The sequence below is a fragment of the Coregonus clupeaformis genome, chromosome 5 (genome assembly GCF_020615455.1).
Source record: "Coregonus clupeaformis isolate EN_2021a chromosome 5, ASM2061545v1, whole genome shotgun sequence".
Taxonomy (NCBI): Eukaryota; Metazoa; Chordata; class Actinopteri; order Salmoniformes; family Salmonidae; genus Coregonus; species Coregonus clupeaformis.
Window position 1 is genome coordinate 456,191 of NC_059196.1, and position 124,338 is coordinate 580,528.

Consider the following 124,338-nt stretch of genomic DNA (forward strand, 5'->3'; position numbering starts at 1 on the left):
GGTCAAAATTATCACAAGAACGGTGAGAAAAAATCCCAGAACCACACCTAGTGAATGACCTGCAGAGAGCTGGGACCAAAGTAACAAAGCCTACCATCAGTAACACACTACGCCGCCAGGGACTCAAATCCTGCAGTGCCAGACGTGTCCCCCTGCTTAAGCCAGTACATGTCCAGGCCCGTCTGAAGTTTGCTAGAGTGCATTTGGATGATCCAGAAGAGGACTGGGAGAATGTCATATGGTCAGATGAAACCAAAATATAACTTTTTGGTAAAACTCAACTCATCATGTTTGGAGGACAAAGAATGCTGAGTTGCATCCAAAGAACACCATACCTACTGTGAAGCATGGGGGTGGAAACATCATGCTTTGGGGCTGTTTTTCTGCAAAGGGACCAGGACGACTGATCCGTGTAAAGGAAAGAATGAATGGGGCCATGTATCGTGAAATTTTTAGTGAAAACCTCCTATCAGCAAGGGCATTGAAGATGAAACGTGGCTGGGTCTTTCAGCATGACAATGATCCCAAACACACCGCCCGGGCAACGAAGGAGTGGCTTCGTAAGAAGCATTTCAAGGTCCTGGAGTGGCCTATCCAGTCTCCAGATCTCAACCCCATAGAAAATCTTTGGAGGGAGTTGAAAGTCCATGTTGCCCAGCGACAGCCCCAAAACATCACTGCTCTAGAGGAGATCTGCATGGAGGAATGGGCCAAAATACCAGTAACAGTGTGTGAAAACCTTGTGAAGACTTACAGAAAACGTTTGACCTGTGTCATTGCCAACAAAGGGTATATAACAAAATATTGAGAAACTTTTGTTATTGACCAAATACTTATTTTCCACCATAATTTGCAAATAAATTCATAAAAAATCCTACAATGTGATTTTCTGGAGAAAAAAAATCTCATTTTGTCTGTCATAGTTGACGTGTACCTATGATGAAAATTACAGGCCTCTCTCATCTTTGTAAGTGGGAGAACTTGCACAATTGGTGGCTGACTTAATACTTTTTCCCCCACTGTAAATGAAGACAAAGGCTATCAATTCAATGCAAATATTACTGTATTAAAGGAAATCGCTGTATTAAGCCTGCGTTGAAGACCGTTTGAATGGCTTGGATAGGCCTATGGAGATGGCAGAAAACATCCTGATTAGAAGGGGAGCTTTGTGAGGCTTCTCCTGTTGAGAGGTGGAGGGAAGATCCTCTGGGAGTCCAGATGTGGCAGCATGTGCCACTATGCTGGGCACTACAGAAGAGAGAGAGTTGACATGCACTTTAATTTAGAAATTATGTTATATTGTATTCTTAGTTTCAACTCATTACTTTCACAAATAAATGAGAACCAGCATCTTGAGGTTTAGAAATTAGAAATCATTTTACATAAGATCACTATCGATAATATATAATGTACTGTATATAGGGTTTAATATTTTTGCAATAGCATCTTTGTACACCAATATCTCAAACAGTAAATGTCCTGCTGTATGGACTTACACATGCTATCTTCAGCAGTAGTCTGGTCTTTAGATTCAGAGTGGCAGGAATTCTTCTTGGAATCCTTCTTGTTCCCGATCTTGAATGGCTAAGAAAGAGTTGAAAGACAAAAACATGTCAAAACAACAGTCACAGCTGAACAACCTCATGGTAATAACAAATCACATCTTACACACCAGCACACCAAGATTTATAAATGGTTTTGGAATTAATGGATGGTTTTACATTTTCTCGAAATAACATTGTTTACTCACATTGACACAATTGTTAACTTAAATAAGTTTGATGTACCTTTAAGTTGATTTTCAGCCTGGCAAGCCTTTGTAGGAAAGACAGCTTCCCTCTGGTAGCCTTCACATCCTCAGCCATGGGAAGAGCCTCAGGCCGGGTGGCTTCGAAATATGTTCTTGAGGCTGCCCTTGATGCCTCGTTACAACTGTGGAGAATCTCCTTGCTCAGAGACTTCACAAGAATCCTACTGAATGTAGAGTCCTGAGTCGACACGGCCAGTTGGAGGATCTTCTCTGAGCCAAACTCCTTCAACAGATGTTTGTAGACGGTGCTGTATATTTTATGACTCTTCAAGTTCTTGGGATAAGCTTGGGTCTCAGAGCAGCCTGACCATGCACAGAAGGCAGCTATAACTTTTGGAATCAGGTCTTGTGATGTGCGTGTGACGTCAACTGGGTACAGATCAGTTTGGGTTTGGATTTTTGACAGAAGTCTCACCACTAACATGCTGATGAGGCCGGGTAAAGTCATCATCACCGCTTAAGTTATCAGTGGATGGGGTTGAAAGCGAGACATCTTTGACAACATCCGGGCTGGTTGACTTCTGATCACAAACAATGCTCTGAGCTACACCGAACAACTGGTGGTATCTCTTTCCTCAGCATCTATGTTGGCCTCAAAGCCTCGTGCAGCATTGGAGGTCTCACTTGTTGCCATGCTGATGGCGGGAAAAGATGGCAGAGGGGAGGACTTAACACTCAGTAGACTGCCTATATCAGTTACAGTTCTGGTTGGAGATGACTCTCTGCTTTGTGCATCAGAAACCACAGAGTCCATGACCTGGCTTACCATTACTTTGTTAAACAGACTGACTGTGTCACTAAATGCTGATGTAGACAAAGAGCATGAAATCCTATCTTCAGATACGCTAGCCGTCACACTGACTCTCTGAGCCCAACTCATTGAAGCTAAAGATGGCACAAGGCTAGGAAGCAGGAGACGCTTCACAGACTCCTCTGCAAACAGCTGAACCAGCTCGTAAGCTGTGGGTTTCCCCAACTTCTTGTCATTCCTCTTCAGTTTAGTAAGGATTGTATGGGATGCACTCTTTCCAGCCGCCACTGTCAGAACCAGAGGGGTCAAGTTACTCTCAGAAATGATGCGGTTGACTTGGTGAGTAAGATCACAGGAGAGAGCACCAATCCTATCCTGAGATATGAGCTCCTCAAGTCTTGCTATTGCAGCTGTTAGATCAGGGTGGGATGCAACCTCCCCTTCTTCCTCTGGATATACATCCTTTTAAATGGTATCCACTATTGCAGACATGCTTTCCCTGGCATTACACACTGATGTTTTTGTCTTAGTAGATTTGCCCATGTCGATGACTGAGCATCTTACAATGGGCTGAGTAGTACTCGCTGGTAATTCAGAAGGGATGGGAATTCCAGGGAGTGCAAATTCCCACTCTGACTTCTGTGATCTGGCAGATGAGGATGACAACGAGGAAGAAGGCCACTGTGGTGCTGGATAGACCAGTTCCTCATCACATTCACTGCTTACCTTCTCAATATCGTCCAGGATCATTCCAACCACATTCTCTATTTGTGAAAGCTCTCCTGCAGTCACCATTTGGTCAGATTTTGACAGCTCTTTCTGAATTGAAACCAGAATATGGCTGAGGGTATTTTTGGCTTGAGCCTTTGTTACTTTGGCTTGCTTTCGCCATGTGAAATAATTCCTAATCTTTGTCTTCACATTGTGGTAAATAGTCTTTGCAGTTGTCCAGATCTTCTTCTCAGATACTTCCACACCAGACTGGGAGCCTTCGGGTGCGGCCTCAGTGTATTCTGAGGTTTTTTCATAACTCTGTTGAAGCATAGAGTCTGCCTGCCATAGAGTAGTAGAAGACTCTGTGCGTGGGAAAAGGCTCTTTATGTCATTTGTAATTGATCCAACGATTTCAAAAGCAGTTAAATCGGTATGCCTCGAGGAAATTGTTGATGTTGCTGGCAACATCTGAGAATCTAGCTGGCTGGAACTGACTTTGCTGGGAAAGCTACTGATTGATTTGATCAGTATTTTTCGCACTTTGTTGGTAGCGTTCATCTGGAACTCTTCACTGGAGAGCTTCTCAATGACTGAGGCTGGAGTATCTCTTAATCCCTCCAACGCAGAGGAACCGGACACAGGCATGTCTTCTAGGTAAGACATGACACCGTCCAAAAGTCATAGACTTCAAGGGAGTTGTAAAAGAAACTCTCTGCAACAGATGATGTGCATTCCTGATCTGATCTATAGATGTCCACAATCTGGGACAAGACCTCTTTGGTGCAGGGCACCAGGTTTGAATCACAGAGAGACAGTAATGGTTGAGAGTTCTCACTTTGGCATTTACGGAGAGCACCAAGTCCTATTGAGTTGACCTCTTGCAGTATTGCCTCGCTCTTACAGGTTTCAGGTTGCTCTGGTGTTTTCTCTTCTACAGAGCCAGTTGAATCACGTCCATCAGATAAAGAAGATGAATTGCATTCTGATATAGGAGATTCACTCCTACATGGTGAAGGCAAGCTCAGGATTGAAACAGGCAGATCACTGGAGTCAGTGTGCTCCAGAAGCACATCACTGGAGTCAACTTTTTCCATAAGTTCTTTCCCTTGGACTGGAGTTCCACCCATTGTGAGGAACAATGTATTCAGCTTTGCCTGAAGCCTGTCGTAGAGTCTACGAGCTACATGGAAGGGTTTCTCTTTGTTATACAGTGTCCTACTTGGGGATCTCTCTGGGTGCTTGTTGGCTGATCTAATTCAGCATGCTGCACAATGTCCTTGACATCTTCAACAAAGTTATCAATTATTTGTGATGCCTCAGAATCTACTTTGGTCTGTATGAGCCCAGTGGCCGCAGAATCAAGGATCCTGTCAGATGGGCCAGATGCATTCGCCAAGCTTGGAGTGGTACTAAACGAATGAGAAGGTTGAACCATACCAGAGATACCGCTCCTAAACCTTCTCACAAGAATTTCACTCACAGCCTTTGAGGCTTTGGTCTTGAACTTTGCACCAAACAGAGTGCCAAGATTTTGCGTCATTTCATTGCAAGATGTACATATTATGTTCAGCTCCTCTGGAACAGGAGAGTCTTGAGCATCCAGGTGCTCCACTGCAAGGTCACTGCCAGATGCCAACATTTTAACTTTCACAGCCACTTCTCGAAGCACCTTAGCCAATTCCGGATCTTCTTTTTCCAATTCATCCACCATGTCTGCGATAACAGTCATCACCTCTTCTGTTGCAGGTGGAATGCACGACTCTAATTCAGAGGTGGAGCTCTGGTCCTCTGGAGTGGCATGATCATCAAAACACTTCTGGACCATGTTGACCATCTGTTCAGCGGCCTGGGTACCAGAAGCAATAGGGGAGGACCGCCCTGAAATGGCTCTGCTGATAGTCATAGAGAGGGCCAAGTTAAGCTGTTTGACCACCACCTTGATAAGACCAACGGTCAGCTCAGGTGGGCAAGAGGACAGGATATTATGGTCAGAGAGTTGCTCCTGGACACTTTTGATGATTCTGTCCTCTGGCATTCCCAGGTGGACTTTCACTGAGGTCTGGGAACTTTAAAACGAACAAACAAAGCATGATAATTCCTGTCTGAACTTGGCAAATCGATCAAGCATTGTAATTTTAGTATTCTAAATATTTACATGTCCTTTTGATCTCTTTTCATGCTCATTAATTCTAATCTGCTCAAAGGTTGATACATTACATTCTGTACTACATTAGATAGCATAAAATGCATTGGCTAACAAACTGGGATAGATGAGCTAGGTGAAATCCATACATGTAAACCTTGAGGGGAACATACCTCTTCGAAGAGGGTGTTAGGGACCTGAGACGTTGAGCCCCTGTGCCGCCCTTATACAACTTCTTCGGCAGATATTTAACTTCCTGGATGAGCTCCAGTCTTTCCTGATCAAAGGCTGTAAAGGATCTTGCACTGCCGCCCCTCTTGGTTGAGTCAGTTTCGTCCTCAGCAAAGCCCGTCACCCCCAGTACGCCGGCCAGGGCCGGCAGCAGGATCTGCAGGGTGGTCTGTGTGATGAAGGTTACAATTGTCTTGCACAATTTGGCAAGCTGTTCCTTCGTCATCTGTTTTGAACAAACAGAACAAAAACAGGCTTTTCAATGGAACTGTGATGTAAAGTATTCTAGATCGAACAGAATGCATTTGATCAACATTGTTATTCTTGTCTGTGACTGAATTCAAAGTTTGATGAAGTCTGACAGAGCAATGAACATGAGTAACAGAATATAACTTGATGGCTAATCCCTCTCTCTGAATTCAACAGATTAATGACACATCAAAGGTCAAAGAAAGATGGAGAAACTTACAGGTTTTTTTTTGTCCTTTGTAGATCACTTGCCACTGCCTAGAAAATAAAAAAGAAGTGTTTTAGTTAGTGTTTAGTTCCCACTGCATAAGAGTTCATAAATGTTGAACATGTGAAGTTAACATACTCATCAGTAAGATTGCGCAGGAATGAGATGAGGATTGGGTAGGAGTACTCCATCTCATCCTTGTTGCCTGGGCCAAATGCAGCCTTAACTGCTTTCGTCTCCAGGAGCTCAATTACAGATCCTCTGTCCAGGTGTTTATTCCTGGAGACTAAAGATGTGATTGCCGTAGAGGGAGTAGAAACAAAATTAAAGAAAAAATCAGACATTTTATCTCTTAATACTCTGACTTAACTGTTTTAGGCTTTTACAATAGGCCTATTTGAATAAAGCTATCTATGTAACCTTTCTTACTGATTACAGTAGACTACAGTTTCATTGAAAATGGATAACACAACCTGCACATCACAGACAGAATAGAGAACCAATATAGTAGGCTAATCTCTGACCTGCATCGTTGTTGGTGCCCTGCTTCCCTGACTTCTTGCCACTACTCTTCCTTTTTGCCTAGGATAGAACAGAACAGATTGCAGATCTCAAATGATGGCAGACATGTTACACCAGGGCCTGTATACATAAAGTGCATCAGATAAGGTGTGGGCTCAACCTTGCCCAAATAATCGTATTCATTATGATCTCAAATGCAAAACTGATCCTAGATCAGCACTCCTACTCTGAGACACTTTATGAATCAGGTCAAAGCAGCTCTTAAAACACGTTTTGAAAACGGGTGTATTATTATCATAGAGATATATAGATCTCTATGGTAGTCCTGCTATCAGGTGCAGAGGGCAGCCCAGTAGGCCTATGTGCCCGGTCACTCCTGCTTCTTACCTTCCTTCCCTTCTTGGCCTCCTTCTTGGGCGGGGCCACCGGTTCTTCCTCAACAACTTCCTGTCCTTCCCTCTGAGGATCACCCTCCTCCCTCTGTACTACCTGAAGGACAGACATTCCAATAGGTAATAATAGGTCAACGTCAGAGTAGATCTTTGCATAGGACATCATAAATAGAGCTACAGCCATATCAGAGCTAAGCTGGTGATTGACTTTATAGAGAATGGTACATCTGTTTTGCAATATATTATAGCTTTTTACAAGAAATATCAGTTTAGATTACTTTTTTCTTTCTTTTTTACTTTCCCCCAATATTATATGAAGTCATTTAACCTACATTTTCTTCATCCATTCAAGCTATTTTATATCTCGAAAATCATTCAAGTTGAGTTCAAGTCGAGTGTGCAGACAATATTGCAGGCAGGGACTGTAATTTTGGGCTACATGCTACGTCATGGAACGTTAGACCTTTATGACATCACAAATAGTATTTTTGGGAGGAGCGCGGGAAAGGTTACTTGCCCATTCAGTAGGACTAGCCAATATTGAGAGAGATTTCCCCGTCAAACGTTTTCGATAGCCTACCCCTACGCCTTCAATCGAACAATTACACTGCCCATAATTTCATCACTCTCCGCAGGTCAAAACCAATCATTGGTCAAAAGACAGAAACATGTGGTTCTGCCTTTGCAATATTGTCTCTCTTGTGGGTTTATTTAGGTACGACATGTAGGCATACTGTGTAGGATCCAGTTGATTGGTCTGTCCTAGTCATTAGTAGCCTTAGGTCGAACCAAAAATCTTAGACGCTAGTCAACATCTTCTAGGAAGTATTTGTTAATAATATTCATTTCAATATCGTTCTATTCTTTGATTTAGTCCCAATCAAAACCAGCTTTTCAATCAAATCCTGTTATTGGCTGCCAAACCCCACCAAATATGTTATTGTAAGCCATACCGTAGCGAGAGAAAGTGAGAGCTGCAACGTGGACTCGTCCCGTGGCTTCTACGCTTGTATTGACCTATGCAGGGGCACTAAAGCCTGGGCCTGCGGGTGGAGGCAGTAGCCTACAACGCTGAAGGCTACACCGTTTCATTTTATTAACTCACTATATTTACCTTGTCTTCTTCATCCATTTCGATCACCTGCACAATCTTACTTTAATTGTAAGTGTTTATGTTGCCTACGTCATCTTGTGATGCTGTGAGCTAACAAATATAATTTATGCAGTAGGCTAGATAGGCCTGGGCTGCATAACACTGTTAATCTGGGAAAACATAAAAAAAAAAAAAAAATGTGTTTACAATGCAAAAATAGCGTAGGTCTACTATTCAAGTCCAGACTAAAGCCACACCTCTTCACACATACTGACCCAGAATCTACATTGTCTTAGTTTTAACCTCTGTTAAATTCACTTCCCTGGTTAGTCTGTTATCATGTTTAGTGTTCTCCATGGTTAGTCTGTCCTTATGTTTAGTGTACTTTAATATAGCCTACTTACTTATTTTAATGTTTGATTTTATTGATTTTTATCCTGCAGATTTTCTTGTGTATTTAAAGGGACTTTGGGTGTCTTGAAATCTGACTGCCCCTAAATTAGATTGAAAGCTGAAAACTTGTTTGCCCACATTTTAAAGGCCCAGTGCAGTCAAAACTATTTGATATCATATTGTACAACAGCTGATAAAAGTGTTTTAAAAAATGTGATTAGGGTTACTTCCTGATAGTTCTGGTTGAAAATACAGAGCATGTTCCTCTGCCCAGGCCTTGCTGACACACTCCAGATCTGGATAGGTATTTTGTGTGTCAGCTAACCACATCATATGTTATAGCAATCTGTCAGTCGATGACACAGTGGATGACTTGGCACACAACCATTGGTTGATGCATGCAACAGCTGAGCAGGGGAATGTGACCTATATCTACATGGGACACACTCTTTTCACAGCACTTCAATGCAAAGCGATTTTCGTAGCAGGTTTGGAGAGCATTTTCGCTAACCCTTTTCCTAACCTTAACCTCAGGTTCCTAACCTGCAACGTTAATTATCCTAACCTGCTACGTAAATTCACTTCGATATTGAAGTGCCATGAAAAGAGTGTTTCCCATATCTATACAGCACCTTCTAATCAGCAGGTTTGCATGGGCGGGAGTTTCGGCTTTCCATGGTGACATCACCATGTGTAAATTGGTTTATAGACCAATGACAAAGAGAGTTCCAAACCTCTCTGCCAATAACAGCTAGTTTTCAGTTTTCCCCTCCACACTGACCACTCCCAGACAGTCATAGCAAAATTCTTGGTTGAGAAAAAATGTATATTACAGTAAGGTACTTAATTGTTACCCAGAAATGATTCGATATTGATTTTTAAAAAACGTCTGCTTTGGGCCTTCAACAGATATCTGCACTACATACTCAGAAATAACAGATTTTTACATTTTAGAATGTATTTTATCAAGAAAGTAAGTTATACATGTATTTTTTTTATCTTACTCTTAATTACAACTCATTTATTTGGCTGTGGTTCATTTGATTTTCAGCACAATCCTGTTTGATAAGTTATAGTATTATAGTGACCTCTTGTGGTCAAATTTCAAACTCACAGCTTAACTAATTAAAATTGAGGTTTTCCATACCCTGTCTTATCAAACAGTGCAACATTTGACTGATGAAATGGCATTCTCCTAAAATTCTTACACTTCTAGATGAGAAATACAAGTCACTATTCCAATACTGTTTGATTCTGCCGTTTTTGAAATACTATGAACAAATATGAGCGCAAATGTCTGAGATTGAGACACCAACTATTAACATTTCAGTTAAAAACCCTTGGATAATTTCAACATTAATTACTTAACATCTATACACATACACACCATGTAAATATCAATAAAAAGAGGCACACATGCTACAAATAGTTAGTGACTACCTACCAGTTAATCAGATTAGATTATTATGAAAAATAATATTGTTATGAGAGACAAATTGCCTTTAGACAACATAAATGACTGCGTCTGGACACAGGTCAAAACTACTCTGCCGAGCTCAAGTACTCTGTCAAGCTCAAGTTACCAGCTATGTATGGTTTCAACAATTACAAGGAGTTATTGAAAAGTATCTTACAAACATTGTTTGAATGTGAAAACTTGTCAGGTTTTATGAAACAGGTGTATTTGTATTGAAGAACCCTGAGATTGTGGACAGTAGGCCTTGTGTGAACAGGTGTGAACAGACTGAAGATAATGACTGTAAACTGAATGTATACAATTTTACAGAAAAACGTTTTCCTTTCTCTGTCTTTCGAAACTCAGGAACAGTTTGAATATTCTTTATGTAATTTAAACTATGGTATGGATGATAAAGTTGAATCTTTCTCTCTGAATCAGGAGTAAACTTTCATTCTCTCAATTTTTCCCAATGCCCAATCTGAGCAACCTACGCTATAAACCCTGTCTTTCCCATTATTATTTCAAAAGTGGAAAATGCTACAATCGATAATCACACATAATGGGCATTTCACAGCCAAGATTTCTTGATCCGTCCCATCTTGGCCAGTATAACCTTCACCCGGTCCCTCTCTTCCGGAGTCCTCTTGGAGGTGCACTCCACAGTAGAGTCGGTCTCAAAGGAGATGGCTGGGACGTGAGTGAGCAAGTGGCCCCCAGCCTTCTCCTGGGCCATGGGCGTGGGAGTCTGCAGGACCAGCCTTCTCCTGGGCCATGGGCGTGGGAGTCTGCAGGACCAGCCTTCTCCTGGGCCATGGGCGTGGGAGTCTGCAGGACCAGCCTTCTCCTGGGCCATGGGCGTGGGAGTCTGCAGGACCAGCCTTCTCCTGGGCCATGGGCGTGGGAGTCTGCAGGACCAGCCTTCTCCTGGGCCATGGGCGTGGGAGTCTGCAGGACCAGCCTTCTCCTGGGCCATGGGCGTGGGAGTCTGCAGGACCAGCCTGCCCCTCAGAGAGTGTTTGAGCTGCAGCAGCAGAGGGTTGTGGTGGTTGTACAGCCCCACAGGGTCGCTCTCGGGCCGGAAGCAGGTGGAGCAAGCGGAGCACAGTACGCAGAAGATGTAGACCCAGCCCAGGTAGTGCAGCACAGGGAAGATGTAGACCCAGCCCAGGTAGTGCAGCACAGGGAAGATGTAGACCCAGCCCAGGTAGTGCAGCACAGGGAAGATGTAGACCCAGCCCAGGTAGTGCAGCACAGGGAAGATGTAGACCCAGCCCAGGTAGTGCAGCACAGGGAAGATGTAGACCCAGCCCAGGTAGTGCAGCACAGGGAAGATGTAGACCCAGCACAGGTAGTGCAGCACAGGGAAGATGTAGACCCAGCACAGGTAGTGCAGCACAGGGAAGATGTAGACCCAGCACAGGTAGTGCAGCACAGGGAAGATGTAGACCCAGCCCAGGTAGTGCAGCACAGGGAAGATGTAGACCCAGCCCAGGTAGTGCAGCACAGGGAAGATGTAGACCCAGCCCAGGTAGTGCAGGACAGGGAAGATGTAGACCCAGCACAGGTAGTGCAGCACAGGGAAGATGTCGTCACCAGCAGGATGCGGAAGATCAGCAACATGGTCAGCCAGATCTTGCCGATCACTGTGGAGTGGTTCTGCACCTCGGATAGGAAGCGTCCGAGAATGGACCAGTCTCCCATGGTTTAACCAGTCTCCCATGGTTTAACCAGTCTCCCATGGTTTAACCAGTCTCCCATGGTTTAACCTGGGGGGGCTTGAGAAGGGACAAGGGTGTGAATCACAACCTCCCAGTCCACTACTACCTAAAACAGTACAATAGGAATGATTTAGACACCAATGTTAAATCTATGTAAAGGAACATTTTCTAGTGTTTTGCAAATGGCTTCATATCTGATCTACGATGGTTGTATTGAAACTCACAATACAGAAAACCTTTTAATTATGTTGAATAAATACATTTCCCAGAAATGTCACTCATTATCTCATAACTTCTCATACAGCTGTTGATACACGAGAATGATAGAGTATGCCCATATCAATGAGGGGAATACAGTGCAAATTGTAACAGCAGAAAATACCGTTTCCCCTTTCCGTTTATCATAACAATTGAAAATGCAAACAGAGAAGAACAATCCTAACAAAATAGTTAAAAATCCACTCAACCCTGGATAGTTTGTCTCTTTCCAATGCAAATCTGTAAAAAATGCTTTACCATGTAGTCCGCATTGGCTATAATTAATATAAGTGCTGTTTAATGGACGATTTGAACGGTGTTGAGCCTGGTATGGGAGAATGAGCATATTCAGACATATTCAGCCACTCTATCTGAAACTGTCATTGTGCTGTGGGGATACAAATGCAGCCAATGTACAGTTTAACAAAGATTAAAAAAATACAATGGGAGGCACCTTTTCTGAAGAGCCGGGAATAGTCAAACAATAACTGCAGGGAACTAACTGGAAAAGGAAAACAATACCAATTTATGCAAAGCTTCTGCTCTTCGCCCGTTTCAAAAAATTAAAAAATTGATAAATATTTCGCACTTTTCCAGACTATGCTCAATCAATCTTTGAATTAAATGTGATGACAAAGTAGAGGAATCATCCAGCAGTTTTAGGCTTATAGTCACCAGTATGACTACAGCATTTGTCTTTCTCTAGGCCACTAGCCTTAGTGCTTTGCCCCATCCACTTATAGGCCTGATCTAACACAGAGATACAAATCTCACAATACATACAGTTCACTAAAATGGTCTTCCAGGAACTGTCTGGACTAAACAGGACTGTGGTATCCCTTCAAATGGTATACTGAAGACCCTATAAGCAGCTTGCATCAATGATGTATGGATCCAATCCAAGTCCACAGATTAAACACACAGAACAGGTTATATCTCCATTAAAATAAGTATGTTTAGAGTCTATCCATCCACTTGAATGTCCATCATGGGATCCAATGTAAAGACCAAGCCTCAGTATCCTCCGCAGCATCCATGTCTCTGCTTCATCATGGTGTGGTCCATACACTGTGGCTTTGGAACAGAGGACATCAGGACCATTCCCCTGCAGTTTGTGAGGGCACGAATTCAATTGTTACTTTGTGTGGTTGGGCTGAAAGGCTGGATTAGGTCTGGTCCGTGTGTGTGTCATATGTAAACTACAGGGCAGCCAGTGCCAGTGGGCCAAATATGATAAATAACTGAATGATTGATCGAGTTCATCTAAATTAGAATATTGAGGAAGCATCTGGCTTTCTGAAAACACCAACCTGTTAAAGACAAAGACATTGCTAACTAAGCACTAAGGATTGTCATGCCTAGAACTGTAGACCCATTGATAATAAATAAACCCTTTATAGGACCTATAAACTGTAGATGCTTCAGAAATTATTTATACGCAAATCTCATGCAATATAAAGTGTTGCACTATTGAGTAGACAACTGATGTACCTACTGTAATGTCATGATGAAAAAAATAATAATGTATGCACTCACTAATTGTAAGTCGCTCTGGATAAGAGCGTCTGCTAAATGACTAAAATGTAAAGATCATGTACCACTTAGCAGATCAGTTTATGTATGTAAATTTTTTTTACATTTTAGTCATTTAGCAGACGCTCTTTTCCAGAGCGACTTACAGTTAGCGAGTGCATACATTTTAATTTTTTTTCATACTGGCCCCCTGTGGGAATCGAACCCACAACCCTGGCATTGCAAGCGCCATGCTCTACCAACTGAGCTACACGGGGCCCAGTATAGGTAATGGCTTTATTTAAAGGGCCAATGCAGTCGTTTTTATCTCAATATCAAATCCTTTCTGGGTAACAAAGTACATTACTGTGATTGTTTTCAATTAAAATTGTCAAAAATAAACTAAAATAGCTTCTTAGCAAAGACCAATTTCTCAAGCAGGAATTTTACTAGTACTGTGTGGTCTGAGTGGGGAGGGGAAAATGTAAAATTAGCTGTTATTGGCAGAGAGGTTTGGAACTCTCTTTCTTTATGGTCTATTAACTAATTAAGTGTTGACACCAGGCAGGCCAAAACTTCATCCCACCAAAACAGGCTCAGATTTCAGGCGGTCTTTTCGAACAGCTCTTACACTAAAAGGGCATTATCATCATTTGCACAGTATTATTCCAACCACATAGTGTGCCTTCGGAAAGTATTCAGACCCCTTGACTTTTTCCACATTTTGTTACGTTACAGCCTTATTCTAAAATTGATTAAATAAAACAATTTCCTCAGTAATCTACACACAATACCCCATAATGACAAAGTGAAAACAGGTTAAAAAAGAATAATATATATATTTAAAAAACAAAACAGAAATACCTTATTTACATAAGTATTCAGACCCTTTGCTATGAGACTCGAAATTTAGCTCAGGTGCATCCTGTTTCCGTTGATCATCCTTGAGATGTTTCTACAACTTGATTGGAGTCCACCTGTGGTAAATTCAATTGATTGGACATGATTTGGAAAGGCACACACCTGTCTATATAAGGTCCCACAGTTGGCAGTGCATGTCAGAGCAAAAACCAAGCCATGAGGTCGAAGGAATTGTCCCTAGACCTCCGAGACAGAATTGTGTCGAGGCACAGATCTGGGGAAGGGTACCAAAACATTTCTGCAGCATTGAAGGACCCCAAGAACACAGTGGCCTCCATCATTCTTAAATGGAAGAAGTTTAGAACCACCAAGACTCTTCCCTAAGAGCTGGCCGCCCGGCCAAACTGAGAAATCGGGGAGAAGGGCCTTGGTCAGGGAGGTGACCAAGAACCCGATGGTCACTCTGACAGAGCTCTAGAGTTCCTCTGTGGAGATGGGAGAACCTTCCAGAAGGACAACCATCTCTGCAGCACTCCACCAATTAGGCCTTTATGGGAGAGTGGCCAGACGGAAGCCACTCCTTGGTAAAAGGCACATGACAGCCCTCTTGGAGTTTGTCAAAAGGCACGTAAAGACTCTCAGACCATGAGAAACAAGATTCTCTGGTCTGATGAAACCAAGATTTAACTCTTTGGTCTGAATGCCAAGCATCACGTCTGGAGGAAACCTGGCACCATCCCTACGGTGAAGCATGGTGGTGGCAGCATCATGCTGTGGGGATACTTTTCAGTGGCAGGGACTGGGAGACTAGTCTGGATTGAGGCAAAGATGAACGGAGCAAAGTACAGAGAGATCCTTGATGAAAACCTGCTCCAGAGCACTCAGGACCTCAGACTGGGGCGAAGGTTCACCTTCCAACAGGACAATGACCCTAAGCACACAGCCAAGACAACGCAGGAGTGGCTTTGGGACAAGTCTCTGAATGTCCTTGAGTGGCCCAGCCAGAGCCCGGACTGGAACCCAATCTAACATAATAATAATAATAATAATAATATGCCATTTAGCAGACACTTTTATCCAAAGCGACTTACAGTCATGTGTGCATACATTTTTTTTGTGTATGGGTGGTCCCGGGGATCGAACCCACTACCTTGGCGTTACAAGCGCCGTGCTCTACCAGCTGAGCTACAGAGGACCACATCTCTGGAGAGACCTGAAAATAGCTGTGCACCAACACTCCCCATCCAACCTGACAGAGCTTGAGAGGATCTGCAGAGAAGAATGGGAGAAACTCCCCAAATACAGGTGTGCCAAGCTTGTAGCGTAAAAAACTCCCCCAAAAATACCCAAGAAGACTCGAGGCTATAATCGCTGCCAAATGTGCTTCAACAAAGTATTGAGTAAATGGTCTGAATAATTATGTAAATTTGATATTTCTGGCTTTTATTTATTCTAAAATACAGTTTTTGCTTTGTCATTATGGGGTATTGTGTGTAGATTGATGAGGGGAAAAAAACATTTAATTAATTTTAGAATAAGGTTGTAACCTAACAAAATCTGGAAAAAGTCAAGAGGTCTGAATACTTTCCGAAAACACAGCTAAATCACGTTTTTGACTGCACTGGGCATTTAATAATTTCAAGGTCTTAATTGTATGTCCACAAATTTGATTGTGTCTGACTTGCAATATTTGAGTTGGATGCCCAATCCCTGGGCTGCGTGACCAAATCATTGATTTGAATGGGTGTTATTAATCACTGTGTGTGGAAAGTTGTCTGGGTTTTCTGTGAACTATTGAGTGTGTGCATTGATTTCTAATCTTATATACAGTGGGAAGTGATCAATTTACTTATTGATGATGGAAGACGCAAAGGGATTCCAAATTCCTTTTTTTCCTGAGAGCAACATAACAACATGATATGACCGTAACCAAATGCAATCTGGAAAAAAAATCACAGTTTTATTGTTTCACTGATTTAATTAGACGTGACTGCTGTGGTAAGTGATTATTATATACATCTATGTAAGTGACTCATCATAACAGTATTACAGTTCATAGAGCAAGGCCGTAGTGGTTATCAGATAATGGACAAATGGTAGGTGCTGATCACATTTTTGGAAATATCTGTTCAATCATATAAATTCATGTTATGCATATGTTGTATCCTAATTGTGTTATGCATTTGTGTGTGGATGACAATATTTTGATATCCCAGCAAATCTTGAAAGGATTTCTTAAAATTAGATTTGAAGGGGTTGACTAATAGTAGCTAAACTGTATAGAAACAACATGTTGCTTTTTCCCTAGTGTTTATGTTGTAGCATAATGTAAATACACTGCTCAAATAAATAAAGGGAACACTAAAATAACACATCCTAGATCTGAATGAATGAAATAATCTTATTAAATACTTTTTTCTTTAAATAGTTGAATGTGCTGACAACAAAATCACACAAAAATTATCAATGGAAATCAAATATATCAACCCATGGAGGTCTGGATTTGGAGTCATCCTCAAAATTAAAGTGGAAAACCACACTACAGGCTGATCCAACTTTGATGTAATGTCCTTAAAACAAGTCAAAATGAGGCTCAGTAGTGTGTGTGGCCTCCACGTGCCTGTATGACCTCCCTACAACGCCTGGGCATGCTCCTGATGAGGTGGCGGATGGTCTCCTGAGGGATCTCCTCCCAGACCTGGACTAAAGCATCCGCCATCTCCTGGACAGTCTGTGGTGCAACGTGGCGTTGGTGGATGGAGCGAGACATGATGTCCCAGATGTGCTCAATTGGATTCAGGTCTGGGGAACGGGCGGGCCAGTCCATAGCATCAATGCCTTCCTCTTGCAGGAACTGCTGACACACTCCAGCCACATGAGGTCTAGCATTGTCTTGCATTAGGAGGAACCCAGGGCCAACCGCACCAGCATATGGTCTCACAAGGGGTCTGAGGATCTCATCTCGGTACCTAATGGCAGTCAGGCTACCTCTGGCGAGCACATGGAGGGCTGTGCGGCCCCCAAAGAAATGCCACCCCACACCATGACTGACCCACCGCCAAACCGGTCATGCTGGAGGATGTTGCAGGCAGCAGAACGTTCTCCACGGCGTCTCCAGACTCTGTCACATCTGTCACATGTGCTCAGTGTGAACCTGCTTTCATCTGTGAAGAGCACAGGGCGCCAGTGGCGAATTTGCCAATCTTGGTGTTCTCTGGCAAATGCCAAACGTCCTGCACAGTGTTGGGCTGTAAGCACAACCCCCACCTGTGGACGTCGGGCCCTCATACCACCCTCATGGAGTCTGTTTCTGACCGTTTGAGCAGACACATGCACATTTGTGGCCTGCTGGAGGTCATTTTGCAGGGCTCTGGCAGTGCTCCTCCTGCTCCTCCTTGCACAAAGGCGGAGGTAGCAGTCCTGCTGCTGGGTTGTTGCCCTCCTACGGCCTCCTCCACGTCTCCTGATGTACTGGCCTGTCTCCTGGTAGCGCCTCCATGCTCTGGACACTACGCTGACAGACACAGCAAACCTTCTTGCCACAGCTCGCATTGATGTGCCATCCTGGATGAGCTGCACTACCTGAGCCACTTGTGTGGGTTGTAGACTCCGTCTCATGCTACCACTAGAGTGAAAGCACCGCCAGCATTCAAAAGTGACCAAAACATCAGCCAGGAAGCATAGGAACTGAGAAGTGGTCTGCGTTCACCACCTGCAAAACCAGTCCTTTATTGGGGGTGTCTTGCTAATTGCCTATAATTTCCACCTGTTGTCTATTCCATTTGCACAACAGCATGTGAAATGTATTGTCAATCAGTGTTGCTTCCTAAGTGGACAGTTTGATTTCACAGAAGTGTGATTGACTTGGAGTTACATTGTGTTGTTTAAGTGTTCCCTTTATTTTTTTGAGCAGTGTATATATAGAGGCACAATCGGTAACCACTTTGACGATGGCATATTGAAAATGATTTACTTTTAAGCCATCTCTCGAAGGCGCTCTAATGGACTAGTTAAACTTGTCAAATGGGGGGCCACATTCCATGTAGTACATATTTTACTGTTTGACGTGCCACATCATATGCCATTCAGTAATTTTCCAATACATAGATATTAGAAACATGTTTTATAGCAATAATATTTTAATACAAGCCAATTTACAATATCTTGATTTCTGAAAAATCTCTAACGTCCCATAAAAGTCAACTGGAAATGGTTCAACCCGGAGCGTTACAGGAAGTTGTAGCAGCTGCCATGTTTAGCTGCTTTGTTGTAGATTCCTTCTAGGTTTCCTGCAGATTTTAAGTGTTGCAATGGAACCGAGCTGGAGTACATTTTTATTCCAGGTAAGTGTAACATCTGAGTGATAAATTTGGTTAACTACATCTATATGTTACTACATGTGTAATGCGTCGTTGCCTCTGGTGATTTTAAACGTAGATTTCTAGTAGACCTATTCAAGCAAAACAATGGTAGCGTTAGCTAGCTAGCTAATATTGGCTAGCCTATGAGCAATCCGCTAAACAAGCTAACGCTAGCTAGCTAGCTCGCTACATCAAGCCCAGACTTCCAGCTGTGAGGTATGGATGACGCTCGAGAGGGGGAATCTGGTCGGTCTCCCCCCAGTTTTTGTAGAATATTTGTGTTTCGACAGATTTTAGTACAAGTTCGCCAGTGTATGTTTATAAATTGGATTGGCCACCACTTAGCTAAATATAAAAAGCAAGCAAGTTGGCAAAGTGATCATGCCCGCGCGTTGGATAGTTAGAAAGCTAGCTAGCTGTAGCTAGCCTCATAAAGAACGAGAACAATCCCCACCTCCACTCCAGCGGCGAGCCATGCCAACCAGCGAATATATTTGGCTTGAAAAGTGCTTTCATTTTCGCAATCAGTGATTTTGTTTACTTGTTTTGATGCGATTTGAATACTTTTCTACTTTTAGCAAATCGCACTCGTTTACATTCTGGGCACGAGGATGGAGAGGAGGGACCCCACACTGATTCTTAACTTTACCCCCTTTTCCTCGTCCCAAAATATTTAACCGCGGGTTGGAGAAAGAATTCAGACTATGCAGTAAGCTGCTAGCTAATTCTTGCACTACTGATCAGTTTGTAACCCCTCTGCCCTATGTCTGAGATTTGTATTTGGCAGCTTGCAGAGGATATTCACGTTCTTAGTTATCTGCCTTTGGTGCGATGTGAGCTGCAAATCAAGGAATAGGGATAGTCATCAATGGCCATTCAATTTGGCTAATTGAAATCCAAACAAACTTTTATTTTATTTTTTTAAAACAATTTTAATAAGTAAGTACCTGATTAGGGTTGTTCAGGATATATCCAATCTATACATATTCGGAAATCCTAGACAGGGTTACAGCATTCTGAGCAATACACAACTTGCACCTTAAAATGTGTTGCAAAAATGCATTTTCTACCCTTTCTGTCTGTAGAAGGTGAAAATTTGTCTGTGTAAAAACCTAGCCTCTTGTTGCACTATGTCCATTCAGTGGAGTTTTAGTATTTACTGATGTATGCTTGTAACAAGACCTAAAAAGTCCAATAAAACTTTATTGGTCGCATACACATATTTAGCAGATGTTATTGCAGGTTCAGTGAAATGCTTGTTTCTATCTCCAACAGTGAAGTAATACCTAACCATACACAAAAATAAAGGAATTAAGAAATATCAGGGAGAGTAATGTCGGAGTCTGGAATATAATATATGGTGGTGTGTATAGACAGTATATGAATCGAAAAGGTGTACAGCAGTAGCTGTATAGGATGAACCATGACTAGAATACAGTATATACATATGAAGTGGGTAAAACACTATGTAAACATTTATTAAGGTGACCAGTGTTCAACGACTGTCAAGCGTTTCCCAAACTCAGTCCTCAGGACCCCAAGGGCTGCGTTTGTTTTTGCCCTAACTCTACACACTGATTCAAATTATCAAAGCTTGATTTGAATCCGCTGTGTAGTGTTAGGGCAAAAACTGAAACGTGCACCCCTTTGGGTCCTGAGGACTGAGTTTGGGAAACCCTGGACTATGTACATAGGGCAGCATTTAAAATAAAGAGAACTTTAAAAAAACAAGACTGATGAAGGTAGAAAACACGAAAGCAGTCAACTTGCCAAGTACACTACATTCATAGATTGTAGACATTATGTAACCACTGGGAATTCATCCACCAGCAGTCACATGTCGGCTAGATCTTAAAAATAGATCTCTTTCCATCACACCTGAGGGGAATTGCATTTGAGAATCCAGACTATGTAAGCTAGTGTAGACATTTGAAACATCCTCTGTCTGGGTATGGGAAAGCACATCAGTCATAATTTAAGACTCTTTTCTGTTTATTTTCCTGGAATGTGGAACATTAGCATAGGGGGAACAGGCTATTTCTCCTAGTGGACATGTATGTAACTTTTATTGTCCTATCTATCTGGCAACCCAAGATGCATAACGAAATGCAGTGTCAGTTAAATTATTAGATGAATTGGACCCTTGACCCTTATGCTTCACAACATCATCTCAAATGGCATACAATGTAGTGTTCCAATCCCAGGTTAAATGTGAACACTAGTGTTGAAAATGTATGTCCTCAAACCAAGTTGCCACTTGTTTTCTTATTTTTTTCTTCCCTACTCCGCATAATCATATTGCAGCCATAGTGGTAGGCCTATATAGTTCCATTCCCTCAGCACTTGAGAGGTGCAGCTGTTGCCAGTTAATTGCCGCGAGCCAGGGACCCATGATAATGGTTTTATTTTGTGGCTAACAAGGCACAAATACCTGAAGCTGGTGTGATGGAGCAGTGGAGGAAAATGGAAACTAAGTAGTTGTTATTTGAAGGCTCCGTTTGATTCGCTGGTCTTGATGTAGCGTCTAATGAGGCTGTGCGTCACTTGTTATTGTTCTGTAATGTCGGAGGTTATGCTTGGGGGGGTTGTCAAGCTATGCAGCTCTCAATAGTAGTATTCTCGTAATCCTGAATCAGATGAAAATGACTCATTTCTTTTCTCCCGATTTAGGACAATACGTAATGGGTTTTGTTTTACTGTTAATGTTAACATATTATTAACAAGCCCAGTATTTTCCTTTTCTTTTGTATTAGTCTTCTGTAGGTCCCATGGTTCCAGGGAATCCACGTAGGGACTACTACACAGGGATCAGAGTAAGTTAATGTCCTCCACAAAATGTCCCTGTAAAATCAAATACCCCAACTTCCTTTTTCACAGGTTTCTGCACATGAAATGAGCCCCACCCAGCCCTTGAAACATAGATGGAACATAGTGTGTAGTCAAGGTCTTAGTCCTGGTTTCAGGGTTAACACTCAGATCTTGTTGCTTCCCTCATGCAGGTTTGTGCCAGACATTGAGTGTGTTTATCAAGTTTTGTGAGAACACAAGCAATACCAATATATTTTAACTATTACTGTTGTTTCCGGGATCATAAAATAAATTGGGCACTTGTCTGAGCAAATGGCAAGCTGCCTTCTTGGGGCCTGGTTGTCTGATATCTAAACAGATTAACATTGTGGTGAATGAGATTCTCCTCCATCATTGTAAAGCCCTGCCGCCACATCCCTGACTGAATTAACAACAGAACAGGCTGCTTTTATTTGTTGCAGTTTTTTGTTATTTTCCGCACCCCCACTCCATTTCAACACTATTTATTTTGGAATGACCTCAGCCTTCAGAGCGGATTTGTATCAAAATCATCAGAGCAGCGTGAAGGCACAGCGGGTTGCAGCTCACTATGCGTCTGAGTGCTTCGCTGTCTCTCTCTCTCTCTCACGAATAGCTAGAAGAAATGCTAATGGTGGTAAGAATTCCAGTCTGGATCCAACTACAGTGTGGACGGAGGACAAAAAGGGGACTCAACACCCTGTGACTGCACCCTGTTTTTCTCCCATTCCCCAAAGCACGGCTGCCTGTGGTAACTCACTAAGCAGTCTGCAGCGTCCGCCAGCTGAACAGAATCCCCAAATCAGGCAGGACTGGTGTCACAAAGGCCCCCCTGAGGGCCGTAAGTGCATCACTGCTCGGATTTGTGTCCTCTACGGCTCCACAAAAGAGCATAAAGGAACACAATTTGAGATTTTTTTTCGACTCCCCCAGCCCAGACCCCATCCCCTGCCTGCCTGGCTGACCGTATTGGGATGCTTGGCTGAACCTGAAAGCCCAGGGGTCAGCTCTTTAACCTTGTCCTATGGTGATTACTGAAAATAACAAGGTCGTCTCAATCGTGGTGTCTTTGGTCGGCCCGTTGTAAGGTTGCTAGTTACAATGTGAAACTCTATTCACACACCAACCAAAAATATTCATAAACCTCCCTCCCCCACCCATTCTTTGGGGGCTGCCGTGACCAATTGGACAATGCCAGCAGCTGCAGCTGTCCTCTGTACACTGCTCTATTAGCTACCAGTGTTGGCTCATTTTTTTGCTACCTTGTCAGTTTTTGTTACACTACTACACATTTTTCAACCACTACAAAACAGTAGACAATCAGCAACATTTTGGGTAGTGTATGATTATTAGTAGGTCATTATGGAAGAATTTCCTAATTTAGTGTTTGTTCAAGGAAATATTTAAATGTTGTAATGTTTTAATTACGGATGGTTGATGGTTGTAGTAGGTTATATGAGCCTGTTGAAGCCAGTGTGATGAATGTGATTTGAGGGGGTGTAAGTGGTTTGAGAGTATGACGCCTCAACCAGCCTGCGCCCACAGTGCCACTTGAAAGTGGTGTGAAATTGCTCCAAAAGGGATATTTATAGTAGATGTGTAAGCAGTTTATTACAACTCATCCTGAGACACTACAGAAGTTTAATTTCAAATAATTAGCATTGGTAGGTTCTGTTACCGCCATTCAAAACGGCTCTGAATAGTAAAGGGGCTAGTTGCTCATCATTGCAGATGGATACGGTGTTCAGGAGGCGTGACATGGGGAAATGTTGAAGTAGATGAGAAACTACCTGAACTTGTCCAATTGGTCAAAGCATCCATTCTGGACTATTTGTTTACCTAGTGCACCATTTTTGTCAATATAATATAGTTTTGTGGGTAAACAATGGTGGAAAAGGTTCCTTGTGGTGCCAAGGCATGCTCCTCTGTCTTGCATCATATTCAGTTGTAGTTCTGCCGCCACCCATAAGGGCTAATATTTCCCTGAGCACCTGTCCTAAGGCATCCAGTCATATTGTGGGTGATCCTGTGTTGATGTGGTTAGGTATAGTTAACTAACAGACAGGTTGGCCCATGCTAGATGCTGTGCCAGTAAAGCGAGAACTAACCAGCTCAATCACTACAGGAGATCACCTTACATGCAACAGATTTAGATTGAGTGGGCAGGGAGCTCTGTGTGTGTGTGTAGCCTGCTAATTGTGTTTGTAGACTTATGTGTCCATCTCAGAAGGATTCGTTTGAGCAGATCTCGAGCTGCGGCACTTGAGTACTTTGGGTGTACAATGCCAGATTTAGTCATCGTAGTTCAAGAAACTCAAGTTTGTGGAAAAGGTCAAGAGACGTAAATCTACAAAGTGAAACAAACATGTCGATTCGTTGTGTGTATGCAGTTGGTCAGGTGTACTGTATATTGTTCATGTCATATTCTGGCACGACATAACTGACTTTACATCACCCACTGAGCTCAAATCTCAGTTGAAATCCTCTCCTGTGTCTTATTATACTGGAAAAAAATGTCACCGCAACATGTCAAGTGTTGGTCCCATATGTCATGAGCTGAAATAAAAGATCCCAGAAATGTTCCATACGCACAAAAAGCGTATTTCTCTCAAATTTTGTGCACAAATTTGTTTACATCCCTGTTGGTGAGCATTTCAACTTTGCCAAGATAATCCATCCACATGGTATGTGTGGCATATCAAGAAGCTGATTAAACAGCAAGATCATTACACAGGTGCACCTTGTGCTGGGGACAATAAAAGGCCACACTAAAATGTGCAGTTTTGTCACACAACACAATGCCACAGATGTCTCAAGTTTGGAGGGAGCGTGCAATTAGCATGCTGACTGCAGGAATGTCCACCAGAGCTGTAGCCAGATAATTGAATGTTAATTTCTCTACCATAAGCCGCCTCCAACATTTGTTTTAGAGAATTTGGCAGTACGTCCAAGTGGCCTCACAACCGCAGACCACGTGTAACCACGCCAGCCCAGGACCTCCACATCCGGCTTCTTCACCTGCGGGATCATCTGAGACAATTACAACTCATCCAGGCCCACCTATGGCTGCGCCCCTGCCCAGTCATGTGAAATCCATAGATTAGGGCCTAATTTATTTATTTCAATTGACTGATTTCCTTCATATGAACTGAAATTGTTGTGTTGCGTTTATCTTTTTGTTCTGTATAGTTAGTTATATGGCAATTTGAACAGCTGCCTCCTAACCCTTCTCTCTCCTCTCCTAACCCTCGTCTCCTTACCCTCGTCTCTCGCCACATTTGTAAGGGCTGCACTCTTGTTTTTTCTGAGGGGCTCAAATGCCCTGGCTGGAAATGACTCCCTTTCTATTTCTGAGAAATTAATGGCTGTTCCTCTGTTAAAGCCTGTCCTTCCTCTTAGAATGTAACATCCCTGCTGACAGGGCCGGGGTTGTAGTAACTGGGTTGCCTGAATGGCACAGGGGAAGACTTAGAATAATGGCATAAATTGAGCAACCTGTTTTTAAACCTAAAGCCTCAACGTCACCCACAAGACTACCCTAAGATATCACCAGAAAAGCGTTTAAATATTATAGCTTAGTTCATGGAATTCAGCAACAGCATCTGTAAATGGAAGCTGACAACCAATTGGACTCTTCAAAGAAAAGTGAATAAAGTTGTCATACTCTGCTCACTCCTTTTGAAAAATGTGAAGTCCTGTTGATTCTGTTTTACTTTCATCCCCATCACTAGATTACAATTGTAAGCACATCTTGGAAACAGAGGTAGTTCTGCTGACAAGGCAGTCCATTTCAACTCTCTAGAGCAGTCAGAACCCCCCCCCCCATCTCTCCCTGCTACATGCGGATGTAGTAGCTTTGAGGGTGTGTGACTGTCTAGACTGTGTACTGATGTGCTTCTGCATGGCTGTCTTTGTGTTGTCCTTGCAGCAGGCCAATGAAGCCCTGCATCACCAGCACCAGGTGGCCCAGAACAGCTTGCTGCCTCTCCTCCAGTCAGGAGGACCAGAACCTGTGGACCAGAAGCCTGTGATGCCCATCCTCCTGGATCAGAAGCCCCCGGTCAGCGTCGCTGAGCTCCTCAAGGACAATGTGGCCAGTGGGACGGGAGGAGGAGGAGGAGGAGGCGGCGGTGGTCCCGTTGCTGTGGTGAAGAAAGAGCCCAAGTCCAAAACGCCTTTCATCTGCGGCTACTGCAACAAGGCCTTCCGGGACAGTTACCATCTCAGACGGCATGAGTCCTGCCACACGGGCGTCAAGATGGTGTCTCGTCCCAAGAAGACACAGACGGCGCCCACCATGGTGCCCATGATCTCCACCGTGCCGCAGCGTGAGAACAGCGGCGGCCAGCCCTCTTACATCTCCACCATCGCTGGCATCCTCACCACGGCAACCACCTCGGCCTCCACGGGCTCCAGCATCATGTCTCCCACAATGGTGCCCCAGCATCAGCAGCATCAACAACAGCATCATCATCAGCAGCAGCAGAGCCAGCCCAAGAAGCCTGCCAAGCCTGTGAAGAAGAACCACGGCTGTGAGATGTGTGGCAAGGCCTTCCGTGACGTCTACCACCTGAACCGTCACAAGCTGTCCCACTCAGACGAGAAGCCCTTCGAGTGCCCCATCTGCCAGCAGCGCTTTAAGAGAAAGGACCGCATGACCTACCACGTGCGCTCGCACGACGGGGGCGTTCACAAACCTTACATCTGCTCTGTCTGTGGGAAGGGCTTCTCCAGGTGCGTGACGCAGTTCAACTTACTCAAGTTTCCCTTTTCCAGTCCACTTGTCCAAAATGTTGAGTAGTCCAGAATGTTATTGTCCATAGTACATGATATTGTAATTGTCAATGCATTCTGAGAGAGAATTTATTATGTGTAAAGTTGTTTGGAATTTCACATTTCTTACAGTTATCATGGCAGTGTGAAGGGGAACCCCTTTTCACTGCTTCCATTTCAATGGGCCCCAAATATATTTCCTGATTGTGGGGGGAAAGCAAGAGGGGGGGCAATATTACAACTTTCCAAAAGTCGTCTTTATTCAGAATCTGATACAGTTATGTACAGGATACGACTATGTTGTAGAAGAAGAAGAAGCCTAACTGACAGTAAAAAAAAAAAAGCATAAAGTGCTACGAGGGCAGATTGTTTTGTGGGGCTGCACCTGCTGAAGACTGTCAGATGCAGCCCTAGATGAATATGATCTGGATGATGGCATACAAGTCCATGGTGGGCTTGGTTGGGTAAAAACATTCCACTTGAAATTGATATTATTACGTGGTCCTCTGTAGCTCAGCTGGTAGAGCACGGCGCTTGAAACGCCAAGGTAGTGGGTTCGATCCCCGGGACCACCCATACACAAAAATGTATGCACGCATGACTGTAAGTCGCTTTGGATAAAAGCGTCTGCTAAATGGCATATTATATTATTATTATTATTATTATTATTATTATATTCAGTGCAGTAGCCAAAAAATGTGAAGGTGTGATGAATTGTAATTTTGGAAATCCCCACGTGTTGGAATGTAATTGAGTTGAATTGGACTGGTTAATCAGTCTCAATTGATAAGAAGTTAGGAACAATGCTTTGCATACTAGTATGTTTCCACTATGATGCTTTAATAAACATAGCCAGAAGGTATATTATGTACAATTTCCACTTTGAATGAAATTCCCCATGCAAAGAACAAAGGGTGGACTATAATTTAAATGCCTAAAATCACATACCCACGCAGCTTCTGTTCAGACCCTAGTACTGGCTCATGACATGCAAGCAGTGCCCCACCATGTATATAAACAGTATCTGGAGCTTTGCGTGCGTCACATAGTAGTCCCTCGTGTCCCCCCTCTCAGGGATGTCAGCACGGGACAGGGAGACGGCTGCAGGGGCCAGACAGCACCAGAAGAGATGGTCCTGGGTCTCCAGTGTCACTCCTGCAGCTCCCAAGGCCAATGGTAGTGTTCTGACTCACTGACTGGTCTGATTTCTAATCATTGATTTAGCTCCCCTCCCTTTTGTTATTTGTAATGTTGGAGAGTACATGTCTCTTCACCCCAACCCCTTCAGACATCATTAAGTTGTCAGTAAATAGGGCGGTGTGTTTCTGAGCTAAATTATTAGCAACCAGCGACGTGAAGGATATTGTATCATAACTACAGTGACTTGGTAACAAATCGTACTCTTGTGCGGCTAGAGGTGCATGTTCATTTTCACGCTTAGCAGTCCTGAAAAAGGCCATTCCCCTCTTCTTAAACGAAGGAGTGTTGTGTGGGAGAGGAGGGGAGATATGAGCTTTTCAGCTCCACTGCACTCCTGAGGAGATGGGATTGGACTCCTGCTCGCCATCACGAAAAGCTTGCTAGTGAGAAACGGCCTCCTTAGAGACATTTTCAAGCCACCCTCTCCTCCTTTGTTGGAGGGGAATTCTCTGGTTGTGTTTATCCAGTAGCAACATTTCACTAGTACGGCTTAGTGAGGGCAGAGGAGGAGAACTGAGAGACAGACAGCTGTGGTTGCCAGATAATTCTGTCATGTTGTAGAATAGAGTTCTAGCTAGATTTTTGAAATGTGTCAATTTTTTTGGTGTGGCTCAATTTAATAACTCTCTGGTCTTGTTGCAAGAACATAGATTATTACTTTGGGAGAAGGAATGCGTTTGGGAGGGTGTAGTAGAGGATTGATGCGCTAATAGCTTGTGTCCCATGGGTCAAATATGGCCCGCCATGAGACTAACATTCATTACATAAATAAAACATCCACAGTAATAGCCTTCAATATAATTAGCATCATTTAACTATTAAGATATGACAGTGGGTTCGGAGAGAATTTGTCATTTGCCTGCGACCTTTTGTTGGCCCATTTTGTTAATTTAATAATGTGTCAACGGTATAGTAGTGTGTGTGCAGCTACTGTCAGTGTATGGAGTGGATGATAAAACTACCTGTATTGTAGCTACTATACCAGGTTTTAAAATGCCTGTGTTGTTCTGTGTGTCCTCTCTCCCCCTGCAGGCCTGACCATCTAAGCTGTCACGTGAAGCATGTTCATTCCTCAGAGAGACCCTTCAAATGCCAAGTAACGGTAAGAAGCCAGGCATCCTCCTCCGGGACTCCACCCTCCCTGTTTATGTTCACACTCCTATCCCACACATTCACTCCTGGTTTGTTGGATTAAGGATGAGATTATTACGCTATCTCCCAATTGTAAAATAGTATAAAATATTTAATCTCTCATGAGTCTTCAAGATGCAGACATGTCTACAGTGTACACCTTCAAGACAGATTGAGTGAGATTGTATCTCCTCTAATATCCTCCTCATTGTCCCTGTATACCTCCCCAGGCCTGTACCTCTGCTTTCGCCACCAAAGACCGCCTGCGCTCCCACATGATCCGACACGAGGGCAAGGTGACCTGCAACATCTGTGGCAAGATGCTGAGCGCCGCCTACATTACCAGCCACCTGAAGACCCACGGCCAAGCCAGCTTCAACAACCCCTGTAATAAAGGTACGCCACTCTCTCCTCCTCCTCCATCCCTCCCACTCTCCCATCAGCCACACCTATCCTGGGGTCCTCCAGACCTAGGTATTCAATCGTATTTGTTTTCTTAAAATGACTTTAGGTACTTATTCCAATTTGGAAGTCGCTCTGGATAAGAGCGTCTGCTAAATGACTTAAATGTATTCCGTCCCTGTCTTTACGCTGAAAGCACCCCAGGCATTGTTGTTTTGTGGTCTACTATACGCGAAAGGCATGCTCCAAGCACGTTGTCAGGTTTGTCGTCAAGGGTGTGTTCATTCCGAAGATTCTGTTGCTAAACGGTTCTTAAATGGAAGCAAGCTGAATTAAATGTGGAGGGACCTACCTGAATTTGTCCAATAGAAACTCTCGTTTTGATTTCTTTGGTTCTTAAATGTCTAATGGTTTCCGTAATGAATACACCCCAGGTTTCTGTAGTTGTCAGAGTTAAGATTTTTCTCCAGTCACGAAATCATAAGAGTGGAGAGTGACCCATGTCCGGCTGTATTTGATTCCAGTATATTTGGGTCAGGATAAAGAATGTTTAGGAATATGCCTTCTTTATATTGGCCTTTTTCATGGACATTCATCTCCTTCTGTGCAGCACCACAACAAACTGACTTACAGATTCAAATGTACTACACAACAGTCCACAACTGACAAGGACACTGTCCTTACCACTCATTGATGGATTCATATCATGATAATGTCAGTTTTCTGGGGCCCACCCGCAGGCCAGCCCGGTCTGGTTTGCCAGTTGTTTACATGTGTGGTGGGGTTGACAAGTATCTCTGCTGACAGAAATGGATAGCCTGTAGCAAGAAATCTTTTATGAGATGGTCTAAATTTAAAGGGCTTTGCGCGTTCAATTAATTTGACGCACATAGCAAACTAGTACAGCAATATAAGTCATTCAAATGCAATATGTGACCCGACCAAATAAATAAATTTATATCCTCTCATTAAGTGTTGATGGGTCTGTGTGTGCAGTTTTCAGACTGTGGGTATCTTGTTTGTCTGTCAGCTGTTGAAATTGAGGTTTATGATGTCTGCTCTCTTGTTGGTTTGTCAAACTTCCACTCACTTATGGGTGTTAAAGTCCAGTTTGGAAGAATAACATCACTCTGACGCATGTTTCATAGGATTGATCATTCTAAAATAGCAAGGGCTATTGTTCAGCAAACCCTAGTCATTTTACACAATGGGTATGCATACATTATACAACAAATCTAATTTTTGTCCCCACCAGCTACGACGCGCTATAAACATTGTAGTACTTGGTATATGATTGGCTGTTGGTGTATCTAACCCAATGACCTGTGCCCCCCTCACCCCTAAACATTGTAGTACTTGGTATATGATTGGCTGTTGGTGTATCTAACCCAATGACCTGTGCCCCCCTCACCCCTATGCCCTGCTGCAACCCCTGGCACGCAGGCCCGAATGATGCCCTATCCCAATCAGTCCTGTCAATAAATGTAACCCCTATCTGTCTGTATCTCTGAATAGGGCTAAGTGACTGGCAGTGGAACCACCACTCAGGGATACGAAAAGGTAATCTAGTAATTCAAGCTGAAACCCATCCCGATCCCAACCCCTCCAAATTTGTAGCTGTATACTTACTTATGCATTGAAGTGGCCCATTTTCCACTACAGATCTGTCTTCTAGCCTAGCTTGTGTAGTGGTATTCCAACCAAGTCGTTGCAGATGTTTTTGTGTGTTATGGTTATTCAGGTATCAGGGTTTTATTTCATTAAGCCGGATCAATAAGTTAGCTAGCCAAATAACTTTGATAAACCTTAAATTACAACTCAGAAGGTTTAAGTGGAATATGGGTTGTTGAAGGTATTGAGTTAATTATACCATACCATTTCAAGTTGACTATAGTATGAAATAAAGTGTTTCTGAATATTAGCTGAAAGTTAGCTGGCTAGCACATTGATCCTGCTTTTTGAATTGCCCCCTCAGGTGAGTTGACGGTAGGAGAGATCTTAAATAACTCGTTCCAAGTCCTTATGGACATCTCTCGTTTTCAAGGTAGGTTCATAAGAATCCTACCATTGTTTTATCATGTCTAATCATTTTAATGTGTGTGTGTTGCAGTGAATCAAACCTCTGCCCCTCTAACCCTGTGGAGCTTGGGGTTGTCCTAAATGGTTTGTAAGGAACGATCATCCAGCTCATTCTGTCTTTATTTGGCTCCTTCCCTCCCTCTCGTCTTTCCTTCCCTCCCTCTCGTCTTTCCTTCCCTCCCTCTCGTCTTTCCTTCCCTCCCTCTCGTCTTTCCTTCCCTCCCTCTCGTCTTTCCTCAGACTCTAACAACGTGCACAACTCTGGCTCGGCGACGCCCGTCACCAACTCTGCCGCCATCACCTCGGCGATGAACCGCGGCAACGCCAGCAACCCGGTAACCATCGCCGCCCAGATGAACATCACCACCAGCACGGTCAACATCACCTCTCCAATCAACCTGCAGCACCCAGTGACCATCACCGGGCCCATGAATATAGCCCACCCTGTGGCCATCACCTCTGGGATGCCCATGAATATAACCGGGCCGCTCAACATCGCCATGCGGCCCATGGATAGCATGCCTTTTCTCTCCCAGGTCCTGCCTTCCTCCCCTCCCTGGTAGTAACCCCTTCCCTGGCCCCTGGTTAGCATCTCTTTATGAACCCCTCCCACCTCTCTCCTTCTACCCCCAAACCTCCTCTTCCTCCCTTACTTTAGCAGACCTTCCTCCTTACCAGGAGTACTATAGATGATGTTGTAGAGCTGAGGTGTAGTATGGGGGGCTAGCTGGACGCTGTACCCGTCTGTCTGCAGCATGATGAGAGGTGGACTGCCAGCCCCTGTAGATGCGGCCAGCCCCTGTAGATGCGGGTGCATTTGATTTTCCTTTTAACCGCCGGTAGGAGGACAGTCCTGGAAGTCATGTGAAGTCTCAAAAGGAGGAATGGAGCTTTTGAATGATGCACCAAGTGGATGCCTGACGTAAACAAACTACGAGTTATGCCTCGCCTCTTGCGTCAGAACATACCTGCACATTTGGCATTGGAATGAAACTGTAACAGAAATGTATTGCTGGTATTAATGTTTTTAAATGCTTTCTTACAGAGCAGATGGTTTTTATATTTGTTTTCCTTTGTTATTATTATTATAGCCTGCTAATCAGTATTTAATAGTTGTATGCATTGTAAGGAGTTAAGTACAGCAAAAGGGACAAAGGCTACCATTTTGCAGGAGGGTGATTTTTCTGGAGAGAAAAAAGGTTTCAAAGGCACCACAGTTGTATCTTAGGCCAATGCCTTGGACTACATAAGGTCTCTCCCAGGTCCTAACGCCATTCTTTGTACATCTCTGGAAAACGGTCACTCCTCACTGCTGGATACTGTAAACATATACATGGTTTTTGTTTTGTTTTTGGAATAGTTGTAAGGTGTGTTTTAGATGACTTCACGAAGTAGCCGGAGGACATTACAGTGGTAATGTTACAGGAACACAAGGAGGAAATGTCTGGCACTGAAGGCATATCCCTGGGTTAATGTCCTGAAAACCGCAGTATTATCAAGGATCAAAATGGTTAGTGTTGGCTGAGAGCCTTGTTAATGTAGAGGCTACCAGAGCCACCTAGTGGCAGAGTAGACACTATGCTGAAAAAGCGGTCCCAAAGTTCACCTTTAAAAAAATAAAAAAATATTGTGAATTTAGTTATGTTGGGAGAGGTTTTGATAGGGCCATTTTATCCCCCTCTATTTTTTGTATTGCAAGTTTAGATCCTATAAGTATGAACTTCTACTCAGGAACCTTACTGAGAGTAGCCCAGTCTTTTGACGAGTAAAAGGATGAAATCAAGTTGAACACGCAACCTTTCTTGACCTTTTACCCTTTCTTTGTAAATATTAAAACACAACATTATTTTGTCTTTGCCTGTCTTAAAAAAAATAATTTAAAAAAAGTATCCTTCAATACAGGTCAGAGCTGCAATTACTTTATCATTGTCGATACGGCCGTCCATTGGACTACTTTTGCATAGTTTACTTCCAAGGTTAGTTTGAGGTTTTTCTGTCTCCTGAGGTCCTTTTTGTTATATTACTCTAGAATCAAAACTGCCATGCCCTGAAAGAGAATGGAAGCAGAGACTAGAGGCTGTATCCACTGTGTGTCCTATTAGGGTCAAAGGGTATGGGTCAAGGGTCACAGGTCTGCTTCCTTCCCCAGCCCAGTGCCTACTGGCTCTGCCTGGGCCTACAGTGGGGGAAAAAAGTTTAGTCAGCCATCAATTGTGCAAGTTCTCCCACTTAAAAAGATGAGAGAGGCCTGTAATTTTCATCATAGGTACACGTCAACTATGACAGACAAAATGAGGGAAAAAAATCCAGAAAATCACATTGTAGGATTTTTAATGAATTTATTTGCAAATGATGGTGGTAAATAAGTATTTGGTCAATAACAAAAGTTTCTCAATACATTGTTATATACCCTTTGTTGGCAATGACACAGGTCAAACGTTTTCTGTAAGTCTTCAAGGTTTTCACACACTGTTGCTGGTATTTGGCCCATTCCTCCATGCAGGTCTCCTCTAGAGCAGTGATGTTTTGGGGCTGTCGCTGGGCAACACGGACTTTCAACTCCCTCCAAAGATTTTCTATGGGGTTGAGATCTGGAGACTGGCTAGGCCACTCCAGGACCTTGAAATGCTTCTTACGAAGCCACTCCTTCGTTGCCCGGGCAGTGTGTTTGGGATCATTGTCATGCTGAAAGACCCAGCCACGTTTCATCTTCAATGCCCTTGCTGATGGAAGGAGGTTTTCACTCAAAATCTCACGATACATGGCTCCATTCATTCTTTCCTTTACACGGATCAGTCGTCCTGGTCCCTTTGCAGAAAAAACAGCCCCAAAGCATGATGTTTCCACCCCCATGCTTCACAGTAGGTATGGTGTTCTTTGGATGCAACTCAGCATTCTTTGTCCTCCAAACACGACGAGTTGAGTTTTTACCAAAAGTTATATTTTGGTTTCATCTGACCATATGACATTCTCCCAATCCTCTTCTGGATCATCCAAATGCACTCTAGCAAACTTCAGACGGGCCTGGACATCTACTGGCTTAAGCAGGGGGACACGTCTGGCACTGCAGGATTTGAGTCCCTGGCGGCGTAGTGTGTTACTGATGGTAGGCTTTGTTACTTTGGTCCCAGCTCTCTGCAGGTCATTCACTAGGTCCCCCGTGTGGTTCTGGGATTTTGCTCACCGTTCTTGTGATCATTTTGACCCCACGGGGTGAGATCTTGCGTGGAGCCCCAGATCGAGGGAGATTATCAGTGGTCTTGTATGTCTTCCATTTCCTAATAATTGCTCCCACAGTTGATTTCTTCAAACCAAGCTGCTTACCTATTGCAGATGCAGTCTTCCCAGCCTGGTGCAGGTCTACAATTTTGTTTCTGGTGTCCTTTGACAGCTCTTTGGTCTTGGCCATAGTGGAGTTTGGAGTGTGACTGTTTGAGGTTGTGGACAGGTGTCTTTTATACTGATAACAAGTTCAAACAGGTGCCATTAATACAGGTGACAGAGGAGCCTCTTAAAGAAGAAGTTACAGGTCTGTGAGAGCCAGAAATCTTGCTTGTTTGTAGGTGACCAAATACTTATTTTCCACCATAATTTGCAAATAAATTCATTAAAAATCCTACAATGTGATTTTCTGGATTTTTTTTTCTCAATTTGTCTGTCATAGTTGACGTGTACCTATGATGAACATTACAGGCCTCTCATCTTTTTAAGTGGGAAAACTTGCACAATTGGTGGCTGACTAAATACTTTTTTCCCCCACTGTATGTTCAGTACACAAGCCTCTCCCTCAACTGGCAGGAACTCTTAGAAGCACGTGGCGCTGACACAGCACAGATGTGACACATTGGCCAAAAATCAGTCTGTATGGGTTTGATAGGAAAAGGCGGTGCGTTCTAACATCAAACTGGTGGATGCTCTTCAGAGACTTCTCCCCTCGTGGGTGGCCTCGCCTTCCCTGTGTCTCTGTCTTGGGAACGGCAAGGTGTTTGAGGCCTTTGATAGTATTGCATGCATGCCAACACAGTGCCCCAAGGGAATTGCTCAAATCTGAAATGGAATGGCATTGTGGTCTTGTTGCCATTTGGATTCCCTTTCCATTGATCTCTCATCGATGTTGCATGTGGACATCTGAGGTCGTCCAAGTTTGGATTTAGTTAGAAAAAACTGTCATTAGAAGGTTAGTGACTTGACTTGACTTTTTTTTTTTTTTTACTGAAAGAAAACACTACAAAAAAAAATAGTTTTGAAGTATTTGTGTGTCATTTGTCATTCTGCAGTGGCCGTAAATAGTGTGCCTAAACTGCATTGCAACAAGACTATTCCACACCTACTTCCTCTTCTAGATGTGATGGACATAGACTTTAGACACTAGTGCCCAAAAGCCTGTTTTAGCATGGCCAGCGCCAATGAGGACTTTCTGAAGTAGTCAACTGGGTGGGACTTCCTATGGGTTAAGGAGGGATCAGCCAATCAATTATACTTATGAGCAAACATTCCATAGCTGCAGGTGGCAGTAAATAGCCAACCTTGGCTTCATACCTGTTCAAACAACACACTCCAGGTGGCATTATGCACCCTTTTAGTTTGCCAACTCATAGAAGTAGTAGAAGAAAACTGACTATTTCAAAATGGAGATGGCCTCAATGGTGCTTCCTGTGCTCTCGCAGATGCCATAATGTCTATGGTGATGGACTTGTTTTGTGATGGCAGCATTAACTGTTCAGATGGCTAAGAGCTAGACAGCCCCCTCAACCAAATTGAAATGTGATTTTTTTATGTTTTAAGTATCATCTACATAGAATTAAGTGTTTTGTAAGCAACATTCTAAACTGTTATCAACATATTTGAGAATATGGTCTGTAATTTTTTAAAGGGCCATTAAGCCTATGCGCCATCAGTTTCTTTTTAACCAAATGCTTTTCATTTGTTTGCAACGACACTAGAAAAAATGAAATGCAATGATGGTTTTGGTCTTAACTTTGATTTTGGAAGAGAAAAGTTGGGCTGATCTTTCTGAAGTTTTTCTCAATGAATTGGGAGATCTTGGAGCCCTGTGAAGGCTGATGAATGTATATCTTTGTACAAAACCATTTAGTTCAGAGGACATGTTAGTTATGATAGACACATGCAAGGAAAAAAAAACTAGATAACCTTTTATAAATCTTTTTGTATTAGAACATTAACAATGGTAATTTTGTATATACGAAGACTAGGCTTTCTGATTAGCAGAAAGGTAAAACATTCCTACCTTTTTTTTTCTTTCTTTTTTTTGTCAAGAATAATTGTAAACATATGCGCAATGTTTTTATGTGCCTTTTTATTTGGGTTGTCTAAATAAAAGAACTATAAAACATGATTGTGGACTGTCCATGCTGAGTCTCAGTGTAGGAAGGACAGAGTTAACATTTGGCTCACCCAACACTTCCTAAAAGGTCTCTCTAACTCTTTCTCTCTTTCCTCCTACCCCGCAGGTGTCTACACTGCCTGACTCACAGTTGGCATGCTATTGGAGTATGGTGTAATGATAAGTGCCTCTGTGACTGTTTGCATATTGAGAGGATTTGGGGTGTATTGTGCCAAACCATGCTCTGTATGAAAACAATTGTTTTTTGTTTTTTTGTTTTCACTCATTTTATTAGTATCAATTAAACTTGGAAACTTGGATGGGGTGTCTCAGCCTGTTTTGTTTGTGTGAACTGTACACAATATTCAATCTATTTTCTCACATCTTCACACGTCTGTTGGCGCCTTTTTGCAGTCCAGACTTCAGTTCTTACTATTAATGTCAGTGTAATCTGGTTCAGTGCACATTTAGCCTGGGGATGAGGTTCGTGTCAGTGCGGATCCAAGTAATTTAGAAGGTAAGGATAAACATGGCTGAAGAGGAAGGAGTGGGGACTTCACACACACTCACCGGCCAGTTTTAGGTACACCACCCTGTTCATGAAAATGGATGATTGCTCCGATAGGGAGTTTGTGGTTATATACACAGTACCAGTCAAAAGTTTGTACACCTACTCATTCACAGGTTTTTATTTTTTTACTATTTTCTACATTGTAGAATAATAGTGAATACATCAAAACTATGAAATAACACATATGGAATCATGTAACCAAAAAAAGTGTTAAACAAATCAATATATTTTATATTTGAGATTCTTCAAAGTAGCCACCTTTTGCCTTGACTGCTTTGCACACTCTTGGCAATCTCTCAACCAGTTTCATGAGGTAGTCACCTGGAATGCATTTCAGTTAACAGGTGTGCCTTGTTAAATTGTGTAATTTATTTCCTTCTTAATGCGTTTGAGCCAATCAGTTGTGTTGTGACAAGTTGGGGGTGGTATACAGAAGATAGCCCTATTATGGCAAGAACAGCTCAAATAAGCAAAGAGAAATGACAGTCCATCATTACTTTTAAGGCATGAAGGTCAGTCAATCCTGAACATTTCAATAACTTTGAAAGTTTCTTCAAGTGCAGTCGCAAAAACCATCAAGCACTATGATGAAACTGGCTCTCATGAGGACCGCCACAGGAAAGGAAGACCCAAAGTTCAATAGAGTTACCAGCCTCAGAAATTGCAGCCCAAATAAATGCTTCACAGAGTTCAAGTAACAGACACATCTCAACATCAACTCTTTAGAAGAGACTGCATGAATCAGGCCTTCATGGTTGAATTGCTGCAAATAAACCACTACTAAAGGACACCAATAAGAAGAAGAGACTTGCTTGGGCCAAGAAACACGAGCAATGGACATTAGACCGGTGGAAATCTGTCCTTTGGTCTGATGAGTCCAAATTTGAGATTTTTGGTTCCAACCGCCATGTCTTTGTGAGACGCAGAGTAGGTGAACGGATGATCTCCGCATGTGTAGTTCCCACCGTGAAGCATGGAGGAGGAGGTGTGATGGTGTTGGGGTGCTTTGCTGGTGACACTGTCAGTGATTTATTTAGAATTCAAGGCCACAGCATTCTGCAGCGATATGCCATCCCATCTGGTTTGCGCTTAATGGGACTGTCATTTGTTTTCCAACAGGACAATGACCCAACACACCTCCAGGCTGTGTAAGGGTTATTTGACCAAGAAGGAGAGTGATGGAGTGCTGCATCAGATGACCTGGCCTCCACAATCACCCAACCTCAACCCAATTGAGATGGTTTGGGATGAGTTGGACCGCAGAGTGAAGGAAAAGCAGCCAACAAGTGCTCAGCATATGTGGGAACTCCTTCAAGACTGTTGAAAAAGCATTCCAAGTGAAGCTGGTTGAGAGAATGCCAAGAGTGTGCAAAGCTGTCATCAAGGCAAAAGGTGGCTACTTGAAAAATCTAAAATATATTTTGATTCGTTTAACACTTGTTTTGGTTACAACATGATTCCATGTGTTATTTCATTGTTTTGATGTCTTCACTATTATTCTACAATGTAGAAAATAGTAAAAATAATGAAAAACCCTTGAATGAGTAGGTTTGTCCAAACGTTTGACTGGTACTGTACAGTGGGGAAAAAAAGTATTTAGTCAGCCACCAATTGTGCAAGTTCTCCCACTTAAAAAGATGAGAGAGGCCTGTGATTTTCATCATAGGTACACGTCAACTATGACTATAGAAACAAAATTGTAGACCTGCACCAGGCTGGGAAGACTGAATCTGCAATGGGTAAGCAGCTTGGTTTGAAGAAATCAACTGTGGGAGCAATTATTAGGAAATGGAAGACATACAAGACCACTGATAATCTCCCTCGATCTGGGGCTCCACGCAAGATCTCACCCCGTGGGGTCAAAATGATCACAAGAACGGTGAGCAAAAATCCCAGAACCACACGGGGGGACCTAGTGAATGACCTGCAGAGAGCTGGGACCAAAGTAACAAAGCCTACCATCAGTAACACACTACGCCGCCAGGGACTCAAATCCTGCAGTGCCAGACGTGTCCCCCTGCTTAAGCCAGTACATGTCCAGGCCCGTCTGAAGTTTGCTAGAGTGCATTTGGATGATCCAGAAGAGGATTGGGAGAATGTCATATGGTCAGATGAAACCAAAATAGAACTTTTTGGTAAAAACTCAACTCGTCGTGTTTTGAGGACAAAGAATGCTGAGTTGCATCCAAAGAACACCATACCTACTGTGAAGCATGGGGGTGGAAACATCATGCTTTGGGGCTGTTTTTCTGCAAAGGGACCAGGACGACTGATCCGTGTAAAGGAAAGAATGAATGGGGCCATGTATCGTGAGATTTTGAGTGAAAACCTCCATCAGCAAGGGCTTTGAAGATGAAACGTGGCTGGGTCTTTCAGCATGACAATGATCCCAAACACACCGCCCGGGCAACGAAGGAGTGGCTTCGTAAGAAGCATTTCAAGGTCCTGGAGTGGCCTAGCCAGTCTCCAGATCTCAACCCCATAGAAAATCTTTGGATGGAGTTGAAAGTCCGTGTTGCCCAGCGACAGCCCCAAAACATCACTGCTCTAGAGGAGATCTGCATGGAGGAATGGGCCAAAATACCAGCAACAGCGTGTGAAAACCTTGTGAAGACTTACAGAAAACGTTTGACCTGTGTCATTGCCAACAAAGGGTATATAACAAAGTATTGAGAAACTTTTGTTATTGACCAAATACTTATTTTCCACCATAATTTGCAAATAAATTCATTAAAAATCCTACAATGTGATTTTCTGGATTTTATTTTCTAATTTTGTCTGTCATAGTTGACGTGTACCTATGATGAAAATTACAGGCCTCTCTCATCTTTTTAAGTGGGAGAACTTGCACAATTGGTGGCTGACTAAATACTTTTTTTCCCCACTGTAACTGAAAATGAGTGGTTGTAATCTGAATAAAGGGAAAAATACCATTCTTGAACAGTGGGTGAGACAATCTTACTAGTTTGCTAGAGAACCAGTTCGGATTTAAGTATAATTTTTGTATGACTGAAGCTTTTAGTGATAGGTCTAATGCTTTAATATTTAATAATTTCTGTCCTCCTAATTCATATTCATTATATAACTTGGCCCGTTTAATTTTGTCTGGCTTGCCGTTCCAAATAAAATTGAATATTTTTTTCTCAGACAATGTTTGTTCCCACACTCGCGACTGACTCTCTGTTAGTTACACGGACTCTTGGCCTCCCATCCTATTCTAACCACCTCTCGCCGGCTTTGTATTCATGTTACCTGATGAAATTGCTGTACAATATGATCTTGTTACCATCTGATGCACATTCAAATGTCATAAAAAATAAACACTGCAGAGCTCTCCCTGTCCTCTGCCGTGCCCTGATTATATTACTGCTGACGATATCTGGAAATGTGCACGTACACCCTGGCCCATCTACTGTTGCTAGCCCCAATTCTGACTTGTGCTCTGATTTCTGCTTCACTGATTTCTGCTCTCTTAAAAGCCTGGGTTTTCTGCACGTTAACACTAGAAGCTTATTACCTAAAATGGATCAATTGAAAGTGTGGGTTCACAGCTCCAATCCAGATGTGTTGGTCATTACTGAGATGTGGTTAAGAAAGAGTGTTTTGAACACTGATATTAACCTTTCTGGTTATTACCTTTTTCGGCAAGACAGATCTTCCAAAGGTGGTGGAGTGGCAATCTTTACCAAGGAACACCTTCAGTGCTCTGTTGTCTCTACCAAGTCTGTTCCCAAACAATTTGATTAGCTGATTTTAAGCATTAAGCTTTCAAATAGCTCTTTGTTGACTGTTACTAGGTGTTATCGTCCACCATCAGCACTGGCCTGTACCCTACCTGCCCTAAGCTCTCTCCTGGCCCCTTACACTTAGTCTGAATTTGTCCTGCTAGGTGACCTAAACTGGGACATGCTTAAACCACCTTACCAAGTCCTAAAGCAATGGGACTCCCTAAATCTTTCTCAGATTTTTTACCAATCCCACAAGGTATGACTCCAAACACCTAGAAAAGGCTACTCTCCTTGATGTTATCCTCACAAATAATCCTGATAGGTATCAGTCGGGTGTTTTCTGTAATGACCTTAGTGATCACTGTTTTACAACCTGTGTTCATAATGGCTGCTGAGTTAAACGATTTGTCATAGACATTTGCTACAAAACTTGAATGAGCAAGCCTTCCTTCATGACCTGACCTCTGTAAATTGGTATAGAATCAGCTTGATCCCCTCTGTCGAAGACGGTTGGACCTTCTTTTTTGATATTTTCAGTGGTATTGTTAACAAACATGCCCCCATAAAGAAAATGAGAATATAAAAACAGGTTCAGTCCCTGGTTCGACCGTGATCTGGCAGAGTTACTCCACCTCAAGAATTCAATTTGGCGAAAGGCTCGGCACACGCATTCTCAGGCTTACTAGCTCTCGTTCAGGTAAATTAGAAATAAGTGCACTCAGGCTATCCTGAAGGCTAAAGTTAGTTACTTTAAGGAGCAGTTCTCTCTCTGTGGGTCTAACCCCAAGAAGTTCTGGAAAATGGTGAAATACCTGGAGAATAAACCCTCCTCCTCACAGCTGCCCATGTCCCTTAATGTTGATGATGTGGTTGTTACTGACAAGGAGCGCATAGCTGAGCTCTTTAATCACCACTTCATTAAGTCAGGATTCCTATTTGACTCAGCCATGCCTCCATGACCCTCCAACATTTCCTAATCTCCCAGCCCTTCTAATGTGACTAGCCCCGATGCTCCTCCCTCTTTTCCCCCTGCTCCGCGACAAAGTTTCTCCCTGCAGGCGGTCATTGAGTCTGAGGTGCTAAAGGAGCTCCTTAAACTTGACCCCAAAAGACCATCTGGGTCAGATGGTTTAGCTCCTTTCTTCTTTAAGGTTGCAGCCCCTATCATCGCCAAGCCTATCTCTGACCTTTTTAACCTGTCTCTCCTCTCTGGGGAGGTTCCCATTGCTTGGAAGGCAGCCACGGTGCATCCTTTATTTAAAGGGGGAGATCAAGCTGATCCTAACTGTTATAGGCTAATTTCTATTTTGCCCTGTTTATAAAAACGTGTTGGAAAAACTTGTCAATAATCAACTGACTGGCTTTCTTGATGTCTATAGTATTCTCTCTGGTATGAAATCTGGTTTCCGCTCAGGTTATTGATGTGTCACTGCAACCTTAAAGGTCCTAAATGATGTCACCATTGCCCTTGATTCTAAGCAATGTTGTGCTGCTATTTTTATTGACTTGGCGCAAGCTTTTCATACGGTAGACCATTCTATTCTTGTGGGACGGCTAAGGAGTATTGGTGTCTCTGAGGGGTCTTTGGCCTGGTTTGCTAACTACCTCTATCAAAGAGTGCAATGTATAAAGTCAAAACATCTGCTGTCTCAGCCACTGCCTGTCACCAAGGGAGTACCCCAAGGCTCGATCCTAGGCCCCACGCTCTTCTCAATTTACATCAACAACATAGCTCAGGCAGTAGGAAGCTCTCTCATCCATGTATATGCAGATGATACAGTCTTATACTCAGCTGGCCCCTCCCTGGATTTTGTGTTAAACGCTCTACAACAAAGCTTTCTTAGTGTCCAACAAGCTTTCTCTGCCCTTAACCTTGTTCTGAACGCCTCCAAAACAAAGATGTTGTTCGGTAAGAAGAATGCCCCTCTCCCCACTGGTGTGATTACTACCTCTGAGGGTTTAGAGCTTGAGGTAGTCACCTCATACACCTCATACAAGTACTTGGGAGTATGGCTAGACGGTACACTGTCCTTCTCTCAGCACATATCCAAGCTGCAGGCTAAGGTTAAATCTAGACTTGGTTTCCTCTATAGTAACCTCTCCTCTTTCACCCCAGCTGCTAAACGAACCCTGATTCAGATGACCATCCTACCCATGCTAGATTACGGAGACGTAATTTATAGATCGGCAGGTAAGGGTGCTCTCGAGCGGCTAGATGTTCTTTACCATTCGGCCATCAGATTTGCCACCAATGCTCCTTATAGGACACATCACTGCACTCTATACTCCTCTGTAAACTGGTCATCTCTGTATACCCATCGCAGACCCACTGGTTGATGGTTATTTATAAAACCCTCTTAGGCCCACATACGACACCCGTTCTGCCAGTCACATTCTGTTAAAGGTCCCCAAAGCACACACATCCCTGGGTCGCTCCTCTTTTCTGTTCGCTGCAGCTAGCGACTGGAACGAGCTGCAAAAAACACTCAAACTGGACATTTTTATCTCCATCTCTTCATTCAAAGACTCAATCATGGACACTCTTACTGACACTTGTGGCTGCGTCGCGTGATGTATTGTTGTCTCTTCCTTCTTGCCATTTGTGCTGTTGTCTGTGCCCAATAATGTTTGTACCATGTTTTGTGCTGCTACCATGTTGTGCTGCTGCCATGTTGTGTTGCTACTGTGTTGCTACCATGCTGTGTTGTCATGTGTTGCTGCCATGATGTGTTGTTGTCTTTGGTCTCTCTTTATGTAGTGTTGTGGTGTCTCTCTTGTCGTGATGTGTGTTTTGTCCTATATTTTTCTTTTTAATCCCAGCCCCCGTCCCCGCAGGCGGCCTTTTGCCTTTTGGTAGGCCATCATTGTAAATAAGAATTTGTTCTTAACTGACTTGCCTAGTTAAATAAAATTAAAATACTGTTCGATTGAATGTTCAAATGGGCAAAACGAGTGACCTAAGCAACTTTGAGCGTGGTATGATCGTCGGTGCCAGGCAGGCCGGATCCAGTATCTTAGAAACAGCCGCCCCTTATGGGCTTTTCACACACGACACTGTCTAGGGTTTACTGAAAATGGTGCGACAAACCAAAAAACATCCAGTCAGCGGCAGTCCTGAGAGTTGGAAGGAGAATGGCAAGAATTGTGCAAGCTAACAGGAGGGCCAAAACAGACAAATAATGGCACAGTACAACAGTGGTGTGCAGAATGCTATCTCGGAACGCACAACTCATTGATCCTTGTCACGGACGGGCTATTGAAGCAGAAGACCACACCGGGTTCCATTTGTATCAGCTAAAAACAAAAAGAAGCGGCTCCAGTGGCACGCGATCCATGGACCCATCCTGCCTGGTATCAACGGTACAGGTTGGTGGCGGTGGTGTACCTCCGTTCAATCTGCAGCAACTGCGTGATGCCATCGCGTCAGCATGGACCAACATCCCTGTGGAACGTTTCCGACTTGTAGAATCCATGCCCCGAAGAATTCAGGCTGTTCTGGAGGCAAATGGGGGTCCGACCCGGTACTAGATGGTTGTACCTAATAAACTGGCCAGTGAGTGTACATTTGCACTCTCACTCCACTCCCCCACCACCACACATACATCATCTGTGCCATCCCTGGGCTTCTGCTCCTGGGCATGTGGCAGCCTTGCAGCTGCTGTGTGTCTGTCCTTCTGCAGTTTGTGTTGTGACCCTGGCATGTGGCAGCATAATGGATCCATTCATTACCATTCACGTCCTAAGAAACACATCGCATTTGTCACTTACTTCTCATTCAGAAACACATTTACACTTGACAGTTTCCCAAAATATTTTCCTCATTCAGTATTGTGTATTATGATTACATACTGGTTGAACTTATTGATATTGATAGTGATTTAAGCAATAAGGCCCGAGGAGGTGTGGTATATGGCCAATATACCACGGCTAAGGCCTGTTCTTATGCATGAGGCTAAGCAGAGTGCCTGGATACAGCCCTTAGCTGTAGTACAGTGGGGAAAAAAAGTATTTAGTCATCCACCAATTGTGCAAGTTCTCCCACTTAAAAATATGAGAGAGGCCTGTAATTTTCATCATAGGTACACGTCAACTATGACAGACAAAATGAGAAAATAAAATCCAGAAAATCACATTGTAGGATTTTTTATGAATTTATTTGCAAATTATGGTGGAAAATAAGTATTTGATCAATAACAAAAGTTTCTCAATACTTTGTTATATACCCTTTGTTGGCAATGACACAGGTCAAACGTTTTCTGTAAGTCTTCACAAGGTTTTCACACACTGTTGCTGGTATTTTGGCCCATTCCTCCATGCAGATCTCCTCTAGAGCAGTGATGTTTTGGGGCTGTCGCTGGGCAACACGGACTTTCAACTCCATCCAAAGATTTTCTATGGGGTTGAGATCTGGAGACTGGCTAGGCCACTCCAGGACCTTGAAATGCTTCTTACGAAGCCACTCCTTCGTTGCCCGGGCGGTGTGTTTGGGATCATTGTCATGCTGAAAGACCCAGCCACGTTTCATCTTCAATGCCCTTGCTGATGGAAGGAGGTTTTCACTCAAAATCTCACGATACATGGCCCCATTCATTCTTTCCTTTACACGGATCAGTCGTCCTGGTCCCTTTGCAGAAAAACAGCCCCAAAGCATGATGTTTCCACCCCCATGCTTCACAGTAGGTATGGTGTTCTTTGGATGCAACTCAGCATTCTTTGTCCTCAAAACACGACGAGTTGAGTTTTTACCAAAAAAGTTATATTTTGGTTTCATCTGACCATATGACATTCTCCCCAATCCTCTTCTGGATCATCCAAATGCACTCTAGCAAACTTCAGACGGGCCTGGACATGTACTGGCTTAAGCAGGGGGACACGTCTGGCACTGCAGGATTTGAGTCCCTGGCGGCGTAGTGTGTTACTGATGGTAGGCTTTGTTACTTTGGTCCCAGCTCTCTGCAGGTCATTCACTAGGTCCCCCCGTGTGGTTCTGGGATATTGCTCACCGTTCTTGTGATCATTTTGACCCCACGGGGTGAGATCTTGCGTGGAGCCCCAGATCGAGGGAGATTATCAGTGGTCTTGTATGTCTTCCATTTCCTAATAATTGCTCCCACAGTTGATTTCTTCAAACCAAGCTGCTTACCTATTGCAGATTCAGTCTTCCCAGCCTGGTGCAGGTCTACAATTTTGTTTCTGGTGTCCTTTGACAGCTCTTTGGTCTTGGCCATAGTGGAGTTTGGAGTGTGACTGTTTGAGGTTGTGGACAGGTGTCTTTTATACTGATAACAAGTTCAAACAGGTGCCATAAATTCAGGTAACAAGTGGAGGACAGAGGAGCCTCTTAAAGAAGAAGTTACAGGTCTGTGAGAGCCAGAAATCTTGCTTGTTTGTAGGTGACCAAATACTTATTTTCCACCATAATTTGCAAATAAATTCATTAAAAATCCTACAATGTGATTTTCTGGAGAAAAAAATTCTCTATTTGTCTGTCATAGTTGACGTGTACCTATAATGAAAATTACAGGCCTCTCTCATCTTTTTAAGTGGGAGAACTTGCACAATTGGTGGCTGACTAAATACTTTTTTCCCCCACTGTATATTGGCCATATATCACAAACCCCCGAGGTGCCTTATTGCTATTATAAACATTTTATCAACGTAATTAGAACAGTAAAAAAAAATGTTTTGGCATACCAGTGTTATACAGTATTATAAAATGTTGTTTATAAAGTGGGTGGTTCGAGCCCTGAATGCTGATTGGCTCACAGCCGTGGTATATCAGACCGTATAACATGGGTATGACAAAACATTTCATTTTACTGCTCTAATTTCGTTGGTAAACAGTTTATAATAGCAATAAGGCACCTTGGGGGTTTGTGATATATGGCCAATATAACACGGCTAAGGGCTGTATCCAGGCACTCTGTGTTGTGTCATGCATAAGAACAGCCCTTAGCCATGGTATATTGGCCATATATCACACCTCCTCGAGCCATGTTCTATATTTGAGTTGCTTTTGAAAGCAAAAGTCCCCTCACATTATTGGCATTGTTGAATTCGATTTTCGTAATAGCAAGCTAGGACTGGTGGTTTGGTTAGCTAACCTAGCAAGTATGTTTGTTTGGTTATCTAGTAAATACATTTGCTAGCTACATTATAGGTATCACCAAAGGGATGAATTAGGTCAGTCTCACATATTGCTGACCTAAAAAAGGACAATATAGGGTATCTGAAGGAAAAGGTAGGCCTATGTGTTTTTTCTCTCAGTAAAAAGTGCAGTACATTTCTGTCATCAAGTCTTCAGACATTCATCAAACATACATGCTTTCCACTGAAGCGCAACTGTGTAAATTCTGCTCGTGCGCCTCTATAACATAAATAGGCTACCCTCTCTTATGCGCTCACTGATGTATTTCTCCCATTTCTCCGCTAGGGAGCTGTGTTGTTCTTTGTTTCTGGTATAACATGATGCAGGCTCTGTGCCTCCGACCGACAGACATTTTTTTCCCATTGCTCTGGTTTACTACTATCAGCCAACATAGGGACAGTTTTGTGGACAGCCCTCTGTTGCAATAATTCGGACTATCAAAACACAGGCACTGAAGAGAGTCACCCACAATCTTTTTTGTCAATAAAAAAAAACATATTCACAGGAGAAATCACCATCGTAGTTCCTCTTCGGAAACCATTTGTCTGCTTTTCAATGAGTAAGTAACATTAGCTACATTTGTTGTTTTCCAGCGAGCTAGCAAGTTATGCTATCAGGAATAACCACATTAGCTAACGCCAGCTAGATGTCAAATGTTTTACTTGCTAACTGATTTAAAACAGACAACGAAGGAACGTTTTAAGTGTTCAGGATTTACTAAGATTATGAATATCTAAAGGACACTGGGTAAGGTGAACCTTGATGGATTGTCCATGTTTTCATGGTGGAATTCTGGAATTGGGAGTCAGCGAGGCCCTTCCGAACAGCAGCGTCCCAGGATTGCGCCATGGCACAGTTGTCACAGATAGAACAAGGGTCAGTTATAAACATATTTTGTTGTCACTAGCTAGCTAGTGAACAGAGATGTGCTTGTTTGCCTAAACTAAATGCTATCGTATTCGCTTCATACTTTTTAGATGCACTACAGTATTTCAGCTAACTAATTGCAATTTCTACATTTACGTCATTTAGCAGACGCTCTTATCCAGAGCGACTTACAGGAGCAATTAGGGTTAAGTGCCTTGCTTAAGGGCACATCGACAGATTTTTCACCTAGTCGGCTCGGGGATTAGAACCTTGCTTAAGGGCACATCGACAGATTTTTCACCTAGTCGGCTCGGGGATTAGAACCAGCGACCTTTCGGTTACTGGCACAACGCTCTTACCCACTAAGCTACCTGCCGCCGCTACATCTACAGAGGAGTGACCATTCCCTTCACGCAATCCACTTAATTATGCTAACTAGCGTTAGTTAGCTAAACCAGTGAATGCAAGCTAACGTTAGCTGTCCCCATGAGCAGTAAATGTCAAATAATGTTTTAATGTCATAAACTCAAATCCTAAACAAACAAAAGTATAAAGGTAATTACCAAAGTAAAGGATACGCATGAGTAAATGAGGGATACAAAGTATAATGAAAGCATTTGCTTCAACACAGGTGTGGTTCCTGAGTTAATTAAGCAATTAACATCCCATCATTCTTAGGGTCATGTATAACAATGCCCAGTTGCCAATTTTTTTTGGCTACCATAGCTTGCAGAAGAGATCTCAGTGACTTTGAAAGAGGGCTCTCAAAGGAGCATGGGGGTTTAAAGTAAGTGTGTGTGTGCATTTTTTATTTCATATTATATGTCATGTCTTACCTTGCTTCAAAGTAGCCTATAGGCAAAATCCTATCATGGAAACGTGGAGGCAGTTATTTTATAAAGACTTCATAGGCGGCATGTGAGTTTCAAGTGTGGGGAAGATGACAATTTATCCTACCATTTCTACCGTTCTGCGTGCCAGTTATGATTTTCATACGCGCACTTTCGTGGAACAGTTTAATTTCAATAATAACATTTTAGTTTCTCAAAATTGTCAAGTGATTAATCATAAAAATCGGAATTAAAATTATAAACATCTAAAAGTTAAGTCAACTAATGCGAGATCACCAGCCTCTGTCATATGGACACATTGATACACTGTGATCCATTGGTGGCTAAAGAAATGAGCACCTGAAACGCATAGCCTATAGTCCAATGCTGCAGTAGACCTATAATTTCCATTGCTCTTTCACACCAGGGATAGTGATTATCGAGGGGGAGATTGTTGGAAAGATTTTTCAAATAGCTTACTGTGAGGAACTATAGTTTTTATATATTATCATTCACAATGGATGTTAAACACTTTCCTACCATAGCTGCGGGAAGTAGTGGTGCTGAGGGTGCTGCAGCACTCCCTGATAAATCGCTCCCTCAACATTATCAGGACAGAGAAACCAGACACATGCTCACATGGAGCCCTCCAAACAAAAGACCATGAAAAAATGGACAAATCTCGTAAATTATGGTTATGAAATAAACCAAAACTTGTTTCTCACAAGAATAGCAGGTTGTGAACTCTGCAAACAACATTTCCACTCTGAGAATGAAAACGTTAAATAACTGTAATTAATACATGCATTAACAGAAATGTATGTAACCAAATTACGAAGATTTACTACTGATGACATATGTAATGGGGAATTGATTAAAAATAAATATCAAAGAGCAAACAATTCACACAGGGAAACAGTGAATGGCAAGAATTGGCGGGAGACAGCTGAGTCATTCTGGAGAGCGATTCGTCTACATCTTCGCCACACACCCCTCCCCTTCTTGTCTCAACATTTTAAATTATACTCAAGACACATTATCTTCTAACATTTTAGATGCTTTTCTTTTAAAAAATCTAACTAAATTCACTGACAGCTGCAACTCAATAATCAGCTAGACCTATTGCCATGGAAACTGCCCAAATTGCGGGCTTCCCAAATAGGCATAGGCCTAGGAGCTTGTGATTTGAAACACTCCACAGTTATTTAAAAAATAAATAAACGAATGATCCTCGATTCCTCTGTGGCTAAGTCATGCTTTCTGGTAAAGTATTTTGAATGATTTTCTTTCTTTCTGTATAGACAGGAGTAGTTATATAATATTAGCACATTTATTTTCATTTACTTCCCTATTGGACCCACCGCCATGCCATTTCTCTCTCCTGTTCCATTGGTTTTCATATCAACTTTCTTTTGTTGTCAAGAAGCCAAAGGCATAATCCTAGTCATATTAGCAACCCATCCTAGTTGTTGTGTCTTTAGATTCCCCCACTTTCTAACTGAGATTTTCATCTCTGTCACACATGGAACCGATATCAGTTGCTCTGTTTAGAATTGTGTTTTCTCAGGTGCGCTGTTTAGATTGGTGTTTTCCCGCAAATTGCATTTTGGCAAATGTTTGAAAGTGACGTTTTATTGGCTGCTTCATTACATGAGTTACATGTTCTGTTATGATGCATTACCATAATCCTAAATGTGATTTCTGTCGTTCTGAGCAGAGTGGGTGGACGCCCTAATTGGTTATGCACCCAATGCATTTGGGTCCGGTAAATAAAACATCTTCCCGGTCACGTTGTCCGGCGCCACATTTTACTAACGAAAACCCTGCTGTGTAGTAACACTGTTATTACATTTTTATATAGTACTTTAGTAATTGCATTGTTATTGCATACTAATGAAGTTGAGTGGTTTGTGTCAGTTCTGTATGTTTTTATTTCTATCTGCAATGAAACCCATGACCTCTGGATCTCTGTCCAATGGTCTGTCTGCACCTAGCCATCCACAGATCAGAGATAAAAACTGATGGAGGAGGAGGCATGTTAAAAAAAACCTGACCCCATATTCAGCTTTACGGCTGCTTGTCCCAGCCAGCTGCTGTCACTCCATTCCCCCTTCACAGGGTCCCTAGTTTGCATATGGCTCCTGAGTCCTGACCCTCTGTTTGGCCCTCCCAGGGGATGCTGGGAAAAGCAGGCAGACGGGCCAGAGTGAGGCCCATCTGGATAACCCCCTCTCCTCCATCCAAGAGTTCTGTGTGGATAAGAGGATGAAAGAGTTGGGCGGGGCCCCATTGACTAGTATGGTCTGTCTATGGGCTGTTTTCACTACCTGCTGTAGATTTAATCTCGCTGTTTTATCATGAAATCTTTCAGTTAGTCTTAGTAACCATGGTATTAACATCCAATGTTTTGACTGTGGAAAGTTTTGTTTTGTCATTCTCTTCTGTGTTTAATACAACTTCATTTCAAGGTGCTGTCTGCTTTGCCAGTAAAAAATTAACAAGGCATTTATTTGCCATTTCATTAAAGGGCATCTCAAGCGCACTCTTCCCTGGGTTGTGTTGTGTGAAATTAGATCTATGAATCATCTCAGTGAGTTGTTCAACTCCCTGCCTGGGGTAGTAGGAGGTAAAAACTCCCTATTCCCCTGCGTGACAGATGGCCCAGAAAAGGCCTGCTACTACCATTATTGTCATTAGTTTTCAAACGTGTGTTCTGACAGATGCAGCAGGCACACACATTTAAGGCTTCATGAATACAGGAAGAGGAGGAGGACAAATGGGAGAGGGGGGGTTGTTTGAAATTGCCAATAATGCTTTTACTGACACCGATGTGCCCTCCACTCACTCACTCACTCACGCACTCTCTAACATTCTATCTCGCCCTCTCTCTCACTCTGCTCCCTCCCTCATTCAATCACTCTCTTCCTCCTCCTTCCCCAGAACCAGGTCATTGAACAGGAGGATTATGGTTTGTCACTGTCACAGTAGTCACTAGGCTTTGGTTCAGTGCTCCGTTGTCTCTGCTTTTCTGTCCCACTCCCATCATGTTTATGGGTCACAAATGATTACTGGAATTGGTTCAGGGGGGAAGGCAGCGCGTCTTTCTTATTTTCTTACCTCTGACCTGGAAGTTGGAAGAATTCACCAATCCTACGCTGCTGTTCAAATAAAATGTTATTGGTTGTGTATACATATTTTGCAGATGCTATCGCAGGTGCAGTGAAATGCTTATGTTTCTAGCTCCAACAGTGCTGAGTGTACCAAACCTTAGGAACACCTTCCTAATATTGAGTTGCACCCCCTTTTTCCCTCAGAACAGCCTCAATTTGTCGGGGCATGGACTCTACAAGGTGTTGAAAAAGCGTTCCACAGGGATGCTGGACCATGTTGACTCCAATGCTTCCAACAGTTGTGTGAGTTTGGCTGGATGTCCTTTGGGTGGTGGACCATTCTTGATACACGGACAGTGTTGAGCATGAAAAAGCTGGCAGAGTTGCAGTTCTTGACACACTCATCGTTGTGCCTGGCACCTACTACCATACCCCGTTCAAAGGCACTTAAATATTTTGTCTTGCCCATTCACCCTCTGAATGGCACACATACACAATCCATGTCTCAAGGAGAGAGAGGCCTAGGCCTAGACTCTGACCTATCACATGAAATGTTAATGGAACGTGTGTATGTGGTATGTAAGTTATGGAGAAGCAGTGTATGCCACATGCAAGACTAGGGAAAGAGAACTGGGGCCTGATAGGGGTTCAACTCCACAGGAACTGCACTTAATTCAAAATGAATGTGTGATCAAAGGCATTTGCCATTCTGGTTCCTCCTTGTCCATTAAAACGCCATATTTCTCAGGTCCCACTGCTGACTGTGGCTGCTAAAAGCCTTTGTGCTTCTGGTGTGGAGAAGGCAGTTGGAGCCAGACATGTCAGACTGTGATTTATTACACACCACTTCGCTATCACTTGGTCTTGGCTCCTCTTCCCTATCACTTCTGTCATCCCGTCGCCAAGAAGTTGTGGTTGGCCGGGGCTGCAGGGGCAATGTGCAAATTATGCAGTGTTTTTGAATGGAACATTTTCCTTTTTTATTCCGGAAACCTCTTTTTAGGTCCTCTGACAAAACGACCATCTTTAGAATCCTTTTAAATGAACTATATCGTGAGCCTGTCTGATACTGCTACAGAATTTAGAGTTATGAGTTATGTGCATGGGTGAAATTTAGGCCAACAGACAATGTGTCTAGAAGTGTCTTGTGAATGTCTGGCATACTGTCCATACTATCTATACACACCATTTTATATACATACATATTTATATTCCTCACTCTGACATTGTTCATTCTGATATTTTTTAATTTTTTGGATTTGTGTGTATTGTTTGGTATTACTGCACTGTTGGAGCTAGAGCTAAAAACAAGCATTTCGCTGCACTTGCGATAACATCTGCAAAATATGTGTACGTGACCAATAACATTTGATCTGATTCCATATCAAGACCCCTGGTGATTGTCCCAGAGTGTTAAGCAATGGCCTTTCTCTTGACAGCATCTCGGCCCCTCCTCGGCTAAAGGCGTCTCTCTCTTCTGCTTCTGTTGTGGAAGGGTTATCTTATCTGACAACTTCCTGTTATTTGACCTGTTTCCCATTTCCTCACAGTGATTGAGGCACTCTCTCTGTGGCACCAAAGCCTCACCAAATCAATGGAGGCCAATTGTTTCCCAAAAACGTTATTAGGTTTCACAATCGATAACAATGACACAGGTTTGGGAGAAGGTTAGGCCTTATGTTGTTTTATTGATCACATCACATGCAATGACTTGTTTTAGCTTTTACCCTTCTAAGGGATGGATGAGATTTGATTTAGACTACTATGCCATATAAGAGTTATTGAAAAAGAATAATGCTACAAACTTAATAGCCAGATAAGTAGATGAATGCAGGGCTGGTGTGCATAACCGATCATCATCAGTGAAAATATGATTACACTGAAAGGCCTATAACTTGTACTTCAAAGCCACATGACTGAATAAATGTTATGTTTATGGATTAGTCTTCAGTACAGTCAGGCCATGGCTGGATGCTCCTATTGTAATGCTACACGGTGCTCTGTTGTTCTAATGGGGATAGGGATAACGTCTGGGCCAGGCTCTGTTGAAATAGACCATTTCTGGTTGCTTTTGGGCTCCTTTGTCAGCTGTGAAAACAAGATGAGATGGGAAGAAGTTTTGTTTGCAGAGGGGCACAGTCCACCCCCTGTCCTATGGAATCACCCCTATTGGAAGTCTGGGGGCCCTGGGCCTGGCGCCACTATGAAAACCTGGTAGCAGTGCAAGAGTTCATTGTGTGCGGTTAAGTTAATACACAAACTAAATGTAGACTTGGACGAATTTGAGAATGAGGGCCACCATATTGTTTTACTTGGTACTTGGATGTATTCCCTGTGGTCCTCATGCTTCTTTAATATCTACAGACGTTTTGAACGATCAATTAACTATTTGAATCAGACTTCACTCATATTAGTACATTATTGTATACTATTGATCTTCTGCTTCTTTACAAGCAGCTCTAGTGAGTGAGTCGGTGATGACGCTACTGGCCCAAGCACTGGATTCAAAGCCTGCTTTTCAAAATGTTGTTTTTAAGAGCTGCAACATCTGGCTGTCCTGCTTGACCCGCAGGCAGAATATGATCCCTTTTTAAATTAACATCATGTGCACAATCTGAGAACGCTTGCTTTACCTTAGACACAGTAAAGAGAAAACGAATGTGTGCATGCCGTGTGTTAGGGGTGGGCGGTATACCGGTATGAACGTGAATACCGGTATGACGTTGTGCCATGATATGGATTTTGCCATATTGTGCATATCATGATAAATTAATAAATGTATGAAATAAGGTGTTTTTGTTTTGTTCAAAATTTCAGTCGAGTGATACAGCCTAGTGGGCTAGTTCAAATTGAAGCATGGATGATACACAATCTGCCTACCAATCAAAGTCAACAAACAAGCATGCGCAACTGCAGAGTAAGCGAACATTTAGTGAAGTGAACTCCTTTAGTTAAATTAAGCGCAAAAGTGTAAGCAAGCATTGAGGATGACTGAAGACAAGGAAAATAACGCTATTGAGGTTGATTTGCAGGACGACATAGAATTGGCTCGAAAAAAGTGGGCCTCCTGTCGTTTGGAACTGGTTTGGCTTTAAGATATCTGACCTCGACCAACAAATAGCACTGTGTAAGTTGTGTCAACGCATTGTGCTAGCCAAAGGTGGAAACACCAGCAATCTTTTTCACCACCTGAAAACCCTGCATATGCGCGAATATGAAGAATCTACCAGAATGCGAGCAACAAACCCCCGGAGCAGCGGAACAAGTCCCAAGACATCTAAAAGAAAGACCCGCACGCTGCTATCACTCAAGGCATCATTCATTAGTGGTACTCCCTATGACAAGAAGAGCAAGAAGTGGAATGAGATAACGAGTGCAATTACGTATCACATAGCGAAAGACATGGAACCAATTCAAACTGGAGAAAGAACGTTTCAGAAAGTTGATTTGAACTCTAGACCCAAGATACGAGATCCCGAGCCGTAAATACTTCATCAAAACATGTCTGCCAGAACTCTACACAGAATGTCGGGACAGAGTTGCCAACGAAATCCGTAACGCTGCATTTTTCTCTACCACTGCAGGCTTATGGTCAAGCCGGACCACAGAGCCAAACATTAGCCTCACGATTCATTACATTGACGACAACTGGAAGCTGCCAAGCAAATGCCTTCAGACCTCTTATTTCCCAGACGACCACACCAGAGAAATAATTGCAGCTGGGCTGAAGGAGGCACTTTCATCCTGGGGCTTGAAAGAGCCTCATCAAGTATGTATGACTACCGACAGCGGATCGAACATGGTCAAAGCATTGGAGCTGAACAAATGGAGAAGACTAGGGTGTTTCGGACACAGACTACACATTGCTATTGGTAAGTTTCACCGTCCAAAACACACAGAGCTAGGTAGAAAAATAACGTAACTAAAAAACAACATAACTTTAAAATGCAGAATAACTATTGTATTCCTTATCTCCTCTGTTTTAAAGTTATAGCTGACTACACTGCCTGATCCTTCTTATACTGTAAATATTATAGATTTGCATAGCTGTGTGTGTGTGTATATATACATACATACATACATACATACATACAGTGAGGGGAAAGAAGTATTTTATCCCCTGCTGATTTTGCATGTTTGCCCACTGACAAAGAAATGATCAGTCTATAATTTTAATGGTAGGTTTATTTGAACAGTGAGAGACAGAATAACAACAAAGAAATCCAGAAAAACGCATGTAAAAAATGTTATAAATTGATTTGCATTTTAATGAGGGAAATAAGTATTTGACCCCTCTCAATCAGAAAGATTTCTGGCTCCCAGGTGTCTTTTATACAGATAACGAGCTGAGATTAGGAACACACTCTTAAAGGGAGTGCTCCTAATCTCAGCTTGTTACCTGTATAAAAGACACCTGTTCACAGAAGCAATCAATCAATCACATTCCAAACTCTCCACCATGGCCAAGACCAAAGAGCTCTCCAAGGATGTCAGGGACAAGATTGTAGACCTACACAAGGCTGGAATGGGCTACAAGACCATCGCCAAGCAGCTTGGTGAGAAGGTGACAACAGTTGGTGCGATTATTCGCAAATGGAAGAAACAAAAAATAACTGTCAATCTCCCTCGGCCTGGGGCTCCATGCAAGATCTCACCTCGTGGAGTTGCAATGATCATGAGAACGGTGAGGAATCAGCCCAGAACTACACGGGAGGATCTTGTCAATGATCTCAAGGCAGCTGGGACCATAGTCACCAAGAAAACAATTGGTGACACACTATGCCGTGAAGGACTGAAATCCTGCAGCGCCCGCAAGGTCCCCCTGCTCAAGAAAGCACATATACAGGGCCGTCTGAAGTTTGCCAATGAACATCTGAATGATTCAGAGGAGAACTGGGTGAAAGTGTTGTGGTCAGATGAGACCGAAATCGAGCTCTTGGCATCAACTCAACTCGCCGTGTTTGGAGGAGGAGGAATGCTGCCTATGACCCCAAGAACACCATCCCCACCGTCAAACATGGAGGTGGAAACATTATGCTTTGGGGGCGTTTTTCTGCTAAGGGGACAGGACAACTTCACCGCATCAAAGGGACGATGGACGGGGCCATGTACCGTCAAATCTTGGGTGAGAACCTCCTTCCCTCAGCCAGGGCATTGAAAATGGGTCGTGGATGGGTATTCCAGCATGACAATGACCCAAAACACACGGTCAAGGCAACAAAGGAGTGGCTCAAGAAGAAGCACATTAAGGTCCTGGAGTGGCCTAGCCAGTCTCCAGACCTTAATCCCATAGAAAATCTGTGGAGGGAGCTGAAAGTTCGAGTTGCCAAACGTCAGCCTCAAAACCTTAATGACTTGGAGAAGATCTGCAAAGAGGAGTGGAACAAAATCGCTCCTGAGATATGTGCAAACCTGGTGGCCAACTACAAGAAACGTCTGACCTCTGTGATTGCCAAAAAGGGTTTTGCCACCAAGTACTAAGTCATGTTTTGCAGAGGGGTCAAATACTTATTTCCCTCATTAAAATGCAAATCAATTTATAATATTTTTCACATGCGTTTTTCTGGATTTCTTTGTTGTTATTCTGTCTCTCACTTTTCAAATAAACCTACCATTAAAATTATAGACTTATCATGTCTTTGTCAGTGGGCAAACGTACAAAATCAGCAGGGGATCAAATACTTTTTTCCCTCACTGTACATACATACATACATACATACATACATACATACACAGCTATGCAAATCTATAATATTTGTAAATGTGTGCAATATCCAAACATTACGTGGATTACATTGCTTTTATTTATAATTGATACATTAGCCTATGGTTTCAATATATGAATCTATCCTCTCTTTCAATAATAAATAGCCTACTCAATAAATGATCCCGTTTTCTAAAGCAACATAGCTGTCTTAATCACAACAGTTATGTAAATCTATAGATGGAATACATTTGTAATCATGTCCAGTGTCCATGCTGTAAATTGTTGTAATTACAGCAGATGAAATGTTATTTCTATTGAATAATTGTGATTCAAATGTAATTATTTTTCACCTTTTTTATTTTTCAGCAAGGAGTGTCCAAAACGAACCTCGGGTTTCCCGGGCCACAGGAGTGTGCAAGAAAGTGGTCAGCACAATTTCCTATAGTTGGAAGAAGCAGAAGGCCCTGACAAGTGCACAGGATAAACTGAGCCTGCCCCTCCACAAGCTCATCACGGAATCCCCGACAAGGTGGGGATCTCGACTGCAGATTATGGAAAGAGTCCTGGAGCAGGAAAAGTCCATCACACAAGTCCTGGCAGCAGACAAAAAAAAACACGGCACCTTGCACCCTCCTGGCAAGAATTTGAGGTCTTTGAATCTATCACGGCAGCACTTAAGCCCCTCCAGGATGTCCTATCTGAAGCCGGTCCTCCATTTTTTTCAAGACGGAGGTTCTGAAATCAAATGAGGGCGAAGCCAAACTGACCCGAGAGATTAAGATGAGGGTCCTCAATTACCTGAATGAAAAACACACCGACCCTGAAACAGATGAGCTGCTCACCATGGCTACCTTTCTGGACCCAAGGTTCAAGACCACCTACATGACCAATGAGAAGCTGGTGAAGGTGAGAGCTGCCTGGTAGGGAACACAGCCGTGGGAGACTTCTTTCTTGAAGAGGACCAGAGTGAGAGAGAGAAAGAAGCTGCCACTGCTCCACAATCAGCAAAGAAGTCCAAGAAGAGCCTTGGGAGCTTCTTTAAGAAAACCATTAATGCACCTACCTTAAGAGCCCAGAGACAGGTCATCGAGCAAGAGCTGGACAGCTACACTCTGATGATGGCAGCAGACAGTGAGGCTGATCCTTTGGAGTGGTGGCAGTTCACGCATCCAACTTCCCACAAGTGAGTTGTCTGACAAATAAATACCTATGCATCCCTGCCACAAGTTCGCCCTCTGAGAGAGCATTTAGCACTGGGGGCAATGTGGTCACATGCCACAGGGCAACTTTGAAGCCAGAAACTGTCAATAGGCTGGTGTTCCTGGCACGGAACTTGTGAAGAGGGAGGAATTGTTACATGGTGAACTCAGTAACTGTCTGGTTAGTGCTTGAAGAAGTTAGTTTGAAAAGGTTTACAACTTGAATTCATAAAGACCGGTGTTATGCTGAAAAAAGACTGCACTTATATTTGCCAGGAAAAAGTTTTTAAAAAAGTTTTAATTTTCTTTACATCCTGAGTACTTTAAATATTTGGTTATTTAATTTTACTGCATATTTATTTAACTCATATACCTTTGTTTATGTTTCATGTTTGCACAGGTTTACCACAGAAGTAAAAAAATTAAATTAAAAAAGATGAAAAAGAAATGTGCAATGCCCCCTTTCTGTTTCTATAAGGTTAATAGCAATATTTTGTCATTTAGTAACTTTGAAGGGCTCATAAAATGTAAAAAAAATAATTATATATATATATATATGTATGCACAGTATATCGTGATATTATATCGTTATCGTCCAGACAGTGGAAAATATTGTGATATGAATTTGAGTTAATATTTTAAATTCTCAAAAGAGCTTTGTATGTGTGCCTGTGTGCAGCTTTTGCCCTCTGACATGGCTGTAGCTAGAGCTGGCGCAATGAATATAGAACTGTGTAGCCTAACCAGCGGTTATGGATGAAGACCGTCATGGAAATAAAACAACCCTCATAACCGTTTTATTTTTTGTGGGACGAACAGCTGACTGAAGATGGAACCGCCGGGCATTCCATTCGTGTGGATGAGTTCGTTTCTGCTGTTACATGGACTCTACAAGGTGATGAAACTGTTTTGCTCCTTTTTGAAACAAGCAAGGTGTTGTAACAAACAAGTATTTGGTTGCTTAGGCAACACACCCTCTCTGCAGCAGCAGAACATGCAGTCAGGAGTGGAGGAGAGGATATATATATTTTTTTATGGTGACCGTGGTCATTTGGCTGACCAATAACCGTCATCCAAAATTCCTTGACCGTCACAGCCCTAGCCAGAGCCGGCTCTACGGGATGGCAAAGCTGGAAATGTAATAATGTAATACAGTGGGGAAAAAAAGTATTTAGTCAGCCATCAATTGTGCAAGTTCTCCCACTTAAAAAGATGAGAGAGGCCTGTAATTTTCATCATAGGTACACGTCAACTATGACAGACACAATGAGAAAAAAAATCCAGAAAATCACATTGTAGGATTTTTTATGAATTTATTTGCAAATTATGGTGGAAAATAAGTATTTGGTCAATAACAAAAGTTTCTCAATACTTTGTTATATACCCTTTGTTGGCAATGACACAGGTCAAATGTTTTCTGTAAGTCTTCACAAGGTTTTCACACACTGTTGCTGGTATTTTGGCCCATTCCTCCATGCAGATCTCCTCTAGAGCAGTGATGTTTTGGGGCTGTCGCTGGGCAACACAGACTTTCAACTCCCCTCCAAAGATTTTCTATGGGGTTGAGATCTGGAGAATGGCTAGGCCACTCCAGGACCTTGAAATGCTTCTTCTGAGCCACTCCTTCGTTGCCCGGGCAGTGTGTTTGGGATCATTGTCATGCTGAAAGACCCAGCCACGTTTCATCTTCAATGCCCTTGCTGATGGAAGGAGGTTTTCACTAAAAATCTCACAATACATGGCCCCATTCATTCTTTCCTTTACACGGATCAGTCGTCCTGGTCCCTTTGCAGAAAAACAGCCCCAAAGCATGATGTTTCCACCCCCATGCTTCACAGTAGGTATGGCGTTCTTTGGATGCAACTCAGCATTCTTTGTCCTCCAAACACAACGAGTTGAGTTTTTACCAAAAAGTTATATTTTGGTTTCATCTGACCATATGACATTCTCCCAATCCTCTTCTGGATCATCCAAATGCACTCTAGCAAACTTCAGACGGGCCTGGACATGTACTGGCTTAAGCAGGGGGACACGTCTGGCACTGCAGGATTTGAATGCCTGGCGGCGTAGTGTGTTACTGATGGTAGGCTTTGTTACTTTGGTCCCAGCTCTCTGCAGGTCATTCACTAGGTCCCCCCGTGTGGTTCTGGGATTTTTGCTCACCGTTCTTGTGATCATTTTGACCCCACGGGGTGAGATCTTGCGTGGAGCCCCAGATCGAGGGAGATTATCAGTGGTCTTGTATGTCTTCCATTTCCTAATAATTGCTCCCACAGTTGATTTCTTCAAACCAAGCTGCTTACCTATTGCAGATTCAGTCTTCCCAGCCTGGTGCAGGTCTACAATTTTGTTTCTGGTGTCCTTTGACAGCTCTTTGGTCTTGGCCATAGTGGAGTTTGGAGTGTGACTGTTTGAGGTTGTGGACAGGTGTCTTTTATACTGATAACAAGTTCAAACAGGTGCCATTAATACAGGTAACGAGTGGAGGACAGAGGAGCCTCTTAAAGAAAAAGTTACAGGTCTGTGAGAGCCAGAAATCTTGCTTGTTTGTAGGTGACCAAATACTTATTTTCCACCATAATTTGCAAATAAATTCATTAAAAATCCTACAATGTGATTTTCTGGAGAAAAAAAATCTCAATTTGTCTGTCATAGTTGACGTGTACCTATGATGAAAATTACAGGCCTCTCTCATCTTTTTAAGTGGGAGAACTTGCACAATTGGTGGCTGACTAAATACTTTTTTCCCCCACTGTATTTAGTCATTAACAATTGAGGGTTTTTTTCTCAGAGAGGGAAAAAAGTTATTCACTTTTCCAGACAGCTACAGCTAATAATAGGTTAGCTAGTAGCTACTAGCTTCGTTAAGTTTTCGTAGCGGCGAGCTGAATAATTATAGCTGGTTAATCAGCATGGATATGCAAAAATGTCTGGGCACTGCCAAGAGCAACGGAGGACCACCATGACGAGTGCGATGCCGAGCTCACAGAGCAGCCTGCTGGCCCGACCACCGAGGTTGAGGAGCCTAGCAGCAAATGTAATACCCGCCCATCCTGCACGCTGCCTGTTGACCAACAAGATCTAGAAGGGGCCTAGCACCAACAGCACGAGGGTAACATCACAACAAGCACCTGCACTTCCGTTACCCCAGCCACTAGCACCTGACGACCTGTTGGATCTAACCAAAACTGAACCAGGGGAAGCAGCGTTTTATTGGTTCTTGCAAAGTGAAATCACAACCACAGATGGCAACAACAAATGGACCTCGCTCAGTGTTCTTCAAAGATACGTCGGGCCTTTGTCAGCAATGCCAACTGTGCTGTTGGCACTGAAACATGGATTTGGATTAACATTTGGGACATCTACAGCAACGTGCGAAAATTCCTTCACTCTGAAGAACGTATAGCAGTGAACACAGACGCAGCATGTTACATCAATAAAAAGCCCAGCTTGTCCAGCTGGCATTTGAGAGGGACCTAACAAGTAGATTTTGTCAGGAAGGAGAATGGAATCAAACTTCTCATGAGGTTCAACACCGCATGGAGGAGGCTGCAATTCGTCTAAATAGTCAGCTACAACCTTTATGGCTCTGGCCGCCATGCCAGAATTATAAATTCATTGGTTTTCCTTCACTGGTTGTTTGGCTGATAATAAAAAATAATGTATAGTCTTGCTTTTTGCTTCAATGCATCTTTTATATTTATCTGTGACTCTTAATGTCATTGCTTGCTTTTGCGGGTCTAATTTCTATTGATAGATATCTAGCTTTGCGTTCTTTGACGGGTATAGGGACAATGACCAATGTAGCCTATTGGTTGTGCTCTGAGGTGACAGCGCATCTAACGTTATCTTTTCATCATGCTGACTGGCAGTAGCCTTCTGTCCATGGTCCTGAATCAATGGTTACGGTGTGTGATGTTTTAATGAACGCATCTTGGGCTACCAGTCTTCGTGGGGCTTCTCTTCAACATCGCATGCTTTCTTGTGTGCAAAATAACAGTTGTTGTGTATATGGCTGCATTTCAGATAGGCCTACATTTTGTATGTAGGACCAAGGACCAATACTGTGTGTAGCCTACTAAAACAAGTAGGTAAACTTTCACTCTATCATTAATTTGCATTACACAGTCATTGTGTTATAGGCTACTGTAAAAGTGACGTCAATACTATGAAGACGACGCTGCCTACTTTTTCGTCCCCTCCCTGCTCTCTTGCTATTTTGTGTGTGTGTGTGTGTGTGTGTGTGTGTGTTGCGTTGTAAGAATCCTGTCGCGCTGATCTGTGCGTGTTGGTATTCACAAATTATGTGTAGGCCTACTGCAGTAATGGCAGCATTTTGGATATACATGCCGTAGTGGGGCACATATCTTGTGTTATTATATGAAGAGACGGTTGTTTGATGTGTACGGCTACATTTCAGGTATATTTTTGTACTTTTGAACAGTAGTAGGACTAATCTACCTTTATGTTATTATTATGCGTGTCATGCTGGAGCTGGGCCTGGATGTAGCTGTAGCCCAGGTGGATGTCCGGGATCTATCTGGCTCTTTCATGCAGATGGCTGTTATAACAGCCGTTGCATCCTGAGAGGTAACCAGGGTGAGTTTGTTGTTGTTATTGTTGGGCCTTGAGAGTGGGGGAGGGGGACTGCAATCTCTGCCTTAGTCTGCCTGCCCCTCTGAAGAAAAGTGGGCCTCACTCTCTCAAAATGGCTGTTGAACACATGTGAAAGGCACAGGGCAGGACTGGGAACTAGTTGGTCTTGTTGGGAGAATGAATGGCAGAGCACAGATGGAGGCAAGAGACTATAGTTAGCCTAGCCAAGACTTAATGGACTTTCAGTCACGTGTCTGTGAAGATGTAGGCCTATAGAGTATTGACACGGACAGTCTTACCATTTCTGTGGGTGATTTAGTAAGGGACTACTAATCTTGTTGGGAGATGGAGCCTACCATCTGAGAAGACTGTAACCCTTGAGTAATGAGATCTGTTCTCCACTACATAGATAGGCTACTTAGAGAGGAGATGCATTTTGTCATTATTTATCTATTTTTCTGTTGTCATCGTGTTCCTACATATTGAAACCAGATTAATTCATGATCATCCCCTCTTCTCCATTTTCTGCTTGACTGTGTTAATGTAGGCCAGCTTAAAGGGCTCCAGCATCAAAGTGAATGATTGGCTGCATTTAGTCATTCAGAGTCTGTTGCTCCACATAATTACTTTAGATGAGTGTAGTCCATCAGATGGTGACTTCCTAGTACTCTATCCTATGGTAATGTCTATTTTCTTCTTCTCTGCTCTAGCACAGTGAATATGATGGATGGAAGGTAAGCCCAGCTCTGTTGACCAGGGCAGCGCTGCTGCTTCCTTTTGTTCACTGTGTGGTGGGAGACAGCCACAACCACACATACAGACCCAGGACGACAAAGAGCAATGGATCCCATGCTAAATATAGCAGGTTCTTAGGTGCAGATGAATATGGTGTTGTTGATGTGAACCGGTCTGTGTGTGAGGGAGAGAGGAGTCCATGGCTGGGCCTGGGTTCTTTGCTGAGATGCGCATGCTTCAGGCCTTGATATACATAATCAACTTTCTGCAAAACAATAGGCAGGTTTCCATCATTTTGGGCTGCTGGTACAGAAATAGGGATGTTGAGCCCAAAAGAAGGAAGCCATAATGTTTTTTCAATAGGGAAGTGTTTACAAGTAGGGGGCCATTTTGGTCCCATATTGCTGACAGAAACAGTTTTTCTACATGTATTTTTATAGCCCGGAGATGGATCAGATGCAGAATTTACAATGTTATCAGCTAAATCAGCATTCTTTACTGGAAAGTGGGGGGATTGATCCTTTGTAGTCATCCCTAATTGTATCTTAGCGGTTAGTAGTCATAAGGAAGAATTATGATGTTGCTGGCATGATGATGTGAAGACATGGCATGGTGTTCTAACATAAAGCGCTTTATCATTGTCACGCCCTGACCTATAGAACTCTAGTTAGTTTGGTCAGGGTGTGAATATCATGTGTGTGTTGATTCTATGTTTGTATTTCTATGTTTGGCCGGGTGTGGTTCCCAATCAGAGGCAGCTGTCGCTCGTTGTCTCTGATTGGGGATCATACTTAGGCAGCCAGTTTTCCTGCTTGTTTTGTGCTCTGTGAGTTTGGCGTGCGTGCGTGCGTGTGCGTGCGTGCGTGCGTGCGTGCGTGCGTGGCCTTCCGACTGGCTGTGTTGTGGGATCTTGTTTTGTGCTCGGTGAGTTTGGCGTGTGTGTGTATAGCCTTCCGACGTCACGTTTCGTTTTTTATTGTTTGTTTGTTTTGTTATATGTTTATTATTTAATAAACATGTATGCATTTCACGCTGCGCCTTGGTCTGACCCGTCCTTCAACGACCGTGACACTCATATTGTCTGACATCCTGTTTCCTGGCTGGCCAGTGATGTCCTTGCCTGGGAACCCAGTGTTCCCAAGCTGCCGGCGGGACGGTAACTCGCCCTTTCAGCAGCACGAAGCAGGAAGTCAACTCTGTGTAGTCGAATGTGACCGCAACAGACCAGACCAGACCAGAGCACACAAGCTACACAGAGGGTAACATGGTAGAAACAATTATGGGAAGAAACCCACTTGAATTCTGTCTGCTTAACTGGCATTATCACTGACATCTCCCATTGACATCTACAGGCCGAAAGAGTTGATGGATGATGTAGGTCAAAGTCAAACACTTTCCAATTCATTTGGATTCCAATTAATTGGGCAAATAATGTCAGTAATAAGAAGATATGAAGAGATTTTGCAGGTCACTCCTAGATGTGAAAGTGGCCCCTATTTTCTTTCTCGCCACTCCTCGGTTGCTTGTTTCTGGCACATACATATTCACACCTAACAGTCCCAAACACTTGCGAGAGTTGGATTCAGTTCAGTGACTCAAGGTTTATGCTGTGAAGGTCCATAGAGAGAGAGTGTAGTGCAGTATGTGTGTACTGGCTTTATGCCCGGAGCAAGGTACTGTGGAAAGGCGTTTTACTGGCCAGATGAAATGAAGTTCAAAGAAGCCCACTGCAGTGTATGGAGAGTGTATGGCTCCACAAATCAACATGAAGGCCTAGCAGAGGTAGGTTATCTCCTGGCCTGTATAGAGCGGCTGTTCCATAAACATTGGGCCCCATCACACCAATATCCTCAGAGGCCCTGGATGGGGTGCATCTCAATAGTCTAAAATGACTTCCTCTCCTCATCTCCTCTCCTTCATCTGAGCAGATGTGTAATCAATAGGATGAGCAGCCTATTTAAGACTGTTGAGATGCACCCGTAGAGTCTGACTCGCTCTCCTGGTCCCAGAGCTGGAGCTTGAAAGTGATTTCCCATGGCTGCCACGGAGCCTTGGCCACGCTTCTCTCACACACACACACACACACACACACACACACATACTTGCCTGCCGGGCAATTCCACGGTAATGGAATTGCACTAAGACTCAGATTTTTCACCTAAAATGTATGCCAACCAACAACCATTGATTTCAAAGTTTAACAAACCATACAACTCTATGCACAAGGACTACTTTTAACAATTTTTTCTCTGAATTAAGATTCAACGATGTCTGCAGAAAGAATGGGGTGTCAGCTATGACATGACACATTGACTTCGAAAAAATCGCTTTTGGTTATTGAACTACAGTAAGTGAAGTGGATTTACACCTGGTAACAGAATTGCAGTAATGACATTTCATCATGGGTCCCTGATCTGTAGTACACAGAAATGCGTAATTATGGATATGAATGTCATTCTCTCCATGGTGATGTATCCTAAATAGTTACACAAAGTTATAAATATACAACATCCTCCTTTGCATATTTGGGTGTTATTCTACACACTGGCTATTATTTTAATCAGCTCTGCCCCCAGATAATACAAAATTTGGTTGGTCTAGACTGGACCAAATCTGAACCAATCATAGACATCTATGTTTCACAAGTTTGGACATCAGAGTAGAGTTCAGTAGAGTACAGTACATTATAGTGTACTTAACTCTAGTTTGCTCTACTGTGTACTGAACTCTACTGTAGTTAATAAATCCTGGTTCAGAATAAAGGTTCTGTTCCGAAACAGTATAGATCACTTTCATTTCCGGTTCTGATTCACTTTATCTAATAGTTGTCATCTTCCGTTTTTTTGGTTCTGTTCCCTGAACCGGTTCCAACCCCTAGGCGATTGCTTCTGTGTAGAGCCTAGGTGCTTGTTAAAAGGAGCAATTAACAATGAACTTCACATTGATGCTCATGGGTCCTGTTACAGGCTTTGGTTTTACCATTTATGTTTTGAGGTTGGACTTTAGCAAGTATAGCTCGTTAGCTCGTAGGGTGCACCGATTGGTGTCACCTCGTTAGTCAGTATGTGTTATATCTGTGCTGGTTGCCATCTCCTTGGTGGGAAGGTGTTTCACCTGTGCTGGCCCAGGTGCTATTTAAGAGTGGGTGGCCCAGTGCTCCAGTTGTCTTGAGAGATGTAGAGGGTCAACACCTTTTAGTTCGGCTCTCCCTATTTGATTTCTAGAAAAACATTCCTTTGTCTGATTTCCCAGATTCTTGTTTTGCTCCACCTTTTTGGTTTGATTCCTGTTTTTAAGTTTGGTGTGGGTTTTTCTTTTGTTTGCCTCTTCTTGATCAAATTTAGTGGGCACTCATGGTGGGTGTCTTCTTAGGTTCCAGTTGTTGTTGCTAGTCAACTTTCAGTGGACACCCTCATGAGTGTCTTTCAGAACCCCTCCTAAAACCCCGCCTTTTTCGTTTGGATTGTTGTCAGTGACTCTTTGTTAGGTCCCCCTTTTGTATGAGCATTTTTTGGTTTTCTTGCTGGGGAACGTAACAGTCCTTTTACATGGAAATGGCCTGCCTTCCCTCCGATTGTTTACTGCAGAGAGGAAGCACAGGACACCAGGGGAAATAGTAATGTGCAGCAGTGGTTTCAATAGTCCTCTTGAACAGTGCCTTTTGAGATTGGTGCCATCCTAGGGATAATCCACTTTACCGCAAAGTTTCCACAACCGTGAGAAGACCCGCTGTCTCAGTCTCACATGCACACAAACGCGCACACACACTATCATCAGTACCACCCCAAGGTGAGATGACCCTGTTTACAACAGAGCCAGTCTCCATGTAAAAGAGAAGAGGCCTGGGGGGTGATATAGAGGAGGGTGAAGTGAAGGACTCTGTCTGTGCTGCTGGACGGAGTCTGGCACTGCCATGTGGGTTGGGCTGTTGGGCTGGCACTGGATGCATTGTTCCCCCATCGCAGCCAGGGATTTCTCTTCCCAGCACTACAGGGACAGAGAAGAGGGAGGGAGGGTGAGGGGGGTAGTAGTGATAGTGATTAGCCAGGGCATCGAAAGGTCCTCTCAGAGGACCCTTACATTTTTGGAGTTCTGTTTTCTTTCTCTCCCCCTTTCTTGTAATGGAAACCAGGATGAGGAAAATCCAGGCCCTTAGAATCAGAGACGACTCCTGGCTATAGTCCAAGTCAGGCATTCTGGCGCTTGTCAGGGATTCTGTGAACTAAACCCTCACTGCAACTCTGCTCTCTGTTTCAGCTGTGGAGAGGTAACCTGAAGGTAAAGGATCTTGTGTTCTAGTGTTTACTCTACGTAGCATAAACTTTTATAACTAGCAATGTAAATACACTAAAAGTATCTGCTCATATTGTATTTGAACATCTCATTCCAAAATCATGGGCATTAATATGGAGTTGGTCCCCCCTTTGCTGCTATAACAGCCACCACTCTTCTTGGAAGGCTAGATGTTGGATCATTGCTGCGGAGACTTGCTTCCATTCAGCCACGATTATTAGTGAGATCGGGCACTGATGTTGGGCGATTAGGCCTGGCTCGCAGTCGGCATTACAATTCATCCCAAAGGTGTTCGATGGGGTTGAGGTCAGGGCTCTGTGCAGGCCAGTGAAGTTCTTCCACACCGATCTCGACAAACCATTTCTGTATGGACCTCGCTTTGTGCACTGGGGCATTGTCATGCTGAAACAGGAAAGGGCCTTCCCCAAACTGTTGCCACAAATTTGGAAGCACAGAATCGTCTAGAATGTCATTGTAAGCTGTATTGTTAAGATTTCCCTTCACTGGAACTAAGGGGCGAGCCCGACCCATGAAAAACAGCCCCAGAGCATTATTCCTCCTCCACCAAACTTTACAGTTGCCACTATGCATTGGGGCAGATGGTGTTCTCCTGGCATCCGCCAAACCCAGATTAGTCCGTCGGACTGCCAGATGGTGAAGTGTGATTAATCACTCCAGAGAATGCGTTTCCACTGCTCCAGAGTCCAATGGCGGCGAGCTTTACACCACTCCAGCCGACGCTTGGCATTGTGCATGGTGATCTTAGGCTTGTGTGCGGTTGCTCGGCCATGGAAACCCATCACGAAGCTCCCGACTAACAGTTCTTGTGCTGAAGTTGCTTCCAGAGGCAGTTTGGAACTCGGTAGTGAGTGTTGCAACCGAGGACAGACGATTTTTACACGCTTCAGCACTCGGCGGTCCCGTTCTGTGAGCTTGTGTGGCCTACCACTTTGTGGCTAAGCCGTTGTTGCTCCTAGACATTTCCACTTCACAATAACAGCACTAGCAGGGCAGAAATTTGATTAACTGACTTGTTGGATAGGTGGCATCCTATGACAGTGCCACGTTGAAAGTCACTGAGCTCTTCAGTACGGGCCATTCTACTGCCAATGTTTGTCTATGGCGATTACATAGCTGTGTGCTCGATTTTTATACACCTGTCAGCAACGGGTGTGGCTGAAATGGCTGAATCCACTAAATGAAGGGGTGTCCACTTACCTTTTGGTATCAAGTTCAACTCCAGGCGACAACCAGATGTTAGGGTACTGAGAGCCCATGTTAACGTGTAGCCTAGGTGTGAGCTCCCATAACAAGTTCTGAATTTGACATTACACTTAGCCCAGGGGTTTGAAACATACGTGTCCAGCTTGCTAATAATCCCCTAAATGAAAGCTAGACAGTTAGGGAGCAAAAATGATAGAGGACATTTTCATAGCAATGTTTTTGCAAATTTGGACGGCAGGGAAATATAACCAGTTTTCAGTGCGGCCCTACAGACCTCGTTGAAGACCGAAGGCGGCCCCCCGGGGAAAAATGAGTTTGAAACCCCTGGCCTAGCCTCTGAGAATCCGACAGAAGGTTTGCAACTGAATGTAGGCTAAACCAGGCTAACAGTTGTGGAATGGGGCATTTTTTGGAAGCTCCATCAAGCATGACAGACCATGGAGTGCATGATAGACCTTGGAGTGCATGTCAGCCAATGCTCAACATCCAGAGCGCAGTCAGACTGGTGGCAGATGGCCAGTCGGAAGGTCAATAGGTCACAGACTAGTATGTTGCATGATACTTCATGTTGGAGCCATTGATTTACAATGGGTCTAAGCTCAACATTTTGAAATGACTGAAATGGAGTGTTTGAACTTTTCCTTGATATTCATCTGACACATTTCTGTGCCTTTTGAAAAATTGTCCACACATTCGCTTTAGTAGTGGGTTAAATGGAATTCACAGGGGTTTGAATGCCATGAAAGGGATATCTGTTTATGTCAATGTCAAGTGAATCCCCATTACAAATCCATTCACTTATATCCATCATGTATTGTTTGCTGGTTATGAAAAACCAGTCCATCAATTGAGTAGTCCAAGGTCATCCAGACACATTGACCCCTCTTTGTCTCTACCAGGCTTAATTCTCGCAAGGTCCTTCAATTGTGTTAGAGAGGGAAAAAGGGACAGCTAAGCAAGCCCATGCTAAATGCATCACAGATCTTCATGTGCATAATCCTCCTTATTGACCAACAGCACCTTGCTTTGCTCTTGCTGCCTGGTTTATTTACCTCTCTCGAGCGCTTGCCCTGGTTTGGGGTGACTGGCTGGTTCTGGTTGATTTTCTGCTGCAGCTGTCACTCCCTCCATGTCCTTACCCAGCTGTTCCAGTAGCATCTCAGTCAGTCAGTCAGTCAGTGGTCTAGTTGGTCTCATAGACGGCCATTAGACTAATCTACCATGGCCTGATTAAGCTGGACACCAGTTTGTGCTCGTTGTATAGATTAGTGTGTGTGTGTGTGTGGTGCTCGTCCTCCCCCACTGCTTGGCACATGGATTCATGGCGTCTGTTAGCAGCAGCTTGGCCATACATCCTACTTTCTCTGGACTGGATGTGTGTAGGCCAATGTTTGGGTTCCTCCTTCAAGCCTGGTTGGCAAGACGTTTGTCCCTCTATGGCTCTTCTTTGGCTCTGGGAGAAAGAAACATACTTTGTTTTAGAAACTGGAAAGTGACACTGCAACTGTACATCCTGGCCTTGTAGTCTCTTGTTGGTGAGTTGGAATATAGGCTTATAATGTGATTCAAAATATGAAATTCTCCTACAGTGCTGGCATGTAAAGTTTCACCTTTTCATTCAAATGCCAACTGTTTAGTCTACAGACGTTATCGGGGTTGCCATGGTAATACAGGGGCCTAGCCTGGCGAGGTTGAGCAGAAAGGCGGAGTGGGGACGATGTCCATCTTTCACCCTGAGACACCCTCTTGGGCAAGGCCATGTCAAATCTTGTGGAACCATGTCAGTTTTCCCAATTATATTTCAATGGCTCTGGAGCTGTAGCCTTTTAGCCAGTAGTTGAATTGAGCCTAGGTGCTTTATTGTGATTGGAGCCTAGGTGATTTCTTCTCAGTAGAGCCTTGGTGATTGCTTCTGTGTAGAGCTTAGGTGCTTGTTAAAGGAGCAATTAACTGCGTATTACAGGAATATGGTAGCTTTGCTAACCTGCTCACACCCCCCTCCTTATCGCCCCCCAGGTGCTGACTGTTTTGGACCAGAGATGCAGGTCCCCCAACTTGGCGCTCCCCGGACCTGAAACTGGTGACGGGACTGAGGAGTGGACACAGACCAAAGACCCCCCTCGCTACAGCCAGCCGTGTTGCATGCAGCTGAAAAACAAGCTGAGGAAGAGAAAAATAAAGAGCATTGGATTCTCCCGCTCCATTCAGAGGACTGCCATCCATGTGGTGGTGTGATGAGACTGTGAGTCAGGAGAAACACAATCAGACGGGAGCAGCGTGATAGAGGGAGAGAAAGAAAGGCAATAAAGGTAGAGGAGTGAGGGTGCGAGGTGAGTGTCTAGGCACTCTCCTAACCCCTAGGTGGTAGCACCAGTCAGGGTAGCAGGATGACCAGCCTGTTCAGGCGCAGCAGCAGTAATGGAGGCTCCAGGGGAGGTGGAGGAGGAGGAGGGGGAGGCGGCGGTGGTTCTACCCCAGGAGAGCTTAACAACAGCCGGCCTAACCGACAGGTCCGGCGCCTGGAGTTCAACCAGGCCATGGAGGACTTCAAGATCATGTTCCCCACCATGGATTACGAGGTCATCGAGTGTGTCCTGCGTTCCAACAACGGGGCGGTGGACGCCACCATCGACCAGCTCCTCCAGATGAGTATCGATGGAGAGGGATCAGATGACAGCTCTGACTCCGATGACAGCATCCCACCAGAGGTCAGTCAGTGCAGGGTCGCTTACTCCCTTTGCTTGAAAAAAGCAATAAAAATGGCAATGGTACTGTTTGTCCATCTTGAGACGCCGTAGTGAAGATCCTTGCCAGCTGGTCGAGTACGCATCCTGGTATTCCGTCTGGAACCGTGGCCTTGTCAATGTTAACCTGTTTAAAGGTCTTCCTCACATCGGCTATATCTTAAAGAATATAAATTGGGCAACATAGATCTTGATCCAAGAAAGGGATGGATTTTTTTTTCTGCTGTAACCAAGAAGCTTGATCTTGCCGTCTAGCCACTTAGCTAGCAAGTTAGCAAACCAAATGCAAAGCTGTAGTCCTGAGCTGGATGTAATTTATTTGGCACATCTAAGATAGTTAACCTATAGTTAGTTATAAGCAGTAGCGTAGTACGCGCCGACGGTATGTCTAAATACCCCAGTATACAGTATATTGTCGAAGCTTAGCTCAAAATGATTTTTATTTAGGAAATACACTACCGGCCAATAGTGAAGAATAATAGTGAAGATATCAAAACTATGAAATAACATATGGAATCATGTAGTAACCAAAAAAGTGTTAAACAAATCAAAATATGTTATATTTGAGATTCTTCAAATATCCACCCTTTGCCTTGATGACAGCTTTGCACACTCCTGGCATTCTCTCAACCAGCTTCATGAGGTAGTCACCTGGAATGTATTTCAATTAACAGGTGTGCCGTCTTAAAAGTTAATTTGTGGAATTTCTTTCCTTCTTAATGCGTTTGAGCCAATCAGTTGTGTTGTGACAAGGTAGGGTGGGTATACAGAAGATAGCCCTATTTGGTAAAAGACCAAGTCCATATTATGGCAAGAACAGCTCAAATAAGCAAAGAGAAACGACAGCCATCATTACTTTAAGACATAAAGGTCAGTCAATACGGACATTTCAAGAAGTTTCTTCAAGTGCAGTCGCAAAACCAATCAACATCAACTGTTCAGAGGAGACTGTGTGAATCAGGCCTTCATGGTCGAATTGTTGCAAAGAAACCACTACTAAAGGACACCAATAAGAAGAAGAGACTTGCTTGGGCCAAGAAACACGAGCAATGGACATTAGACCGGTGGAAATGTGTCCTTTGGTCTGGAGTCCAAATTTGAGATTTTTGGTTCCAACCGCCGTGTCTTTGTGAGGCGTGGTGTGGGTGAACGGATGATCTCCGCATTTTGTATTTCCCACCGTAAAGCATGGAGGTGTTATGGTGTGGGGGTGCTTTGCTGGTGACACTGTCTGTGATTTATTTAGAATTAAAGGGACACTTAACCAGCATGGCTACCACAGCATTCTGCAGCGATACACCATCCCATCTGGTTTGGGCTTAGTGGGACGATAATTTGTTTTTCAACAGGATAATGACCCAACACACCTCCAGGCTGTGTAAGGGCTATTCTACCAAGAAGGAGAGTGATGGAGTGCTGCATCAGATGACCTGGCCTCCACAATCCCCCGACCTCAACCCAATTGAGATGGTTTGCAGAGTAAAGGAAAAGCAGCCAATAAGTGCTCAGCATATGTGGGAACTCCTTCAAGACTGTTGGAAAAGCATTCCAGGCGAAGCCGTCATCAAGGCAAAGGGTGGCTATTTGAAGAATCTCAAATATAAAATAAATTTAGATTTTTTTAACACCTTTTTTTGTTACTACATGATTCCATATGTGTTAATTCAGAGTTTTGATGTCTTCACTATTATTCTACAATGTAGAAAATAGTATAAATAAAGAAAAACCCTTGAATGAGTAGCTGTTCTAAAACCTTTGACCTGTAGTTTATGTTCCCAAGTATTCCCACGCATAAATAGAGAGGCATATCCCAAATGTAATCAAGTTTTGAAATGATTCAGTTTTTGTCAAAAACTGAGATGGGATTCTTGCGGTCAATTTGCAGTGTACAAATTATTTATAACTATGATCTGGCTCCCCAACCATCCGCTCAAGGAATAATTGGCCCACGGCTGAATGTAATTGGGGACCCCTGCGCCACATCCTCTGCTGGCCTACTGGCCTCTCTCCCTTCTGTTCTTGTTGTAGTCTAGGTATTAATCAATAATAAATAATGCATTGTGTACCACTACCACACATCAAAAATAAAGGAACTGCAACTCATCTTGTCTCACTAGAATATAAACAGTAAAGGCAGCCGTAATGCCTGAAAGTAGTGCTGTTTGTGTGCTCCAGTTATCTTATCAGAGACTAACCCAACCAGTTCCTCTCTTAAAACTGAAATGATTTATCTTACTGACATGACTGATTTTAAATGGGTAAATGTGTATTAATGTTATTGATTAGGAACATACTCTGTCTTGGTCTCCTCCATTCCCTGGGCCAGATTCTGGAGCGGACATTAGAACCGGACAGTTCCGACGAGGAACCGCCTCCCGTCTATTCACCGCCCACTTATGACATGCACATCTACGACAGGAAGTACCCAGAGGCCCCGCCCACTCCTCCACCAAGGTAAATTGTCATATTATCAGAGGAGGCTGGTAGGAAGAGCTATAGGAGGACAGGCTCATTGTAATGGCTGGAATGGAAAGAATTGAGTCAAACACGTTGTAACTTGTTTCCATGTGTTTGTGTTTGGTACCATTCCATTCCAGCTAATACAATGAGCCTGTCCTCTTATATCTCCTCCTCTGTACTATACTGTACAGTTCAACAGATCTACACAATGCCCGGAGAAGAGTTTAACCTATTAGTCGTCTGTCTATGGTAATCCTTTAATCCTGTATAGAATATGTGCATCTCGAACATGAACACTGATTACTTTATGAAAGGGAGGAAGGAAGGATGCATGTTTTTAAAAACCCAACAGGACCTTTTGTTCACATGCAGTCCCCTAGCCTGTACTCTTTAAAGCCCAGAGGAACAGAGGAAGTGGTCCTATGGGGCCCTGGGATTTACATGCTCTGAATTAGGAGCTGGGATCTGTGGATATCACAGCTGACCACATGCTCTTATTGTTAGTCATGGCTCCACCTGGTGGCCGTTTTAAGAACTGCAATGCTGTCGCCAGCTGGTGTGTTTGTGTAATTGGTGCCTGTGTATCACTGGACCAGTTAATAACAAACCTCCATGTAATTGAATTTGCTTCAAGCCCAAGTGTCCATGATTTTTTTATTCAAGACCATGTCCACATTTCTTCTGCTTCACACCACCAGCTGAGAGATTCACAGTTATTGGCTTCTTGGACTGTACAAAGTAATGTATTAAATGTGGTGATTGCTGCTCAAAGGTGATTTTATTTATTGTAAAGACAAACAGACATTCATTATTTGTGTTTTCATGCATTGCTTACTTTTCACAGCATCAGTACACAATGTATGATGTGTGCATTTAGTTTTATTCTAGTATGACATGGCATATGCATCTATAATCATATTTAATAATAATAATATTATTATTATTATTTAGTTTTATTCTAGTATGACATGGCATATGCATCTATCTAGTCTGACCCTAACCTTTTGACCCTTGTCTGACTTAGGTTCGAGGCTCAGCCACCTCCAGGTCACCGGCAGGTCCGCAGCTACAGGAACTGGAATCCGCCGTTGCTTGGCAACCTGCCAGATGATTTCCTGCGGATCTTGCCACAGCAACTGGACAGTATACAGGTACACAGTGGATGTGAAGAAAACCACACACACACAATAAAACATTAGCAGTATGACTTCATCATGAACAGCTGCTTACAGAAATCAATAGCAACTAAATTCAACGTCTCTTTCTCCTCTCCTCCTCACAGAGCAGTCTGTCCCAGCCTGTTTCTTCCTCCTCCTCTTTGTCCTCCATCGCCCAGCGGACGGCCCAGGGAGGTGTCTCCAGGCCAGGGGCTGGTGGAGCCCTAGGGACCCCTGGAGGGCCAGGCGGTGCCGGGGGCGCGGAGGGGGAAGGCACGGAGCAGGAGCGTAAACTGAAACAGTACCTGGATGATGAGCGCATTGCCCTGTTCCTCCAGAACGAGGAGTTCATGAGGGAGCTGCAGCGCAACCGCGAGTTTCTCGTCGCCCTGGAGAGAGGTGTGTGTCATGCACAGATAGGCATACATGGTCACCTCCATGATATACTTTTAACACACTGAATACATGTTCAGGACACAGTAGGCTAGTACAGTAGTCAAGTTTATGCTTTCTACGGAGCAAGTCAGCCACTGTTGAAAATGCTCCTCTCTCTTTCATGCTATGTTAGTTGCAACGTCCCTTGTGTAGTATCTCATGATGCTTCATCCTACAATAGTATAAATTTGGGAACCATGTGCCACTTTCATAAAGGTTTCTTAACAATAGTGCACATTAGATGCTGCTGTTTGTCACATATTGCATCATAACATCCAGCTCTCTCTGTTTTAGATCGCTTGAAGTATGAATCAAAGAAATCCAAGTCCAATCATTCATCTGCTTACATGGAGAATTCCACAGCAGGTAGATATCATTCATAAGCTTCAACAGTAAAGGTGGGTGTGCATGTGTTTGCGCATGTGTGTGTGCATTCTTATTCAAACACACAATAGGCCTACTCATTTCAATGACTTGGGGTTGTTTTGATCACTGTAACATGTCCCATATCTAGCCACCGATCTTTATCGCTTGCTACCACTGGGTATGGCGAAAGCTTCTCCAAGTAGTTGTTGACACGATAAATAGCTTTCTCTGGACTGATTCATTTAGTATTTTATTAGGATCCCCAATTAGCCGCTGCCAGAAAACAAAACACAACAAATAATATACATAACACTACATAATACAAAATATACAGTGGGGAGAACAAGTATTTGATACACTGCCGATTTTGCAGGTTTTCCTACTTACAAAGCATGTAGGTACACTTCAACTGTGAGAGACAGAATCTAAAACAAAAATCCAGAAAATCACATTGTATGATTTTTAAGTAATTAATTTGCATTTTATTGCATGACATAAGTATTTGATCACCTACCAACCAGTAAGAATTCCGGCTCTCACAGACCTGTTAGTTTTTCTTTAAGAAGCCCTCCTGTTCTCCACTCATTACCTGTATTAACTGCACCTGTTTTAACTCGTTACCTGTATAAAAGACACCTGTCCACACACTCAATCAAACAGACTCCAACCTCTCCACAATGGCCAAGAACAGAGAGCTGTGTAAGGACATCAGGGATAAAATTGTAGACCTGCACTGGGATGGGCTACAGGACAATAGGCAAGCAGCTTGGAGAGAAGGCAACAACTGTTGGCACAATTATTAGAAAATGGAAGAAGTTCAAGATGACGGTCAATCAACCTCGGTCTGGGGCTCCATGCAAGATCTCACCTCGTGGGGCATCAATGATCATGAGGAAGGTGAGGGATCAGCCCAGAACTACACGGCAGGACCTGGTCAATGACCTGAAGAGAGCTGGGACCACAGTCTCAAAGAAAACCATTAGTAGCACACTACGCCGTCATGGATTAAAATCCTGCAGCGCACGCAAGGTCCCCCTGCTCAAGCCAGCGCATGTCCAGGCCAGTCTGAAGTTTGCCAATGACCATCTGGATGATCCAGAGGAGGAATGGGAGAAGGTAATGTGGTATGATGAGACAAAAATAGAGCTTTTTGGTCTAAACTCCACTCGCCGTGTTTGGAGGAAGAAGAAGGATGAGTACAACCCCAAGAACACCATCCCAACCGTGAAGCATGGAGGTGGAAACATCATTCTTTGGGGATGCTTTTCTGCAAAGGGGACAGGACGACTGCACTGTATTGAGGGGAGGATGGATGGGGCCATGAATCGCGAGATCTTGGCCAACAACCTCCTTCCCTCAGTAAGAGCATTGAAGATGGGTCGTGGCTGGGTCTTCCAGCATGACAACGACCCGAAACACACAGCCAGGGCAACTAAGGAGTGGCTCCGTGAGAAGCATCTCAAGGTCCTGGAGTGGCCTAGCCAGTCTCCAGACCTGAACCCAATAGAAAATCTTTGGAGGGAGCTGAAAGTCCGTATTGCCCAGCGACAGCCCCGAAACCTGAAGGATCTGGAGAAGGTCTGTATGGAGGAGTGGGCCAAAATCCCTGCTGCAGTGTGTGCAAACTTGGTCAAGACCTACAGGAAACGTATGATCTCTGTAATTGCAAACAAAGGTTTCTGTACCAAATATTAAGTTCTGCTTTTCTGATGTATCAAATACTTATGTCATGCAATAAAATGCAAATTAATTACTTAAAAATCATACAATGTGATTTTATAGATTTTTGTTTTAGATTCCGTCTCTCACAGTTGAAGTGTACCTATGATAAAAATTACAGACCTCTACATGCTTTGTAAGTAGGAAAACCTGCAAAATCGGCAGTGTATCAAATACTTGTTCTCCCCACTGTATATTTTTTAAATGTCTGTCTCTTCACAGTCCCCGTCGTTCTGTAAGGTTTTCTTTTATCTGGTTTTTAAATATGGTTTTATTGCTAGCTTGATAGCAATAGATCCAAGATATGGTTTGGGGTTGACTGGGTGATTTGGCCCAAAAACTATGCATTTAGTTTGAGATATTGCTATTCTTGGGCAGCGGAATGACCTTTGCCTCCCTTCAGTCCTGAGGGCACACACCGTCTTCTAGGCTTAAATTTAAAATGTGGCAGACAGGAGCAAACACGTATTCCTCTATCAACTTCAGCAATTTACCATCCATGTTGTCGGTACTGGATGGCTTGTCCTTATTTATAGATGGCAACAATTTTTTCACCTCTTCCACACCATCTTTGCGGAACTCAAAACTACAGTGCTTGACTTGCAGTATTTTGTCCGTTATGCATGAATATGAGGGCTCAGCGTTTGTTGTTTGCATGTAATGCCTACGTTTGCAAATCTTGTTAACAAAAAAGTTATTGAAGTGGTTGGCAATATCAAAGGGTTTTGTTATGAACAAGCCATCTGCCTCAATGACGGTTGGAGCTGAGTTAGCTTTTTTTGCCTAGAATTTCATTTAAGGTACTCCAGAGCATTTTACTATCATTCTTTATATCATTTATCTTTGTTCCATAGTAAAAAAAAAAAAGTTTAGTTTAGATTCCATAAAGTCTTAAAGTGCCCGGATAATTTTTTCTACGAGGACTATAGTCACCAATTAAGACTGTACATGGTGAAATAAAAAATGGTTGAAATAAATTGTTGGTTCACTACTCAGGTTCATTATCATTTGCGCATGTGTGTTCCTGTGTTTGTACAGTATGTGTGAGCACATGTTGTTTTGGTGTGTGTGTGCATAATATGTTTATGTTAGTGTGTTTTACGACTTCTCTCTTTGTTTCAGGAGAGCGCTGTGCATCAGGGTCGATAGAGGCTTGTACTGCTGTGTCAGATGATGCCATGTTCAGAGACAAACTCAAACACATGGGCAAATGTAAGGCATCCTCTACCGGCAGGCCACTCAATACACATTATTACCATCCCCTGTGTCTCTCTAGCAATGGCCAGTTAACTAACTCAATCAAGAGAACAGCATACTTAGGCAAACCCTTTTTACAATCCTTTGTTCCGGTAATTTATTTTGTGATGATACTGTTGTCGTCTCTCATACCTAGCAACAAGAAAGAAGCTGTTTGAAATCGCCAGATCATTCTCTGACAAGACTAAGAGAAGAAAGTTAAAAAGAAGAACGCTCCTGAAGCACCAGTCGTATCCTTCATTAACAGTCAATTCTAATTTCCCATCAGAAACATTGGACAATGATGGCTTTTTATAGAACTCAATGTTCAAGTATTCAGACCCCATGACTTTTTCTCTATTTTGTTAGGTTACAGCCTTATTTAATCAATTTCAGAATAAGGCTGTAACGTAACAAGATGTGGAAAAAGTCAAGAGGTCTGAATACTTTCCGAATGCACTGTATGTATCAATATCCAGTTCTTTAGGTTTTTCCCTTGACCATAGCCCCTCTAAGACTGGGCACAGCCAACTCCACAGCCAACCTCCTGGAGGATGTGGAGGGAAGCCCAGAAGATGGCCAGCCCAGAAGATCAGACACTCAGGAAGACAATGTGCCACACAAGGAGCCGTTGTCATGGTGAAAACCTGTGTTCTTCCCTGTTGGGAATTGTATGGCTTTACTCTGTGTAACTACTATAACTGCTCTAATCAACCATTATTAGGGGGAGGGGGGTTGTTGAAATCAGGGGCGTCACTTTGGTTTTAGAAGTGGGGGGGGACATAATATATATATATTTTTTTTATCCAGTCGGATAAACACTCCAAACAGCCTACCTGACCGCTTGGAGGCATCCGCATGTTCCTAAAGCACACCGTTGCCTTGTTTTGTATCATATTTCAATGATAAAACTGGGGGAGACAAAAATGCAATTTCAGAATGTGTAAATTTCGCCATTGAATGTAGGGCCCCTGGTTGAAATAAATCCTTTGTTTATAATAATAATAATAATATGCCATTTTACAGACGCTTTTATCCAAAGCGACTTACAGTCATGCGTGTATAATTTTTTTTGTGTATGCGTGGTCCCAGGGATCGAACCCACTACCCTGGCGTTACAAGCGCCATGCTCTACCAGCTGAGCTATAGATGGGCGTTTTGACTGTAATCTGACAAACATGTCACCTCCATTTCAGATCCTCCAAGGCTGCACCACATCAGTGTTTCCATGGTGACAGCAGAATGACCCATGGCTGGTGGCCAAGTAATACTTTGGCTCCTCCCTCCCCTAACACAGACCAGCCAATCCCAGGCCCAGAATGACCTGGGACCACCCCCTCGCCCAGGAGGAGAAGAAGCAGACTGCTATCCACACACCACCTCTCCTTAACTCTGACTGTTCATAACCGCATTGGATTACCATTATAATCTCTGTATCATAACTCTTAGTTAATATATGATTTCATATGTAAAGGGCAGATGCATTAGTCTTTTGACTGTTCTGTATTTTTTTGTATCAGCTCCCTTTAATCCCCATTGCTGAAGGCATGGCAGCCTTGGTGATGATGATCTTACCAAATGGACTCATCTAGTGTTACCAGTCGAATCTCTCTTATATGGCTGGGATAGGTCACTCCAGAGCCAAAGTGTGCACAAGCACCTCTGAAATGTCCCATAATAAACCATGTTCACTCCCAGTACCCATTTGTTGCTATGCCCATTTGGTCACAGTTTTAAACAGACAGTAACCAGTGATGATGTTGCACGTTTTTAAACAACACCTCAACTAGAATCACAGCTCAATCCAAGTTCAATCCCATTGTTCCTTTTTCCTGAAAGTTCAGGACACAGAAACAACTTGTAAACAGAGAACCTAACATTACATTCAACATTACAGTCGACCCCACCTTGTAAATCTGGAGTTGCCTTGGGGCAATTTGACGAGATGATATCATCAGATCTGTGTGCGTCAGTCAAGGGGTTGTTATTCAAGTTGCCCTGCTCACATGTCAATAAACCCTTCTGCTGCACCCCCCTATATCAAAGAGGCATTCCAACCTGTCAAAATAGTCACTTGTTCCTAGCGGGTCATATTTCATCCCATATTGTTGTGTCAGTGTAGCTAAATGCCAAGCGTTCCCTTTAATCCCATTTCAGGAACTCTGACAAACTTCTTAAGATTTCATTTGAACTGAAATATCCCTCAAGCTACACTGACTGCCATATATACAGTTGAAGTTGGAAGTTTACATACACCTTAGCCAAATACATTTAAACTCAGTTTTTCACAATTCCTGATATTTAATCCTAGTAAAAATTCCCTGTTTTAGGTCAGTTAGGATCACCACTTTATTTTAAGAATGTGAAATGTCAGAATAATAGTAGAGAATGATTTCTTTCAGATTTTATTTCTTTCATCACATTCCCAGTGGGTCAGAAGTTTACATACACTCAATTAGTATTTGGTAGCATTGCCTTTAAATTGTTTAACTTGGGTCAAACGTTTCGGGTAGCCTTCCACAAGCTTCCCACAATAAGTTGGGTGAATTTTGGCCCATTCCTCCTGACAGAGCTGGTGTAACTGAGTCAGGTTTGTAGGCCTCCTTGCTCGCACATGCTTTTTTAGTTTTGCCCACAAAATTGTCTATAGGATTGAGGTCAGGGCTTTGTGATGGCCACTCCAATACCTTGACCTTGTTGTCCTTAAGCCATTTTGGCACAACTTTGGAAGTATGCTTGTGGTCATTGTCCATTTGGAAGACCCATTTGCGACCAAGCTTTAACTTCCTGACTGATGTCTTGAGATGTTGCCTCAATATATCCACATAATTTTCCTTCCTCGTGATGCCATCTATTTTGTGAAGTACACCAGTCCCTCCGGAAGCAAAGCACCCCCACAGCATGATGCTGCCACCCCCGTGCTTCACGGTTGGGATGGTGTTCTTCGGTTGCAAGCCACCCCCTTTTTCCTCCAAACATAACGACGGTCATTATGGCCAAACAGTTATATTTTTGTTTCATTAGACCAGAGGACATTTCTCCAAAAAGTACGATATTTGTCCCCATGTGCAGTTGCAAACCGTAGTCTGGCTTTTTTATGGAGGTTTTGGAGCAGTGGCTTCTTCCTTGCTAAGCGGCCTTTCAGGTTATGTCGATATAGGACTCGTTTTACTGTGGATATAGATACCTTTGTACCTGTTTCCTCCAGCATCTTCTCAAGGTCCTTTGCTCTTGTTCTGGGATTGAATTGCACTTTTCACACCAAAGTACGTTCATCTCTAGGATACAGAACGCGTCTCCTTCCTGAGCGGTATGACGGCTGCGTGGTCCCATGGTGTTTATACTTGCATACTATTGTTTGTACAGATGAACGTGGTACCTTCAGGCGTTTCGAAATTGCTCCCAAAGATTAACCAGACTTGTGGAGGTCTACAATTTTTTTTCTGAGGTCTTGGCTGATTTCTTTTGATTTTCCTATGATGTCAAGCAAAGAGGCACTGAGTTTGAAGGTAGGCCTTGAAATACATCCACAGGTACACCTCCAATTGACTCAAATGATGTCAATTAGCCTATCAGAAGCTTCTAAAGCCATGACATTTTCTGGAATTTTCCAAGCTGTTTAAAGGCACAGTCAACGTAGTGTATGTAAACTTCTGACCCACTGGAATTGTGATACAGTGAATTATAAGTGAAATAATCTGTCTGTAAACAATTGTTGGAAAAATTACTTGTGTGATGCACAAAGTAGATGTCCTAACCGACTTGCCAAAACTATAGTTTGTTAACAAGACAATTGTGGAGTGGTTGAAAAACAAGTTTTAATGACTCCAACCTAAGTGTATGTAAACTTCCGACTTCAACTGTATCTACTCTCATGTCTTTTTCAATACAGCATTTATATTCTAACCCAATCTTGTTGAGAGTAAGGAGGGGTGCATATTGCTGAATTCCAGTATTATTAATAAGTACACAATAATATAACTATACAATATGCCAGTGATATGTGCACATTGTTGATAAACATGTTTTGTTATGTGGTGTATTGGGAATTGAACCGCTTGTAATGTGAAGTGTTGGGTATGGAGCAAGCAGAGCAGAACATGATATGGATGATGCCTCTGTGAGGACTGGCATTGATCTTGATTAAAGATGCTGTTGGATGTATCGGTAGAAAAGAGAAGGCTGATGATGACCTGTGCTGTGATATGAGCTTCAACAGACAGTCGAGGTAGATTTAAAATCAACCCTTTGAGCCACTAGCTGATTCGCAAGGTTTCACGTTGATCCGTCAATTTCCCAACTATTGGAAATTATTACCGGCTGCAGTCTGATTCTGAAGCCTTCTACCCGAAGTGTGCTCTTTGCTCACAATCGTTAAAAAGGAAGGGACCAACTGGTGTAGGAAATATGGTGGCAACTCCCTCCTCCATGCTTATAAGAATCCAATGTTTTACAATTGATTCGTAAGAGTGAGCAAGCCAAGTGCACTTTGGGGAGAAGGGTGGGGAATTGGAACACACCAATTCATCCACTCTAACTTCTAAAATGGATTTACATGTAAATAGTTGATTTGCTACCTCTCAAATTATGATGTATCCACGATTGAAAAGTATTGAAACTTACGTTTTTACTATTGAAATTTAAGATGGTTCAAATCAAATCACCCATTTACAAATTTTCCTTGATTCAGGAATTATACATGTTTTAACCCCTTCTCTGTCAGGGATGTTGACATTGGTGATAGGTCTGTTTGTTGTACATACGGAGAAAGTTAAAGTATTGATTGTGTGAAGGGAGGCTGAAACCGACCCTTTCAGTGTTCCTTTTGAAGTCTGTTGATGTTATGGATTGGGTTTGGAATTTTGTTCCTTAGACAATTTCTGTGTGTTGTAATTTTCTTGTTTGTTAGTTTTGCTCTCAGCACTTCTCATACAGGTCTTCACAAACTCTCTAAAAATATTTGCCAATAAAAGGAGTTTATTGCCCATTCCATAATGAAAAAGATTTGCCACACTGCCATAATGTTACCCAATCATTTGTACTGTTATTAAACAACAGATAGGGGGCACCATTATCAAGCTTACTCAAACTGCCATCAGACTATCAATTTACCTTCATTGTTACTGTCATGCTATTCACACATATCTATATAGGTATTTAAAATGGGCTTTTATAAAAAATATATATATAGCTCTTACTGTACCAGACTGTTTCAAATGTCACCCTATGATATTGGAGTGCTTTCATTTATTTCCATAGAAGACATTCTAACTCATATCTGCAGCAACCGAGGGAGCATCAATGACAAGACGCAGGTTATGTTTGTTTACAAAAGCCTGTGACGTTTCACCCACGGACCAGTCAGCAGGTCTATGTCTGTCTATTCCAACATTACATGATATCAGTTAGTCACCAAGTGCTTGCACTCCATTGGTCTATTGCTTAGTTTTGTTCTTTTCAGAAAAGAGAAGTGAAAATGTTATGTTTTGTATCTTCAGTTCCAGGCTTTTGATTGACATCTGTACATGAGTGCAGTTTTGTTATTGCACTGTCCAGGGCTACACTCGTCTGCATGGTTTTGTGATGTGATTTAAAAATGGCTTGATGTTTGATGGCTGCTCATAGAAACTTGTAGATACGTAATCCTCTCAGGGAAGTTACCATCTTCTTTCTACTGTTCTTCCATTTCCAATTTGTCCGACTTGGTAAAAGCACAATTAAGAATCTAGGATGGTAGTTTATTCCATCAGAAGCTTCAAATATCATTTTGGTGGCCAGACATTTCAAATGCTGGACCTGTGCGATAGACCAAAAATGTGCATATAGGCCTAGTTGTTGTACGGTAAAGAGCATACTCAAAGTAATTTCTCACTGTTTAACCTTTTAACCTTTTTCTGACCAATAGACACACAGCACCACAAATGCTTGGTCAATGATTTTTGTTGTTGAGATGTTTCTTAGTACAGATTATTCTATTGTACTGTATGTGTGCCAGACAGGGTGATATGCTTCATGATGAATGTGCATGAATAGAAATTAGGCCAGTACTAGCAGACAACATGCTTGTTTACAATGCATTCATGAGCCTGCAATCTTCTATGGCTCATAACCCTATCATAAGAATGTATGCCATATTTACTTTGAAGAACTACCACCACAGGCCTGATGGTTTTCAGCCTCTTTTGTATGGAACTCATTGAGATCTGTGTGGCCTGTCCAGAAACAACCCCTATAGCCCATATAAACCATTTTTGTAGATCTGTTTCTGGACAGGACTGTAGCCAATCCTACCAGTCAATGTAGGTCAAACATACGAAAAGCGTTGCTCATTATCAAAACTGAAATACATTTAAAGAACTTCAGAATGTGTATGATTCAAAATGTGTTTGTTTGTGTCATATTTTGGAAGGACAAGGTCAGAAGCCATTTTCTCCCCACAAAATATGTTTAAGGTTCTTTTAAGTGATTGTTTTACTCAAAATTGATTACTGGATCAGATTTTTCTTACACTTTAAGAAAGTTTCTTATAGCTATTGAAATAATCAAATTGTGTTGTACCCTGTCTGATGTGATTGTGTTACATTTGTAAAGATGTATTAACCGATTCTGCTCATTAAAGTTGTTTGTATCAATCCCTTAGACAAGATTGTCACAACTGACTCGTGAAATGTACTGTTATGGCTCAACATCATGCTCCTGGTGAGGCCTATCAGTTTGAAGAGAGAGAAAGACCTAGGACTTTCATGAGCTAGATTTGAAGTGAAATGTTTCTAGCTAAGACAAAACATTTTGGGAATAGATACTATAGTGCACCGGTTGCACACCTTTCTTGTTACAGTCCGAAAGGAATATAGGTGCAGTATAAACAATCTTTGGTATAGTGACATTCTTGTTTTATGAACGGTAAAGTCATTGACACAAACGTGTGTCATGTCATGATGTGTACCATCCCCCCAATGTAAAATATGCACATTTGAGTTTGTTTCCCCCCACACACAGCTTTTCGCTTCAACAGAAAAGGAGTTCTGGTTTGAAATATAACATATTTGTGATATATACCATTTGCCGTTGCAATGGAACTGTGCACAGTAAGAGATAAATACTGTATATCAATGGTGATAAATGAGAGGGAAACATGAAAACGCTTACAAATGAAGGGGAGGTGCCATTTTATCACCATGGTAACTGTGATTACGTATGTCGGAAAGCTCTCGCACTCAGAGAGACCTCCCCTATTGAATGAAAAGATGCCATCCAGTCTACTCTTCAGCCATTGTATTTGAACGTTGTCGTCTGTATTCAGCGGTGTGCTGTAACACAGTAATTTCGTGGATTTCAATAAACGCAGGTTTTAGCCATCCAGCTGAACAAAACCTAGTCTGCACACGGATTGTAAAAAGGATAATTGTAAAAATATTTGCTTTTTTTGGGCTCACGCGATATTAAAATTAGCAGCAGGCTACGTGCACAGCACAACATTCCAGACGTCGGAATATAATCCCGTTTTCTCGCTGGCTAGCTAATTATATAGCAAGTTAGCTACTTTTTATTTTCCCCCAAAACCATTGCTATTAAACCAATAGGCTTTTCTCTACGGATCCGGTTTCTATTTAGATGGCAAGCTTCCCAGATTCTGTAAAAGAAAATGAAATAGGTAAGTTGAGATCCTTTTCACTATCTTGCTCTGTTGTGTTGTTTGGGGAGGGGTTGCAAACGTGTGAATATTTAGCTAGCTAGTTAAGATGTATTGCCTAGCTAGCTACTATTTTACACCTTTTATCTGTCGATGACGCCATAAGTAGTCTTACTTTATTTATTTTCGATTGTAGGTCAAGTCGTTTCTTCCATAACCTATATCCTATTAACCAGACTAGAAACACACTAACCGTCTGCCCATATTCACCCTGCCCCCACCGTTTATACTCAGTCAGTGGCCCCACACCAAAGACAGTATGGTAGAGACTCTGCACACACACAGCGCGAGCAGTCGGCACACTTTGTTTTCCATGTCCTTCTGTGGTGGTTTCTGCAGTATGACTCATTCCTCACTAGTCGGGGGAGCGCACTGATATCTCACGTACGCTAGCTGTTTTATAAAACGGGTGTTTTGTTGCATCACCTCAGTTGCGTAATAAATCAAAGTGATATATGATGTCTCATTTACTTGGCCAACCATATGTTTATGGTACCCAGTTAAAATACGTTATTTGGGCTGAACATTTGTAATCCTTCTACCCCCCCCTACCCCACCCCCACAAAATATATATAAAAAAAATAATAATAATAATATAATAAAAAATAAAAAAGTAAAGTGGTTATCCCACTAGCTATCATAAGGTGATTGCACCAATTTGTAAGTAGCTCTGGATAAGAGCGTCTGCTAAATGACGGAAATGTATGTCAAATAACAAAACAGTCTTGACTCTAAGAATCTCTCAGTAAAAATAATTTTAAGCATCAGTTCTGACATTGAACCTTTATATACAGCTACACCAGAGGTCAGTTTAACCTGGTGGAACCAGCCTGATCTGTGTCAATGAATGCAGACACCAGGCTGGTGAAATAGAATGAGGAACGCAGTGATAAGGCTGGTTCCACCAGGCTAAGGTCAGTTGGGCCCGAAGCATCTTTTCTACACTGTCATTGAGATGTTGCTCACAAGCACCATGTCAGTGTGTTATCTGTGCTATCAATCCCTGACTGTTCTCTTGTTTCTGTTTCCAGGTAAGGCTAAGTTCATCGGTGAACTCTTAGTGCCTGTTGCTCCCTTCGACCAGAAGTCCGGGCGAGAGACCTGGACTGTAGCCTTTGCACCTGATGGTTCCTACTTCGCTTGGTCTCAAGGGCATCGCATCGTGAGGCTTGTTCCCTGGTCAAAATGCCTGAAGAATTTGTAAGTACCTGTACTAGGTCTAACCACATTCTTAGTCAGTACTCCGCTTGTACAATTGTGATCAGAAAGTAAAAGGTTAGGCCCTACTTCAAAGGTATGTTTACATTTTGAGGGAGGCCTATAGAGGCAACAATTCCTTTTGAGTTTTGAAATTCAACAATGGAGTTTCTGAATAGCCTAACTTATTTGTGCAATGAATTCACTGACTGGTGTGGAGTCCTATTTGGCTGAGACAGCAATAGAGGGCAGGGGAGCAAGAGAGACAGTGACTGTAGCGTGTGCTGGTGTGTTGCTGGTGCCCACTGGGTATTCATTTGGCGGCTGCCCTGCCTGTTACATTGTCTGGTGTTTTAAGGCCCGTTCAGCGCTCCTCCACTCCACAGGTCGCACTGGTACATCTCACCTTACTGCTCACTTATAAAGGCCACTGCAGGGTGAAACAGGGTTGGGGAAAACTCCCATTGTAGGCCAAATAATCGTGTTCATGCCCCTCAATAGAGTGGACATTCATTAATGAGGTGTTTTGTGTAAACAAAGTTAAAGGAAAGAAAACCCTGCTTCTTGTTATTCAGGAGTGGAAATATGCTCAAGGGCCTTGCGTTATCATTTTAGCGTATCATTTTGGCACGTTAGAAAAACTGCTGTAAACTGCAGTCAAACTTTTACAAAAGCGGTCTTGTCTTTGGCAAGAGAAAGCAAAACATAGCAGCTTAGGGTTTTATTACTATATCCTTATGTTGTAAAATAATGTAAAGTTCACTGCCATGAAGTCAACTTCTACATGTCAGACTGTAAACCCTTCTGTAAACAATGACACATCAAATCAATACTAAAACAAGGTTGAGGGCTATAAATGCACTTTGACATTATTTCATGGCTACAGCCTATTTCGTTTTTAAGTCGAACAATAGGCCTAGGTAGCCTGGCTGATACGGCTCACATGGTCAGAGAGGGAGCGCTCACACTGGTGTGGACAGGAGGCTGTTGTGAATGCAGGATTTGCGCAGAGTTGTGCTTAATTATTGCTGAGTTTTGATTGGTTTTGACATTTTTTTTGTTGTTGTGGGGGGTTGAGACCTCACATTGTTTGTGTTTGAAAATCCAACAGTTGTATTGGAAGGGGGCGTCGCTCAGGGGCTGTATGTGGCTGTCCATGTGGGTTTTTGCGTGAGAAAGACACAGAGAACTAATAATTAAAAAAGCACATCCCCCTTCATTATCAACGCATTGTGCTGACAACGTCAAGAGCTTTTCCAGACTCTGAAGTCAGGAGGACTTTGAGTTAGGTGTCAGCCAGACTAAAGCATAGGTGCATCCAATCGGGTGTTCTAATATCCACAACATTCTATAACACCACAGAACTCTAAATTCATTCTAGATTCTGACACAGTCCAAATTGTTGTTGTTTACAGTTCTAGTTGAGTTCTTGGTCTCTTTCTAGAATATTCTAGTAGTTGTAGTTCATTGCTTGTGCAATCCCTCCCTGTGAGGAGGAAACAGAGCGCAGTGTGCTGTGGCGCAAGCTGCCAAGGACACGTGGCGTGTATTATCAGTTGCCTTTCTGCAGAGCTGGCTCTTTTTCCACACAATAACGCCCCCAGAACCTTTTCAACTTGTAGACATGATGTTGTACACGGTTTTGTCTTGCCTATTGGATGTTTTTGTGGTTAACTAGGCAATAATGGTTTAGGCAAGTCCTGTCTAATGGAGAGATATTGTTAGAAATTGAAAACCGGTCAAGGTGTGGAGATATGCTAGAAGCAAAATATAACGCGAACAACTTCTATATTTAAAGGTTTAATAGACAGAGATATGCATATGGGAAGACAGCTTTTCTCAAACTTGTTTGTCCCCAGAGGAAGAAGGCATTTTGAAATGTACTTTTTCTTTATAATTTTTTGTACTCAATTTAATGAATTATGTATTTACTTGGCTTCCTTCATGGTTTGTCTATCTGTCTGTGTTGTACTCATGGGCAGTGTCACTCTCTCACTGTGCTTTGTTAATGGGCTGTCTTCAGGGTCTGTCTGTCTGTAAATGACAAAACAATAAAAATATAATTTAGTCATTATACACAGTCACATTACCTGTGCAGTCAATAAAAACAATGTAACAACTGAATGTTATTTGTTTATAAAGAATCTTTCATTCTATTGATATACAGTGCATTCAGAAAGTATTCAGATCCCTTGATTTTTTTCTCTCCACATTTTGTTACGTTACAGCCTTATTCTAAAATGGATTAAATCGTTTTTTCCCCTCATCAATCTACACACAATACCCATAATGCAAATGTATAATACCAAAAAAAAGTACTTATTTACATAAGTCTTCAGACCCTTTGCTATGAGGATCAGGATCAAAATTGAGCTTAGGTGCATCCTGTTTCCATTGATCACCCTTGAGATGTTTCTACAACTTGATTGGAGTACACCTGTGGTAAGTCCTATTGATTGGACATGATTTGGAAAGTCACACACTTGTCTGTATAAGGTCCCACAGTTGACAGTGCATGTCAGATTAAAAACCAAGCCATGGGGTCGAAGGAGTTGTCCGTAGCGCTCCGAGACAGGATTGTGTCGAGGCACAGATCTGGGGAAGGGTACCATACATTTCTGCAGCATTGAAGAACACCGTGGCCTCCATCATTCTTAAATGGAAGAAGTTTGGAACCACCAAGACTCTTCCTAGAGCTGGCTGCCCGGCCAAACTGAGCAATCGGGGGAGAAGGACCTTGGTCTGGAGGTGACCAAGAACCCAATGGTCACTCTGACAGAGCTCCAGAGTTCCTCTGTGGAGATGGGAGAAGCTTCCAGAAGGACAACCATCTCTGCAGCACTCCACCAATTAGGCCTTTATGGTAGAGTGGCCAGAAGGAAGCCACTCCTCAGTAAAAGGCACATGACAGCCCGCTTGGAGTTTGCCAAAAGGCACCCAAAGGACTCTCAGACCAACCAAGATTGAACTCTTTGTCCTGAATGCCAAGCGTCACGTCTGGAGGAAACCTGGCAGCATCCTTACGGCGGAGCATGGTGGTGGCAGCATCATGCTGTGGGGATGTTTTTCAGCGGCAGGGACTGGGAGACTAGTCAGGATCAAGGGAAAGATGACCGGAGCAAAGTACAGAGAGATCCTTCATGAAAACCTGCTCCAGAGTGCACAGGACCTCAGACTGGGGCGAAGGTTCACCTTCCAACAGGACAACGACCCTAAGTACACAGCCAAGACAATGCTGGAGTGTCTTCAGGACAAGTCTCTGAATGTCCTTGAGTGGCCCAGCCAGAGCCCGGACTTGAACCCGATCGAACATCTCTGGAGAGACCTGAAAATAGCTGGCAGCGACGCTCCCCATCCAACCTGACAGAGCTTGAGAGGATCTGCAGAGAAGATTGGGAGAAACTCCCCAAATACAGGTGTGCCAAACTTGTAGCGTCATACCCAAGAAGACTCAAGGCTGTAATCGCTGCCAAAGGTGCTTCAACAATGTACTGAGTAAAGGGTCTAAATACTTATGTAAATGTGATATTTCAGTTTTTTATTTTTAATACATTTCTAAACATTTCTAAAAACCAGTTTTTGCTTTGTCATTGTGTGTGGATTGATGAGGGGGGAACGATTTAATCCATTTTAGAATAAGCGGTCTGAATACTTTCCGAATGCACCGTATCCCATCATAGTTCAGCGCATTGCGCAAGTAGGCCTACGACAAGTATTTATTTGATTAAAAAATGCCGCAGACCGGCAAGCATTCCTCCACAGACCAGGGTTTGAGAAAGGCTGCTCTAAGAAGTTCGCAGCAGATCTCTCTCCCTCCAGCGGGGAGTGCAGACCTAAATAGTCCTCCTTATCTGTTCGTTGTCTCATCCTTCCCTGCCCTGGGTCAAAACATTAAATCAAGGCTGAGACCTAGAGGTTCAATAGACTATACATTTGGCTGATTTTATGGCTCAAGGGCCCAGATATCAGTTACTAAGACCTACTTTATGGTGACCTCTGTCCTTAGAGAGGGTACCTGGAGGCCAAATTCCAATAGGGAATAATCATCATAATATTGTTCTTAACAATATGATGAAACTCATGGAACATGTTAGCCAACCCTCTCACCACTTTAGACTGCATATATCACTCAGTGCTCTCCTCCTGTATGTGCGTAATTGTTTTAGCTGTTTGGCACCTGGATCAATTTAATTCAGGTGCGTTACATTAACAAGTAATGTGATCATCGCACTGTCGGCCTACATGTAACTCACCTTTCTCCCTCTCCTTTCCCTGTCCTCCCTTTCTGTTCCTTCTTTTCTTTCTGACCTCTCCATCTCTCTCCCCGTCTTTCCACATTACCCCTCTCCTTCCTGTCTTTCTATCCCACTCTCCAGCGGTGGGGAAGGCTCCAACGGAGCAGTCCCTCAGCGTTTGTCGCGGCAGAACAGCGAGGGGGGAACAGTGGTGCCAGTGGGCGAGCCCAGGGAGCACACCATCGACTGTGGTGACATCGTGTGGGGCCTGGCCTTCGGCTCGTCTGTGCCAGAGAAGCAGAGTCGCTGTGTCAACATCGAGTGGCACCGTTTCAAGTTCGGTCAGGACCAGCTGCTGCTTGCCACGGGCCTCAACAACGGACGCATTAAGATCTGGGACGTCTATACTGGTGAGAACCTGATTAAACATAAACATCACAACCAGCTACCTGCTGGTGACGGCTATGAGAAGGTCACTGCTGGTGACTTTTTAAAAGGACATTGTACTCCAAAATGAATGAAAATGTAATTAAGTTGACACCATCTGAAATATAGTTTCCCCTTCAAAAGCATTATAACCTATAGCCCAGCTGAGCAGCATAGCGGTTTTAAATAAATAGGCTGAAGCATGGGGTTGCCCATCTGCATTTACCTCATTGAAAAAAGAAAGAAAAAAAACTCTGAATGCATTAAATGCTACAAATATACTTTAACTTGTCACTCCAGGGTTTTTTTCTGGATCAAAATTGGGCTTAGTATTTACAGGCCCTCCTCTTGGCTGCAGATTTTTTGTTGTTGTTGCTGTTTTAAAGCTACTTTCCTGCAATTCTACACATTTTGCCATGGTTTATGTTGTTTTCTTATGCTATCTGAGTGACTCAAACTTTATAACAAAGTCAATGGGGGCTCCATGCCATGATATGTAGTTTTATTTTGGTGATTGTTAGTTCTCAAAGATTATCTTATAAAAAAATATATCGGTCCACTATCTTTTCTACATACTTTTTGAAGTGGCGGCAACGATTTAAATGAATATAGAGGGAACACTGGCTGTTGATCATACGCCTGATTCCAGTGACATCAACCGTTGCACAGATGCAGGATTTTTAGGGGATCTTTTTAGCAGCCAGTCATTAAAGAGAGTAGATTTATCCCGGTAGGGTTACATAAGCCTTCCTGATGCACACAGGGCTATAAAATGAGTTTTTTTCTAATAGAACAGCCAAGAGAATGTTCATTGTTCTGTTCCAGAAGTGAAACAAGGTCGCCATGCCATTCTGCCCATCTCATCTACCCACCCACCTCTAGCTGGCATCCTGTTTTATGGTCTGTGTGTTGGAGACAGTCACGTGTTGATGTTCGTTTTAGCCCTGCTGGTTGTCTGCTTCCTCTCCTGCTCCCAGATTTTTTTTTTACTGACACACCTGATTGATGATGTTTGCCCATGGCCCCTCTCTCGCTGCTGCCAACACAGTGCTGACGTCACAACCCTGCCAGGCTCCCCGCTCTCCTAGACTCATTGGTTCTCTCTCCCACTCTCTCTTTCCCTCACACACCTACATACAGGGCCCTTTAAACCTGCCTTTGAAATGTATCTACCAGAAACACTGTATACGTTAATGCCTACGTATGTACAAAGGACAAATAGAATGCCCTAGTCAAAGTATTTGGCTAACTTCTGTGTGGATAAATAGTCATCTCCACAGAGTATGTCTTGTTTGGACTTGATTGGTGGGAGGGTGTGTACAGGAATACCACCTTGACAGCCAATGATTTACACTTACCCGCCAGCTGTGCTGTGTTGCAATTGGGTGGAGGTATAGTTGTCAGGGGCCGGTCCCAGAGCCATGTTGTCATTGGCTGCTGTGCTGATGAGCTTCTGTAACCGGAATACTGTGGTCTGGTGTGAGTCGTGACATTCAACATAAAAATAAAATATAGATTTTTTTTAAATTAAGAATGTCACAACACCAGACCAGTAGCCCAGGAATGAATAGTTAGAGTTTTCCCCTCTGGCCCCCTATGGAGGACAGAAAACAGCCTGGAGACCATAGACAGTCAGGGGATAAAGTCAACTGGAGATCCCCCTATGGAGGACAGAAAACAGCCTGGAGACCATAGACAGTCAGGGGATAAAGTCAACTGGAGATCCCCCTATGGAGGACAGAAAACACAGCCTGGAGACCATAGACAGTCAGGGGATAAAGTCAACTGGAGATCCCCCTATGGAGGACAGAAAACATAGCCTGGAGACCATAGACAGTCAGGGGATAAAGTCAACTGGAGATCCCCCTATGGAGGACAGAACACATAGCCTGGAGACCATAGACAGTCAGGGGATAAAGTCAACTGGAGATCTGGATTGATTTCAGAATGTCAAACGATCCCTGAGCCAGGATTTAAATATATAAACTGTTTCAAAATTTACGTTTGTGTGTGTGTGTATATATATATATATATATATATATATATATATATATATATATATATATATATATATATATATATATATATATATATATATATATATATATATATATATATATATATATTCCCCTAACCCTACCACCCCTCCCCTAATTGCAGTAAACTAATGGACACCACTTAGGGTGTTATTGTGATAACTATTATAATAGATTATTATACCCCAATTTTGGAGTTGGCTGACTGTTGGCAGACTATTTGAGAATAACTATATATTTGAAATAGAGCTTTCCAGGGCTCTAACTCATCAGATAAAGAGAAAAGAAAGCTCAGGTGGTGGGACTAGTTGTTACATGGAGAATTCATGTGACAGCCCTCTTTATTTTCCCCTCTTAAATTCTTCTGTTTCTTTTCTCTACTCAATCTCTCTCTACTCTTTTTCTGTGCTTCTGTATAAACTGACAGCGCTCTCGTTACTTTTCACATGGGTGTGGCACCCACACTATTCTACACCCTTTCCCATAGAGGGAATAACATTTTTTAAAATGCAGCTCTGTGGCATTTTAATCCAGAAATCATGACAAATTCCCCAAGACTGTGTAAACAGAGGTGGTGGAGTTGACCTAGAGTAACTTGTCTGTGCTGTGTACCTCATTAGCTTTATTATTAACTCTGGGGTTGTTTGCCTTTACAGGAAAGCTGTTGCTGAATCTCATGGACCATACAGATATAGTGCGAGACCTGACTTTCGCCCCTGACGGCAGCCTCATGCTGGTATCGTCATCCAGAGACAAAACTCTGAGGGTCTGGGACCTGAAAGATGACGGTAAGAACACTGAGCGCTGAGGACCTTTTTGATTTAGTTTGACCGTTTTTCACCGTTAACATGCAATTATTTTTTTGGTTTGAGATTTGTACAGCTGTGCTAGCAAGCCACATTGATCTGTTGAGGTCGAGATTATTATGATCCATGCAGATGTCGTTTTTGTGTTTTGAGATAATACACATCCACAAACATTAAGATGAAGAAGTAGGTAGCATGTGATGAGTTGCCTTTGTTCCAGTGGAATGTGGAATTTGCTACTGCTGCTGGCGGTTCCACCTTGAAAGGCCCCAACCCCCTGCATGCATTCTAAGCTCACATGAGCAGAGAATAATGTTAAAATTGGGCCCAGGTCCAATGAGGTCTCCTGAATAAAAGCCTAGGAGGGGGCATAGCCATGGCATGGTCTGACCTACTTTCTCCTCTATTGACCAAAACAGTCCTGTATCCAGTGATTGATAAAGGTCAGATCACCACTAACACCTCTTTTATCTGTGATTCAGTGTTTTCAAATGACGCAATCAACATACACAAGCAGTAGGATTTTATACAGTCTTTGTAACTTGAAACACCACAAGGCTAGTCTCCAGAGCCTAATTGGAAAAACCTAAATGTTACAAGTTAAGCCTAGGGCTGTAACGGTGACCGTATTACCGCCACACCAGCGGGCACGAGTCATGGCGGCAGTCAAATTCCACTTGACCATTTAGTCACGGTAATTATGCTTCTCCAAGCTCTGATGCTGCTGATGGTCATTAGTAGCCTACCAAACTTGCTAACTGCCTGGTACTCAGCACTCTCTTGTTTACATTTTACATTTTAGTCATTTAGCAGACGTTCTTATCCAGAGCGACTTACAGTTAGTGACTGCATACATTTTTCATACTGGCCCCCCGTGGGAAACGAACCCACAACTCTGGCGTTGCAAGCGCCATGCTCTACCAACTGAGCTACAGGGGACCTAATTGTCCCTCTAATCACTCTGACATCAATGCAAATGTATTCGAAAATCTAATTTACATTTTAGTCATTTAGCAGACGCTCTTATCCAGAGCGACTTGCAGTTAGTGATAGCATACATTCATGTTGCACAACATTTCTATAGGCTATGCAATAGCGTGAGAAAACAGAGTGATGGCCTCTATTTAAAAAAGGAGGATCCCACCAGCTTTCTATAGGCTAGGCCTACTATAATTATTCCTCAACTTCTCTAATATTAATAAGCACATTGCTTCACTTTACAACCGGAGTATAGCCTACCTGGCTGGTATGAAAATGAGCCATGGGAAACGCGTCCTCCATTTGCTATTTAAGTGCATAGATTACATGTATTTTTTTCCGCTGCCTCTGTTTCGAGACAGAAGCATGATATTGGTCCATTCTAAATAAAAAATAAAAAATCACACATATATAGTATTTAGTATATGTAAAAACAAGATGAAATCAAGAATAGTCTGATGAGTGACAATATTAGCCTTTCACTTGTGAATGATGCCCAGCTTAAGGCAAGAAACATCGCATGCCTTTTTTGGCTACTTTTTCTAATCATAGTTGCACACCTCATGTAGCCTAGCCCATAGGCCTGTATGTTTTGATAAGGTTTGTATCACAACTAAAGTGGCTAAACGGGTGTAGCGCCTAACTGGCATACTATACGCAGCGGTTGAGTTTGAAGTTTGGGGAAGATAATTTTCAACTTAAAAATGCATCTTTATAATAAAAGCATTACATGCATAATCGCATTTGTGGTCACTTTTGAGAATGGTGTTTTCCTGCTAATGGAACATTCACGCGTATAGCCTACTGCCGTGTGCGCATTGCTGCGCTTATAATGTGAAGAAATAGCCTAATAATTTATGAACATTTTAAGATAAACGTTCTCATCTCCCATGGGCGGCGCACAATTGGTCCAGCGTCGTCCAAGGTAGGGGAGGGTTTGGCCGGCAGGGATGTGGGTTCGTTTCCCACGGGGGGCCAGTATGAAAAAAACAAAAAAAAAACATGTATGCGTTCATTAACTGTAAGCGTCTGCTAAAATGACTAAAATGTAAAAAAAAAATGTAGATTGGCATAGGGTAGTGCTTTTGTTGTTCATTAGGCTTGATGGCTGACGAAAAGTAAATGTGGACAGTTCTTCCAATATCTTCCATATGCACCTTGGAATTGGATAAGGACTCCCGCAGTTGCATCTCCGATGTGTCTGTCTTCACTTGTAGCCTGTGATAAAGACCCGATCACGTGATGGAGAACTATGTGAGTGAGAGGTGCTTCGGCATGCAGCCAAGAGAAGGGAATTATAATTATTATATTCAGCCCAAGGGCACAACAGCCACTGGCCGCGAAAGGAATGGATTTTCTTAGGTGGCATTACGGCCATACAAAGGGGATGCAGCTGGGAAATTGATGCAGCTGGGAAATTGCTTGTGAAATTGGGAATGAGAGACTGATGAAGTTTGTACAGCCTGCCAAAAAACAAAGCAGAGCTCATGCCTTTCATGCAACTTTTTTCAAATCATCATTAGAGTCGCATCATGCAGCCTTAGAATGTATAAAAAATCTAAACAAATAGCCCAGCATTTGTATCAACTAAAGTTACATAAATAACTCTAAATTAAGCATATAGGAGTGAGTACCTGTTTCTTTGTTAACCGCTCAACACAGAATAGCTGCATATGCTCACTCCCTCAAATCGTTTGGAGAAAATATCCTTTCTATTTTATTCAGCCATGTTCAATAATGACACAGAATTCTAAGCAAATCTTGTCTGCTAAATTAACTACTGTAGCCCACAGCTATACAGTGAGGGAAAAAAGAATTTGATTTTGTACGTTTGCCCACTGACAAAGAAATGATCCGTCTATAATTTTAATGGTAGGTTTATTTGAACAGTGAGAGACTGAATAACAACAAAAAAATCCAGGAAAAACACATGTCAAAAATGTTATAAATTGATTTGCATTTTAATGAGGGAAATAACTATTTGACCCCCTCTCAATCAGAAAGATTTCTGGCTCCCATGTGTCTTTTATACAGGTAACGAGCTGAGATTAGGAGCACACTCTTAAAGGGAGTGCTCCTAATCTCAGCTTGTTACCTGTATAAAATACACCTGTCCACAGAAGCAATCAATCAATCAGATTCCAAACTCTCCCCCATGTCCAAGACCAAAGAGCTCTCCAAGGTTTGTAGACCTACACAAGGCTGGAATGGGCTAGAAGACCATCGGCAAGCAGCTTGGTGAGAAGGTGACAACAGTTGGTGCGATTATTCGCAAATGGAACACAATTGGTTATTCACAATTGGTAACACACTACGCCGTGAAGGACTGAAATCCTGCAGCGCCCGCAAGGTCCCCCTGCTCAAGAAAGCACATATACAGGCCCGTCTGAAGTTTGCCAATGAACATCTGAATGATTCAGAGGAGAACTGGGTGAAAGTGTTGTGGTCAGATGAGACCAAAATCGAGCTCTTTCGCATCAACTCAACTCAACATTATGCTTTGGGGGTGATTTTCTGCTAAGGGGACAGGACAACTTCACCGCATCAAAGGGACGATGGACGTGGCCATGTACCGTCAGATCTTGGGTGAGAACCTCCTTCCCTCAGCCAGGGCATTGAAAATGGGTCGTGGATGGGTATTCCAGCATGACAATGACCCAAAACACACAGCCAAGGCAACAAAGGAGTGGCTCAAGAATAAGCACATTAAGGTCCTGGAGTGGCCTAGCCAGTCTCCAGACCTTAATCCCATAGAAAATCTGTGGAGGGAGCTGAAGGTTCGAGTTGCCAAACGTCAGCCTCAACCTTAATGACTTGGAGAAGATCTGTAAAGAGGAGTGGGACAAAATCCCTCCTGAGATGTGTGCAAACCTGGTGGCCAACTACAAGAAACGTCTGACCTCTGTGATTGCCAACAAGGGTTTTGCCACCAAGTACTAAGTCATGTTTTGCAGAGGGGTCAAATACTTATTTCCCTCATTAAAATGCAAATCAATTTATAACATTTTTGACATGCGTTTTTCTGGATTTTTTTGTTGTTAGTCTGTCTCTCACTGTTCAAATAAACCTACCATTAAAATTAAATTATAGACTGATCATGTCTTTGTCAGTGGGCAAACGTACAAAATCAGCAGGGGATCAAATAATTTTTCCCCTCACTGTATGGCATAGCCAGATCAGGGCCTAACATAAGGACAACTCACGAGTATGCTGTTATTTTCTTCTGTAATAGACTACATTTTCTCATAATGTTTCTTTAGATCTGTCTAATATAAATCATGGATTTATCGTGACGGTCTAGGCTGTAGTGCATGGATTTTAGACTTTTTAAAAAATGTAGATGTTCCAAAGATCTGCATCAGTGTCATGTTGGCTATGCGTGGAAGCCAGGAGATGCTAAATGTTTTTGTTAATTAATGGTCAATTACTGTGAGACCGGCAGTTATTTGCTTGACAATCACCGGCTGACGAAATGTAATGACCGCCACAGCCCTAGTTAAGCCCATTAATTAAAATAGGCAAATTATCCCTATTGAAATTCTGCAGAAAATCCAGTAAACTTTGGAAACATAATCAGCAGAGTTTTGTTATACTGTTACTTCATCACAATAATTTCTTAAAGCTAATATTTTGTTTTCATTTTTCCATCACATGTACACGTCATAACATGCTGTGTTTCTGTGTTGTAGGTAACATGGTGAAAGTGTTGCGAGGTCATCAGAACTGGGTCTATTGCAGCGCATTCTCACCAGACTCCTCAGTCCTCTGCTCTGTCGGAGCCGGTAAATCGGTACGTACACCTGTTCCCCTTTCTCTCCCTTTTGAGATGAACTGCTACTCTGTGTGCTATTGCTTGTGCCTAGTTATGCTCAATGACCTACCAATGAAACACTCCCACCTTCCCCAATCCCCTCAACTGAATCTTGACTGTTATGCTTGGTGTCATGACCTGTTCAACAACCCTGCCTGTAGTTGGGTTTGGTTTGGCTTTAAGTTGAAACAGCTTTGGTATTATAATATGCATTTAGACTAAACAAATGATCACACATGTTTGTAATAGTTCCAGTATTTATCCTCTCTACAATCCAACTCCCAATCTAAACTGTTCATTTGATGTTTTAGAATGGGGGATACAGATTGCTATGCTTTATTTAATGACCTTTTAACCTCAATGCAGACCAAAATCATTCAAAGAAATGTTCTAAAGATTTTTGGATTCCCCTTTTGATACAATCTGCTTTATTAAGGAGAAAATTAGATGGTTAAGTGGTGTAGTCCCCAAGATGGCTGCCCAGCCAGTGAGGGATCAGACCCCAATGACTTCAGTCACAGATACACACTTTGCAACAACCTCATAAACATGCTAGTAGTTAGTTACTGTAGCCAGTTCCATCCTCCTTGTGCAGGGTGCAGCTAGATTGTTGTTAGGCTGTGTGTGTCCATAAGTGTCTTGCTTTCCCTGTCACAGGTGGCAGGTGTGTGAGTGTTTTTGAAGGGAGGGAGCGCCGCGCTGACATAAAGCAGCCGGTGCAGACCACTGGCTGGTGGCACCACTGCCACTACTACTGCCGGGCTGGGACGCACTGTGCCCCTGCCCAGGGGGCAGGGCAGCCTTGCACCTACCTGACCGCAAGGTCTCCATTACGTAGGTGCTGCTGTCTCCATGTTTGTCTACCTCCGCTGTCGCAGTTTTTATATCAGTTAGAAAACTTTGATTTTAAATGGCAGTAAAGTAAACCCTTTCCCACCCACACGGTCCCTTACCCCTCTCCCTTACCCCTCTCCTTCACCTCCTTACTGTCCCTCCCTCCCTATCTCACCCCCACTCCCAACTGTACTTAATTAGAAACCCTATCTATTATAGCACACCTTAACTGACATTTTGTTAGGTTTGTAGTTTTTTGTCAGTTCAATGTCAGTATTGCCCACCCACAGTCTAACTTGTATGAATTACATTATGTTTATTTGTCTCTCCATAATGAGGCTGTTAGCATCAGTTACTGTAGTTTGATAGCCTTAGTTCTCCCTCATCCTCCTGACTTCTCTCCTGGGGCCCACGTTTAAGGGCCAGTCTGCACGCCCGTCTGGGCTGTGGCTGCCCCGCTCAGCCCCTTTTGTAATGGAGTTAGTGTGCAGGGGTCAGGTCATTGTTGGCGTAAATGAGAATTGAAAGGACTCTCATGTGGCTTCGCAGACTGCCTTCATCCCCATAAATGTCTGCCTTTGTCCCAAACACTCTACCAAAATGAATATGGACAATGTTGGAGTCGAAAAAAACATAATGTAACTTAGTGAATTCCCTGTTGCCTCATAATTGGCCATAGGGCAGTATTTTCCTCATTCGACTCCCCCACGGAAATGTCCCACTCTGATTAGCATTCGCATGCTTTTCTGTTAAAACAGATGGAGAGGACAAACGGTCAATGATTTTCTGTGACCATAGTGGGAGAGGAAGAACAGTCAGTATGACTGAAAACCAAAACGCATGCTCGTCATAGCACTGAAAACCAATCCTCACCCAAAATTCAAACAAAACTACCAATACATTCGAACTGAACTCTTAATTGCTTGAACAGAAACTTTAAAAAAAGAACTGAGCCTCACTAAAAACACCACACAAAACAAAGGAGGCAACTGTAACTGTGTGCCATTTTGGAGCAGATTTTCCTCATACAGTCACTGGCAGCTGCCTGTCTTATAAACTGTAGAGCGGTGCAGCTTGCCTAAAATGCAGGCAGTAGCCTCATGCGTTGGGTTCCTTTCATTTCACACTAACGCTAGAGGAGGGAGTAGGAGAACATTATGAACTGAAGTAGTGCCCAGAAACCATTGACATTGACTTGATTGTGGAATGGCATTTATCTACTTTAGCGGACATGTTGCACCTTTGCTCAAGTGAAATGTTTGCAGAACTCCTTGTTACGATTTGAATAGGCCTATACAATCTTGTTTTGGTTCTGAAAGTTACAACGAAATTCAACATCACTGTTAAAGCCTCTAGAATTAAAGTGTAATTAGATTTGCTCGGTTCTGGTGAATTTAAAGTTTTAACAAACGACAAGGCATGTTTCTCTTGAGCATGCATTACATTGCGCTGGAGCAAAGGATCGTTCAAACCCATATGGCTGACTGTTGAAAACCGTGTGCAGATGTTGCAAATATGTGTGTCCAAAGGCGTCAACCTTTTGGCCATCAAATGTTTTTTTCTCTTGCAGTATGTCTCTTCGTAGGCTTCCGCCGGAGGTGCGAGCCTATTGTAATCACAGTGAACTAAACTCTGAAAGGGGAAACCAGTGGAGTAACATTATGTTACCTTAAGTTACTACTTGTTTTATTTTTTCATTTTTCTGTAGACTTAGTATTAGTATTAAGAAAACATTGTAATTAGGTATTTATATGTTGTTTAAATGCTACTAGCCTATGTCATAGAAATGACAATTTATATGGAGCACAATTTTAGCAGCTATGTTAAGAAACCAGATGTGCAGTGACATGCATTTTGTAACATAACATAGCGTTGCTGCTTGAGTAGCATGTGATTTATTTTGTGCATTGTTTGGTCTGTAGTTCAACACAAGCCATAAAATGACACTGAGCATATAATGATTTTTCTGTTTATTTCTTACTTTATTTTTGTTGCTTAATTTAACTACTTGTAATTTACATTCCGTCTGTTTTTATGCTAGTAGTTTTTAAGTTAAGTGTTTTAAGTTGTGTTTAAAATGCTTGTCCCTGCATGGCGTTATTCCGTGGGCTATAACATGGACCTCTTCCTTCTCTAGGTATTCCTTTGGGATATGGATAAATATTCCCTGATCCGGAAGCTGGAGGGTCACCATAACGACGTGGTGTCCTGTGAGTTCTCTCCCGATGGAGCCTTGCTCGCCACCGCCTCCTACGACACCCGCGTCATCATCTGGGACCCCCACATGGGCACTGTGCTAATGGAGCTAGCGTAAGTCAGACACACACACCAGGAACTAAGGCAAAGCAATGACACAATGATGTTGTTAAGACCTTGTTAGTTTTTTTAGCTCTGTTTTTCTCTCCTTCAGGCACCTCTTCCCTCCCCCCTCGCCCATCTTTGCAGGAGGGGCCAATGATCGCTGGGTACGCTCCGTAGCATTCTGCCACGACGGGCGTCACATCGCCAGCATCACTGACGATAGGTAAAGAACAAAGCCTGAGACCTGTGTCTGGTGAATCAGAAGGGTCCTATAAGGAAAAGCTCAGCTTTTTAAAAAAATAGTTGAGATTCTTATAGCTAATGTCCACTTGTTCCTTTCTCTAAGGCATTCTCTTCTACCTCCGGTGTAGAGCATGTGCTGGTGTAGATTTGTAATATTTGATGTTGGCCATAGCTGCTTCACCACATCCATTTGCGCTGTCACGCTTCACAGTGTACACGGTAAACTGCGTACTCTCTCTCTCTGCTGATGAAAAGTGTTAGTGTTTGAGAGAGAGAGAGACTCTTAATGGGGTCTGAGTGAGAATTGGGAATTGGTCACATGACCCTCATGACAGCCATTAATCAACCGCTGACGACTTCTCTACTTAGCCCCGCCCTTCCCTTCGTTGGTTAGGCTGCTAAGTGTTTGCCATTGAGAAGGCAGAGAGGAGGAACGAGCCTCACAAAATGGCAGACTTTTTTTTTTCTTCTCAGCCACATCTTCCAAGATGAGATTTTCAGCCAGGATTGAAATTGAACAGTTAGATTTAATTGAATATTGAAAATAAATGCTAAAGTAGGCTTCTTTGATTTAGAATTGACTTCACCCTTTTTTACTTTGAAAATACATAACCACTGTTGAAGTGGAACAATATGAATGACTCCTACAGTTCAGGGTTCACGTGGTTGTCGTGTTTTTTTATGCTCTATTTCAGCCAGGATTGAAATTGAACAGTTAGATTTAATTGAATATTGAAAATAAATGCTAAAGTAGGCTTCTTTGATTTAGAATTGACTTCACCCTTTTTTACTTTGAAAATACAAAACCACTGTTGAAGTGGAACAATATGAATGACTCCTACAGTTCAGGGTTCACGTGGTTGTCATGTTTTTTTATGCTCTATTTCAGCCAGCTTGTTCCCATGTGATCTGTGTCTCACCAGCGCTCCTCTTGCTGTCTTTCTCCTTCTCTCTCCTACTTACCCACTAACTCATTCTGTCCCTCCCTCTTTCCCCAGAATGGTGCGTTTCTGGACCATTGATGAGAAGTCTCCCCAGGCCATCGCTCCCCTCACTAACGGCCTCTGCTGTGCCTTCTCTACTGACGGGAGTTTCCTAGCAGCTGGGTGAGGCTACACACCTACCTACACCTCCCCGCCACACACACACCTACACCTCGCACATACACACCCATACCTCAGTCCATTCAGATACTCGGGGGATGTATCCCATTTGAATTGCACACACCCTAGTCTTTAGGCAAGTGGCAGGTGATCAATCAAGACTTTATGTACTGCCAAAAACGGCTTTTCCAGCTTTTTGTTTGTATGCTATAGGAAGCGCAGCGGCCCCTATATGTTGATGGTTACACCCAGGCTCCGGGTTATCTTACAACAATGCTTCAACCAGTTGACCATGGCTACCTAGTACCTACCTTTCAGTGCTGTTGTGAGGGATAGATCGACATGGAAATAACTCTCTCGCCCCCCCCCCTCTCTCTCGCTCAGGTCTCGAGACGGCAGCGTGCATTTCTGGGCGTGCCCAAAGAGCATTGCCAGCCTGCAGCACTTGTGTCGCATGGCACTACGACGGGTCATGCCCACCCAGCAGGTGCAGACGCTGCCCATCCCGCCGCGCATACGCTCCTACCTGTCTTACCAAGATCTCTAGCCCTCCACCTTCACCCTCACCACCCAACACACTGCACATTGGACACCAATGTATATTACCTTTCTAGAAAAAACACCCAGGAAAAAGAACAAAAAAAGAACCAAAGAGGACAAACTTGATTCACAAACTAACACCCCCATGCTATTCTGTGGCAAGACAACTTCTTTTTGTATTTATTTATTTTTGTAGGTTTGTGCATGTGTGTGCGCGCCACGGTCCCCCTCAGGTATCGTGGTTGAATGGTTAAGTTATTTCAGGGGCCTGTGTCTCTGCGTAAGATGGCCTTACCATATCAGTCACCTCTGGATAGTTCTACATTCTTCCTCCAATAGAGACTTGTTCGCTGCTGATTATTGGCCTGGTGGTGGTGAAATGGTGGTGGAATCAATGTTGATGTGCTATCTATCGCTAAACCTTCTCTGACTTGGAAGTGGTTGTTTCTCTACACTACAGAGAATCCATGCAACTCCACTGACTTTACTGTAAAGGTTGCAAAATTCCAGGAACTTTCAATAAATTCCCTGGTTATCCCGAAATCCAGGTTGGAGGAAAACTGGAACCGGACCGAATAAGCAGGAAATCTGGAAACCTCCAACCAGGATTTATGGAAAACCCAGGGAATTTATTGAAAGTTCCCGTAATTTTGAAACCTTACTAAGGACTGTGGGTTCGTCCCAACACTGTGCTTTATTTTCAATGGTTCAGAGAGGGACATGAAGGGTCGAGAGGTGTGTATGGCCACGTGTACGTGTGTACTGTATGTACAGGGAGATATGTGTGTGGAAGCCAGGGGAGTCAAACTCATTTTGCCACGCGGGCTTCATTCGGTCTTTGCCGATGTCCGGAGGGCTGCACTTACAATTGATTATATTTCCTCTCTGTCAAAATGTGTCTCAAAATAGTCCTCTTTCCATCGCTTTTGGAATTTTAGATTCTCCCTGACTGTCTAGAAAGCTGGACAGAGTGAGGTGACTATAAATATACGTCCATTACCCGCGGGCTGAATATGCTCGTGAGCTGGATCTGGTGTTTAACACCCCTGGTGTAAGTGAATGACTGTTGATGAGATTCGACCTGCTGCAAAGGGCTGCTGGATCCCTCCCTCAGTTTTCTGCTACCCTAGATCTCCTCAGGTCTTAAGCCTCACTCTCTCACTGCCCCAGCTCCTCAATGTGCTTTCCTGTCCACACATCCTGCCTCACTCACGCCCAGGAGGGCAAAGACTGCCTGTAGCCTCCACTGTCTCATCTCACTCTCCAAAACAATAGCGACCCATGGCCTGACCTGTTTTGGTTCTCATAATATGTATATTTTTTACCTGTAAAAAATTCTGTGTGTGTGTGTGTATATATATATATACTGTATATATATATTAATACCTATTAATATACCAGTATATGAACATATCAGAGGGTATAGTATGCTTTTTACTGCTGTTTTTTTATTAATATACTGTTGTAAACTTTTTCCCCCTCTGTACATTGTTTTCTCTAATTTTAATGTGAAGACCTTTATATGAAATAATGACTCAATCTCTTATTGTTGAGATCAGGGTGTAGTCTGTGCTCCTTCAGAAGTGGTAGGACGGAGACGGTGAAAGTGTGAATTATAGTGTATAGGACATATAGAAAACACAGAAAATCCTAAAAAGCGGTTGCCATCCGTATTGATGACTGTCTGAAACCCATGTTCAGCACACACCACTTTTCTCTCCTGTGCTATGCTGCACAACTCTAAAGTGGAGTTTCTAAGTGTAAGAAATAACCTATAGGGGAGAGCTATACAAGAGAATATTTTGAAAATAAGTCATCTTCACAGTTGCCAACTGTAGCATGGGATCTTTATTGATTGTGACATACATGCCTGGCAAGCCTTTGAAGGCTTACTGTTATATGCAGACATTTAATTGGGGGGAAAAAAGTAATTATTTTCAGACACAATGTTGAGAAGGGCCAAATGGAAAAGTATTAATGTTCTACTTTTTGTATTTTGCCGATGTTGACCTAGGTAGTGGAGACAGGCCTGCTGTTAACCAATCTTGGCAATACGTTTTCTGTTTAAAGTCAATGCTGATGCCAAAGGTCTCTCTTTCGTTCTCGTGCTGTAGCCTGTTCTTGTCAGTCAGTGACTTTTCTCTCTCATGGCTAAAACTTGAAACTTGTGCATCTGTGAATTTTATTTTATTTATTCTGATTTTATTTCTCCTGTTCTTAGTAAAGCCGTAAGGCTGTTGTCTTCAGTAACCGGTTGGGTTGGTGTGTTTAGTAAAGCCTTTGCTGATGGAGCTAGAGCAGGTGAATGAATCGAAGCGCTGGGTTCTCACCAGTGTTGGGGAGTAGTAAACAACATGTAGTTCAACTAGTAATTTAACTACATTTTGCACTAGCTCTGTGGTAATATAATTCAAATCTAGGTGGTGTTTTCAGTAGTTAATAAATGTTTGCCATGAAGTGGTGTAGCTAACTACTGGAACTACACTACTTTTTTGCAAAAATAAAATATGGATGAAGTTGGCAATTTCCTTTCTTTTTTTGGCATCAGACCTGCCTAATTCTCACTTCAAACATTGTTTTTGTGTTTAATAGGCTAATAGGCTGTTAACATATAACCCCAAAGTGATCTGTTCTTACAATTTATAGTCTTGACATTTCAGATTTACATATGATAATCTTTCACAAAGTAGTTTGGATGTAGTGAACTACTTTTTCAAAGTAACTACTATCTTTTCAGAGTAGCGTCCCCAACACTTGTTCTCATACTATTCGACAAGTGTGTTCCCAAAGTGATTGAAAGGGTTTTGGTATCCTACAACCATTGCAATGTTAAAAAAGAAACTCCAATCAATGCAGTATGCAGCATTTAAATGTTGAATATATCTAATTGAAATTAATGTAGTCTTTTTTTTCTCTCTCTGGTCTGTTTCATGTATGTATTATTTTTGCATTTATAGTTTTGAATAAAATATTTTTTGAAAACCAAAATAAGTCATCCAAGTCTTCTGTTTTGCTGTTTAAGTTGTCCTTTTCTTGAAATCACCCGGCAGGTTATCCTGGAACCCACAAGGGGAGAATAAGAAGAAGGCGTCTGAGAAACACTTAGAGGCAGATAAAAAAACGAGCTAGAGAAGACTGACCAAAACACTGTGTCAAGTAAGTTTTCTTGAAAGATGACTGATTGTTTCATGGAGGTTGAGGTTGTGTGTGTGATCTGTCAGTAGCAACAAAAATGACAGAGATTTAGGATTTATGCCGTGTTCAAATCAACTGGAAACTCTGAAAAATACAAGGTCAAATCATGACTTCAGTGATCTGCAGGTCGGAAAGTCGGAGCTCTAGAAAGAGGCCCGAGTTCCCGAGTCGGAATTCCGAGTTGGATGACCGTTCAAATCGATTTTCCCAGTCTGAACTCCTTTTTTTTTTTCACGAGTTCCCAGTTGTTTTGAACGCTTGGAAGTCGGAGATTTCCGAGTTCCCAGTTGTTTTGAACGCTTGGAAGTCTGAGATTTCCGAGTTCCCAGTTGTTTTGAACGCGGCAACAGACACACGGAACTCCGACATAACCATACATTGAATTAAATAAACAGAACTTCTACCTCATTAGACTTGCGAACGTTCATGTGCACTAAAAACATCTCGCCCACTCAGAGCAGGGTAAGAAATGGATGGCTATAAAATGAAAATGTATCGTAGGCCTGTCAAATATGAAACAGAATTGTCTACATGTTGCAATAAACGGTACGGGGATGGATTGGTGAAACGCCACCAATTATTGTAGTATTAGATGGAATATAGATTGACCACATAGAGCCTATGCATTTAAACGTCTGAAAGCAACAGCAAACATTTCAACAAGAGAAAAAAAGCAATATTCACTCCTATGGTGCGTCTTTGCCACTGTAATAACTATTTTTAATAACAAATTCCAAATGCAAGCTTTATAAGTAAATTATCAATTCAAACAGTTTTTAGCTTGTAAACCGTTAATATTATTGATCACCAAACAATTTATGCAGCTGCATATTTATTTATTATGGCAATCCTCTCTCCCTACAATTTTAAGTTTGTGCTGCACACGATCCTATGGCTGTACAGCAAATCAGCAATCTGTTCGCTAGCTCACCCGACCTGTGTTGATTGACAGTTTGCTGGTCCAATCAGAGTGCCGAGTGTGCGTTTCACTAGCCAATCTGTAGCAGGTTTGTTTTGCAAGGACCATGCTGCAGCTGTCTCTGAATGCGTGTAGAGTAATCCACGTAGACTCCGTGCCAAAAATGACAAAACATTACAAAACCTGGCCAGATAATTTCAAGTCATCAGTCTCAAGTCAAAGTCGAGTCCCGAGTCTTGCGGCTACAAGTCACTTGTCAAGTTATCTTATTTTATATCAACTCAAGTCTCAAGTCATCAAATTTGTGACTTGAGTCAGACTCTAGTCCAAGTCATGTGACTCCAGTCCACAATTTTGCACCCCAGTCATGGGGGTAGTGATCCAACCCCTTAGAGCTGTAAGACCACAAACCCCCTGTTTAAGCTTTCTCAGCTGTGGTAACTGCCGCCCCAGGACCTCCAGAAGATTCTAGTAGTCTGGGAGAAGGAGGGAGGGAGGAGTTACTGTAGTTCTCCACATGTCCTGCTTTCTCAACAATGTCACAAATTACCAGCACACTCCTGAAGCTCCAGTTTGGTTCACAACAGACCAATATCAGTTGTGAAATACTGAAGCCCAGTTTGTTTTACACCAGATCCATGGCACACTAACACATGACACACAGTACTGATCCAGTTTAAAACAAACCACAATCATCAGTCCTAGATAGCGTTCCTGACACAGGTAGAAAACATGTTATATAGATTAAGCGTGACTGCAGATCCATCATAAATGTGGCATAATATTATGATGAACTTTGAAGCTTGGTGCAGAATTGTTTGTGAAAGGTGTCATAAAATGTGTTTAAACCAAAGCCACATGACTAATTCTCGTTGATCGAAACTACATTATTTATGACACATTCATGAATGATTCATATAATTGATTTATTATCTTTACAATACGTGGTATTAGAAACATGTTGGAGTGTGTGTTCTGATAATATCACGTTTATTGATTTAAGCACTAACCTGAAATATTGGATAATTATACATTTCTTAGGAACCATTCATAAATAAGACATAAATAACAACATCTGGATCAGTCAGCTGCCTGAAGGCAGTAATGTCATAGAATATCATATAAAACATAGTAGATCATATACTTAAAGTGATGCTACAAAGGTTTTGTATAATTTCATCCAGTAGTTTGAAAAGTAGCACTCACGAGCCAAAACGGGACAACAAAAATTGTGCACAATTGTGTACAACGTCATCCATTTCGTATGACATGTTACATCCTGCAAAAAAAAACTAAAATGTACAAAAATACCCCAATAATTATATGTTACGAATTTGTAAGTGCTTAAGATCCTGTTCAATCTCTGTAAATCATGTAATCATCATCATACACATATGCTACATATACAGCTAAAATTTCACTTGGAAAACTGTCCTCAATAAAAAATAAATAATAATAAATAAACTGTCCCCTCCCATCATGTGGAAATATACCAGCCAGCCAGCACACATGGTGTTGTCTGGTGTGGTGTAAATAAAAGCTGTGATCACAAAATTGCTGGTTTATCATTGACTTGAACCCTTAATACTCAGGTTAAACATTAAGGGCTCTGACTGATTAAGACATGAACAAGCAGAGAGCAGAGCAGGAGGCTGTTGGCTTCACAGAGAGCAGAGCAGGAGGCTGTTGGCTTCACAGAGATAGAAAGCAGGAGGCTGTTGGCTTCACAGAGATGGAGAGCGGGAGGCTGTTGGCTTCACAGAGATGGAGAGCGGGAGGCTGTTGTCTTCACAGAGATGGAGAGCAGAGATGAGAGATTGAGATAGTAGCCTATGATTACAAAGTAGGGCAAGAGCAGGTCCCACGACCCACACTAGCCATTAAAACAGATGTAAGCTGACTGACTATCTGACTGTAAAGCTGACTGTAAATCTTCCAAGTTTAGGTGGGTCACTGCGCTGTAACTATACATACATTCTCATTCAGTGATTCACTTCCCACACATTTTTGCGCTGTGACCCACCTAAAGCTTTTTGACGTGTCTTGTGATTCACCAAGTAAACAAAGACATTGTTTCTTGTCAGAGGCCTAAATGGCCTAGCAATTTTGGAATCACTGCTTTGACTTGTTAACAGGTGACTCATTGTCTGTATTTTTATGCCATTAGATCATGATGCCATTATAAATGTTGACAAATTCTCTCTCATGAGTAGATCAATCTTAAAAGGGTAAAGGAGGAACATCCTTGTCTTTTCTAATCCATAAAATATGGAACATTTTACAAACGGAAATGGCTACTGTGGAGATCTAAATCTAATCTAGTTTTATTTCCAAGTGGATCAGGGATTATTTATTTCATAAAGCTGTTATCATTTCCTGTCCATGACTGACAGGATTAAGATTGCCTCTGTGTGTTTGGGTGTATTTGAGGGCGTAGTGGAGAGAGATTTTTTCCTGCAGCCTCGAAAAACTAGTGTAAATTATTAGTACTATTGTGCATCAGTGATAAGTGTTATTGAGAGGACATGGCTGAAGAGGTAACTGGCCTATCTAGCCCCTGATATCTGACCGGACAGCTGCCTCTGTGGGTCAGATGTGTATTTCTAACCTCAGCAGCCTAAAAGAGACCCAGGCTGTGTACGAAATGGCACCCTATTCCCTCATGGGCTCTGTCCTTGTCGCCTGTGAAATATCTCATGTTGTTCTCATATTGAAGTGTCTGTGAACAAGGACACAAATCAGGCCTTTACTTAAGATCTGTACTGGATGACCCATGCGCTGAGAACAGGGAGAATATGGTGGAACTGTGACTAGTACAAGTTTCTTAGCAGGCAGGAGAATGTGCGACTCAAATAGCACTAAGTCAATTTGCATTGGTTCGTTGCCAGATCAATTGTTTGTGCAATAGCTGTTTTACTTGCAATTTATCACATTTATACAACCATTTTATCAGTGCACTCGTGATAAACACTCTTGTTTCTTAAACGTGGATTGACATTTGAGGATTGATACACATATTAATATAACAAGAACAGAGGGGAAAAGCAGAAATGCATAAGTAAATATTGATACAATGACGTTACCAGAATGTGGATACATTATAGAGGGCTATAAATATCAGGGGATGAATGAATGTTACCAACATTCTTTCCCTTCCTCCAATTGTGACCACTTCCTGTGTCTCAATCTCCTAACAGAGTCACTTCCTGTCCTTGTTGCGTGTCTTCATTGCCAACTATGTCAATCTTTTAACAGACCTCTCTCTCTCTCTCTCTCTCTCTCTCTCTCTCTCTCTCTCTCTCTCTCTCTCTCTCTCTCTCTCTCTCTCTCCCCCTCCCCCTCCCTCCCTCCCTCCCTCCCTCCCCCCTTATTGTACCAGTAGATGGTAGTATATTCTCACAAAAGAGTTTGGACAAGAGGACAAAATAACAGTAATTCCAAAATAACTTAACAATCATCTTAGAATTCCAAATATGGGGAGAAGGGTGTCCAGGACAGGTTAGACTGTATATGGCACTACAAATCATGTTTTCATATTTCTTTGCATGATGAGATATTTAAATATAATGAAACAACAACACGTTGTTCTACAGAGCCAATCGGTTTGATTGTGATTAGAATTTCATTAGACACAGCAAGTTGCCTGAGGCCAGAACCCTCTGGGCTAATACCCATTACTGTAAACTTAAGTGTGTCACTTTTTATGTGTCCTTTATTCATCTAGATGAGTTGTATTGGACTTTGACAGTGGATGAAATCCAATGTCTTTGAATTCTGTCTGTATCTGCCTCCCTTACATAGCATTAAAGTATTCCCAGAGTTAAGGGTCTTCTGCAGGACTCAGGGAACTGGCTGTGTGCCCTCCCATCCTCCAGGATTTGTCTGCTCCTCCTCTCCTGCCCGTGCCATGAAGGGGGCTTGTTTTCTAGCTGTTTGGGAGTGGGGAGCTTTCCCATGGGAAACACAAGGAGGGCAGGTCACAGCATGCCAGTCAGAGCTTCATCTCAACACACAAATTAAACAAAAACCTGGCTATTGTCTGCACTCTGCCAACTAGTCTAGTTCCCACCATAGTTCTCTCTCCATCGTTCTATCTCCCTCAACCTGTCTACTGGTAAATCACGTACATAGAGACTTTAATGCAGGGAAACTTAAATCCGTTCTACCTACTTTCTACCAGCATGTTAAATGTGCAACCAGACGGAGAAAAACTCTAGAACACCTTTACTCCGCACACAGAGACGCGTACAAAGCTCTCCCTCGCCCGCCATTTGGCAAATCTGACCATAACTATATCCTCCTGATTCCTTCTTATTAGCAAAAACTAAAGCAGGAAGCACCAGTGACACGGTTAATAAGGAAGTGGTCAGATGACGCAGATGCTAAGCTACAGGACTGTTTTGCTAGCACAGACTAGAATATGTTCCGGGATTCTTCTGATAGCATTGATGAGTACACCACATCAGTCACTGGCTTCATCAATAAGTGCATCGATGACGTCGTCCCCACAGTGACCGTACGTACATACCCCAACCAGAAGCCATGGATTACAGGCGACATCCGCAATGAGCTGAAGGGTAGAGGTGCCGCTTTCAAGGAGCAGGACTCTAACCCGGACGCTTATAAGAAATATCTCTATGCCCTCTGAAGAACCATCAAACAGGCAAAGAGTCAATACAGGACTAAGATTGAATCGTACTACACCGTCTCCGACGCTCGTCGGATGTGGCAGGGCTTGCAAACAATTACAGACTACAAAGGGAAGCACAGCCGCGAGCTGCCCAGTGACACAAGCCTACCAGACGAGCTAAATCACTTCTATGCTCGCTTCGAGGCAAGCAACACTGAAGCATGCATGAGAGCATCAGCTGTTCCGGATGACTATGTGATCATGCTGTCCGTAGCCGATGTGAGTAAGACTTTTAAGCAGGTCAACATTCACAAGGCCGCAGGGCCAGATGGATATCCAGGACGTGTACTCCGAGCATACGCTGACCAACTGGCAAGTGTCTTCACTGACATTTTCAACATGTCCCTGATTGAGTCTGTAATACCAACATGTTTCAAGCAGACTACCATAGTCCCTGTGGCCAAGAACACTAAGATAACCTGCCTAAATGACTACCGACCCGTAGCATGAAGTGCTTTGAAAGGCTGGTCATGGCTCACATCAACACCATTATCCCAGAAACCCTAGACCTACTCCAATTTGCATACCGCCCCAACAGATCCACATATGATGCAATCTCTATTGCACTCCACACTGCCCTTTCCCACCTGGACAAGAGGAACACCTACGTGAGAATGCTATTCATCGACTACAGCTCAGCGTTCAACACCGTAGTGCCCTCAAAGCTCATCACTAAGCTAAGGACCCTGGGACTAAACACATCCCTCTGCAACTGGATCCTGGACTTCCTGACGGTCCGCCCCCAGGTGGTATGGGTAGGTAACAACACATCTGCCACGCTGATCCGCAACACGGGGGCCCCTCAGGGGTGCGTGCTCAGTCCCCACCTGTACTCCCTGTTCACAAATGACTGCATGGCCAGGCACGACTCCAACACCATCATTAAGTTTGCAGACGACACAACAGTGGTAGGGCTGATCACCGACAACGATGAGACAGCCTATAGGGAGGAGGTCAGAGACCTTGCTGTGTGGTGTCAGGATAACAACCTCTCCCTCAACGTGATCAAGACAAAGGAGATGATTGTGGACTACAGGGGAAAAAAGAGGACTGAGCACGCCCCCATTCTCATCGACGGGGCTGTAGTGGAACAGGTTGAGAGCTTCAAGTTTCTTGGTGTCCACATCACCAACAAACTATCATGGTCCAAACACACCAAGACAGTCGTGAAGAGGCCACGACAAAGCTTATTTCCCCTCAGGAGACTGAAAAGATTTGGCATGGGTCCTCAGATCCTCAAAAGGTTCTACAGCTGCACCATCGAGAGCATCCTGACTGGTTGCATCACCGCCTGGTATGGCAACTGCTCGGCCTCCGACCGCAAGGCACTACAGAGGGTAGTGCGTACGGCCCAGTACATAACTGGGGCCAAGCTTCCTGCCATCTAGGACCTCTATACCAGGCGGTGTCAGAGGAAGGCCCTAAAAATGGTCAAAGACTCCAGCCACCCTAGTCATAGACTGTTCTCTCTGCTACCGCACGCCAAACGGTACCAGAGCGCCAAGTCTGGAACCAACAGGACCCTGAACAGCTTCTACCCTCAAGCCATATGACTGCTACATAGTTAATTAAATAGTTAACCAATAGCTACCTGGACTATCTGTATTGACCCTTTTTGCACTAACTCATAACATACACTGCTGTTAATGTTTATTATCTATCCTGTTGCCTATTCACTTTATCCCTACCTACATGTACATATCTACCTCAATTACCTTGCACCCCTGCACATCGACTCGGTACTGGTACCCTGTGTATATAGCCAAGTTATCGTTACTCATTGTGTATTTATTCCTTGTGTTATTATTTTTATATTATTTCAATTTTTTTCTCTCTGCATTGTTGGGAAGGGCCCGTAAGTAAGCATTTCACTGTTAGTCTACACCTGTTGTTTACGAAGCATGTGATGAATCAAATTAGATTAGATTGAATTGCTCCTGTAAGTTGCTCTGGATCAGAACTTCTGCTAAATGACGTAGCCCTTTTCTGCAGTCGAATGACCAAAGCACCCTCTAGTGGCCTCATGGGTGGAATGTTATTAATATTTTTCATAATTTCATAATTAATCAACTCTGGTGTTTCTATGTCAAACGGTTTTGTTATACAGTTGAAGTCGGAAGTTTACATACACCTTAGCCAAATACATTTAAACTCAGTTTTTCACAATTCCTGACATTTAATCCAAGTAAAAATTCCCTGTCTTAGGATCACCACTTTATTTTAAGAATGTGAAATGTCAGAATAATAGTAGAGAGAATGATTTATTTCAGGTTTTATTTCTTTCATCACATTCCCAGTGGGTCAGAAATGTACATACACTCAATTAGTATTTGGTAGCATTGCCTTTAAATTGTTTAACTTGGGTCAAACCTTTCAGGTAGCCTTCCACAAGCTTCCCACAATAAGTTGGGTGAATTTTGACACATTCCTCCTGACAGAGCTGGTGTAAATGAGTCAGGTTTGTAGGCCTCCTTGCTCGCATATGCTTTTTCAGTTCTGCCCACAAATTGTCTATAGGATTGAGGTCAGGACATTGTGATGGCCACTTCAATACCTTGACTTTGTTGTCCTTAAGCCACTTTGGAAGTATGCTTGGGGTCATTGTCCATTTGGAAGACCCAGTTGCGACCAAGCTTTACAGTGAGGGAAAAAAGTATTTGATCCCTTGCTGATTTTGTATGTTTGCCCACTGACAAATAAATTATCAGTCTATAATTTTAATGGTAGGTTTATTTGAACAGTGAGAGACAGAATAACAACAAAAAAATCCAGAAAAACGCATGTCAAAAATGTTATAAATTGATTTGCATTTTAATGAGGGAAATAAGTATTTGACCCCTTTACAAAACATGATGGCATGTTGGTGGCAAAACCCTTGTTGGCAATCACAGAGGTCAGATGTTTCTTGTAGTTGGCCACCAGGTTTGCACACATCTCAGGAGGGATTTTCTCCCACTCCTCTTTGCAGATCTTCTCCAAGTCATTAAGGTTTCGAGGCTGACGTTTGGCAACTCAAACCTTCAGCTCCCTCCACAGATTTTCTATGGGATTAAGGTCTGGAGACTGGCTAGGCCACTCCAGGACCTTAATGTGCTTCTTCTTGAGCCACTCCTTTGTTGCCTTGGCCGTGTGTTTTGGGTCATTGTCATGCTGGAATACCCATCCACGACCCATTTTCAATGCCCTGGCTGAGGGAAGGAGGTTCTCACCCAAGATTTGACGGTACATGGCCCCGTCCATCGTCCCTTTGATGCGGTGAAGTTGTCCTGTCCCCTTAGCAGAAAATCACCCCCAAAGCATAATGTTTCCACCTCCATGTTTGACGGTGGGGATGGTGTCCTTGGGGTCATAGGCAGCATTCCTCCTCCTCCAAACACGGCGAGTTGAGTTGATGCCAAAGAGCTCGATTTTGGTCTCATCTGACCACAACACTTTCACCCAGTTCTCCTCTGAATCATTCAGATGTTCATTGGCAAACTTCAGACGGGCCTGTATATGTGCTTTCTTGAGCATGGGGACCTTGCAGGATTTCAGTCCTTCATGGCGTAGTGTGTTACCAATTGTTTTCTTGGTGACTATGGTCCCAGCTGCCTTGAGATCATTGACAAGATCCTCCTGTGTAGTTCTGGGCTGATTCCTCACCGTTTTCATGATCATTGCAACTCCACGAGGTGAGATCTTGCATGGAGCCCCAGGCCGAGGGAGATTGACAGTTCTTTTGTGTTTCTTCCATTTGCGAATAATTGCACCAACTGTTGTCACCTTCTCATCAAGCTGCTTGGCGATGGTCTTGTAGCCCATTCCAGCCTTGTGTAGGTCTACAATCTTGTCCCTAACATCCTTGGAGAGCTCTTTGGTCTTGGCCATGGTGGAGAGTTTGGAATCTGATTGATTGATTGCTTCTGTGGACAGGTGTCTTTTATACAGGTAACAAGATGAGATTAGGAGCACTCCCTTTAAGAGTGTGCTCCTAATCTCAGCGCGTTACCTGTATAAAAGACACCTGGGAGCCAGAAATCTTTCTGATTGAGAGGGGGTCAAATACTTATTTCCCTCATTAAAATGCAAATCAATTTATAACATTTTTGACATGCGTTTTTCTGGATTTGTTGTTTGTTATTCAGTTTCTCACTGTTCAAATAAACCTACCATTAAAATTATAGACTGATCATTTCTTTGTCAGTGGGCAAACATACAAAATCAGCAGGGGATCAAATACTTTTTTCCCTCACTGTAACTTCCTGACGGATGTCTTGAGATGTTGCTTCAATATATCCACATAATTTTCCTTCCTCATAATGCCATCTATTTTGTGAAGTGCACCAGTCCTTCCTGCAACAAAGCACCCCCACAACATGATGCTGCCACCCCCGTGCTTCACGTTGGGATGGTGTTCTTCGGCTTGCAAGCAACCCCCTTTTTCCTCCAAACATAACGATGGTCAATTATGGCCAAACAGGTCTAGTTTTGTTTCATCAGACCAGAGGACATTTCCCCAAAATGTACGATCTTTGTCCCCATGTGCAGTTGCAAACCGTAGTCTGGCTTTTTTATGGAGGTTTTGGAGCAGTGGCTTCTTCCTTGCTGAGCGGCCTTTCAGGTTATATCGATATAGGACTGGTTTTACTGTGGATATAGATACTTTTATACCTGTTTCCTCCAGCATCTTCACAAGGTCCTTTGCTGTTTTTCTGGGATTGATTTGCACTTTTCGCACCAAAGTATGTTCATCTCTAGGAGACAGAACGCGTCTCCTTCCTGAGCGGTATGACGGCTGCGTGGTCCCATGGTGTTTATACTTGCGTACTATTGTTTGTACAGATGAACGTGGTACCTTCAGGCGTTTGGAAATTGCTCCCAAGGATGAACCAGACTTGTGGAGGTCTACAATATTTTTTCTGAGGTCTTGGCTGATTTCATTAGATTTTCCCATGATGTCAAGCAAAGATGCACTGAGTTTGAAGTTAGGCCTTGAAATACATCCACAGGGACACCCCCAATTGACTCAAATGATGTAAATTAGCCTATCAGAAGCTTCTAAAGCCATGACATCATTTTCTGGATATTTCCAAGCTGTTTAAAGGCACAGTCAACTTAGTGTATGTAATCTTCTGACCCACTGGAATTGTGATACAGTGAGTTATAAGTGAAATAACCTGTCTGTAAACAATTGTTGGAAAGTTGTTGAGTTGTTGAAAAAACTAGTTTTAATGACTCCAACCTAAGTGTATGTAAACTTCCAATTTCAACTGTATTTCAGTCTTCTGTGATGTATATAAAGTGTAATATTGGGATGCAAACTCATAATTGAATAAATTCCAACTTCATATCTGACATGGTACAGGTGTCTTCTTGTTTTTAAGCCCATAACCATGTGTGTGAGGTGTATACTTTTGCTTTAAAGTAAATTTGTTTAAGACTACCAAGAAACACTGATTTAGCCCACTGCAGTAATTAAATGTAAATGAAAAGGTTACTTAATGAAAGCTTAATTGCTGTTCACAGGTCTCTGACATTAGGGGCAAAGGAGGAGAATGTGTGTCACTCAGGTGTGGGTGGATTTAGTGCATTTAAACAGTGGTTCAGTACATCCTGCTTGCTCTGCCAACCTGCCTGCCTGCCTGTCTGATTTATATCTGTCTCCCAGGGGAAATACGGAGTGGACAACAGCGAGTGAGAGAGCAAGTGGTGTGTGGAGCTTTGGTGTGCTGTGACATCAGTTGGTGTTTTTAATCATAGAGAAAGGTGAAGGGTGAAACAGATTCAGTGTGTGTGAGAGTATTCAATCCAAAGCACGTGTATTGTGACTATAGCTATAGCTTCTATAGTTAGCTCATGAGTAGTCTACTACATCTCCTACAATGCATCTGGCCTAGTAAGGGCCATTCCAGGCAGTCTTTATTGCAGTCATAATGCACAGGGCCCAGTTTTTCAGAAGTTGTCTACCGTAAAACTTAAATTAAAAGCCTGGGCGTTTATTTGCTTAAATCACTGAACACAACAAGACAGGCTTCTATTTGACCCAGGTGTCTATTTCCTTACTACACACATCGTTTGCTCATTTGCGTAGTTAATTGTCTAAGTCCACCATTCACTTCCAGCATTTTAATCAATTTCTTAATTTCTTGCACTAATGTGTTATTATTTACACACTGTGTCACGTTTCTTTTGTCTTAGTATGCCTCTATTTTGGGAAAAATATAATTTTCCTTGACAGAATAATTATCTTATTTGACAGTGTATTTTTGGCAGTTCTTACTTTCGCCACTAGAGGGCGATCAGCCTATTTCTGGTGGCCTGCACTCCCGAAGTCGTTAACTAGTGGAGGCTGGTGGGAGGAGCTATAGGAGGACAGGTTCATTGTAATGGCTGGAATGGAATAAATGGAACGGAGTCAAACGTGGTTTCCATATGTTTTATGTGTTTAATACCATTCCATTTATTCCATTCCAGCCATTACAATGAGCCCGTCCTCCTATAGCTCCTCCCACCAGCCTCCACTGATGTTGACTGTTGAAAAGATGGCGCTGTACTGTATGGCTGCTGTTTTGTGACCTCGACCCAACTTTGCTATTTTGTGATTCTTTTGGTGTTTATTTGTACTTTATTTTCACAAAATGTATCCGCTATAATTTCTTATAAACAACAAGACATTTTTTAACATCAGATCGGCAGTTACTTACCTCAATTCTGGCTTTAGCTTCGACTTCGACTCATCTGCCCTGGGCTCTTTCTGTAATTCTGATCCAATCTTCGAGGTATCCAAGAGGAAACGCCAGTGTTACAGAGGCAAGAAAGGGGGAGTCCTGGCGAGATTAAGGCGAAGGGAAAACTGGCCACCTCTTCCCTCCATTCTTTTGGCCAAGATGGGTGAACAATCTTGGCCAATAGAATCACTTGATAATACGATGGATGACCTCCGATCACAGGTTTGCTACCAACGGGACTCTCATAACTGCAATATTCTCTGCTTTTCTGAAACATGACTTTTGAATAAGATACCCCCCATGCCTATCCAACTCAATGGTTTCTCCATTCACAGAGTGGACAGGACAGTGGAGTTAGAGATATCGACAGTGGGAGGGGTTTGCCTCTTCATCAACAATAAATGGTGTGCCGACTCGAGCGCAGTGGAAGACTTGACCCATTGTTGACCCTTCTTGGAATACTCAATGGTCAAATGTCGACCTTTCTACCTCCTGAAGGAGTTTTCAGCTATTATCGTGACTGTTGTATACATTCCATCTCAGGACAAGAAAAAGAAGAAGCTGGCACTTAACGATCTGTACGAGGCTATAAACAAGCAGGAAAACTTGCACCCGGAGGCTGCTTTCCTTGTTGACGTGATGCCCTCCTCGTCCCCCATTTGGCAAATCAGATCATTACTCCATACTCCTGCTTCCTGTTGTCATCATGAGAAGTGGTCATCAGAATCAGAGATTATGCTACAGGACTGCTTTGCTAGCACTGATTGGAATATGTTCAGAGACTCCATCGATAACATCGACGAGCTAATCACCTCCGTCACCGGCTTCATTAGGAAATGCATTGGCGACGTTGTCCCAACAATAAAGGTTCTCTCCCCAATCAAAAGCCTTGGTTTGCGCTAAACTAAAGGACAGGGCTTCCGCACACAGGGCTATCACAGACAACCCTGAGGCTACGGCTGAGGACAGGAACAAGTACAAGAAGTCCCGCTATGACCTCTGCAGAGTCATCAAACAAGCAAAACAACAATATAGGAATAAGGTGGAATCATATTACACAGGCTCTGAGCGCAGGGGTTACAGTCCATTACCAGACGAACTCAATGCATTTTATGCACACTTTGACAATAACAACACCGTGCCATGCGTGAGGGCCCCCACCGACCCAGAGGCCTGGGTGATCTCGCTCTCCGAGGCCGACGTGAGTAAGGTCTTTAATCAGGTCAACATTTGTAATGCCACGGGACTGGACGTTATTCCAGGGTGCGTTCTCAGAGCAGGCGCTGAACATATGGCAGGCATATTCACGGTTAACCTCTTCTTGTCCCAGTCTGTAATCCCCACGTCTTAAGCTGACCACCATCATTCCTGTTCCCAAGAACTCTAAGGCTACCTGCCAGATTGACTACCACCCTGTAGCACTCACATCTGTAATTATGAAGTGCTTTGAGAGGCTGGTTATGGCAAACATCAACTCCATCATCCCAGACACCCTAGACCCACTCCAATTTGCATACTGCCCCAACAGACGCATACTGCCCCAACAGACGCAATCTCAATTGCACTCCACACTGCCCTTCCCCACCTAGATAAGAATGCTGTTCATTGACTATCCACCTATGTGAGAATGCTGTTCATTGACTACAGCTCAGCGTTCAACACCATTGTCCCTGCCATGCTTGTCACCAAGCTTAGGACCCTGGGACTGACGGGCCGGGCCGACCCCAGGTGGTGAGGGTAGTTAACATCACCTCCGCCACCCTGACCCTCAACACTGGGGCCCCACAGGGGTGTGTTCTCAGTCCCTTCCTGTACTCTGACGACACAACGGTGGTAGGTCCGATCACCGGCGACAATGAGACATCCGACAGGGAGGAGGTCAGTGACCTGGCAGTGTGGTGCCGGGACAACAACATCTCCCTCAACGTCAGCAAGACCAAGGAGCTGATCGTGGACGCCCCCATCCACATCGACAGGTCTGCAGTGGAGCGGGTTGAGAGCTTCAAGTTCCTTGGTGTCCAAATCACTAAGGACTTAAAATGGTCCACACACACGCACAGTCGTGAAGAAGGCGCAGGAGGTTGAAAAGTTTTGGCATGGGCCCTCAAATCCTCAAAGAGTTCTACAGCTGCAACACTGAGAGCATCTTGACTGGCTGCATCACTGCTCGATATGGCAACAGCACCAACCTCGATTACATGTCAATGTAAAATTTGATTTAATGTGATTTGCATCAAGTCTGTCACAATAGGCTCCTGAACAGATTCTCCCACGCATAAAACTGCTAAATAGCTAACAAAATGGCTACACGGACCGAGTTTACCTTGTATCTTTATTGACTTTTTATTTCTCTATGCACACTCACAAAATGGCTACACTGTCTGAGTTGAGTTTATTTTATTTTAATTTTTCCACTGTCTCACTCACAGGACTCATTCATTTGCTCACACACACATAACATGCATACCCATTTATACTGACTCTACACACAAGCACACACACTCACATACAATCTTCATCTATGCTGCTGCTACTCTGTTTATCATCTATGCCGATGCCTAGTCACCCAGTATCCCTGCACATTACAATTGGCTCAGAAAGGGCAGCACGGCTGGCGCTTAAATGTACACGGAGAGCCAAAATTAATAATATGCATGTCAATCTCTCATGGCTCAAAGTGGAGGAGAGATTGACTTCATCACTACTTGTTTTTGTAAGACGTATTGACATGCTGAATGCACCCAGCTGTTTATTTAAACTACTAGCACACAACTTGGACACCCATGCATACCCCACAAGACATGCCACCAGAGGTCTCTTCACAATCCCCAAGTCCAGAACAGACTATGGGAGGCGCACAGTACTACATAGAGCCATGGTTACATGGAACTCTATTCCACATCAGGTAACTGATGCAAGCAGTAGAATCAGATTTTTAAAAAACAGATACAAATACACTATATGGAACAGCGGGAACTGTGAAGCAACACAAACATAGGCACAGACACACGCATACACATGCTAACACACACACTCTACATACACGTACACATGGATTTTGTATTGTAG

General features: G+C 42.9%; 5 protein-coding genes across 12 annotated transcripts; 3 read left to right on the forward strand and 2 right to left on the reverse strand.

Moving 5' to 3' along the window:
• Positions 1 to 980: 980 nt before the first annotated feature.
• On the reverse strand, positions 981 to 8,390 carry LOC121557996. Of its 3 annotated transcripts, none has more exons than XM_045211586.1 (6): positions 7,016 to 8,390; positions 6,631 to 6,688; positions 6,245 to 6,392; positions 6,119 to 6,156; positions 5,592 to 5,875; positions 981 to 1,248 (listed from the first exon to the last, which is right to left on the reverse strand). In XM_045211586.1, the coding sequence occupies exons 1-5, from the start codon at positions 7,202 to 7,204 to the stop codon at positions 5,757 to 5,759; spliced, it is 552 nt and encodes a 183-aa protein (XP_045067521.1). In that variant the 5' UTR covers positions 7,205 to 8,390; the 3' UTR covers positions 981 to 1,248; positions 5,592 to 5,756. The 3 variants fall into 3 exon arrangements, with proteins under 3 accessions (XP_045067521.1, XP_041727407.2, XP_045067520.1); XM_045211585.1 differs by lacking the exon at positions 981 to 1,248 and adding an exon at positions 4,675 to 5,341; XM_041871473.2 differs by lacking the exons at positions 5,592 to 5,875; positions 6,119 to 6,156; positions 6,245 to 6,392; positions 6,631 to 6,688; positions 7,016 to 8,390 and adding exons at positions 1,497 to 1,584; positions 1,788 to 2,235.
• Positions 8,391 to 9,793: 1,403 nt separating this feature from the next.
• On the reverse strand, positions 9,794 to 11,774 carry LOC121556733. The gene is made up of 2 exons (XM_041870622.2): positions 11,119 to 11,774; positions 9,794 to 11,082 (listed from the first exon to the last, which is right to left on the reverse strand). The coding sequence occupies exons 1-2, from the start codon at positions 11,683 to 11,685 to the stop codon at positions 10,534 to 10,536; spliced, it is 1,116 nt and encodes a 371-aa protein (XP_041726556.2). The 5' UTR covers positions 11,686 to 11,774; the 3' UTR covers positions 9,794 to 10,533.
• Positions 11,775 to 18,451: 6,677 nt separating this feature from the next.
• LOC121558031 (vascular endothelial zinc finger 1-like) lies at positions 18,452 to 32,939 on the forward strand. Of its 5 annotated transcripts, XM_041871512.2 has the most exons (8): positions 18,462 to 18,657; positions 21,429 to 21,488; positions 25,430 to 26,235; positions 28,507 to 28,576; positions 28,836 to 29,001; positions 30,523 to 30,567; positions 30,983 to 31,051; positions 31,327 to 32,939. In XM_041871512.2, exons 1-8 carry the CDS (start codon positions 18,625 to 18,627, stop codon positions 31,647 to 31,649), a joined length of 1,572 nt encoding a protein of 523 aa, XP_041727446.2. In that variant the 5' UTR covers positions 18,462 to 18,624; the 3' UTR covers positions 31,650 to 32,939. The 5 variants fall into 5 exon arrangements, with proteins under 5 accessions (XP_041727452.2, XP_041727446.2, XP_041727472.2 ...); XM_041871518.2 differs by lacking the exon at positions 21,429 to 21,488 and having other exon boundaries at positions 18,452 to 18,657; XM_041871525.2 differs by lacking the exon at positions 30,983 to 31,051 and having other exon boundaries at positions 18,470 to 18,657.
• A 14,249-nt stretch (positions 32,940 to 47,188) lies between these two features.
• Positions 47,189 to 81,850, forward strand: LOC121558061 (CUE domain-containing protein 1). Of its 2 annotated transcripts, none has more exons than XM_041871548.2 (10): positions 47,189 to 47,436; positions 71,455 to 72,146; positions 74,509 to 74,636; positions 75,667 to 75,793; positions 75,925 to 76,198; positions 76,529 to 76,600; positions 79,442 to 79,531; positions 79,713 to 79,806; positions 80,072 to 80,194; positions 80,752 to 81,850. In XM_041871548.2, coding segments are annotated over exons 2-10 (1,230 nt in total). In that variant the 5' UTR covers positions 47,189 to 47,436; positions 71,455 to 71,825; the 3' UTR covers positions 80,753 to 81,850. The 2 variants fall into 2 exon arrangements, with proteins under 2 accessions (XP_041727482.2, XP_041727485.2); XM_041871551.2 differs by lacking the exon at positions 47,189 to 47,436 and adding an exon at positions 48,482 to 48,531.
• A 4,947-nt stretch (positions 81,851 to 86,797) lies between these two features.
• LOC121558075 (WD repeat and SOCS box-containing protein 1) lies at positions 86,798 to 108,163 on the forward strand. The gene is made up of 9 exons (XM_041871563.2): positions 86,798 to 87,209; positions 88,280 to 88,448; positions 92,822 to 93,090; positions 95,799 to 95,930; positions 100,616 to 100,716; positions 103,709 to 103,881; positions 103,982 to 104,095; positions 105,114 to 105,221; positions 105,603 to 108,163. The coding sequence occupies exons 1-9, from the start codon at positions 87,170 to 87,172 to the stop codon at positions 105,763 to 105,765; spliced, it is 1,269 nt and encodes a 422-aa protein (XP_041727497.1). The 5' UTR covers positions 86,798 to 87,169; the 3' UTR covers positions 105,766 to 108,163.
• Positions 108,164 to 124,338: the final 16,175 nt, after the last annotated feature.

Bases quoted from the DNA above. Each gene is read 5' to 3' on its own strand.
- LOC121557996 (XM_041871473.2), bottom strand. From the start codon at position 2,234: ATGTTAGTGGTGAGACTTCTGTCAAAAATCCAAACCCAAACTGATCTG. The intron at 1,585-1,787 runs GTACATCAAACT...ACTCTTTCTTAG, and splicing joins GGCTGAAAATCAACTTAAAG to CCATTCAAGATCGGGAACAA. The intron at 1,249-1,496 runs GTAAGTCCATAC...TCTCTTCTGTAG, and splicing joins TACTGCTGAAGATAGCATGT to TGCCCAGCATAGTGGCACAT.
- LOC121556733 (XM_041870622.2), bottom strand. From the start codon at position 11,685: ATGGGAGACTGGTTAAACCATGGGAGACTGGTCCATTCTCGGACGCTT. The intron at 11,083-11,118 runs ATCTTCCCTGTG...GGCTGGGTCTAC, and splicing joins ACTACCTGGGCTGGGTCTAC to ATCTTCTGCGTACTGTGCTC.
- LOC121558031 (XM_041871512.2), top strand. From the start codon at position 18,625: ATGGAACCGAGCTGGAGTACATTTTTATTCCAG. The intron at 28,577-28,835 runs GTAAGAAGCCAG...ATACCTCCCCAG, and splicing joins CCTTCAAATGCCAAGTAACG to GCCTGTACCTCTGCTTTCGC. The intron at 29,002-30,522 runs GTACGCCACTCT...ATCTCTGAATAG, and splicing joins CAACAACCCCTGTAATAAAG to GGCTAAGTGACTGGCAGTGG.
- LOC121558061 (XM_041871548.2), top strand. From the start codon at position 71,826: ATGACCAGCCTGTTCAGGCGCAGCAGCAGTAATGGAGGCTCCAGGGGA. The intron at 76,199-76,528 runs GTGTGTGTCATG...TCTCTGTTTTAG, and splicing joins TCTCGTCGCCCTGGAGAGAG to ATCGCTTGAAGTATGAATCA. The intron at 79,807-80,071 runs GTATCCTTCATT...AGCCCCTCTAAG, and splicing joins ACGCTCCTGAAGCACCAGTC to ACTGGGCACAGCCAACTCCA.
- LOC121558075 (XM_041871563.2), top strand. From the start codon at position 87,170: ATGGCAAGCTTCCCAGATTCTGTAAAAGAAAATGAAATAG. The intron at 103,882-103,981 runs GTAAGTCAGACA...TCTCTCCTTCAG, and splicing joins ACTGTGCTAATGGAGCTAGC to GCACCTCTTCCCTCCCCCCT. The intron at 105,222-105,602 runs GTGAGGCTACAC...TCTCTCGCTCAG, and splicing joins GGGAGTTTCCTAGCAGCTGG to GTCTCGAGACGGCAGCGTGC.